Source organism: Cheilinus undulatus, linkage group 2 (genome assembly GCF_018320785.1).
Source record: "Cheilinus undulatus linkage group 2, ASM1832078v1, whole genome shotgun sequence".
NCBI lineage: Eukaryota > Metazoa > Chordata > Actinopteri > Labriformes > Labridae > Cheilinus > Cheilinus undulatus.
In genome coordinates this window covers 15,228,884-15,333,714 of record NC_054866.1, presented here as the reverse complement: position 1 = coordinate 15,333,714, position 104,831 = coordinate 15,228,884, and the positions used below count along the sequence as shown (strand labels likewise).

The window sequence follows — 104,831 nt, the reverse complement described above, 5'->3', positions numbered from 1 at the left end:
ATGAATAAAAAAACTGAGATTTAAATATTTAACAGGCTCTTTTTTGGTATGTACAAGTCCATAAGCATCAATATAGTGCAAGGATGCTGACTAGATGTGATCAGAGTATAAAACATGCAAGGATGTTTTATACTGGGGGAAATAAAACAATTTTGGATAGTTGATTACTGCAATGTACATATGAGGTGAGGCATTTTAGCACAGAAAGCCTTCTTACAGCATTTGAGTAACAGTGAATAGATTAATTACTTGACTGATTAGTTACTTAATTACTTACAGTAAGTAGATTAAGTAAAGTTAGTAATTAGTACAGTAGATAAATTAGTGAAAATATACATAAGATGTGAAGCATTTTTTCCAGAGAGAGCATTTGAGTTACAGTGAAAAGATGAAGTACTTGCAGCATTTGAGTATGGTTAATAGATTAAAATTGTTAGCAGCTCTTTAAGTTACAGATAAAAGATTAGTGAGTCTAAGTGTGCATGAAGTGAGGCATTTTACCAAAGTAAGCTTTCTTACAGTATTTGAGATACATTAAAGCAGTAAGAGACAGTGCATGATATTTTACATTAAGCAGGGCTAAGAGTCCTATTTAAATAAAAGTTCTACTTTCGGATCCTCTGTGGCTGTTGAGTGGTCATTCATTCAACCTTTATTTAATCTCGAGATGCCATTGAGAGCATGCTGTCATTTACAATGACGTCGAGAGTACATTAAAACAATATATGCAAGTCAACCAGTAAGCAAGGAGAAAGAGACACAAATGCAAATAGACATAGATACTTGGGAATAAGAGGAGCACAGTTTAAAAACAGTTACAAACATGTACATAGAACTTCCTTATCATGTTTTGAAACTGTCCTATGTTAATGAACTGCAGCTGTGGGCTGCACAAAAGCTGAAAGATGCTTCTCCAGTTTTAGTGTTTACTCTTGGAACTTCGAGCATTATCCAGTCACTTGAATGAGTTTGATAATGGCTAGTGGACTATTTCAATAAAGAGGTCAGGTATAACAGCAGATGTCCAGACAGAGCTTTATAAATAAAAAGTAACCAATGCCTGTCTCGTCTAACTGATAATGAGGGCCAGCCCACTTTGTCATACAGGATGCAGTTGTGAGTTGAGTAACTGTCGCCAGGGATGAGTCTTAGGGCGGAATGATACACTGAGTCTAGTCGTTTTAGTGAGCTAGCTGTAGCATGCCTGTAGATCACATCTCCATATTCTATAACAGACAAAAAAGTGGCTTCAGTAACTTGTTTTCTACAGGAAATAGGGAAATTAGTTCTATGTCTGTATAAATATCCTAATTTCTGTCTTAATTTTGTAACAAATGAATTGATGTGAGATTTGAATGTGAATTGTTGATCCAGCCAGATACTGAGATATTTATTTTGAGTGACTCTTTTTATATTGTGACCTTCCAGAGTTGTACTGTGTGAAGCACTGTCAGCAGGATCTCTGGATCGAGTGAAGAGCATGTATTTAGTTTTATCTGGGTTCAAAATTAATTTCAGATTGAAGAGTGCATTTTGTAGTTTGTGAAGCTCTTGTTGTAGTATGTCAGTGGCCAGTTGTGCAGTGTTAGCGAAGCAGTAAAGAACTGTGTCATTAGCGTAAAGGTTGCTATTACAGTGCAATATAAAAGATGTAATGTTATTGGTATAGATTGTGAAGAGTACAGGACCTAAGACTGAACCTTGAGGGACCCCCTTTGATAGAGCTAAATATAGGGAGTGAATGTTTCTCATACTCACACACTGTTGCCATTTTGACAGGTAGTCATGAAACCATTTTAAAGTCATCAAAGTCATCAAATGTCATCAAAGCCAACATCACTTAACCTCTGCAGAAGAACAGTGTGATCAGTGGTATCAAATGCTTCAGGGTCATCAGAGTAATTAGTTCAAATGAGCATACGAGGTCCGGCTTTTTACTGCAGAGAGCTTTCTTATAGTATTTGAGTTACAGTGGATAGAGTAGTTAGTGCAAATGTGCATATGAGGTGAGACGTTTTAACACGATGAGCTTTCTTACAGTATTTAAGTTACAGTAAATACAGTAAATAGTGCAAATGTGCATATGAGGTAAGGCTTTTTACCACACTGGGATTAATTAAGCAGTAAGAGACAGTGCAGGATATTTTACATTAAGCAAGGCTTATGCTATTCTCATGCTTGTGTTTGCTTGAAATAAAATTTACATTTTCTCTCTGTGACCGTTGACTGGTGGAAGAAACCGTTTCTGTGTCTGGTTGTTTCTGCAGTGGCCTGTAATGCCTACCAGAAGCGAATTTAAACATTTTGTACCCAGGTTATCAGGGGTCTGCAGCAATGTTACCTGCCCATTTGCTAACCCTGGCCGGTACAAGTCGTTGATGAAGGGGACATGGTTCCCCATAATTAGTTCTGCAGATCTGATTGTCCATTGCAGTCTGTTCCTGTCCTGTTTGGTGGCAGATCCAAACCCGATGGTGATGGACAGAAAATGATCAGCAGGCAAGCTTGTTTGAACCATACAAGCATAAAAATGAGGCAACAGTTAGTCAGGAGGCAAGCACCAACCCTATTGATCCAATATACCTGTTTATATTGATACATCACATTGAAGGGGGGCCCATTCACTAAGGGCCCAGCCATTTCTGTAGGCAGCCCTGTGAGCTACTGTAAAATGACTGGTGGAAGAACTGTAAAACAGAGCTGGGTGCTTTTGGAAAACAGGGGGAAATAATGTCCAATTTAAAGAGAAGACCAGTCACTCCAAACAAGAAAATGTATTTTTTTAAAAAGAGGAAAGAAATACTTAAAAAGATTTTATTTCAATGGCCAAATCATTTTGTTTTGTCCATTATGGTAAATACTACAATATATCTAAAAAAGTCTTTATTATAATTGCCAAATCATTTTGAGCAATCTGTTATAATAAAAGCTTATTAAGTATTTCCTTTCTCAATTTTCATATTTGTCTTGTTTGGTGTGCCTGGTCTCCTGTTTATATTAAATAAAATGTGTTAATTAAATTTTAATGTCAAGCGCTTTTAGAATCAGGAGTTGAACAATACTGGCTTTTCGAGGCTAATACTGATTATTAGCAAATTATGGGATGGATAAAAAATTTAGAATCAACTGACATGTACAGTAAAAATGAGCAGCTTAGTAAGTTTCAGTATTTTAAATGATTAACATCATGTGATTGAAGATTGAGCTGTCATTAAATAAAACTAGACAACTTCACTCCTAATTGCTTAAGATAAATGTGGGCAACAGCAATGAAGATGAGTTTTTATCTCTGAAAACTTTACACCTTTTACAGTTCATGTTTGTAGTGAAGCAGTGGTACAATGTAGGGTTTTTTTTTTTTTTTTGCTGAGGGAAGCAACAGTGTAACTGTGATGCAAGTTTAAGTCTTGCATTCAAAATATATGTCCGCTGTTGTGACAAATATAATGTATGTCACAAAGGTAAAATTGTCTCTTTTATAACTTGTTGTATCATTAGATGGTACATCATCAGTAATGTATTTATGTGCACTAACAGTTGCAGATGGTAAAGATGGAACTGATTTAGACAGAATCACTCTGATTAAAATTGAGACTGTGGAGAGTGAAAACAGAGCCAAAAGGGAAGATAGTCCTTAGTGTGGAGTAGAAGAAGCAAACTTTAATTTTTGTATTTCATTGACTTTATATACACATTAAAAACTTGATATAGATATCAGCTATATGCCACATATTGGCCCACGTAATTGGAAAACAATTAATTGGTCAACCCTGAACAGAACTCAGTTAAAACAGATGTATTTATCAAAAAGTTCTCACATTAGCTCTACATTAAAGGTACTGTCCAAATCAACCAAAGTTTCTGTCTCAACTCCTCCAAAAAGTGTGCTTTTTTTTTTTTTTTTTTACCAGTTTATTCAAAAAGAGGGGGCCATTCCTCCTTGGAGCATAACAAGTCCTTCCTTTCACCTGAAATGAACCTGAAACATCTTCAAAAATGTATAATGTTCTGGCCCTTTTCCTCTAAATTCATGGCCAAAAAAAGCAAATAGAGGCCAACAGTTATCCCTGAAATCATCTTATTTGGGAATGTGCCAACATTAAGTAAGTTTGATTTGGTAGGCCTGTATTTATTATCATCATTTGTAAAATCCACCTCATTCTGAAAAACGTCTGGATTATTTTATGCTTCGTTACCCCTTCCTGCACCTCCACAAGTAGGCTGCAGGGATGTTGGGTGTGTGTGCGGAAACTGACAGGTAGACAGCTGCTATGCTATGCAGCGATCAGATTTTGTAAATATGAGGTTCGCACTGAACAACGAGCTGTCTTGTGAGTCGGGCCCACAGTTAACCTACCTTGTGAACGTGGGCTAAGAGGCAGTAGGGAGAAAAAACAGTAATTTCTACTGTCAGCTTGCCGGGAAAGACGACAGCACCAGCCGGCTTCCGGGGATTCAGGGGGCCGCATCGGTTGACGGCAGACGTCGGTCGGTAACTAGGGGGGGAAAGTGGCGAACCACATCATCGCCTACATCAACCTCTTATATTTCAGCGGTTCTCGATATGTCGAGAAAGCTTCTAAGGACAGAAGTCTGTGCTGACTGCAGTGCGCCAGGTAAGGGAGATGAAAATAAATAAAAAAATAGAGCCATAGAGTGGAGCTAGACGTTGTGAGTGCGACATGGTGGGACAACGGGGCGAAGCTGCAGCCTCTGTCAACGGCTACTCAGGGCAGGAAACCGACCAGGGCTTCCAAGCGTCGCTAAGGCCCCATATAATCACTGTAAAATAGGCGTCATCAACCAAGAAATACGTTTGGCTATGAGCTATCTGTCGCATATATTCTCTATCAATCAGCTTTTCATGTAAATTTGAATGACCTGTAATATATTCACGTCTTGCTTGAATGGAATGTCAGACGTTTGTCACTTTCCTACTTGGAGAGCCATTTGTTTTGATTTTGTGACCGGGATTCGCTTCTTCTTAGCACTTTAGCTTAGCCTGGCTAAGGAGCATGCTTTTAGGATAAATACTGTCGTTGTTTTCATTACCAAATCGCCTGGTGAAAACAAAACATTTTGATAAAGACCGTCCATAGTATATCAAAAAGCCACTATTATATTTAGCCTCTGAATGTGGCGTTTTTAGGTTTTATGTGTAGCTAACGTTGCTAGCTTGGCTACATCTTTAGCTGGATCAGCTAACTTTTTGTTAATTGCCAAGTTATGCTGCACCGATTCAGCTAACGATCAACCACTAGTAGGTCTATTTAATGATATTGGACAATTAAGTGTTGATTCATTTACTCTGTGGAAGAGCAGTGAAATAGCTAACCTAGTGTTGAAAAGGTTGTAAGTGTTGTATGCCTCCAACTTACACTGTTCACTAGTTTACAAATGAAATAACAGCACTGACTAGCTTGTATTGGTCTTTATTTTAAGTAAACGCAGCCCATTGATTTGAAATAGACCTTTATGTTTATTCTAAAAGCTTATTTGACTGTGTTTTTAAAAGATGCCCAGCCTTAAACGTCGACAGATAACAGTAATGTACATTGATACTGATGTTGTGTATGACTCAGGTGTGACATAATTTTCATACTGGTTTTGTTTCCAATCATGTGGGATTTTCGGAAGCAGAGGCCATTTTAGGATCATACCTTCAGGGGGCTCTGCCTTCAAAGAGATTATTATATGTGGACTATTTCGCAAGTATTTAATCCTCCAGCTAAACAATTAATTTCCCTGAATATCAGTGAAACATATTTCAACAGTTGAGAATTTTAGTAACAGCAGTACTGAGCTACGTGTTCTAGACCATGATTTCTCAGTAAGAACATGAAAGATGAAATGATCTTTCTTGCAAAGTTATGTAATTCTTACAGGTACAATAGTTTTTGTACAGGTTGAAAGAGGATGGGGAGAATTCACTTTCCAGAGTGAGACAGGTCCACAAAAAACTAGTATTTCATGGAAAAGTTTTTTTTTTAACAAATTTAGTGAAATGCTTGTAAAAACGTTTTAAGCTTTTAAAAATATCCTGATTATTACATCTCAGATTATGAAATTAAAAATCCAGACACTGAACCACAATTTGCTTCCACTGCTTCATCAGTGCATGTAAATGGAGGTGTTCAAAAGGGATTAGCTGTGCTGATTGCCAATTCTCCATAGCAACTTCTGTCTTCAGTGTATGAGTAAATGGGTGTGAATGGGTAGGTGTGACCGGCAGTGTAAAAGCATTTTCAGTAGTCCCACTAGAGTGCTAAACAAGCTCGAGTCCATTTACAGTTGAAATATAACAGAAGTTTATCAGAAACGGATTTAACATACTGTAATGTTGACCATCTTCATTTATGTACGAGATATTTTGCAGGGCTCCCTTTGCACCAATGTGATGTAACATAGAGACAATCAGCCTGTGGCACTGCTGGTGAGGTGGAAGCCTTTGTTGCTTTGATAGAAACCTTCAGGTCATCTGTATCTTGAATGTAAAGATTTTCTCTGGGGCTCATGTCGGGCCAGTTGGCTGGCCAATCATGAATACATGAATACCATCATCAGCAAACCAACCAGTTGTAGTAGTTTAGGTTTAGGCTCACTGTGGGCTGGTGCCAAGTCCTTGAGTGGGATGTTCCACAGATAAATAGGTAGATAGTGTAAAGTTACATGTGGAGTTTCACAGGCTATTAGCAGTTTAAAACATTTGCAGTCTGTATCATCTTTGGCAGAGGGGAGAGGGAATGGTAGAACATTAGCTGCCTCTTAAATGTTTTTAACTTGTAATATTTCATGTTTACACTTTATAATGAGTTGATGCTCTAATAACTTCTGCAACTCACTGCTCCCTGTCGTGTCGTGTCTGTGTCTGCGCATACCTGCTGGGCCAGGGGCAATTTTTGAACTGTGTGTGTGTATGTGGGTTTGTGCTGTGTGTACAAGTCCAATTTCAAAAACCTGGTGGGGCATGTGCTTACTGTTATTTCAAGGGTGTAGAGATGAAAGTTCAGGGTGCTTCAGCACCCATAAAAAAGAGTCTGAATTTGCCTGTGGTGGTATTTGAGGAAAAAGTAGAGGGAAATACTAGGATCAACCCCAACCTTCCTGCCTTAGCCTGGCATACTCCCATTAGTGAGTCCAGCTCCTTAAGATCAGATACCTGGTTTCAGGGTATCTACTGATGCTGATTCTAATCAGATCCAGTACCAGTGTTAACCCCTTATTCCTCATTGTAAGGATGAGTCTGGGAATCTTGCAGAGCATCAGATTTCCCTAACATTATAAAACAAATTTAAATCTATAAATACAGTACACATCAACAGAAATTTTCAGTTGAATCCAATGAGTTTGGATTAGACATTTATCAGATACCAGAATGGGATCAGCTCACCTCTGACTCTAACTCACTGTCAATCTGTAGATCTCTTGGATGTTATTCAAAATCTTGTTGGTCATGCTTTGGTACTGTTGTATTTAATGGAACTACTTACTGATGTTGTGAACTGGACTATTTTGAAACATTCAGGACTTAAATGCAGGGTTTAAGTAAAGAAAACATGAACTCCAATACACAGAAATGTTGTCTGTGTTTTTGTACAGTGTAGCAGGTGTGTAGGAGTTTGTCTACAATTTCTGATTGTTAAAAATGAAAAAATGCCCAATACTGGCAGTCTAGAAATTCTATTTTTGTTGTCATGCTATCAGTTTTTTACTAGAATCATGGCAAAGTTTATAATTCTGGTATTGAGACAACCATTTTTATTTCTTTACTCCAAAAACCAATTAAAGATGGAGACATGCATCATACATCATCATTCAGCTAAAATATAGGTAGGACTTTGTTCCATATCACCCAGCCTTATACACACACGACAATGCATTCTGCAAAATGCTGACCTAGCCACTGGTGACAGGCCACCTCCCCTCTACTCAGCCATGAGATGACTCAATGGCATGGCTACAAAGGACAATGAATATTCCCAGTCCTATCCAAGCTTCAAGAGACTTCAGTGTCGTGCAGTGGAAAGCTACATGGTTGATAGCAATAATGAATCATGTCATAAACCCTTGATCCAGTTGCAATAAGTGAGATTCAATGTAAAATAACACAAAATATTTGAGCAGAATTAAAATTACAGTAGGGGGTGGTTCTCGGGGAACTTAGACAGTCAGGTCCTGTTGCTTTATCATAATGGAGTGTCAAGTTGGTAACACTACAATTAACTGCAGAAAGCACAATGAATCTACATTGTTCCAGCTCCTCAAAACAAAGGTGGTTCCATATGATTAACAATGTGAATATTTTAGTATCTTGGGATTCAGTTTGATTGTGCTTCTAGGGTCATAGTTCAGTTCAGAGTAGATTTTTGCTTTAAACTGATTGTTTATCTTCCTCAAGTTGATGTGCTCCAGCTGCATCTGATTAATTTGACATTAAAAAGCTCAACTGATATTAAGCCATGATTGTTGAAATAGTAGGTGCACAGTTCTTTTTAACGAGACTGATTGTGGATCTTGTTATTTATTTGCCCATTCAGAATTGGATGACAGATGCCTAACCTGATGGTTAGCAGTTGTTGGCCTTTCTTCTGGTTATTGCAACTACTTCGCTTTAATTTAGCAGGCTTTGCATATTGTTGGGTCTTGCTTTCTCTTACCATGGGGATTGTAGAATCCACAGCACGTCTTGACATTTTATTTTTGAGAAAACAGGATGGGCCAAGTGTCTCACAGCTCCATGGAAAGCGCATGCACTGTGTCAGACACAGCCAAACTAAACACTGAGAGCTAGCAGCTATTGAGCCAATAATGGCACACCTCTTGATGCAGTGTGCCAAGGTGTAGAGGTTGCACAGAGGAAAATATTACCATTAGAGTTTGCTGTGCTCAAACTGACGGCTGTTGAAAATGCATGAAATAAAGTATGTTTAAAAATATTGATTTTTTTAATCACCTCAATGACTGATGACATTTTATCTTTTTTGTTAAGCGAAGCTTTTGTCTTCTTGGGTTCTCTTGCTTTTTTATCTAACCACAGCATGTGCAATGGCTTCCTCTGCTCCTCACTTAAATTAAAGTGAGAGCTATTTTGGTGGGAGGAGCATAGCACATACGGGGGAAACACTGCATGCAGCACAGTAGTCATTCAATCTCAGTTATCTTTTTTAATGATTGTGGGAAGTCAAATCATAATTGAAATTTAAACTTGATTAATTGCCCAGAACTAACTTGTAGTATTTTATAGTATCATACATATCTTATATGATGTGATATTTTTTGTTACATTCTGATATTCCTTTATCATTAAAGAGTGTTGGACATGATTGGTGGTCCACTCACAAGTGCTGCTGTTGAAAATGTTAAGTGATGGTAACACATTACCCTGCAGTGAGAGCTGTCCACGAGTCTGTATTAATAGCCACAGCTTTTTCATGTTGCAAATTAGCCCTCAGATCTTTTGTACTTTTCGCTCACCCCTGTTTCCCTTTTGTAGCAGTTGTTCATCATCACGGTGGCTTTTACTGCAGCTTGACAAACTCCTCCAGCTCCCTTAAGCCTCCTCCTTCCACAATACTTAATGGCAGCTTATCTCCAGTTACCATTTTCATAAATAGCAGGCTAATGTTCTCCACTGCTCTGGTATCATCATGATGATGTTTGCTAACAGGTCTAGTAAATAATGTAATGCCAAACTATGTGATGTCCATCTCAAGTCTATGCTTGTTCTTTAACCCTTTAAAACCTGAGTTTCTGGACTCTTATTTTAACCATAAAAGGCCCAGAAAATGTCCTGTGAGTACGTGCTTTTGCCCAGTTTTCCACAATACTTAGGACTTTTAATATATGGCAGTTAATTACATTTTTCTGCATGTTGGGACTTCCGGTTTGTAGATAAGACTGTAGACAGCTAAAATGAGGAGCTCCCGAACGAATACGTTCAAAAAAACGGAGAAAACTCTTATAATCATAACTCGACGACGGAAAAATAATTAAATTGGATAAAGGACATTTATGACCTTTATGCTAGAATCTTAGTGAGAAAAGGGGAAATTACAGTAATAACCACATGCTGGCTGTGACGCACAGTTTCTCAGCTTTCAGAAACTGTTTGAATTTTTCCGCTAACACAAACAGCCATGCAATTATGGTCATTCAAAGTGTGCTTCAACAGCACACCGTCAGCGACACGCTAGGATTTAAAGGGTTAAGCACATGTGTTCAAACACCAAACCAGCATTCCTTTGCAAGCTTTATATTCTGCACCGCAGGTTATTATTGTCTTTTTTTTTTTTTTTAAGTACTTCCAGACATCACTTTTCCTTCTCACAGCTGACATGATGCATGCATGTGTAACAGACTGTTAAGTGTTTGTTGTCTGCCCTTGTCTTTTGATGTAATGTGTCCCTTGAGAATTAACATAGGCTGCCATAAGCGATTGTTGCTATTGTAATCCATCTTGCCCTGCACATGTATATGTTGAATAAAGCTGAAGCCTTCTTTGAAGAAGTTATACCTCTGTGGTTTTATTGTAACACTAAATACCTTCAGCTCTGCTACATATGTAAGGCTTATGGAGTTGATATTCTGAAACCTAAAATAACACTTGCACAGGTGGGCGAAAGGGGTGAAACATGCTTGAGTAATAAAATCAACAACAAGCACTCAGGTACTTGCTCCCATCCCTAACTTTGACTTGTGACATTCACCCATTTCTCACCACATTCACACCCTGCTGGTGGAGCAGTGGGAGTAATTCAGAGTTCAGTGTCTTACCTAAGGACATTTTGACATTAGGCTGCAGGAGCTGGAGATTGACACCCCCTCTCCGTTCCACCCCTGACCTTCCAGTTTGTGGGCCTCAGTAGTAAAGTCAGTCACAATCACTATCTAAAGGTCGGGGGCTCGATCCCCATTTTCAACAGTGGCTTGTCCTTGGGCAAAACACTGAATCCCAAATCCCTGCTGCTGCTGTGTCAGCTGTGTGTGAATGGGATTAGTGAAAACTGATAGACACTTTACATGGCATACTCTGCCATCACTTTGTAAATGTGGTGCAAATAGGGCTATGTGACCTGCACATTTAATGGTGTAGAAAAGCGCAGAATAAGCTCTAATCAATTTACCATACCAGCTGAGGGATGACCGCCACAGATTCATAGCCACCCTTTATGTGTGATGTGTAGATAGAGTGCACAGGCAGCCTTTCTGCAGCCTAAAGTGAATTTTTCAGGGGATAACTAAAGGTTCTTTAGAGTACTGAAAAGTTTTTGCTGTAACTCATATTATGCTTATAAAAATCATAAAACCATCCACTTGTGTTTTGACAGATCCTGGCTGGACCAGTATCAACAGAGGGGTCCTGATATGTGATGAATGCTGTTCTGTCCACCGCAGCTTAGGCCGGCACATTTCCATAGTCAAGCATCTGAGGCACAGTGGATGGCCTCCTGCACTACTTCAGGTATGGAGCAGGTGGGGGTGGGGGGTGTAATAAAAGTACAACAAAAAGTTCCAAAAAGCTGTGACATTGCATTAAATGGAAACAAAAACTGAATGTGATAATTGGTATAACAAAGAAACCCTATAGTTTAATTAAGAAAGCTTATCAAATATTGAAACTGAGATCCAGATACAAGCCTGAGGTCATTTGAAATAGACTCAGGCAGAAAAACGGTCCCATGGTGTTTCACGGAGACTTTGTTTTTTGGGCTTAAGAGGAGAGGGACCATACTCCTTGTTTTTAGTGTGCTGTTCAAAAGCAGGCATCTATGATGTTAAAGGACCTTCAGGAGATTTGTGGACATGATTTTTAGTCTGAACTACTTCCTATTCAAAGACAAGACTGAGCTGTTAAACTTATCAGATCCTCCTCATCCCAAATAAAAGGACGAAAATAAAAATGGATTAGAAACTAAAGCTCAGGTCTCAGGAGATTAAACTGTCTTTGAAACTGCTTCGAGCTTTGAAAAATGTCAAATAAGGGAAAGTCCTCATCAAACGAGAATGAGAAAATGTTTCTCTTTCCAAATTAGAGCAGTTGATCTCCTCTGTTTCCAATCACTAATAGTGTTGTTAAAAGAAGAGGTGACACTACAGAGGGAAAAAATAAATCCTGTCCTTACTTTTTTGGGCAAGTCACAGGCATCAAGTTAAAAAAGGCATATTTCCAAAAAAGGAACTCTCTCAGTATCAACATTTCATTTTTGTTTTTCATGAAATTGTCAATTACCTTTAGGTTTACAGTGTTCATCACATTCTGTTTTATTCTTATTTTACACAACATCCCCACCTTTGGAAAATATGTTTGGCCCAAAATACTTCTTTTAAGGTATGCATTAGTACATACTGTATATCTGACTCTGGAAAGAGAGTATGCGTTCATAACAACTGCTTTTCTACCTGCTTTTATTTATGAGATAGTTGGATTTTTTCTTTTTTTAGTTCAACATTTTGATCTTCCTGTTTATGTGTACTGTTAGCCCCGTTCAGACCAAAGATTCACAATGAGACAAGTTGAAACACACTACCGCTTTGCGATGGGCTTTTTTGCAATGCTCTAAATGCCTGTCACTTCATACCGCTGCACCTGCAGCCGCATTGTTTCATAGTAAAGACGCTCATAGTCACTCATTAAAGATATTTATTTCTTTAGTTATTGCGCACTAAACCTGCCTCTACAAGAGGGACGGTATTGAACATTAAGTGTTTTTCCAGATTCCTCATCATCTTGATAATGTGTAACATCTGGGTGTAGGATTCCTACTTATCACTAACTTATTGTTATAGACATTTTAGCGTAGCAGCAAAGTTTTATGCACATGAAAACACAAAATGCATTGGTAGCTCTGTCTATCATTTAGCTCCTACAACCTTGAATTTCTCATGTATTAGCTCATATAGTGCCATGCATCCTGCTTATGTGTGTTGCTTATGGAGGGGACAGGAGTGTTTACAGGCATTAGTTTAATGTGAAAAAAACAAAACAAAAACGGAACAAACGAAAGATGTAACCATTTCCAAAATTCACTACATGATTTTATCTGATGAAATATTCCACTTTGAACTAATATTAATTGCTGTTTAGAACCTTTCAAAATGAGAGGTTCACCATCTTGCTCGTACAAGATGGTGAACCATCGCTGACTTGTTGCTTTGTGTGTTTTTCAGATGGTCCAGACTTTGGCTAGTAATGGGGCCAACTCCATATGGGAACACAGTCTCCTGGACCCTGCTCAGGTGCAAAGTGGGCGCAGGAAACCTAACCCCCAGGACAAAGTCCAGTATGTATACTTCTTTAGGCTCAAAATAAACAGATATTATCCATCACCTCTGTTAGGATTGTTGTACCTATGTCTCATGAATATCATCTAACATTAATATGAGCATTGGTGTGTTCAGTAGAGAAGAGCAATTGGACCAAGTTACTCCTTAATGCCTTCTAAACAATATGTGTGTAAAGATATTTGTATTCATCCCAAACCTGCTAGGTTTGAACGTGACGGTTCAATGCATCCAGTCTTGTGACAAATACGTCTGAGTGGAGAAAAAAGGGAGTGGTACATTAGTATTCAGCCCTCAATTCAACTCAAAACAGATTTCCAAACAGAAAACACAGAAGAAGCAGACACAACAAATACTGAAAGAAAAAAGATGAATGTAGCAAAAATGGCACAGTGAAGCTATAGACCTTGCTGTATGTTTAAATCAGTGTGGGGAAATTTCATATTTTGTAGTGTGGTATGTCATTGAATTTCAAACAGTATCTGCCAGAGGTGCAATTCAGCTGGCTATGCAAAAGAAAACCAGCACTGACAAGTTATCAACAATGTTTTTATAAAGCACAGGGGGTCAAAGACATAACCAAAGCTAATACATTTTAAAGGCTGTGCACGTACCTGCAGCATCAGAAGACCTCCATCTCAAAAACATATTAAAAGTTCTCAAGTCTTGTTAAAATGTCCCTTCCATGTGTATATAAACCAGTGTCCTTTTATTGGTGTAAACAAGCATAAAGAATGAATACCCACTGCACCCACTTCTGTACTAAAAAAAGATGGATGATTCTCCTGTGACGCTTACAGGAATATGAGTGCACTCTTCCTAAATCATATATATGGTACATTACCTTCTAAAGGCATTCTTTTTTGTTTTACATTCAGTGTATTTAATGTTTTTTTTTTTTTAAAGGAGATGTTATAAACTTCTGTGTTGCTTTTTATTTTCATTATTCCCAACCTGCACTGTTGCAACAAATAGGAATTATTTCAGAGATGGAAAGAACTCCTCTGTAGTCTAGTTTTGTTAACCAGTTTATTTTCTCTTACTTTGCAGCCCAACCAAGTCAGAGTTCATCAGAGCCAAATACCAGATGCTGGCATTTGTGCACAAGCTGCCCTGTCGAGAAGATGATGGTGTAACTACTAAGGACCTCAGTAAGGTGAGGGCACAGTTTTAAGCAGTCAAGGGTGTGAACGTTTATTAGATCAGGTGCAAGCACTGAGGATTTTCATTGAGATGGGATAGATGCTGTACTAATGCTTTTTACAAGGCTTGCTTTTAACAAAGAACCAAACAAGACTGACATAAAGTGCATTCAGGAAGTATTCGAGACCCCCTCAATTTTTTCAGTGTTTTTATGTTGCAGACTGGTGCTACAATTGTTTGAATTCAGCGTTTTTCCAAAGAAAGCCAAGTGGGCTTTCGTGTGTTTTGCACTAAGGAAAGGCTTCCATCTAGCCACTCTGCCTTGAAGCCCAAATCGGTGAAAGGCTGCAGTGATGGTTATGCTTCTGGAACTTTGTCCCATCTCCACACAGGATCTCTGGAGCTCAGTCAAGGTGTTTTCAGACAGACACGGTTCTGGCTCTGGTTCCATTCTTGAGTCTCAGAACCTTGGTGCTTTCTGGTAACCAGACTGCGTTTCTTCAGTTTAAGGAGAACGAAAGTGGGAGGACATGATGAACATGTATCACCACGTCCAGCTCCACTTTTTCCCAAATCTATTCTGCTGTCCCAGTATTCCTTCTTCAGTTTCTTGAGTTAATTAATTATTTGTTCTGGTGTTCAGGTGGGCCCAGCCTTCGCTATTTCTTTGGCAAGTTCAACATATAACTTGCTCTTCCTTGGTCTACTCTCCAGCTTCACCTGGAATTCTGTCGAAGCCCAGATCACAACCAAACATTTTGTCTCCCCAGTAGAACACTTTTTCTCCATTTTCTTCTCATTTCCACAACCTAGACTGTGACGTGTCCACCGATGATGTCACAGTTCCCAAGAAAGAACCAACCATTTGTGGTTCCAGCTGAGAACCAACTTTTCAGGTTCAGAACCAGTTTTTTTCTGGTTTGAACGCACCAGCCGGTTCAAAATTAGGTTTAGGAACCGGAACCGGCACGGAGCCCTGCCGGTCTGAAAGGCTTATCAGAGTGACCATTTGGTTCTTGGTCACCTCTCTTACTAAGGCTCTTCTCCCTTGATTGACCACATTGGCCTGACTACCAGCTCTTGGAAGAGTCCTGGTTGTGCCAGATTTTATCCATTTGAGAATTATGAAGGCCACTGTGCTCTTGGGTACCTTTAGTGCAGCATTAAAGTTTTGCAGCCTGTGCCTGAGTTCGGCAGGCAGTTCCTTTGACCTCATGGCTTGGTTTTTGCTCTCACATGCATTGCCAGCTGTGAGACCTTCAAGGGAGAGGTGTGTGCCTTTCCAAATCATGCCCAATCAGTTTAATTTACCACAGGTGGACTTCAGTCATGGTGTAGAAACATCTCAGCAAAGAGCCAGAAAAATGGGAGGAAAGGGAGCTAAATTTTAAGTGTTGTTGTAAAGGGTCTGAATACAACTGTCAATGTGGTATTTCTTTTTTTTTATCTTTAATAAATTTGCAAAAATGTCTAAAATTCTGTTTTTTCTTTGTCATGATGGGATACTGAGTGGAGATTAAGGTGTAGCTTCAGGCTGCAACAGAACAAAAAAGTGAAGGGGGTCTGAATACTCCCTGTATGAGCTTTACTGTGACCAGAGTGTGTGTTCTACAAAGCATGCAAGTCAGTAGATTTACATAGATAAGTTGAGCTAAAGTTATAGCCTGCTTCCCCCTTTCACCCAGACACTATGGATCTTTTTCCTGTTGACCTTGCTAATCAGTTAGCCGCCTGTTGCTAACATGTTAGCAAGCATTAAACTATTTGTATGTTCAACTCTAAAAACAAATGTCAGATTTGGATATTTCTTGCCTAGTCTTAATTTTTCGCACAAATCTGCAATGCAGTTATCCTTTTAGCTTGTGATAATGTTCAAAGGCACATGCCTATGCAACATTTACAATGCTAAATATTTGATTTCATTTTTGGGCTCAAGTTCTGAGTTCTGGATCAAAGCCCAGCTTGGAAACTGGATCATGCACATAATGCCAAGTCTAGTTTGGTTCACATGAGATGGATACAATGGAGTATAAATTGATCTCCATCTTCATGATATTGATGTGTTAGTCTGACTTAGTAAAATTTAATTTCCGCAGACGGACAGGTTTACATGTACTGTATTTGAGAAGTCCAGTTTCAGTTAGGCTTACACAACAATACAACTTTTTCCAAGTGTTACTGGACCACAAGGAGCATTCATGGTAAACAGCACCACACACAAAAGAAACACATCCATCCTGCTAGCCAGTTAAATCACACAGAAAGTTCAACCTTGTTAACAAATCTGCAGTTGGATGAACAGTGGACCAACTTCACATGCCCTTTCCATCTTGTTTATGTAAACCAAGATTACAAGGCATGATAATGATGTTACCAATCTCGCCTTAGGGGGCTGTGTTATGTGCTACAAAGAGATGAAGGTAAACCTCATAAAAATGTTCATGTGTACTGAAGAAACCATATTCTACTTACTGAACAAAGTACTTTGAAGAATGTGACCTCACTGATGATGTATATTGTTATATTTGGAATTCCTAATAATAAAGCTAATGAAGCCATTTTGCCAGTTTTTATATTCTTGATGTTCAGTATTCCAACACTATGCTTGTCTTTTTAACACCTTGTCTCTCTGTCTCTCTAAAAGCAACTCCACTCCAGTGTGCGGACAGGGAGTTTAGAGACGTGCCTTCGGCTCCTATCCCTTGGAGCTCAAGCCAACTTCTTCCATCCGGTCTGAAAATTCTACCTTTTCAAGAATCCCTTTATGAATAATACATGCTGTTCAGTGTCTATCTGCAGGTATGATCTAATGATGTGTGTCTATTTGACCATCCAGGAAAAGGGCACTACACCGCTCCATGTGGCAGCAAAGGCAGGCCAGATCCTGCAAGCTGAACTGCTAGTAGTGTATGGCGCTGATCCTGGAGCGCCTGACATTAATGGTCGCACACCTATGGACTATGCAAGGTACAAGAAGCAAACGTTAATAACAACACGCATGCATTGAATAATCAAACAATAGTGTCTACTGAGGATGCTGAGGTGTTACTGTTTGCTTTTGTGTCTGCGTTCTAGGCAGGCGGGCCATATAGAGCTAGCAGAAAGGCTAGTAGAGTGTCAGTATGAACTGACAGACAGACTCGCATTCTACCTTTGTGGACGTCGACCAGGTAACTCCCTGCACATGTTTCTGAGCAATTTGCAAACCCTTAAGTATAGTAGATACTGTTGTGGTATACTGTGGTAGTTTTTATCCAGTTATGAAGTCTGATCTCCTTCCCTGGTCTTCCCTCTCCTCTCCCCAGATCACAAAAATGGCCATTATATCATTCCTCAAATGGCAGACAGGTATGGACCTTGACATTATGGCATCATGGAGTATGTCAGAGTGGTTTTGGCTGTCTTGCATGGCATGGTTTGACTGACTTGAACTGTGCAGCTGCCTGACTTGCCATGCTTTCTTTCACCATCTTTCCCTGGCATGGATTAATCAATGAGGGATGTGACATTTTCTGATTTATCCAGAATTCCTGAAAAGTTGACTTAGGAGTCTGTATTTGTCCATGAGGGTGTAAGCTAGTATTTAACTCAAACTCATTCTGCTGCCTCTGATGACAGCATCAAGGCATGTTGGCTGTTTGTGCCCATCTGTTATGCTGCAAATGTACTCCAAAGTAACAAGTATTCATCTGAGAGGGGGTTTAAAAGATGTTTAGAACAGATTTGCGGTCACCGTAAATCACCTGACATAGCTAACAACAAAGCTAAGAGACAAAACAGCACATGCCCCACCTGTTCATTTTCTCCCTGAAGTTTGGTGAAGTGAGAATGCAGCAGGAAATATTCAGGAAAGTTCACTGTAAGTGAGTTGCTGAGATAATGATGTTTACATCATGCAGTGAGTGAGCAACAATTGCAATTGTTGTTCATGTGCAGTAGCTTAGCTGCTACCTACTCTTTTCTGCTACCATCATGTTCTTAAACACTCATTCTTTAATACTGTAAATGCCTGAAATCACACATGAAATTGAAATAAAAGAAATACTACCCATTATAGTGGCGGATGCAGATGCATTTTTTACACGTTTTGTCCTGAACCCCCCTACTTCATCTGAAAGAGATAGTCTTTGCTCTGAGAGGAATAACAACCAGCTCAGGAGGATTTCAGGGGCAGCCTTTATGAAAATTTTCAGGGATGTATATCTGAAACTTTCTCTAGAGAACCTGTGCATCAACTGCAGGCATGTTTCATTACATATGCCCAAATTCTCACAGAAAAGTTAAGATTAAAAATCTGAATTATTATTAACCTTTAAGTGGGGCATGGTTTATCTGATATCTCACTCGTCTTACATTCTCTGTCTTCTGGTGAATGGGTGCTCTAGATGATTATTAAAGCTGTTTTGATGTGGCCTCTCCACCCCTCTCTGTCTGTTTCTTCGTTTTTCTCACTTATCTTCTGTTCTCTCCTGTTTGCTGCGCTTGGTGGAGACAGAGCTCGTCCTAAGTGTCCAACTCAGAGGTATCCTTTCCTTGCTACTTTTTCCAGAATCTTTTCCCTCTTTTCAATCCGTCTCTGATTTCCATCTTCTCTTTGTCTGTTTTTCATTTCCTTTAATAGTTAGACTGTGTTATGATCATCAGATCTTACTGTAATATCTTAAGGCATGTTCCTGACTAAGGATTTAAACTTACTGGGCAGATTTTGCCTATGGTCAGCTAATCGTTGGATATCTTTTTTTGTGCTCAATGATATATATTTTAATTTGCAGCTTAATAATTTGTCCCCAAGACTTTGAATAAAGTTGATTCTATGATAGGAATTGATCCATCCTTTTTCTCGCTCATTAAGTCTGCATTATGGTGACCATATCACCATTTTACTCATGAAAATTTACAACACAAAGGGCTCATAGCTAAATTATCTTATTCAGAAACCTATTGATAAGAGCAGTCCATCCAGGCACTTTGCCTAAAAGATACCAGCCACGCCTCTTTCTAGGTGAAAAAATACTCCATCTGAATGTCAGCATGACTGGTGGTAAAAGGGAAAGATGAGAAATCTTAGAGGATCCTATTTTTTTGTGAGTGGGTGTGGCTTCAGCTCATTCAACTGACATGCCCACACCATCCTTGAGCAGATTTTACTGCCTTATTTTTCATGATTTGAAGCTTGATTTTATAAACTCAGAGATGTTTTTTATGACTGAAATTTGGCCTGGTGACATATGAATATGAACTGGCATCATAACATTAAAAAATAAACACAGTTATAGGTGTATTTACCCATGCGTCTGTTCAGACTGGACAAATAGCCCCATCTTGTGACCGAAGAAGTCATCGACATCACAGACTTTATGAGTGCACTTCAACCATATTAAATGAGTTGGCTCTAAGCTTTATAATTTTTTACAGTTAGTGCACATGTAAACAATCTGTTAGCAGGCAGCAGTTCTTCTTGTACACTTCTTTGTAGTTTTAGGATGAAAAACACATCATATATTATAGTTTTGAAATAGTTTAAAGCACAAAAAAAAATGCAGTAGTGTCTAATTGTGTTGTTACCACTGTTTTCAACACCACCATCATTCAGTCTCAGGGCTTGTCACTCAAATGGGGGCATGGTCACTCTGGAGAGTGGGAAGTGACGTGGACTGCTCTTATCAGTAGGTTATTTACCAATTTTAATAGGTGGGCCTTGTTTTCTGTTGAGTGATAAATGTGATGGTGAATGTGTGAAGAATTTGTGAACAGGCAAGCAGACCACAGCTCCTGCTATCACGGAGTGATCACTCACTAAAAACCAGTTGAAACAAAAAAACTGGTTCCACATTTGACCTCTTCATTCTTCTATAGTTTTAGACAAAATCAACAGAGCTCTTCTTTTACACTCTGATGTCATTTGGGGGTTAAAATGTTAATCTCCAAATGAAACAGGAGTTATGTTACAATTGATGTACGGTAGATTAGCACTAGCACTAGTGGTACATTATATGCACTAGCATATAATGTACCACCATTCAGTATCTGGGCTTGTTTTCACCCAAAAGGGGGTGCGGTCACTCTGGAGAGCAGACAGTAATGTTTATCATGTATCATCGTTCAGCCAAAAAGTTTAGATATGATTTTTGGTTCATATCACCCAACCCCAATCCAGCACATCCCTCCCAGTAATTTATCTACCTCTCCCTGTCATCCCATCATCCCTGTCTAACAAGCACTCATTGAACTTCCTTGCCTCTTTCCCCTCTAACGTTCTCCACCTCTTTTTCATCTTACTTTTCCCTCTCTTTATTCTATTTAACGTTGTGGAACCATGTCTTATCGCTGTCCTCTGTGTTTTCCAGTCTTGACCTCTCAGAGTTGGCCAAAGCTGCAAAGAAGAAACTCCAGGCGGTGAGTTGTATTGAATCATGAGATTAAATCACAGCCTATTTTACACCTCGTATCTTTATGTAGAGAGTGGAAAGACAGATTACTTACTGTCTTTAGTTTAAGCAACAGATTTAATCAGAATAAGAAGATAGAGTGCAGATGCTTGAAATAAGGGCAAAAAAATGTTTGGGTTAACTTTAGGGCTGGGCATTGTTAAGAACCTCACGATTCAATTCGATTTCGATTCTTTAGGTTGCGATTCGATTCGATATCAATTCGATTCGATATTGATTTAAGTGCTTCAATGTCGATTCAGTAAGAAGTAGAAATACACAAATAACCTGTTGACAATTTTTTAATAATTATTTTCATGCCCATGTGAACATATTTGGTAAGTCACCTCACATTTTTGAGCAATAAAACATCTGAAAATAAAAATTTGCAAAATAATAACTTAGTTGTGCAGATGGAGTACAAAAGTAAAAAACATGACAGTTCTGTATAAACACTGAAAAAGTAAAGTGCATGTAAACTTAAAGACTATTTTTGTCCTCTTGGAAATTGTAATAAAGCTCACATAACGTGGTTATGGTTGGTTGTTGTTGTTTGGTCTAGTGCGGCCTTCGTCCATACAACGCGAATCACACGCACAGCGACCCCCACTGGCCAGGAGGTGAATCGATTCAGAGGATTTGCTGAATCGATATTGAACTGGGGGATGAAATATCGCGATGCATCGATTAATCGATATTTTTACCCACCCCTAGTTAACTGTTTAATTTTCCCATTCCTTGTGGGAATATTTTTTGTCTTCTTCAGGGAGTTTTTTAAGCTAGTGATAGGAATACCAAAAAAACTAAAATTTTCAAAAGTTAGCCAAAATCTTAGTTTTAACAGCTGACAGAATTTGCAAGCTTAATATGTTTTTGTTTCTGTGACAGCTTAACAATCGACTGTTTGAGGAGCTTGCAATGGATGTCTACGATGAGGTGGATCGCAGAGAAAATGATGCAGGTAAGCCTCTTTTTTTGTCCATTTTAAGAAAGACGTGTTGTAGGTCTTTATGCTGAAAGGCTTTATCTTGTTTAAGAAAACTGTTTCTCCATAGCACTTGTTCTCGATTGGTGGGTGGGGACCCAAAAGTGGTCCTGGAGCTGTTTTCAGTGGGTTGCAAATTTGTGCTTGGGAAAAAAAAATGCAGTAAAAATTCTGTTGTATAGAAGCCATGTGTAGACAAATGTTGTATTTTACTATTTTTTCTCATAAAAAAAAAATATATATATATATATATATATATATATATTTTTTTTTTTTTCTGGTTTTCTCAAGATTCCAACTTGAGTCCATTTGACTCTAAAAAAAACGTCACCACATGTTGGATTGCAGAGGTTAATTTTAGGTGGATGGGGTGTGTGGATGGGGTGATCAGGTAAAGATCTGGATAGAACTCATACAAGCAATAAAACACCCTTTTTTCATGTTTCTTTATCTAGTGTGGCTCACAACACAGAACCATAGCACGCTGGTTACAGAACGCAGTGCAGTGCCCTTCCTACCTGTCAATCCTGAATACTCTGCCACACGCAACCAGGTAAATATAAACAAACCTGTAGTGCAATTAATCACAGATGACATGCGTATACTTAGCTACTTCTGCATTGCTGATATTTTCACTCTAAGAAAAGGTCAAAACAATCCACAGGAGTTCAAACCAAATATCAGGAGGGGGGGAAAAGGGGGAGTGAAGTGACTTTAAATGTGCCATGGTTGTTAATAGTCTGGCAGGCTTTCATGTCGGTTACACCAAAGTCTGACTCCAACATACAAATATTTCTGCACAAATCAATACATTTTAGATCATGTGCTCTATTTCCAGTCTACTTTTGTCTAATTTGGTGATCCTGTTTGAATTGTTGCCTCAGTTTTCTGTTTGACACCTGGTGTGGTCCTATGCTGTCTGTTGCCCATCTGCTTTAAGGTCTACCAGCTCAAAGGCACTTTGAGCAGGGAAAACTACTCCCTGGATATTTTTTCTTTTACCAAGCAATCTCAGAGATGGTCATGCCTAAAAATCCCAGTTGATCAGCAGTTAATGACAGGCCAGCTTATCTGGCGCCAACAGCCATAGCATGTTTAAAGTCACTTAAATCATCTTTCTTCCCCTTTCTTATGTTTACATGGTAATAGGTGTGAGAACTTGAAAATGTTTTAATCTCAAAGGGGGTTCTGCAGAAAAAGTGTAAGAACCACTGCATTAACCTAAGTCTTAACCTCTGATCTGTGGTTTAGGGCCGTCAGAAGCTGGCACGCTTCAATGCTCGGGAGTTTGCCACGCTCATCATTGACATCCTGAGTGATGCCAAAAGAAGACAACAGGGGAAAGGTCTCAGCAGCCCTACAGGTAACAAAAAATTAGCAATATTTATGTGTAAGTTTAAGTGACAATATATTGGTTTAACTTTTTCAGCTCCTCTCTGTATATTAATGAAATGATTTTACCCTTAGAGTCAATTGCAGTAATTGCTCATATAGCATCATTTTGTATGGGCTTCATACAGGAGACATCCACAGTCTCTGCTTCTATGAAAGTCCTGGAAATGTTTTTGAATCAGCAAAACGCTCAGTTCATCCACCACAGATCAGCTTTGATGGTGTGTCTCTGGGTTCAAATTCAACCAAAGTGCCCTCAGCTGAGTAGTTATAAAAAAATAAAGGTGCAATAAAATGAGTGGTTATTCTCTCAGTCTTAAAGAAGCTTGATTGTAAAGACATGACTCAGGTTGCTCTTTTCTTATATGTCTTTAGTAATTAGACATGAGGTTGCAAAGGCTTTTTTTTTTTTATAAAAAGTAAATCACATATAATATATGGCACTGAAATGATTGAGATGTCCTAATTGTTCATTTTTACTTTTGGTATAATCAGTTCCAAATATCAGTTATCTGTTTCATGAGAGCACTGGGTCATGTGGCTTAAAATTGATTTGTTGCTATAATTTTTCTTTTTGCCTTAATTGTAATATATTGCGGAATAACAAAATTAAAAAAGAGCACATTTAGGTGCATGTTCAGTTGTTGCAACCCCCATTTCTCCCCCTAAAACAAGCCTACATCAGCACGTCAGCCATATTGGTGGAGGGGGATGTGAGGGGGAGCAAACTGAAGCAAAAAACAGCAATTTAATTTTGGATTTTATAGAAAATCTATACATATTAATGATTTTGTCATGATTTCAGTTTAGAACCAATATACCCAAGAAGTCCTCTGAGAGGTATAAGGGACAATTGGAGCAACAGGGAGGTTTGCAAATTGAGGCATACAAACTAACAGACAGCTCTCCAATTATTGTAGTAAGATTGCTGCAGTGTTGGGCTCAAAATGACCAGAGTAAATATATTACAGCTCATAGCTTGTGGTAAAGCTCCAGACAGGTCGACAGAGACATTTTGTGCAAAGCAAGGAACACTCCATGTATGCTTCTATTATTATATACATTAAACGTGGAAAGAAGGAACACATGTAATTCATTGCTATTATTTACATTTATTACATTGACAAATACATGTTTATTACATAAACATGTTGATGATTTGACTAAAACTGAGCTGTTGTCTGTTATATATCACTCTGCTACACTAACGGCAGCATCAGTTATGCCATGTGTGTGCTTTACAACTCAACATGAATTTGAACTGGTGAAGATGGTGTCCCAAAAATCCATTGCCAGTGACTGTATTGAAACCAGTTTGCTACCCACCACTATCTTAAGAACCACTAAAAGCATTGGTATAGGCCCTGAAAAAAGCAATAATGCTCTGTTATAAACAGAACGACTGTCAGAAAGCAGATCTAGAATTTAGTGGGCTGTCGGATGTCTCTGCTTCCTCCAGACTGTCACACAGCCATCCCTGTGTTGTGTCACAGCTCCTCAGGGCTACCTACATCTGCATTTTGCTGAGTTGTCCTGCACTGGCTAATAGCAACTGCCACAATTAGAAGCTAGTACTGTAGTTTCAGTGGTATGGACACGTCTCAAATCCCTAATCCCTGTTTCCAGTGAGGTCAAAAAACACATGTATAAGCTGTGTACCAATGCCACTGTGGGAAGCAGAGGAGTAACTTTACATCTGACAAATGTAACAGGAGACAAGAAATGATAGAGGCAGTCATAAAGCGGAGAGCAACATTTTGATCAGTAGCTAAAGTAAATTGCTTGCTAATGACAGAAAAGCAAGGGAGAAGAGCGCTCTGAGTTCATGACCTGATCCACTGCAAGTTGAATTTAATTGCACATAAATTAAGAATGACTTTGAAAGGGCAAGAGTTCACCAGGGAAAAAGCTTAATGATAACAGTAAGACGTTTCATTAGATTAATCATCCAAAACAGAAAAGCAGATATGTTTTAAAAGGAAAGAACTCTTAACAGAATACTGAGGTGTGTAATAAAAACACTTTTTTCACAGACCCGCTGGATCTTGGAATTGACGACGACCAACATGACTACGACAGTGTAGCATCTGATGAAGATACAGACAGTGAGCTGACAGCCCAGAACAACAACAACACACAACGCAGCAACCGTGCCAAGGTATTCCTCTTGAACACGCACGACTGTAAAAACAGATGCACATCTTGTAAAATACACAGTAGAAGTCCACAAATGCACAACTCTGCACATGCTGGGGCTGACATTTTTGACAATGGTTTTCAACAATTCAGCATTCATTTATTGTTTCCCTTTTTATGACTGCTTGTCCCAGCATGCTTTGCAGGGAGTGGCTACATGGCTGCAGAATATCTTGAGTAATATCAACAGCTATTTTGGGTCTCGTCACATAGGCATCATTCTGACAGTTTATGTATGTTATGATAGGGAATTGATTTTATAGTGAAAACACCAGTAAAATTAAATAACTTTGACTGGGTTTTAACTCTTGCAGTGTGTTACAATTCATGTGCCAGTCTGGCCCTGTGTTACTGTCTGTCTTTGTATTCTTTTTATGACATGCTTATATCTCCTTTCTATCCAGAGTATGGACTCGTCAGACTTGTCAGATGGTCCTATTACCCTGCAGGAGTACCTCGAGGTAAAGAAGGCACTGGCCTCCTCAGAAGCGAAGGTACAGCAGTTGATGAAGGTCAACAACAACCTGAGTGAGGAACTCCGACGGCTTCAAAAAGAGGTAGGCTGTATAGAGGAGGGGCAACAGGACTAATCAGGCCTTTAAGGTTTGAGGGTGACCAGCTGAGAACTTCAGCTTTACAGAGTTTTGGCTAATAAGGAGCAGGTGAGAAGGCAGATATTTGTTGTTGAGTTTGTCCATATAATAACGTTCATTTACCCTTCATCATTGCTGTGTTTGTCATCATTAGCTTATTTGTTCATTGGTGGCTGCCAGTGACCTGTAATTCATTCACTTGTTTATTTTGCCTCTTTATCAAGAAATCAGGAAGGAAGACATTGACTTTAACAAGCAGTTTTGTACACACTCACTGCAGGTAGCAAATACTGAGGTCCTATCCGGCGGTAGTCAACAATACTCCAATGGAATTGAGCCCTCTTTGCCCCTTGAAAACAAATGAATGTGGCCTCCCAAACTGTTCCAAAATCCAATCCCTTTTCTTGCCATGCAACTTGTGAATGGCCTTGACCACCCATTACCTCCCCAGTACTGATTTTAGTTTATTTGTATGAGTCTTTTACTAAACCTGTGATTGTGGATGCTTGTTTTTGACTATTCAGTTGACCCCCTTCCTTTAACCTCCCAATGCTCCTTCCTATGTGCCCCCATCCATCCTCTCATCCTTCCCTGCTCCCTTCCTGTTCTCCTGTAGATCACACGGACGCAGACTGAGAACAGCGTGCTGCGGGGGTGCCAGCAGGCTGGGGGAGCAGCTGGCTATGGGGTAGGGGGTCCTGGTGGAGGAGGTGTGGTAGGAGGACACTGGCAAGGGATTGGGGGGAGAGGGGGAATAGATGGAGGGGCTCTGGGTGGGTTTGGGTCAGGAGTGGAGCCCCCTGTACTTTCTGTACCCTCCTCGGCCTTCTCCCACTCCTATCACCACCGGAGGGACCGGCAGGCATTCTCAATGTACGAGCCAGGGGCGGCCCCCAACCCCACGGCCCAAGGTCCCCCAGCCCTGGACTCCCTGGCAGCCTGCCTGCAGCCCCTCAACACACCCAGCGTAAGTTAGAACTTCCCTGCCCCCTTCTACTTCCCACCTTCCTCTTGGTGGCTAGAGGCTTTCGTTGCCTGTCTGATGGGTGATAGACCCAGCCATATCACTCTTTTCCTTCACTTTTCCCCTCCTCACCCCCCACTTCTCGGGTTGGGCTGTATACACTAAAAGTAATACTGCAGTATTTTAAGCTGAATGGCCATTTAAAATATGTCTTGGTATTTTCCTCATGAATGAATAACAAATGTTTTTTTCAGAGTTATAAAGTGGACATAACTCTGGTAAAACAAATTCTATTAGAACCGGTTTGACACCACAGCAATAAAATTAGAAGTTCTAGACCCCCAATAGTGGGCAATTTTTCTTCTTCCATGGCAGACAAACTCCTACACACTGTCTAAAATGTAGGAAGAAAGTGGCAACAGAGCAGCCACCCATGAACAGAGACTACAGCCCCCGACACACAGGTCGCAAGTTTGTACCATAAGTCCTCAAGTCTTTCTTCAGCTTTCCAGTAAAGCTGGGCTATTAATTGAAATTTAGATTAAATCATAATATGGCTTATAGCAGTCCTAAATTGCAGAAGGTGCTTTATTTTGTTTAATCTGAAATCTGTGTCAAATTACCAGAATATGGTTTTTTGCAGCAGAGATGTTATGCTGTACACATCATGTAAACATTGAAGTGTCAATCTATAGTAGTAGAGTAGAGAAAATCCTGTTTTCCTTATTTTTGTATTTATATTTTTTATTTGAAATGTGAATTGTTTAAATGAAATCATTCCCTTCAATACAATAATCCATATCAAATTTGTAATGTCAATCAGTATATTCACATTTAGATATTTTTCAGGATTGTTAAACTCTAGTTTACTTAACCTTATATTATGTATATTGTTATATTATGGAATAAATTATTTTCCTAAATTATTCAGCCCTACTATCCAGTCAAATAAAGCAAAAAGGAAAAAAAAGCCTGCCAAAAATATTTTAAAAAATGGCAACATTTTTGTATATTGGGGTTTCCCAAAATTTTCTCCTGTTATATTACATATATTCAAAATGAAAAAAAAACCCCTTTCTTTTGATGATCAGAAAGTGTAGAAACTTAAATTTGATCATACTTTAAACATGACGAGATGTAACTTGAGCATGCACAGCTCCATAGCAAACTCAATACAGTGGTAACTATTGTGTTCCTAACGTTAATGGAGGCAACTGATGAAACCAACTCATGCCAAAGCCTGTCAGTAGAAGAGAAAACCATATTTTCTGCCAATAATAGCTTTCAGTGTAATTTTTTGCACCCCTTTTAGTAAAGAAATGTTGTTCAGTGTTGATAAAGCTACTGTTGTAGCTTCATTCAAGCTAATCTCTCCAACCCAACCAAATGGAACTGTTTGGTCAGGTCCGTTCTCAGACCGGCATTGTCATTTCAGATTGAAGCTTTGTGGGATGGACCTGCCTCATGGCAGACATGGAATTTGGTCTCCAGCAGCTTTGCAAGGTTACGAAAGAGAGAGAAACCACTGACTAAATTGCACAGATATTTTGGTTACATTAGGAAAAGTGATTGGAACTGGTGATGGTTCCCTCTACTCCATACCATTTCCACCTGCTTTTCATGCTGTTTAGCCAGTGTGCAGAAGTCTGTCTGTAGTTTTTGATCATTAACACGGTATCAAACAGACATCTTAATAAACAAACTGATAATTCCCCTATTAGACAAAACATTTTCAAAAGATGATCTTTTCTTCAATTAACAAATTTTGGTTAGCTGTTCTTACTGCTCACATTCTTATTACTGAGCAGTAGGCCTGTTATCTTTTTTTCTGAATAAAAAATAAACTAGAATGATATAAGAAATATTGTTTTACCCTTTATCTCATTTAAAAATCTACTGCGATGCTGTGTATATTAAAACCACCATATATTGCCCAGCCCCACCCAGTTCACAGTCCTTTCTCTTGGAAGGTCTAGTTGTGCATGATCTCCATTTCAATGTGAAATCATTGCACTGATGTGTCAAAAAACACTAAGAGCTTAAACCTTGATCCTTGGCACCATGAAGAAGAAATGCCTTACATGACATTAAGTTTGACATTGCTGAGAAAGATGGAAAGGGATATTGCCGTCTATTTGGTCGCGAGATTGAAAGTTTTGTCAAAAGTCTACCTGACTTTTCTCACCCTCACCTTCACCTTTGAAACTTTCCTTGGCTGCCCTGTTAGCTCTCCTCCTTCTGGACATTTTTTTTTTTAATTTAGTATTCATTTTGACCACTTTTACATGAAATACACACCCGTCATACACTCACTAACACATGTGCATTAATCGATTCTACAGCTAATGCTGAGATCAGACCACATGTTTTAAACATGATTATAGCCAGATCTGGATGTTGTAGGGTTTCAGGCCACATTAGCCTTGAAATTCATTATTTATCCTGTGTAGAGTGTCATAGTGAACAGCAATCAAGGTCATATCGTGGACACCTCATGACCTACCATGAGAAAGTCAAGAACAACAAAAGGTAACCAAACTAAATGGCAAAGAGAAAGAAGAGCAATGAAGTTGGTGCTATGAGATGGAATTATGAGACAAAGGAAAAGTTTGTCCCTGCTTTTATGATGTGTCGTAAATGTACTACCATGACAGGTGAAAAAAAAAGAAGGATTTCAGAAACCCAGTTAAGTAACTACAATAGCATCAGCATCAATCTAGGGCATCAGTCATCTTAACATTTTGAAAGACAAACAGATACAACCTAGAAGAGTGAATTCAGTGTGTTTGTTTACAGTTTTCTTTCCACATTTCGTCTAGCCTAGTCCCTCTTCCTACATCAACACATACGTTGTGATGACTGCTCAGATATCACAGCCTAGTCTGTCATGCCTGTTGGTTAAGTCACCGCATAAATCTGTAATCCTAATCTGACACATGGAGTGTTGTAAAACACCAAAAAAGTGTGTAGTCTGACCTCTGCATTGGGCAACAGCAACATTTTTGGAGCTACGATAAGCAAATACACAACCACCCACCACAACTGTCAACTGCCGAGTGGAGAACTAGATGGAGTTAAATCTAACTCAATATCCCCTTCCTCAAAAACTTACGTTTCTGTTTGTTTGTTTTCTTTCTGTCTGCCTCTTCACCTGTCTGTTCATTGCTTGCTGAAGTGCAGCAGTGCATCCTTGGGATGTAAGAATTCTGTCATTGCATTTTTTTGCAATTGGACCAAATGTAGTGTTATCTTACATGCAACTGTGCATCACTGCTGCTTAATGTTGATTCTCAGAATGTAGCTCAACCTTAGTGTAAAGTAAATTTGTAGATATGTGTAGATGCTGTGTGATGTAAAGCTGTTCATCATCTGATAGTTTAGTTGAGAGTGTTTTCTATATTTCAGTGTTAGCAACTAATGAAGATATGTAGTGCTGATTAGATGACGAGTGTGCTGCAAATTTGTTCTAAAGCTTCTCTGAATGTCTGTGAAAGAACTCCCTTCTTCTGTATCTGCACCTTTTCCTCTTTATTTATCTCACTTTCCTAATATAGTATTTTATTTTTTCCATGTTTCTATACACCTCTCTTACCTGTTTGACTTTTCCCCTCCCCTATCTCTCTTTCCTCTGTCTACCCTTGTATTTGCAGATAAGAAAGGGTAGCATCGGAGGTCCAATGCCGTATGGAGGCCAGCATCTATCCGGATCTACAGAGATGGGGAGATACATGGCAAGTCCTTACATTTTCTTTTTTCTACTTACAAATGGACAACAGAATGGCAGATAGAATGACTTCTGACCTTCACAATTCCTACTCAGTGTATTTGAAATTATGTAGACTTACATTTTTGACAAAACACCTACAAATGCTACATGGTATTGGAGTATTTACCACAGTTCCGTGTTCACAGAAAACATCTCATGATTGTTTTGAAATATCCAGACTTCACATTTTTACACAGCAACATTTAAAGGGATACTTCAACATTTTGGCAAATTCGCCCATTGCCATAACTCCTACAGTCTTAGTAATAGGTTTGTTTCCGTTAGTTGTTAGTGCAAGCTGTTTCTAGATCGGGGGGACCGTTAAACCAGCTGCACCGTGAATCGATGTTAGTAGACAGAATTTTTGCTTTCCCTCATCGAACTCAAATACACAATCCAACAACTCCAAAACGCTCTCATGGATAAGTTGTGACCTGTACATTCACCACGCTATGAAATAATAACGTATGATTATGCAACATTACGACAAATGAAGCAAATACTCAGAACTATTTCTTGAGTGAACCACTGGGCGGAGTGACACAGTGCAGCAGCCATGTCTGGAGTGTAGTTCCGGCTTTGCATTTAGCTTTAAAACATCTCCGTCTCGTAATGTTCCATGATTATTTCAAAGCGTGGTGAATGTACAGGTCACAACTTGTTCACGAGAGCGTTTTGGAGTTGTTGGATTGTGTATTTGATGAGTTTGATGAGGGAAAGCAAAAATTCCATCTGCTAACATCGCGTTCGCGGTGCAGCTGGTTTAACGGCCCCCCCAGATTTTGAAACGGCTTGCCCCGACAACTAAAGGAAACAGACCTATTACTAAAACTATAGGAATTATGGCAATGGGTGAATTTGCCAAAATGTTGAAGTATCCCTTTAACTTGAATAGGTCTCAAAAATATATGCATACCCTTATTTTTTTTTTTTAACAGAATCTACATTGTAAGCTATAAGCAGTGCTGCATGGGCCCTTTGACCTTTGTGCAGCTCAGGATGGAGCACCTGAGGATTGTGCTGCAACTATGGTTTCTTAACCAAGTGCCACACAGTTTATGTAGATAAGAATTTTTCACTTCATTAAAGTGGGTTCCCATTAGGGGCCCAGATGAAGATCTGGGTGCACTGGACCAGTAAAGCAAGGTTCATTTCATCAGTGTAAACTCAAGTCTACCACTGCCCGGGTCTGCTTGAAGAAATGGTGTCAGGCATGATTCATGTATTCTCAGGCATGATTCATGTATTCTCAAGCACAGTATTTTGAAGATGTGAAGCACCTGTGCTAAACTACTGAGTACTCATTTATGTAAAGGCATCTCTAAAATGCTCAGTCAAAAACTATCATGTTGCCACTAGGGAGGCTACAGTTCTCAATATATTGTTGAATTGTTTGATACACCATCCACAGACCATTAACACATGTGTGAAATGCAGTTTTTGTGGGGGCTTTTGCACACATATCAACAAACACTTATACATACTAACTGTTCAATGATTTTTTTCATTAATCATTTATGCTCCTGAAAAAAGTCACCCAGATCACCTCAGAACTAACTGTTTTCCAAAGCCAAGGAGGGTCCTCCAATAGCTGTTTTTAAAGGATATGATGTCCTCAACTGCCGTCGTAGGACTGTTCTAATGTCAAGGATCCTAAAAATTTTCCAAGGACTGAGTACTTGAAAAAAGAGAGTTTCCAAGGATGAACATATCCTTAGCTTGCAGGAATTACCCACAGCCATTGTGTACCATTGTCTTTCTCTTGAAAAAATGAATGAAAAGCACAATATCAGGAAGAAGCCAGGTCCCTGAGTGCTCAGTACACTTTTAAATGTACTGTTTCCACTGTTAATTTGTTATCATGGACATGACAGGTAAAGTAGCAACCTAGAATATGATTATATTATAGTAACTATATTATAGGACTCTATTGTATGTTGAATGTTATTATATTATCATATTATGATTATATGCTGATGTGATAGCATTTTAGACAGCAGTGGGTTAAAGTTCTGATACCGTTGTGTATATGGGCGCGACCATTCCTATGAAATAATCATGCACACTCGCTAGCCGTTTCTAAATGTGTGTTCTAGAGTTGCCAGGGAGGACTCTGGCCTTGTCTAGGAGGGACCTGTCCTTGGAGGATCCTTCCTCCAGAGGAAGGATACCAGACTTTGAGAAACAGCTACAGTGTTGTTACATCCCTTGGTGACAGAGCATAGACCAGTTTCATCCTCTGAGCTTCACAGTAGATTTGGAAGTAGGGAGAGGGCGTTGCTAGTGTTTCTAAAAATATCCATAGTTGCAGGATGGACTCCATTGTCTGCACAGAGCATAAACATTGATAGCTCAGTTGATGACATGAGTGGTTGCTTCTTCGTTGTTCTTTGTAGATGTGCAAACCAACTATGTGTGTATCACCACCTTCATATGCAATCCTCATTCTCAAAGTAATTGTAGTTTGTTTGACAAATGACTTAATCTTCTTATTTTACCTCCTTTTTATTCTCTTCATTCTCCTGTCTTCATAGACACACCATCTCCTCTTGCACATCTTGACACACTCCATCTCAATCTTTTGCTTTGTTTTTTGTGTGCTTCTGCTCTAGATTTGTAAACTAAAAGTTAGAGACATTCAAACAACATTATCCAGGTTTTGACATGTTTGACTGAGTAGTACATTATTACATCAGGTGATCTACATGTGTGGGGCTCAACAATGATGGTGCATGTCAAAAAAATCATCATAATCCAAGAGCTGCACAACATGGGCAACAAGCAGCTGCAAAGTAATATTAAAACAAAGGCATTTGATACAAAACATCACTACTCGATAGCTGATTGTATTGAAAGGTTGTAGTGTACCAGCTGTCTCTCACATGCCTTTTAAATGGCGGTCATGTACATAGTTAAAAGACAAGTCTACAATTTATACTTTGGCGGCTGTGACTATACCTCTACAGCTCTCCTGAGCGTTGTCTCTTTGTGGGTAAGAATGTAAATGTTTGTGAAGATTCATCCAAGAAGCACTACCGAAGAAAGAATATAAACAACAATCCTTCGGTTGTAGGGAGGGTTTTTTTAAGTTGCTGACGGAGTGTGTTCATGTTGCGTTTTTCTCCACAGGTCCCAAAACTGGAAAAGCATAGCAGTGGCACCGACAGTGACTATGACAACACACAAATGTACGAACTTTCATTCAGGTCAGACCCACTGCTAGTCAGTGTACACACAAGGATAAGGGTTTTGAGATTTATATCTGCATCCTTTTTTTTCCTAAACATGCTCTTATCGGATTAGATTTTAAATTGTATTTCAAAGATACTAAAGCCCCACTCCAATTAGTGTCTTCTGTTATTGTTAGATCTCTTTGTCTGTGAAAACTGTGAGTAAAATTAAAGTATCTTCCATTGTCAGTATGGGCCGCAGCAGTGAGGAGGAAGGTCGTGGGGAATCTGAGGAGGGTGGAAGTGGAGAGGTGGGCGAGCCAGATCCCACCCTGCCCTGCACAGAGGATGTCATACTGAAGACTGAACAGGTGACCAAGAATATCCAGGAGCTGCTAAGGGCTGCCCAGGAGTTCCAACACGACAGGTAAGACACCCAAGAGATGATTCATACTCAGTACGTTTACATGGAGTTTAAAAAGGTTGATTTAATAAGTCAGCCTGATTAAAAGTGGACTTTAAAAATGCATGTCTTAGAAAATATAAATTTCAATTTCTCAAAGTCAGACTAAAGGCCAGCTCAGACTACACGAATTCAGCCAGATTTAAGCCCGACTGTGACGTCGCAGCTTGTCGTCAAAACTCGGGCCCGATTTTGAGAGTCGGGAACAACAAACCGTCTTGTAGTGTGACATAATTAATGACATGTTCAAGACTCCTTACGATTCCTCATGACCACAATTCTACAAGACTAGCATGTTAGAATTTTTTGTACATCGTCGTCTAGTTTGACACCCTGACCTGACGTCAACGACATGAATCCTGACGTCTAACAGGAGAACATTTGCACCTTATCTTTGCATCATCATTTACAAGATTTACCACTTTTATCCCCTTTTGTTTCCTAAAACTAATGTGAATTTTTTTTCACGTTATCACATGCATACCTTAAGTTCTATCTGAAGGAGAGCCAGTCCATATTGTCCTCCTCTTGATACATCCATACTTATTATCCATAATCCAATCCATCATTGCTTCTTATTTTCCTTTTTTGAGCAAAAGACCGCTACAGTCACACAGAGCGCTCCTGTTGTAGAGTGACTGACACTCTTTGGCCCGCCCCCCGACAACCTGTGAACTCGCACTCAGTCGCAGAGACGGTGGTGACGTCAGCATACGCTTAGCAGTCTGGATTGCTCTTGTAGTGTGGCCAGGCTGTCGGCCAAGACGGGACAAGATTTTGGTCTTATAGTCTGACATGGCGCCGTCGTGAACGACCAAAAAGAATCATGTAGTCGGCCTTAACACACCTAGATACAGTAATATGGTTGAAAATTCATTGCATTCACACCACAGTTGGATCAAAACGGGGCTAGGTGTTCTGCTCATGTTCAACAGTTACAACACTGGGCTTTGACCTGCAATTCCAGTCTGCCTCTGATGTCACCTACACTATATTGCCAAAAGTATTCACTCACCCATCTAAATAATTGAAATCAGGTGTTCCAATCACTTCCATGGCCACAGTTGTATAAAATCAAGCACCTAGGCATGCAGACTGTTTCTACAAGTGAATTCCAGCGTGGCACTGTGATAGGATGTCACCTGTGCAACAAGTCCAGTGGTGAAATTTCCTCACTCCTAGATATTCCACAGTCAACTGTCAGTGGTATAACAAAGTGAAAGTGATTGGGAATGACAGCAACTCAGCCACTAAGTGGTAGACCACTTAAAATGGCGGAGCGGGGTCAGCGGATGCTGAGGCGCAGAGTTTGCAGAGGTCGCCAACTTTCTGCAGAATAAGTCGCTACAGACCTCCAAACTTCATGTGGCCTTCAGATTAGCTCAAGAACAGTGCCTAGAGAGCTTCATGGAATGGGTTTCCATGGCCGAGCAGCTGCATCCAAGCCATACATCACCAAGTGCAGTGCAAACCGTTGGATGCAGTGGTGTAAAGCATGCCGCCACTGGACTCGAGAGCAGTGGAGATGCGTTCTCTGGAGTGACAAATCTTGCTTCTTCATCTGGCAATCTGATGGACGAGTCTGGGTTTGACTGTTGCCAGGAGTCCTGACCTCAACCCGATAGAACACTTTTGAGATGAATTAGAGCGGAGACTGAGAGCCAGGCCTTTTCATCCAACATCTGTGTGTGACCTCACAAATGCGCTTCTGGAAGAATGGTCAAAAATTCCCTTAAAGACACTCCTAAACCTTGTGAAAAACCTTCTCAGAAGAATTGAAGATGTTACAGCTGCAAAGGGTGGACCGACATCATATTAAACCCTATGGATTAAGAATGGGATGTCACTTAAGTTCATATGCGAGTCAAGGTAGGTGAGCAAATACTTTTGGCAATATAATGTATCTAAAGGGATAGCATGCACTAGAGCAGCTGGAAAATACAGATTCTTGTCAGAACTGCAAAAACTAAAGTATATATTAAAATATTGATTAGAAATGTCTGTTTTTAAATGTACAGTATTCATTTAAAAAAGAAGAAAAGTTGTCAGCTGCTAACCAAAATAGACAATAAAAATAACTGGATTAATTTTCTGATTCAGTGTCGAGGACTGGTGTTGTGGTTCAACAAGTGACCATGTTAACTGGTGATTGCTCTCTGTAGCGGACAAGGAGAAAAGAGGAGTGTGTTTTAGTTGGATGATAAAGGGACTTAATACATGTGCCAACCAGTGAATAAAGAGGCAGTGGGAGTAGATGCTGTGACAGAGGGCGGGGCACAACTTCAGTACAAACATCCTAAATCCCATTCCGAGGTCTGCGAGAAAGGCGTATGAGAGCTGCCAGACACTCTGAATTTCCACATTGGCGCATTTCTAGTTGTCCCCCTGTACAATGCATAGCAAATGACTGAATTGAGTTGAAATTTTGGTACCAGTTGCACAGCACAAAATTAAGTCTAAACTGTACACCTGGCCTCAGAGTTACAAAATGACTGTTTTACAATCAATGAGTGGTTAGTTTATGTATATTAATGTGTTGATAAGAATTGGGACAAACATTGAATTTGTTTAAGAATGCGCTGTCAGAATCAATCAAAATATCTCAAATATCTTGTTTATCTACAGCTTTGTCCCATGTTCAGAGAAGATCCATTCCGCAGTCACAGAGATGGCCTCACTCTTCCCTAAAGTAAGCTCCTCTTACATTTGTTATAGCAACAGCAACTGTCTCTCTTTCTTTATCTCCTTATGTCCCTCATCTGTCAGATGAGTTAAGTTTTTGAACCCCTTCATTTCTCCACAGCGCCCAGCACTAGAAGCAGTCCACTGCTCCCTACGCCTCTTGGCTTCCAGTGCCTCACGGCTGCAGCTGGAATGCCGTAAAGCTGCTCCGTCAGATCCTGGGGCACCTGCAGTAGATTACCAACTTCTTACTCAGCAGGTCATCCAGTGCGCCTACGACATCGCCAAGGCAGCCAAGCAACTGGTCACCATCACCACTCGTGAAAAGAAACAGTGATGCATCAAGTCCGGATTCAGACAAAGTTATTTATCCCAAAGGGATGCACATGTGGAGAAAAAAAGAGAGAATGGATTAATGCATGAGCGCGATAAGTGGGATGGGAGGGGTTTAAGGTAAGGAAGGAGTAAGGATATTTCACTGACAAAATATAACTAGTAGGAACAAAGAAGAGAGAGTGAACGAAAGAATGATGGGCCCAATCAAACAAGGAATGTTAGGAATATGCATGGAAACGAAATCAGATGGAAAGCACGTGAGTTGAGTTTTTTACAACATAGAGAGGAGGAAAAGTTTCCACGAGTGTGAGGGTGAAAGTAGGGAAGGACGAGTGGAAGAATCCGATGGCTTGCTGCAACCTAAACAGACTGTGGGGATCAGATATGTATAATAATACGCTTAAACTGTGATAAGCATACATGGAATATAAATACAATGTTGATACAAAGTGAACTGGATTTTAAGATGTGACCGCTTTATTTATTCTCACCTGCCACTCGTCAGCCCTCCCTCCTCCTGAGCTGTTTGTCCTAGAGAGGGAGGTAGTGTATGGCATGAGAAAGGAATAGATGGACCAACCATGACATACTCCACACCGCCTCATCCCTTCGTCCAGTGAGAAGAAAGGATATTTTCCCTCTCCTTTCTTTCTGCCATGCTCCTCCTACTACATCTCTTGCCAACCATGACTCCTCCCCCACTCTCTCTCTTATTAGATCTCATGATGATGATGAGTTAGCAGTCCAGAGTAAGACTTCTGTGACCCATCCGTCCATCTCAACAACCCAAACGAATGCAGGGACATTAGCTTCTCTTTGATCTGCCATACAATGACCCAATGTTGTTGTTGGTACACAGCATGATCTAGCATGTTTTTTCGTTTTGTTTTGTTTTGTTTTTTTACTTTGAATATGCAGACTGGTTTGGTCTGCACCTCTGGGGAGAAAATTGATTTACACAAACAAAACACACTGGAGTTATTGTGAGGATAATGAGTATGCCTGTTAATTTTTTTGTATTGATAGTTTTACGGACTCTACTTTTGATTTCTCTATCATGTCTGTTTATTTTATTGTCTCCAATATGAATCTCATTGACAGAAATTGGGAGAAAGTTGTTGAAAATGTACACAACCTCTTACTGAGATTTAATTAACTTGCACAAATATACACGTAGAGATGTAACCTGTGAATGGTCTTTTCATGCACTACTTTTCTGAGCGACAGCCGAGTATTTGTTTTTTCCACATGCCGTGATTTATCTTGTGGCAGAGGAGTTGTACAGGTGCCAAAGAGGAAAGAAAGGATCGAAGAGGATTTTTCTTTTTTATGCTTTTGATTTTCCTTCCTGCTGTAACCCCTTGGTGCCTCGATCAAGGACCTTGATCAAACACTTTTCTCTTGTATCCTCAGATGTCTTCTTGGATTATCTTCTAAATTGCCTCGTTTAACTGAACCAGTGGAATCATCTCAGAATCAGTCTGTTATTTATTTGCTGTGCCAAGCAACATAATAAATTTTGTCCAGTTTGCTAGTGATGTTTATCCTCCCTAGCTATGCTATAAAGTTTTTTTTTTTTTTTTTAACATGTTAGCTCTTGTATGTGTGCTTGTGTTATACAAGCAGCCATCATTTGCAAGTATGACAACTCCATAAAGTTGATACAATAAATTGTATGTTACAGTTGAGAAAAAATGATTTTGCAACATGAAGAGTGCTTGATTATGACTGCCATGTATCAATGTTTGTTCATAAGCTGCATCAGGTGTGCTTGAGAAATAATGTATCAAATACCTGGGCTGGACAGGGATGTGTTGAGTGACATCTGACTGCATGTTATGAATATGGTAAAGTCAAGAGAACTGTCCAAAAAGTTAAGAGAAGATATCTATGTCAGGCACAAACAAAGAAAATGATACAAAAGGGTGTATCCCAAAGCAAGATCAGAGGGAAATCCAAGCCTGTTGAGCTTAAAGTCAGAGTGTAATGAGCACATTTATAATAAATGCCTCAAGAATGTGTGTCTGTTTCCAACAACAGCACCACTGTCTCTGTGTGGAGATGCTGTAAACGTCATAACATAACTCCTGTTAATGATGCCAGGCAAATTTATCATACAAGGAATCTATCAAAAAGGACCTGCTCATTACTTGCGTGTCCCTGTATGGCACTGCGCTACATGGCACAGCACAGAATCCTCTAAAGCCAAATTGTTAAACATGCATAATTGGCTGTAATGGGATCCACGGCAGTGTGACCTTTAAATTCTTCTTTCAAGGCGTGAATCAGTGATTAAATATGATTAAAATTTTATTAATAACCCTACAGGCTGCAGTAGCAGCACCAGGCACTAATAAAGGCATCAAACATTTTTAAAAATATGAAACTTACACTTACCTTTTTAATGTGGTATGTACTTGAATGTAATTGAGTGTTGCTGGTTATTTCAGGTGCTAAAGTAGTCTGTCTTTATGAGCTTCATTCTAAGTAAGGTCCCAAGTGGACGGAATTCACTATTGTTGCGCAATGCAACATAATATTTATTATGTATTTATCTGTTTAAAAGCACACAGAACATTACTTCACATTCCCAGATTCTGTCTGAAAACAGTTTCGGAGAGGCTTGCCCAGAGAATTGGCTGGGCCCCTGAAAAACACAGAGAATGGGCCCTCCTCAGTTGTGATTTATTGATGATAACAGTGCATGTGTGTTGGATTAGTAGCATTGGTGCTAGCGTCCTGGCTAACAGGTAGCTCATCTCGGAGCTGAAAAGTGTGTCAAGCTGTTAATGGGTTCCGATGTAGAAATTATTTATATGTGTCTCTTTGTAACCCCTTTTCTTTACTATTTTGCTCAGTTAGGCAACTTTTCCCTCTTATAGCCCACTTTTTTGCAGTGTCAACCTATTCGGCCCCTTTTGCTCATTTTTGCCTTTTCACTAGTTTTTCCATCCATTTTGCCCCTTTTTACATTGTAGTAACCCGTTTTTTGCTACTTCCAAGTAATTTGTGCCTCTTATAACCCATTTCTGCTACTCTTTTACCTCTTTTCACCAATTTTCCCATTATTTCTTTCCACTTCTAACCCATTTAGGCCAACTTTTACCCATTTTTACAATTATTCAAATACTTTTCCCTCAAAGTTGTTTCAGTTCCTTCTTTATTTTCTAGCATTACTACTAAGTGCATGTCATGGCCTAGCTATGAAGTCTGATATAACTTTCAAAGTGGTTTAGTCAATGTACCCATCGACTTAGTTAACATCACTAAAAATGGCAAGAGGGGTTACATTTGGCAAAGGCGATATTGTACTACTTTTTTGTTGTTTGTTGTTGCTTTGACTAGTGTTACTATTTCAGTCAAATATAAAATATGGTTTTTCATTAATTAACTTTACAATGGGCCTCAGAAACTTCATGTTACTTTTAGCTTACTGAGTTTGAACTCCAATTGTGAGAAAGCATTCAGAACAAAGATGGCTTTAAAATAAACCTATGAAGCCCTCTTAAGCTCTAAAGGTTGTTGTGCTGCATTTAACAAATGCAGTCAGACCTTCATGGAGAAATCACACTGCAAGCCCACCCAGGTTTAACTTGTGCCCCAACCTCTTCGTTGGTTGTGATGCTGCTGTTTCACAGTCTTAGTGGCTGAATTAGTGAGCAGTGCTTACAATGATCTGTTGGAAAACTATGAGACAAGGCCAGACAATGCAATCATTTTGTCTGTTACAATTTTCATAGTGTCAGTCTAGATGACCACAGAGCCATAAATTTGTGCAACAGATATGCCAGACTACATGGAGGTAGTGGATCAGTTGTCATAGCCATGCGGTGACATGGGGGGGGGGGGCTAGACAACACCCTGAAAAAAGACTGTAAAGAACATACTGTATTTACTGTAATATGTTTGTTTTCCAAAGATAATGAGAAGCTAGCTTGCAATGCTAACAGTAGTTACTCACCAGGTTGCTGAAGCAGTCCCCCATTTCTGTGGTGATATCGCTGCCAGAGCTTGACTGACTTTTCCAGTCAGCTTCGCCATTCTTCTTCATCTCTATCATTTGGTTTGTTTACACACGTGACTTTTGCACATGTAGGGCGCTCTGTGTTTTCACTGGTCAACTTCACTGACAGAGACCCCTTGTTTAAAACTGAATGCCTCTTGACTTTAACTCCTGTGAAGCTGAGTTACTGTGGTGTGTTGACTGGTTCGAACAGCAGCATTTCTTACACATGCATAAGTGAAGCTCGTCCCTTTCATCATGACTGTCCTAATTAACAGAATAAAACATTTTCTATGATGTCTGTTGGCCAAAGGAGGCTTCTGGATCAATGCATCAAACTTTGATCTGCACTCAGAGTCCACCCTAATGCATATTTAATTATTTTAATCTGAGTACACTGAAGTGTACCATCTTGTGTAGCAAGATTGTACTTTTTAACAATCCTATAAAAATAGGAAGATCACAGAGACATAAATTAGCAGCATGACTTGACCAACAGACATAAAGCTACAAGGAAGTACCCTTCCAGTTATCACACCCAATGTGATGACATTTAAATGAAGAGGCATGGAACAAGACAATAGTTGAAAAGATAACTGTTAGCAAACATACTGTATTTACTGTTTTAAACTGTATTTATTAATGTTCCCAAGACAGTCCGGCTGCAGACCGTCCACCTGAGGCTCCACCTCTTTCAGAACGAAAGTGCCATAATTTGCCGGAACAACATATTCCAGGTTTTAGATATTTTTTAAAAATTCAGCTTAATTCATAAACAAAGTCTGGCAGCTGACATAGATATGCTAGCTATGTATTTAACTTTACTACATAAGCCAGTGTAGCTAAGTTAGCATGGGCTTTAGCAAACATAGCTAAAGCTAACGTAGCTGCATAATTTATGTAACTGCTTTGTGAGCTAAGCTTTAGCTACGTTAGCTACATTAGTCACGTAGAGAGCAGTGGGGGGGGGGGGTATGCTGGAAAGAAGGGCTGGATACACTGATCACAACCTTACCACCAGGCCAGCTGCACCCCAGTTTTTTTATTTTTACTATTAGTACCCTAACCATGACCTTAAATGTTACGCTAGACCTAAAATTGAATTAAACTTCCATTTATTTCTGAAGGTTCAGCATGTGTTTCCATTCTGAGATATATGTTGTGTTAAATGACAGGTCTGTGAGAGTGGCTGTCAGAGCTGAACAGTCTGCCGTCAGAACCTTTCTCAAATGTTATGATGAATGATGTGCTAGCTTAATGCTAACGCTAACTACAGTTACTCACCTGGTTGCTAAAGACTGTCGGCTGTTTCTTGGCAACATATAAAAGCAGGGATGTTGTTAGAAGTCGACAATCTGTCCTCCATCTCTTAAACGTCACTGATGTCAGAACAAATTGTAGACCTTAGGACAAAATTCAAACATGCTAGATTTTCTGTTTGGAGGTTCCAGATGGGACCTTGATTGTTGTTTACTATGATGTACTACACAAGATAAAACAATGTTTTCAAGTTGCTGGATCTCAAAACCCTACAACTGTTGGATTAGGTTATAATCATGCATATAGTTTAACTTTGGAATATGTGGATATTCAGCATTTTGTATGTAAAATGCAGCATTTTCAAAGACTTGCCAGATAAGGAATGGCCTTGACCTTAGTCAAGTAGAAACATGTTGTGCCTCCAGAGTGAATGTAAAGCTTGACGTGGGTTCATGTCCAACATTGTTGTCAATAGTCTCAGTTAAAGCATGAATTCTCTCCCTACAAAACCCAAAATCTCAGTGTATTGTTTGTAGCAAGCAGTGTACAACAACAAACATTACATTAACATGAAGTCAGTTTTCCATGTGTACATAGACTTGTGACACAGTCACTGACAGTTACCTGTACATTTACTCTGTTTTTCTTCACAGCTCAGCATTTGGGAGATAAGTGTCAGGAGAGTTATCTTTTAAAAGATTTTAAAAAAGTGTAATAAAGTAGAGAAAACAACTAAAAGTTCGATCGTAATGGAAAGTCATAAGCTGTACATTTTTAATAAAACAGTAAAACAAATTGGTGTCCTTGATGTTTTGCATTTAGTTTATTATCTTATTGTAAAGGAATCTTAACTACGAATCTATAGCATATAAAGACAGACAGTATTATCCAAAGATTTACTTTGTCTCAAACTAATTTCTGTTTACTAAATTACTAACAAATGATTTCCAAAACCACTGTTGGCTACCAAATACCATTTTTTGAAAATGTTTTGCCAATTCCTATTGCAATATTGCTTTTTTTTGTTGTTGTTTGTTTGTTTGTTTGTTTGTTTTGCTTTACTTTTGAGCAAGTCAAAATTAATGTTCTGGCCCCCCCACCAGCATAGGCAGGTTCATCATAAGGTAAAGGCAGGCAAATACCCGGGGCCTCCTGTTTCAAGGGTTTACAATATATATGGTGTTAGAGATGTGCATCAAATATGTACTACACAAATAAAATTACTTTAGGTAAGTGGCAAATACCTTTGAATGTAAATATGGGGTCATGAGTGAATAAAACAGAATCAAAACAGAGTTTGATAATACAAAAACAACCCTGGAAAAGAGCCCTGGCCTCGACAGCAAGGTCCAAGCTCCAGAAAACATCCATATCTTCATATCAAGCAAACTACAGATAAGCAGATCCATAGACTTCAAAACAATGACTTTGTGATTTACTGTGGCAGGACAATGGATGAGCATATATTTTTTGTTCTTATAAATCACACCTGGGCCAGCGACATTAAATATTTAGACAGGTGAGTTTGAGTTATGATGCTGACAAATAAAGGGAAAACAGCTAAACTGAGCTCTAACTGTAGCTCAACTTCCCTGTAAATGTACAGTAAATGTATAGACTGATGAGCAAATCTTACCTTTGTAAAATCCTCTGCTGAGATCATATCTGCCACTGCTTATACTATTGATGTTGCGTCTTTTAGTCCCTTTTTGTCTGTAGTATTTAGTATTTAACGTCTTATTTTTTTCATCCTGTCCTTTCCTCTCTGTGGGGGATAAATAAAGCGTATCTTTGTAAGTTATAAATCAACAAATCTTTACCAATAGAAAAAAAACATTTAAAAAAAAGGAATGTGTAATTTTTCTTGTCCTACCAACATTGATGTCAGGATAAGGCCTGAAGAATCAATATAATAAGACAGACTTTAACAGGCCAGGTGCTAACTTGTGCTCATAGTGTTAAAACCAGAAGAAAAATTCCTGAATATCCACAGCAGCATTCCAACAGCACACCACACACTGAAGACTTCAGTCAAGGAATTTATTGCATTTCAAAAATGCCTTACAAACAGTCGACACATTACCACAGTGTTGCTTAAAACAGCAACTTGAAAATTTACACCCTTAGAGTTTACAGATAAACACAAAATAAGAATAAAACTGCTTAAAAACACTAAAATCAGCAGTAAAACCATCACTGGGTAGAAAAAAAAGACAAGGCCTGAATTAGAGACACTGTAAAACATCAAGAAAACCGCGACCAACAGCCATTACCATTTGAATTAGAGATTAACTCAAAATGTGCGAAAACATTTAAACAAATATGCAGGTCACAAAGGAAGATCTGGGGACTTTCCTGAGGACTCCGTTGTAGTACTCATAACAGTGCTTATTGTACCTTGCAACATCTGTTTTGGTCTTTAGACTACTAGTAGTAATCCTTCATGCTTTGTGCAAAGACAAACCTGAACTGACCTGACCTAAATGATGCAGATCATTTGGTTCAGAAAGACCTAGTCTTTCAACTCCCAGGCAGCTCTTCATTTGGTACCATTTTGTCCATTTTTATGTCCATTAAAAAACATCAAAAATGGAAGAAAGGAAACCAGCTCACAAATAGGAGCCAGCTCATGTCAGTCACATTAAACACTAGCTCCTAGAACCAACAGCTCACTACTGGCCGGTCACTAGTCTTGAATCCAACTTGTCATTTCAATCAAACCAGCATGCCGCAAGAATTAGTTCCTAACCCGTTTATGATCTTTTGCTTTAAAAGCATGTTTGTGACAAAATGAGGGAGAAAAGCTGTTTAAAAGGTGCTTCTAGCCTCTTAGCTCATTGTCATTTATTTGTATTGCCAGCAGTTTCGCTGTACACAGCATGCAGGGATAACTAGTTATGAATTAGGTATGATTTTATAGCAGCTTTGTCCTTCCTTTTGAGAGAAATCTGCTATTAAATAAAAGAGTGATGTCCTATTTTGGCTCAGTGGCTTGATTAAAATCACTCCTGAATTCAACACAAGTGACAAGCAAGGCTGCTGGATGTAACTGAGCCACAAGCCTGAGAACCGAGGCAATGATGTATGGGCTATAATATATATTCAAGGCAGGCAAGCAAGTTCTGATTGCAGGTTGTTACTGATAACATATTGTTACTGCAAAGTGTGGATGCACATTCTAAGTGCAGTCACCTCTATCAGTGGGTTTAGCACAAATGTTAGTGCAAGGTATAAAAAGGTTCTTTGCATCGCTTTATCCTTCTATAATGATTGTCTGATAGTTGTTTTTGGGCAGCAGCTAAATCATGTCAATGTCATCCACTTGCTGGGAGACCAGCATGTGTTCTTGAATTCTGGAAAAGTCTCCTTTACGTATCTAGAGCAACTCGTCTGAGCTTGAAGAGCTTGGCACTAGAACACACTCCTGTCTCCTGCTCCTTTTCTGTCTCCTCTTTGCGATTCGTATCCTTCTGCGGATCACATCTACAGAAACGACACAAGCAGATGATAAAAAATTACTTCTTAATTTCATTACAATAAAATTAAGTCACCTAATTACCATCTAGGGCCGTAGTTACATTTTTGTTGAGTAAAAGAATGTCTGAAAAACAACTTGAAAACCTGATGAAAGGGCGGTCTGAACCAGTGATATCAACCAATTAATGTGTTTGTAGCACACAGATGAGGACAAAATCATAAGCTCCTAGTGTTTTCAAGTATTTTCCAAGTACTGTTAAACAGAACAAAAACTACAAGGGTCAAAATTATTCGGCCCCATTTGAATGTTACAGACATCTTGCTTCTCTAACTTCTGTGTGCGTTCTTTGTTTGCACACTGCCCTTTAGTCTCATACCTTTATATGGGCATAAAAGTTGTGTTTATCTATGCTAATTAGGAAAAAATTGCACGTCTTCCAGCTGGCATTCATCAACTTAAGAACACAGTTGTAAACAATACTGTTCTCTTGGAAACTTTCTTTGGAAAAATTTTGAGAAAAAGCTCAGGAAGACATTGGTGAATGAAGCCCTGTGTTTCTGACTGTCAGAGAGATGAGACAAGGAGAAATTGAGTTCATCCAAGAAAACCTGCTCCTGTTGCTAACAGTCAGTTGTGCCTCCTTTTTACTGGACATGTCTCAGACACGTCTCCTGAGGAATCCCAGCCCATTCTTCTTTTGTGAATCTCTCAAGCTCCTCCAGGTTTGATGGTCTTCTGGTATGGATCTTGTTCTTCAGTCCCCCCACAGAATTTCAATGGGATTCAAGTCAGGACTTTGTGCAGGCCAGTCAATAAGTTACGATTTCCTGGCAGCAGCCTTGTTGTCCCCTCTTCACTTGCCATAGGGAAGATGGGCATAATCTTTCTCCAGGTTGTCCTTAGCATACTTCAGTCTGACTTGAAAGTGTCTCTTCTGCAGAAGTTGTTTTTTTTTTGTCTGCAACCTCTCAGTCCATTCCTGTGCAGGGCTCTAGTCACGGTCTTCTTTGGGACTTCAATTCCTGACTTTGCTAAGTCATCCTCTAGTGTCTTGACAGTTGTTCTGGGTTCTTTGGCCACATCTCTCACTAGTTCTCTTTCCAGAGTCTTTGAAGTCTTTGGCTCCTACCTCTGCCAGGCTTGTTATGTACTGTTTAGCTCTAATTGCATTTCTTGATTATACTTCTCAGTCTAGTTTCTGACACTCAGAAACGCTGTGATAACTTTGTATATCCTTCTCCTGCTTTGTGAGCATCAACAGTTCTTTTTCAAGTCTGTACTGATTTCTTTTGTTTTTGCTGTGTACTTTTTCAGTGACAGCTCAAACCCTTACTGAAGTTTTTATACATGTATGTAAATGTAAACATTAGCCTTAGTTTCAAATTAATTTCACAAGCTTTTTAGCATTACAAAGTTAAAGCATATCATTGCACAACAGTGGGTTGTGCTATAGCTCAACAAAAAAAGTCAATACTAAGGACAGTTTAAGGTTAAGACCTTGGTAGATTTTGTTTTTTATGAAATAATTCTGTTTCTGTATGCCAAGTAAAATAATGTAAGCATCCAAAATAAAAACTAGGATGTTTGGAAAAGCTGTGTAAAAAAATCTTGTTGTTAACAGCACTTGGATAAATACTTTTAAAAAATAAATTTTTCCTAGGGGGCTGATAATTTTATCCTCATCTGTGCATTTAACATCCTCTACTCGTGCTAAAAATATAATTGAATCTTCATGTTCTGGTGTCATTCGTAGCAGCACTGCATCCACTTAACTATTGAAGCATTTCAAAGTGTTGTAATTTTTTTTTAAGTTTGTTTTTTCATTTGAATGTTACAGACATCTTGCTTCTCTAACTTCTGTGTGCGTTCTTTGTTTGCACACTGCCCTTTAGTCTCATACCTTTATATGGGCATAAAAGTTGTGTTTATCTATGCTAATTAGGAAAAAATTGCACGTCTTCCAGCTGGCATTCATCAACTTAAGAACACAGTTGTAAACAATACTGTTCTCTTGGGAACTTTCTTTGGAAAAATTTTGAGAAAAAGCTCAGGAAGACATTGGTGAATGAAGCCCTGTGTTTCTGACTGTCAGAGAGATGAGACAAGGAGAAATTGAGTTCATCCAAGAAAACCTGCTCCTGACCAAGTAAGGTTCATAGACTCAGTTACCATAAAAACTGACTCAGCTAAAGTTACCTCTCTTTCTGACACAAGCCTCTGGTATTGGATGCTCTGCTAATGCCAGCAGGATGCTAAGATTATCAAGTGGAGAAGTGTTAGAGGATCCAAAGTGCTATCTGGAGAGATTCACCTACCTGCCACGCTATCGTAGTCCTGTTTCGGGTCATGCCAGTATAGACTGGGTGATGTCCTCCAGTGACGATACAGGCGTGTGTGAAGCACCGACAAGGTAAGGAGAATCAGCAGGAAACCAAGAGCTGATGCTGCCCACAGTGCCTCTTCACTCCTGGGGGTCCTGGGCAACCCCTTATTCACAAAAGCAGCATTTGATTCAGTCTGTGAGTCTTTGGTGCAGTCACACTGTTCACCTTCTTTGCAGCCACCACATCCATGGCGTTTGGGGAGGAAACTGGCTGGCTGATGGTTAGGATGTTGTTTTGAATTAATATGGGTCTGTGGTTGGGATTTGAAAACAGAATCAGAGCCAGTCTTCACACTGTGGTTGTGCGAGTGTGTGTCACTGTGTGTTTTCCTCTGCTCCAGTTCTCTCTCTTTAACATCTACTATTTTAATATCCTTCATTATACTGTCCACTGTGACTTTTTTTTCAGTGTGTTTCTCTTTGGGGCCATTGTCTTTGAGGGCAGAGTCTTTATCTTTTTCTTCAGTGGATTCAGTACCACCATTTTTTGAGCTGATGGCCTTAGTTTCAGGCCTGGCAGCATGGTTATGCTCACTGTCCACGCCATCTGTAAGAAATTTAAAGCTAGCCGAAGGTTTGGGGCTTCTGAGGCCAGTATTTTTAGTTCTTGGCAGCTGTGCTGCTTTTTGTAGTGTTAGCCTGATTTTTTGAGACTCCAAATCCATTCTGGGTGCAGTTTCAAGCATATTTGATGCCAAAGAAGCAGTAGGGCTGTGTATTAGGCTCTGATTTATATTTTTGATATCATGGTGTGAAGGAGCTTTGCTTAGACCTTGAGGGTATGAGAGAGTCCTACTCTCTGAAAGTGAATCTGCTGATGACCCGAGTGTGCTGTTGTGCTTCTGGTTATCTCCTTTTCCATTGGTTTGGTTTGATAAAAACTTGGAAACATGTGTTGTTGTGTTTTCTTCAGAATGGCTCTTTTGTTTTTCTCCATTTACATTCCTAATGCGCCTGATTTTTCCATCCTCTTTGAACTGTTTAAAGCTCATCGTCTTCTTCATGAGTGACACCTCTTCTGCCTCCATCACACTATTCAGATGAGAAGAAAGGGTCTGTTCACAGCATTGCCTTAGAGTCTCCTGGGAATACAGAATAACATGCACTGAAATACATATACAGACCTGCTAAAAGAAATCAGCTGTGTTGCTTTTACTGCCATCAGAAAAAGTCATTAGTGGAGTCAACAAACCTTCCGTTTTGCAGGGTTCTCCTCTGGATATGCCTGTAGCCGTCTGTGTGTCTCAGCTGACCACATCAACAACAGGTTATAATTTCTGTTTCTGCTTACATCACCAGACTTTTTCCTCCAGGACGTTGTTGCCTCCAGCCAATTACAAACACTTGATGTGGCCATGGTTGACAGCTCCAAGGTGCTACCCCAGGAAACCAAGGCTATTGGCTGAACATAGGACATAAGTCAAGCACCTTGCAAAGGAAAATTCTCAAATTCATTTTTACCCCAACAAAGTAAAAGGAAAAGTTTTTGTAAATTGCCCTAAATTATCCTTTCCAAATATTTTCTTACCTATTTTTGTTGTTGTACAGCTTCTTTCCAAATAAATGCTAAAAAATGACAAACTGGTGGCCTAAAACTGCATCTGCTTTTAAACCATTCTGGTTGTTTTTTTTAGGCCTGTCAGTGTTAACACATTAATTGCTGTGACATTAAGGTCCAAAACCACACATCAGATATTTAAATAGCATTATTTACATGCTATCTGGTCCTTAAGACACATTATAGTCAACCTTCTGCAGTGGAAAAGTGGCTGGATACCACTCACTGAAGTGTCTTCCTGAAAAAATATTGGTTCTTATTGGTTCCTGGCCTGGAGTCTGGTATCTCCGAGGGGGGCACCAAAGATGTTGGGGGGGCCATAGGCTTTGTCTGCTATAAGGTTGGCAAAGTTGTATTTGTACATATTAACTAAACAAAGATGAAACACATTAGTTTATACTGTGGTGAGAAAACCATTTGTATGCCTATTTTCCTAAGATTTTAGAAATGAAACAATGTTGAGTACTGTCAGCAATGTACTCCTTTTTTTTCTTGTGGGCCTGTGGGGAGAGGCCTCAGCTTTTCACAGTTACATATAGGGGGGCACTGATGCAAAATAAGGACGCCACTGCTACCTTAAATGTCTCATTTCCAAAAGTAATTTGCATTTTGTGATCAAACATTTTCTCTCTGTAGTGAGTGCTTTGCTCCAGTGGTTTAGCTAACGTGCTAACTACCTTAGCTTCATTCAAAATAAAAGCAGTTTTTATCCAAACAGGAAGCAATGTACCTTAGGCTTAAGAAGGTACAAATCACAAAGTGAAAACATAACAAAGAAAAGTGTGTTTGGAAAACATCTAAGCTTAATTAACCTTAACTGGATTACTTACACAGAGAGAGCAATTTAATATGGACTCCTGAAAAGTGTAAATGTTGACACATTAACCAAGAAACACTGGATGTCGCTGAGTCATTTGCACTCCTATAAGTTTCCTCATGTTTATCAGTGTTAAATACTGTATTTCACAGAATACTCTATTTAACAATGGTCTCCTACTTCTAAGTCATGGTTTTAGAACAAATTGGTGTAGCAGTACTGCACTTACTTAGATAATAACTCTAAAAGTCATCGTTATAAAACACATCTCTTTGTATTTATTTTATTTACAAATCAAGAAACTGGTAAGGCAAAATCACATTTTCAATACGGACTAAAACATATTTGTTTTGAAATGCAAAATAATTTAAATTTAAACATGCAATCCAAACCAATAAATTGTGATAGTGTGACTATCAAAGCCCAGTGATTAATCAAGATTAAAAAAGAAAAACTTTTGACAGCCCTTACAAAATTTTCACATTTTTAGAGAAGCTGTTAAACTTTAAATATGAATCAATACAAATTTGATCTTGCTCTGTTGTTGACAAAGCAAGATCAAAGCCAGTTCTTCTTGCCCTCTACTGTGAGCTGTTGCAATAACCAAACTTCCTACAATGGGAGATCAATAAAAGTAATTCTTATCTCACACAAACATGGTCAATTAGTAATAGATTGGTGCTGAGTTACAGCTTAGTATTTAAATAAATGAACTAAAATATTAAGACCCTACAGTCCCAAACAACAACTAACAGGTAAGAGAACAGAGGTACAGAGCTGGTCTTACTCTGTGTTTTTTGAGGCCTTCATGTGGGGTGACGATGTAGTCTGGCAGACAGGACTGAGCCAGGACAGACAGAAATACACGCTCATGGAGAGGAGCACAGGGATGATAGAGCAAAACAATTGCTTCATTCTGCAAAAGAGACAATAAAATAATCACTTAATTGTAATTTTCTCCACGCCTAACCATTTCTGTTTTTGTTGTTTTTGTTGTTTCTAAAAACATGCATGGCCATTTGTATCCAGCTGCTAATAACGCTATAATATAATATATATAATATTGACTATATTGTCCCTTACTATGGTAGCAGATCTATGAAACATGTAGGTGTTAAAATTATGGCAATGAGTCGTTTCTAAATTCAAATCAATGAACTCCTGTGCCTGTGAAATAGGGAATTGCTACAAAAAAAGAAATCCTTTGAACGGGACATATGCCTTGCATAATGGAGGCAGACCTGCTTCTGTCAATAAATTTGTTTACCCTCTGTGCATGTATACTGGGACAAAGACACAAGTCCAGTTAAATACTTTTAACGGGCTATAACCAGTGCTCGACTTAACTGTGCATGTACACATACCGTGTCATCTTCTTTACTTGGAAGATAATTATTAAAGCATGGAGATAAATGCTGATGTAGCACTGAGAGGAAATGAATATGTGACTTACATGCAAGTTATTGAGCCATCGTTGAGGAGGACAGTACAAGTATTCTCCACTCTCTGCCCCTACTGGCCTGAAAGCTCCACTGCAACACACAAATACAAAAGTGCTAAACAATATCCTCCCAAGCACCTACACAGGTGTATCTCAAAAAGTTAGAATATGGTAGAGAGTTATTCTTTTATATACTTACTTTAAAAAAGGGTAACTTTCAAAACTTCTACATGTATTATACATAAGGAGAAATACTTCAAGCATGTAAATCAGCATCTTTATCAAGCTTGTCACAAACAGAAGCATGAAGTGCTCTAAAATCTCCTGGTAGATGGCCATGTTGACTCTGTGATAAAGCACAGAAGACAGACAACAGCAGATGACAGGGCACCTTGAACCATCACTGACTGTTGAAACTGAAAACACTGGACTTCAATACACTTGCACTCCAGGAAGATGAGTGGAGAGGACTCTGAACCCATGTTCTCATGTCATCTGCTGGTGTATTTCCGCTTTCTTTTATCATATCCAAAGTCAACAAAGCTGTCTACCAGGAGATTTTAGAGCACTTCATGTTTCTGTCTGCTGAAATGCTTTATGGAGATGATGATTTTCTTTTCCAGCAGGATAAATAAACATACTTTTCGAAAGGTTGAGATTTCTATACTATAAATCCTTAATCCATTTTTAGTAGTCTTATGCAGTGAAATTTTTGTAATCATCAAGATTAAAACAAAACTTAAAACAATAATCACTTAATGTACAATGGATGCTAGACACATGAAAATTTTACTTTTTTAATTATATTAAGAGAAAAAAAAACTCATACTATTTTATATAACCTCGTGCAGAATTATGTACAAGAAGAAACTTAATTTGACTTAATCATGATCAAACAAACTGAACTGAAATTATGTGATTCAAGTTCATCATTATATTTTCATTATTCATGTTGAGCATTTCAAATCTACATAAAAAATAAAATATTCATTTATTACTGGCACATACACAATATGGACAAAAGTAAGTGGCCTCTACTGTTAATAACTGAATCCAGGTGTTTCAATCAGACCCATTGTAACAGGTGTGTAAAATCAAGCATCTGGCCATGCACAGACATTTGTGACATAATATAGATCATTCTGATGAGATCTGTGACTTTAAGCTTGGTGCTGTGACGGTATGCCACAGTTGCCAACCCTCTGCTGATTCCATAGCTTCAGTTCTGAACTTCTACTGGCATTAATGTAAGCATAAAAACTGGTAAGTGGGAGCTTCATGGAATGGGTTTCCATGGCAAAGAAGCTGTGTACAAGCCTCACATCACCAAGTCCAATACCAAGTGTCAAATCAAGCACACTTGACACAGAACTGTGGAGCAGTGGAAAAGTGTTCTGTGGAGTGACGAATCACACTTCTCTGTTTTGCAGAGGAGAGTCTGGGTTTGGCGAATGCCGGGAGAACGTCACCTGCCTGACTGCATTGTGCCAATTGTGAAGTTTGGAGGAGGAGGGATAATGGTATGGGGCTGTTTTTCTGAGTTTGGACTAGGCCTCTTATCTCCAGTGAAGAGCAACCTCACGCTTCAGCATACAAAGACATTTTGGACAATGCTATGCTCCCCACTTTTAGGCAACAGTTTGAGGAAGGCCCTTTTCTATTCCAACATGACTGCACCCGAGGGCACAAAGTAAGAACTATTAAGACATGGTTTGATGCGTTCAGTGTGGAAGAACTTGACTGACCTGCACAGATCCCTGACCCCAACTCCATCAAGCACCTTAGGGATGAACTGGAATAAAGATGATGAGCCAGGCTTCCTCATCCAACATCAGTGCCTGACCTCATAAATGCTCTACAGACTGAATGGGCCAATTACCCACAGAAACACAACAAAATCTTGTGGAAAGCATTTTAAGAAGAGTGGAGGCTGTTATAGCAACAAAAGAAGGTGCACATATAGGTATTTGAATACAGTGTCATTGCAGTCACTGTTGTCAATAGTCAGGCGGACAAATACTTTTGTCCATATAGCGTATGTCTGCCCATAAAGTCTATTTCATCTCAGATATCATTTCTTAATAACCATGCTGTAGTTTTATAGAGCAAAGAAAAAAAGGATAGACAATAATGACAACAACAACACAGCTGTGGGATGTGACAAAATTGTCCATGGGGACTTGTGTACATTTATCCTTGTCTACAGCAGCTCCAGTTTCTCTAGATGTATATTCACTACAACACTTTACCTGTTAGGAATGGTGCAGTTATATGAAATAGATGTGCCCATGCAAATCTGCCTGGCTGGCTGAAATGGAGAAATATGTTTCAAATTAGATGCAGTCATCCATGTGTAAAACCAGACAACTCACACATACTTCATCTTAAATCTGAATGCAACATGCACATTTCAAAACATCAGCAAAGATGCTTTGTAAATTCTTAACTACAGAGCTTTAGGTTTATCTGTTGCATTTAGTTTAAATATTTTTACCAAAGTTTATTTGTGACAGAGTATACTCCCATATCTTAGGTTTTAAAGGTAAGTATATTGTTATATGTTGGGCACTTGTTTTACGATTAAAAATGTATGGTATTGATGTCGGTTTGATACAACAGCAACAAATAAAGCAGTCGTAGACACCAAATGTTGGTTAAGTCGTAGTTGTGTGATTCTAAAAATCAGAGGCAACTCCTAAAAACTGTCTAAATTGCAAAAATATATTTGCAGCATCTGGAAGACTTGATGGAACTGTCATGAATGCTGGTTACCAGTTCCATCCACTTTCTCAAATGTTGCCAATATGTGTGTGCAAACTGGACACTGCTTTCTTTTCAGTTCAAAACTGTACAAAAGTTAATTTAGTTTCTTCACTTTTTCATACCACCGCCCATTAAAATAAAGGGGGTTTAATCATTTTTAAACATACGATTGTTAAGAGTATGTAAAATTCTGACAGTTTCACCATTCAGTATCACCATTCAGGTAAAAAAATACAGAGATATGATTTTCAGCCCCTACTTCCAAGCCCCACACCACTGAACTTTGATTTTAGGAAGTCCTCATTTAACATTTGAGAGTCAAAGGTGGAGAAAAGTGCTTTGCAGAGCGTATTCACTCACCTCTGGATCATACACTGTGTCAATAACATCAGGAGGCTCCTGCATAGATTAGACAAGCAGAACACTGGTTAAACTAGTTACAGGACAACCAAAAGAATCCTATTATTAAAAAGGTTTTAATTAATGTGTTTCTTGTGCTATATTTAGTCTACTAGCAGTGCCAGTTTGACAGGATTGACCACAACTACTTTTCCCATCTCCATTTTAATCTGGCACCACATCTATTGCCTTGCCCCGCCCAAACAACAGATGCAAATCTACTTGGTCAACTAGACAAGGGACATACCATAGCATCAAAGCTGTAACTTCAACAAAAGGAAATTCAGGTTTTGTTGAGAAACTTTAATAAATACATCTGTTGGCAGGGGGAATTTGTTATCTAACCAATACAAAATGAATGCATCAGTTCCATGATGCAGCTGAGTTAATGTTTTTAGACCTATGCCTTGTATCTATTAGATTATTTGCCCTGTTTAGCCTATTTAATAGGCTTAATCTGTTATTCAGTCTGTTAATAATCATGCTAATTGATTCACGTAAACAAACACATGCAATGAATGAATCATCCCCTTGTGTATTTAATTTGTTGTTACTTTAGGATACTTGTTGCATTGATCTTTGAGACAGTTTTTACTGCTCTGTTGAACAAAGGAAGTAAAGCATGCTGTTGACTAGAACTAATAATGATTTTTCTGTCACCTGTAGGAGGCCCAACTGTCCCAGTACACTACAATGTAAAGTAGATTGGCCAACCACTTAACCAGTTGTGCTGCTATTGACCGGTGGTAGACACATGACTTCTATGACGCCACTCACTACAGTGGACAGGAGAAGTACCAGTATTGATATACAGTATCTGGGAGTCATCAAAGTAAAAACAGGGAAAAGAAAAAAAAAATTAAAAACAGTAACAGCTGAGTTTGCCAGCTAAATATCAGTGACTCTGTCAAATGAGGTGAGTCCCCTTGAGGGCGTTCAAAGACAGTAAAACTTGTGAAGACCAGACTGAATGAAGCATTTCTCCATACACAGGCAGTTATCTTAAAGCATACAAGAGCCTTGATGCCAAAGTAGTGGTCCATGTGAATACTTCTTTGTTTAGTTTTGTATTAAAATGTCATAGTATCATTAGACATGTATGTCATGGAAAACAACACAGAGAGGCATAATAGTACTCTTTTCATTTTCACTATCTCATTCAGATGAAAGGCAACACATTCGATTTCTATACTGATCTAAAAACGACTACACTGAAAAAAGTAAAACATTGGTTGAACTTTAAAAAATTGAAGTAATCAATCACACGAAACATTTTGAATTGAATCAATTAATTTTTTTTAAATTAGGTAAATGTAAATTTTTTAAGTTCATAGAAACTATGTTTAAAGGTTTAGCAAACCTAATTACACTAAGTAACTTTAAAAACAAACACTGAAATTCATGAATATATTACTTTTAATTCATGAACTACATTTCCAACTATAGTTATTGTTCTTATTGCACACAACTTGTGGGAGACATACACACAAAAATCAGGAGTCAAGGAAACAGTTTATTCAATCATGCAAGAAGAAGTTGACAGTACCACCCATTCTTACAAGTCCAAATTTCAATATCTGGTATGACCTCCATTCGCTCGCACCAAATTGGCCACTCTCCGAGGCATAGATGTTGTGAGGCCATTAATCTGTCTCTGTGGGATAGCCTGCCATTCCTCCTGAAGAGCTGTACGCGCCTACACGTTTTTAGTCAACAATTTATCCCATCCCAATATTTCACTCACCTACCCAGTTTATACGCTTGTGAGTACAACTCTCATGAATTGGTCTGTGGTTGAGAAAAGGCACGATCAGTCATGCAGAACAAAGGTATACTGTGTGTCTGAGAAGCTGTTTGAAGCATCTGAGTACACCTCATGACAATTCTAGCAAATTTTACAATGTGCGTTTTTAAAGTTACTTAGTGTATTTTAGATTGTCCTAAACTAAAAATAAAAATTTCCCTTAATCAACTGATATAAATATTCCACTCATTTGAACTTAAAATGTTTAAGTTTATACAACCATTTTATAAAGGTTGGTGTGGGCTGGAGCCTATCCCAGCCTCCCACAAGTCTTGAAAGTCAACTCAACACCTTATTTCCTAAAAACTCTTGCTACTTTGGCCCAATGAGAGAGCAGAAATGTATTAAAGGAGACATATTTTGCCCTCTAAGACAGTTTATATTGATCTCAGAGGTCCCCAAAACATGCCTGTGAAGTCTATTGCTGAAAAAACAGTAGTATAGGATTCGTGCAGGAAATGAGTGTCGCTCTCCTGATGTTTCAGGCACTTCTATCCAAAGTTTAGAACCTGACTGGGATTTGAACCATCAATCCCCCAGTCAAAAGCCAGCAGGGTAACCCATTGAGCTAAACAGAAAGCAGGAAGGTCAGCACTCAAAATGTCCTTTTTAACGTTTATTCAGGCATAACAGGCCACAACGAATGCGTTTTGACACGTAGGTCAACGCTTGATACCTGTGCTGGAGTGTAGAGGGAGAGCCACTCAGAACGTGACGGCTGCTGTTGCATCAAGTGTTTTTTGAATCCATTCGGGACCTACGGGATGTTGTTACGAATGCGTATGCGCACAGCAGGATTAATGCAATAAAAATACATTGATCCAATTTAATTTGGTGTCCAGCTGCCAGTTTAAATAAAAAAATATTAAACCATGGTTCAACCATTAAGATCATTTAGAAGATTTAGATTTAATGAACACATAAATAAAATCACATCAAGCCTACAACAGCATTTTATTACTTTTTCAGTGTACTTCTTTATTCATTTTAATCTGAGTCTTAAAATTAACCCAGGTATTTTCATTGGTGTTCAAAGCCAGATAAATTATTAATTTCATAGTTATAACAGCACGTTTCTTAGTATGGTGGCTGTCATGACAGGGCCACTGTTACAGCCACAGCTTGTTAATCATTGCCGTGTAAATGTTGATGTTACATCAGACTGCTACATAACGAAGAAGGAGCTATTACTCAAAGCTGCTGTTCTGTTGCTGTATCTTGTTCTGTTGTTTTGTGCTGCTTACTTGTGAGAGACCACAATTATTCTCTGTAGGGATGCACCGATACCACTTTTTTCCAGACCAAGTATGAGTAGGAGTAACAAAACATGCCTGTGAAGTTTGTTGCTGAAAAAACACTCCAGTATTGGATTTTTGTATGTCTAAAAAACTCTGTTTCAGCCCTGCTCAGAATGAGCTGTTTCTGTGTCTGTGGCTTTAAATGTTACTGAGCTGTCTAACTCCACCCCTCTCAGGAAATGGATGTGGCTTTCCTGATCCTGAGGCGGGGCTAACTCCCCACATGACATCATGAGGGGAAACTCTGAGAACTGCTTGTTTCAGCACACATTTTCTGAAAGGTGGTGGTGGTGGGGGTGGTCCTGGTACTTGCGGGGATTGTGGACAGGCCAGGGCCACATATTTTTGTTAAAAAAGCCTGAAAAGGGATTTTTGCATAATATGTCCTCTTTAAAATAACTTTGAAAGTGTGTTTCATTTTCATCAGATGTTCCTCATCTCTTCTCATGACAGTTTGATCAGTTTGATGGTTGTCATTTTTCTCTACTTTTGTGTTCCTTGCTTATGTTAAAGTATCAACAAACTGCAGACAACTTTCACTGCATACTCACAATGAGAGTTTAACATCATGCTTTACAATGATACCGAGTACAGTATTTACAGAGTTTATAAGTACTAGTACGAGTACTAAGGCTCAGTATTGGCACCAATACTAGATACTGGTGAAGTATCTGTGCATCCCTTTTTCTGCCATCGGTTACAGCTTAAATCACCCAAAGTTCAAATCCATGTAAAATCGTGGCCCCATCAGGCTTTTCCACACTGAGTAGAGAGAAGACCTGAGATGCTGCTCAGTGATCTCTCCTCTGTGGCTCACTTCTTGTTTTGAACTCAAAACTCTGATCACTCCATACAGTGTATTTATCAAACAGTAAAACACTGGTTTCATCGATGAATTTCATTATGGGGGAGAAAAGCTGGAAAAGTGGTAAGTGATGCCACAACGTTTTGCAAATAGCTTGGAGCATTCATCAGGAGAAGCCACCATTGACAACTTTTCTCCCTTATTATGTGAAATTCATCAGTGAAAAAAAGAGTATGCTGTTTGGTAAATGCACCTTATGGAGATAAGTTTTTATTAAACCAAGTCTTAAATTCAAAACAAGATGTAAATAGCAGAGGTGGGCAGAGCTGAGCACCGCAACTCTACCTGTCATCTTGTGTTATTGTTTTGACTGCGAGCCCCTGGAGATGGATTTCACATACTGTTTGTTGAGGTCCATATCCTGCACGGTAATGGTCAGGTTTAAAACTGTGACCCAGAGCTTTGCAAGCATTGGCCTTGGCCCACACAGTGTTTCTGTTGGAAATAAGATGATGGGATGAACATGCCTAATACGCATCATAAAATTATTTCCAGGTATCTAATACTGAGATTTCAAACTTTCTAAACTTTTCTTGGACAAAGTGTGCTCCACACAGATTTCTACTGTGAATTTTTGGATAAAAGTATTTTTCGCACGGCACCCAGTGAAAAACAAACCCTTTTTCCTTCAGTGCTAGTTCGGTACAGATAGTGCAGGATCACATACAATCCCTCTCAAAACATAAGATATTATTGTACTGGTATCAGCCCATCTCACCCATAGGTGATCAGGGATCATACAGTCAACAAAAACCCTGATCAGGACATATAGTTTCTACCACAGATTATTTAAAGATAATATGTAGATTAAATTCATAATGATGCAGGCTTTTGTATTCACATTTACCTGAGAGGACACTGGCCAAGAAGACACTGGACAGTCCCAATGAACCGCTCCTGCAGGAATGTCCCTCTCCAAAGAGAGCTAGTACACACATACACAGGAAGAGTTAATGAGAGCCTATCAGTGCCTGTAATGGTTTGATTTTAACTTTTAACCATGAGATAACACACACAGAGTCAGGACTGGTTCGTTAGTTTTACCTTTCCATTGTCACACTGAGGTCCCAAAGACTCCGAGACACCGTACCAAGTCCAACTGACCCAAAACAAGACAAGCAGAGTCATTTGACGCTGTAGGGACATGGTTCGTCCCGACATGGCGACAGCCAGTCCGTCAGTTCTGACAAGAACAACATTCAGATAGTTGTCATGTCTTTCTTTTGGTCTTTTAATGCTCGATATCCCACAAACATTACTTTATCCAAAACAGCTTTCGTCCTCCCAAAGTTCCTTAATGGAGAGGCAGTTTACGTCTGCTTAAACGTTTTACGACACATGCTACTGTTTTTCCGTTACCATCTGTAAGTTAAGTTAAACTCGGATAAAAATTATCTTATTATATAGTTTGATTAACATGGGTGCCTTATCTGTCAAAGGAAGCAATGCTAAAAGAATACTGTTACGACTTCGGCTCACATCAAGTCCCCAACACTTCCGAAATAATTATTTCCTTATAAACTTCAAAATAAAAGTCGTTGTTTTACCTTGAATCTTTCTCACGTTACGTCGGTCAAAAATAGTCCTAGTTGTGTAAGAAAATGTGTTTTTAGTGTGGTGCTGTTTACTCGTGTATTCATTTGTGTATATCGCTACAGTCTTACTTTTTATTTCAAGAAAAAAGTTCAGCTTCCGGAAGTACTGCGCGAGTTGTCCAGCGTCCTTTCCACTCATAGACATTTACGTAGACGCCTCATTGGCTGTGTTTGCCTTCTTACGCGATAGGTCAACGTGTCCGCCATATTGCCAGAGGCAAGACCGCCTCACAAACATATACAAGTATACAAGGGAACTTGAGATTTTTTGAATAAAAAACACTCGTGTCGGGCCAGCAACGCGAATTAAATGCAATCTTAAAAAAATGAATGCACAAATTATATAAATAATAGTCTCATGATTAGTGCATCAATGCAGACTGTCCTTGATGCATTAACATTAAAACATTAAAATTAAGTAGATATTAGTGGCAATATTTGTGGGTATACTCCTAATTTATATTCTCTTTAAAAGTTCTTCATCTTAAAGTGGGTATACTCTATGGTAACACAAATAGAAGTGTGTATATTACATAAAAACTGTTTAAGCCACACAGATGCAGCACAGTATAGAAGTATATGATCACAATCAAAAAAAAAAAGTCTCATTTGAAAATTATAACATAATAACAAAATTACTTTTTAATTTTCCAATATCATTAATGTTTTTTGACATATAAATAAATTTATAATTCAGTGCAACATGCAAATTTCTTAGCATAATTAATTTGACAAAAAAAGTACTTTTGTTTTTAATTTTCAGAAAATGCTCTTCTAAATTGGAAAACTAAAATATATTAGAAACTGTTTTTTAATTTTCAGAACATCTCTGCATTTTTTGACTCAGAAATGAAAAGAACATTGAATTAATTCTTTTTAAATTAATTTTCATCTTCAATTTGATTTTTTTTTTTTACATTATTAAAATTTTTATGTTTTAGAAAATGCACTTTTGTTTAGCCTAAGTCTAATTTGAAAAAATTAAAAGCAAAAACGAAATATTTTTGGATTGCCAAACATATTTGTGCATTGTTTGACTCATAAGTAAAACAATTATTCAATTAGCATTTTAAATTTCATCTTCACTTTGCACAGTATATGACATTAAAATGATAAAGACATTTTAATTCTAATTTTCTAAAAATGCTCTGTTAAATAATTCTCATTATTTTAAATGGAATAGCTCATTTTAACATAAATAGGTATTATCAGGCATTATGCTTTATAATTTTCAAAATGTGTGTGCAATTTTTGACTCATAAATGAAATTATAGAACAGTCTTATCATTTGTATTTTCATTCCATTTGTCAGTTCGTACATTCCTCATCACAGCCAAAAAGAAAACGTTATGTAGAGATTCGCTGTGCTATGGTGTAAAGACAGTTCATCACTGCAGCATGTACCGACAATTTTGGTATTATCTTAACTAACATTCACCAGCTTTTCAAAAGAAAATTGCCATTAAGCAGACCTGGGTCTGTCTCCTTAGTCATCACTGCTGGCTATCTCTGACCTCTCACCTCTTCATCCCCAGGAAAGTAAATATCCACGCTGGAGGACTATGGGAACAAGTTGTGGTCAAATTTAGTCATATGATTAAACTGCGGTATTTTTTAATGCGTGAAGGTTTCAAGATTAATCACAAGCGTCAACGCGTTGATGTTTACAGCCCTAGTCAAAACGTAGTTTTCTTACCCAAAATACAGTTGTTTTTTTCTCAGTACAAAACATGTATGGTGTAACCCTTAACAAAAATCCCCATGTGGAATCAGGGAGGAAGTGGGTTGAAATGATCATTCATGTGACTGTTATCCCTGACTGATGGAAGTGGTGGTGCCACAACTCTATTAAGGTTATAACCATGCCTGATTCCCCCTTTTCATGTAACAAACAGCAGCTGCTTGAATTAAAGGATTACCATAGAAAAAAATCAGAATAAAATGTGTAAACGGTGATAAATAACATCAGTAAATACCTATCTTTTTTTTCCGTCGCAAATAATGTCAGTACTTGATTTTAGATTTTGTTTTATTACCCCCTCTCATTTCACACAGTCTCCATGATCAACCTATCCAATCCCTCAGGGTTTGAGGCCACCTATTTTGTAAAAACACTGGTTTACATGATAGGATTTTGCATTATAGCAAGACAGAACTTTTTGAAGCAGAAACCATCCCACTTCGAAATGATTTCTTTTGGCTATTAGGTGCAAATTTAGTTAGAAATAACCCGGTTCATAATTATACGCAAAAAGATAAAAGGTTGATGCCCTACAGCCTCTTAAAAGCCTAGTTGGGACTCGTCAAAAGTAGAAATGGGCACAATATAATCAGAAAATGGATTAGCATGCAAATTATGGGCTAAATATACTGCATTTCCTATGCATTTTCCAGGTGTATGATGTGACCTGTTTTGCTATCACTGTAGTAAAATGGCTTTCCTTGCCTTTACGGAATTTGTACCGTACCTATCGTTCATGCTGTGAAACAGGCATTACCTGTTGGGACAGGTAAACCAGACCTACAAGCTGTGATTGGCCTACGATTCAGATTTAACTGCCAGAACACTGACTGTATGTCGTTGTTACTTTCAAAATAAAACAGAATGGATCAAATAAAGTGAGCTATTACGGCGTGAGAGGCACTGTTACAGTAATAAATCTGTTAGCGAAACCAGCTAAATTTGTGCACTGCATAGGCTGCTTAGTGGGAATATCATCAGTACCGTTTAATTTCCTGTTTAAATGCGGGATTGATTTTGAAAGATGTGAAAGGAAGTCACTGGGACTTGTAGCTGCCTTCACTGTTTCCACACCCTGCAACTCTCTCCCTCCATACACACCTTCACATAAGGGTGGAGACTGCAGGCAGGTCTGGCAGAGGAGACGTGGAGTGAGGAGAAGTTTGGACGAATATGGAGTCCAAACCCCCTCAAGGTTTGTCGCATTTTTGACTCAGCTCTAAAATTAAGGCTAAGTAGTTGTTTTTTCAGGGGAACTTTGTGTTGTTGTAAGTCTCCGATAGTTAAGATTTTTTTACACCAGCTTATAGCCTTTGCCTGCCTAACAAATAGTGTTTATAAGTGACATTTTACTGCCAAGGGTGCGGCACTTCTCTTAATTGTTGCAATAAATTGCTTGAATTGGTTGCAGATGGCATATACAGACACCATTCTGCAGGTATCTATTGCAGGATTATTTGCTTTTCTCCTGTTTGAACTTTGCCATCTAAATGAGGAAGTTCAGCCTTACTTCCTTTGCCTCATGATATCCGATATGCTGATATTTCCAAGCTCATCTGCCTATACCATGCTTCTGCTCAAAACTCCACAAACGTAATGCTTTGCCCTATAAGGTGGAGCACCATGGTGCATGCATTCATACACTCTCCTTATCTGCATAACAAATGTAAAGGTTGTGCATAGCTGCAGAAATTTTCATATCTGTCAATACAGATTTAACTTTTTAAGCTTTTATCTGCCTCTGGGCTTGCAAATATTGTGCCAATAACATCACACACATCTTAGTAAATAATTTGAGTAAGAGTTTTGCCTGGCTTGCTCTTTTCTTATTGTCTTTAGTTAACACTTCAATGAAATGGGGCTATACAAAGTAATATTAAGTGATTTAAAGGGTGACTGAATGCAAAGCACAATGTGTGCCCTGTACATGGAATGTGCTATATAGATAAAGTTTGACTTGACAGCCAAAAAGCCTAAAACAGCCCAACAGCAGCATCAGCAGACTGTCACAAAGTTTACAAATACTTGAAACCTGTCAGCCTGTTTTAGGTGCTCTTAAACAATAGATCAGATGAACACTTCATTGTGTCCAACATGCCAATTCTGTCATCTTTCATTGTGAAGCCATAGGTGTTGGGTCTGGGATTAGGGGTCCATCAGCAGCCCTTTCTGGTGGTATTCAGTCCCTCACAGATGTTGCAGAGCCCAAAGACATCGGGAAGGTAGAAGGAGACAAGAGTCAACCTGGATGTCAAACTGCTGCAGGAGATGGACAAGTAAGAAGCAGAGAAATTTCCAAACAGCATTTTACTTTATCACCAACAAGCATTCAATGCCAGTCAATGTTAAGAATCAATTAAAGTGACTGAAATAAAGATCTTCAAGTTTTGCTGCAGCATGGGCTGATTCCTTTATGTGTTACTATTGTCAACAAATTGAATTCTAAGCTTTTTCCTTTTTTCTTTACCAGGAGTTGTACTCATTTGATAGCTCTCCATCCTCCTCTGACAGTGAGGATGAGGGTTTCAGCAATAAAGATAAGAAGAAGAAGAAGCTGAAGAAAAAAACCAAGAAGAAGAAGAAAAAAGTATGTGTTTACAAAAAGACATAACCACTTTCGGGGAGGTTGGGCACTATGAAGAATCTTCTCTTGCAAAATCTGTGCTGCTGAATATTGAAAGAATGTACTACAGAATGTTTAACAGTAGGAAGCAGATGTAAGCCTGCTTTGCCAAGTTGATAGTTCTGTATTATGAAAAAGAAGGAACAACAAAGAGGGCCATATCTCGCAACAGAAACTCAAACAGGAGAGAAGTGGGATTGGCATGAATTTGTTTATAAAGCTCTCCTCCTGTCACTTTTTCTCGGAGTGGCTCACAGCATAACCGAAATGGGCGTGTGTTGCTTTGGTAAAATGTCTGCTTGTGTAGTTTCTTTTGTGTGTTTCTATGTGCTTGAGGGAGCTCCTCCCTTCTTTTTGCGAGCTACACTGCATTCTCGAACAAAGCCTCGCACTAGCGTGTTGTAATGACTCATTTGGTTGGGTTCTTGTGAATCACTAAACCGCCAATGAAGGTTGCAACTTTCCTGTTCAGCAAAATGAACAATAACTTTCCCCTTTTTTTTCACAGGATTCAAGCTCATCCTCGTCATCTTCATCATCCTCTTCTTCCTCCTCCTCCTCCTCTTCTTCTTCATCCAGTAGCTCATCAGATAGCGACAGTGAGGTAAATTGTAGGAACTGCAACAGATGATGAAGTTGTACATAGAAATATTGCTGATAACTCTGTTACCGGGATGTACTGTGACAAGTTCATTATTTATATCACTTTACGGATAACTTTATACGCAATACTCTTTTATACTTAAGCAAAACAAACCCACACAACACTAGGTTGACTACACCAACTTAAGGCTCAATTTAACTTATTTCATCAGACATGTTTCACATTTACATTCCAAGGTCAGGCCACCTCCAACAGAATACCCACAATAGCAAATTAGAACAAGCAGACCAGGTAGCATCATCATTCAGATACATTTAACCTACAAACATAACAACAAATATAATAATTTTTAGCCAGCCGTAATGTCACTTGTATTAATTTATTTTTTTGTTTTTACTGATAAACAGAACTGATCGTCCTCCTTGTTTGTTTTCTCCTGAAGTCACGTTTGATCACTCAAGTTTCTCATGTCTCTGAAATCTCCACTGTGAATACGAGTGATTCACACAGCAGGTGGGGGCCTTTTTAGTTATTTGGAGGACCCAGGTGGAGACTAAGCCTTTACCATTGCATAGGTTTAACATCAGAAATGGCCAATATCTGGCCTGTTTACAAACATCATCCATTGGCCAAATAATGCCGCATAGACAGATATCAGTAATCATTGCTGAAGTGTTTTGATCAATAAATTTTATGCTGTAATCTGAAATATTTAGCTGCTAAATCAAACGAAAGATTTTTATAGGACAGAAAAAATAAGAAGGGTCTGGCTGCAAACCATTTATCTCACAGACCATAAATCTCAGAGGACATCTATTTCAGGATACAGGCTTGAACTTTTGAGAAAAAAATTAAAAAATCAGGTAAAACTTCAGTTCAGGGTTAGGGTAAGGGTTAGAATACCAAGTTAAACCTGACCTGCAAAACCTGATTACAAAACAAGTAATAATGTAAACAGTCTGCTCACATGAAAAAAAAGTCTTTCATGAAAACATAACTCAGCAAGCATAGCTTACATAGCCCCTTTAGATGCATGATAATATAGCTATGTAGCTAACAAAGCTAAGTAGCTAATATAGTTAACGTAACTAAGGGTAAGCTCACAAAGCAGCTACATAAGCTATGTAGCTATGTTAGCTTTATCTAAGTTTGTTAAAGCTCAAGTTGCTAAAGCTTACTTAGCTACATTGGCTTATGTAGTAACTTAAATAACATTGCTAGCAAAATTAACGAAGCTAAAGCAAGCCACCATTTGTGTAACTACTTCTAAAACAGGTTTATAGTAGGGCTGTCAATAGATTAAAATTTTTAATCACGATTAATCTCACAAATTTCATAGTTAACTTGAGATTAATCACAAATTAATCACACTTTTTTAATTTGTTCTAAATGTCCCATGCAGGACTATTTCTCAAGATTTAAATACCCTTATCAACACAAGTGGACAAAAATGCTTTCTTTATGCAAATGTTTGTTCACGTCACCAATCCAAAATAACGACAGATAATGTCCAGAAAATTTCCTAGACTAAGCTCAAAGATACTGAATGCTCCAAAAATATGCTGAGATCATTACATGGTAAACTCAAGACCAACAAGGACAATAGATGGAGATACTGACCTTAATGTAACATTACTGAATAATACCAAGAGTCAAACTTTAGACTTCTAGAAGTTCTCCTCTGTTCTCAGCAGCTTAACACAGAACAACAGATCCCATCATCACAGATGTACATACAAAACATGGTCAGTTAAGTTTAACTCCCTCAAAGATCATCCCTGATCCTTCACACTAAAGCAGAGAGTTACAACCTTACATGAGGGAACTAAAGGTTCGCAGAAACATCCTTTTACACCAGGAGGACTCACAACAAGATGATACAAAATGAGAGACTAAATACAGTTAAAGAATTACACTACAGGTTACTAGAGGTGTAATGATTCATCGATCTGGATCGATATATTGATTGTTTGAGCATTGATTCAATCAAATCGATTGAAAGTATAAACATCGATATTAATCGCCGTTTTTACCTTACGCTTTTATTTTGAAAGTTCCCCCACGTGCTTGGTTATGACAGTTTCCGCCCATCCACTAGTCACAACACCGCTAGGCACGGATAGCAGGTAATGGCTAGCAGCCAAGAGAGTATCAATATTGTGTTTTTTTCCTTTATGTGAAAAGTAACAGAATTTGGTAAATGGGTTCACAATGTCGTCTATCAATTACAGGCCTCTAAATCGAATCAAATCGCAATCAAATCGTGGCAGACTTTATGATATCTGCAAATATCGAATCGTTGTTCTGAGAATCGATACTGGTGATTTACACCCTTACAGGTTACTGGGAGAAGTCAAATGTCCACTGAGAGATCAGCAGTAAGGCACAGACACATCTAACGGTGTGTCACTGTTCTGATGTGGTCAGAGGTGAGTAAGGTGGACAAGCCGCCCTACTCAAGAGAAAAAGCAAGTAATTACTTGAAAAATGTCTGCTATTATTCATCACCTTTTTATCTTCAAATGGAAAAAAAGGCCAAATGTAAAATAAACAATAAATAATCCACTGTAAACAATCCAGCATGACTAAGGGGGCGGCTCTCTGCATTAGCGGTATGCTCATAGAGCTATTTAAGACTACGAACTCCTGGTAACTCAGTTCATGTCGACAGTAGGAGAAAATAAATTCAGTCTAATTTGGCATGATCTGAAATCTGAACCTGCTATTCAGAAGTCTCTGTCCTGTATCCTTTTCTACTTGCTTGCACTGCATCACGACAACAATTAGTGGTGTTAAAAGTAATTTGAGTTAATGTGATATTAACGCATTAACTTTGACAGCCCTAGTTTATACATAATTTTATCCTGGATTAGACTACTGATCTCTTCTCGGTTTTATTTATGAAATGTTTATTCATCTAAAATGTTTGTGATGTTGTTATTTCGTGAATGTTACTGCCAGAAATCTGAAACAGGAAATATGCTGTACCAGCAAATTAAAGCACTTCAGTTTTGAAATAGATGGCGTCTTTGATGGCCACTGCCATAGACGGTTCATCTGAGATGTATGGTCTGCAGCCAGGCTGTTTTGGAAAAAATGGCCTTTCGGACAAACTCTGATCTGTTTTTATGGTCAAATGTGAAAGAAAAGGTTGACATATGAGGAGTGTTACACCAAAAGAGGTATTACAAAAAGCAGTATCACCCTAAGTTTCTCAATCTGTGCATCTCTAGAATTACCCAATATCACTTACTCATCAGCTCTTAGGAAAGCATTAAAACTCAAAATCACCACATCTAATTAAAAGTAACAAAAACTTACCATCTCCAGGCCAGGTGTAAACTAAATCTGTCTTTACTATTTGTGCAATATCACTGATCATACCTTTATTTACTACATACCATTTTACCACACAGTTATCTACCAATGCATTGTTTCGGTGTATCTTAAAGTATCTGCATTGCTGTACTTTCCTTGATATGAAGACATTTTGAGGCTTTGCAAGGGTTGTAAACTTTGTTGGAGCATGGGTTCCTCCCCAGGGACTTTTTTGAATAATCAAAATGTATTTTGATGCTATTCTATTCATTCATCGCTTATTTTTTCATTTTGATTAGAATAGCAAAACCATAAAGGAGTAACTATCCCAAGAACAGAACTAATAGAGGAGAAATGTTACTAACACAGGAATGCCTTTGGCTTGGAGTCCTGAGTGTAGGCACCTGTTTCCTACTTCTAGCAGGTGTGCCTGAGTTTTGAGGTTTACACCCAGTGATGGTGAGTGAAAACGCCTTCTGTACCAACAGCAGCACGATAAAACAATAAAGGCATGTGATCCGAGTAGCTTTAGATGGAACCACCCCAGGTGTTGCTATTTTTGATTGTCATACATAGTAATAAGACTGCATGCTAATGTTTTCATCATCTGAGCACAGATATCTAAATGCACTTCCCACCTTTGCTGCTGCTGCTGTTCACAGGAGAGAAATTCATAATCAGGCACCATCTTAAAGATGGAAAGCTGGCAGTGGGAGGTCTATCAATGATAATGCAATTTTGCATGTAGATTTGAGAAAAAGACTGAATCGGGTCTGAGTTCATGCTGCTGTAATGAAGACTCAGCTATGATACATGGAGGGAGTGCCTGAACTATAAGCAACTGGTTTGATCTAAAGACAAAGATTTCTGAGTCTATAACACAACCCTGAGGATGTTATCCTTGTTCGTGGTTCATAAACTAAATGGATGAGTTGAGCCTTGAGCTAGAGTGTTTGTGTGCACCGAATCTATACCAAAGCTAAAGCAAAGAGTGTGTGGGAAATATGCAGAGCTTGAAAGTTTTTTTTTAATGTTTTTACTGTTCAACATACAACCAGGTTACTGCAGGTTACTGCTTGCTAGCTTGTTTGCATTGCCAACAGGAATAATATGCAAAGCGAAGGCTTGTTAAAAACGTCTGTGCAGACCTTGACAACCTAACTGAGGCTGTGCCAGCTTATATTAATTTCTGCACGGATTTGATTATTCCCAGGAAATTAATTTCCATCTATCCCAACAACAAACCCCGGCTCTCAAAATCAGTTAAGAACAATATTATTCAACGTAATAACAGTTTCAATAAGGGGACATGACATGGTATAGGGAATTTAAAAAACAAGTTAAGATTTAACTTTTACAGAAATCACTGAAGGCTAATGCCACTACTGTAGCCAAGCACCTCACATGACCCAACTTCAAAAATCCTGAAATATTCCTTTAAGAGTGAGGCCCAGTCAGTCTTGGCTGCAAGGTTATAATAGTTTTGGATTTTTCATTAGTTTTGATTTTTATTTAGTTTTTACCTGTTGTTTTGAAATTCAGTTTAGTTTTACCTAGTTTTTACTGCTGTTTTTTTTAGTTTAGTTTAGTTTTTATTTTGTAAAAATGCTTCATTTGAGTTTAGTTTTGATTAGTTTTAGTGTTAGTTTTAGTTTTTGTGGCAAAGTGGGATACCTGGGTCAAGACCCAAAAAGGGCTTTTAACTTTTCACTGTAATTATTCACTTTTAATGTTTGTATACAACTCAAGACCTAAAATTACCACTGTGTTATGTTGTTTTCAATCAAAATCAGACAATTTTTTTCTCTTTAGGCTTTGGTGTTCATGTCAGTCAGTGAGCTAGTGGCAAGGACTAAAACTAAGGAGATTTTGCCCCTAATTCTATTTCATTTTAGTTAGTTTTGTAAGCACACAATACAGTTTTAGTTAGTTTTCATTTTATTTGTAAAGTTTAGTTTTGATTTAGTTTCAGTTAACGTAAATGATTTTTACATTTCAGTTTTAGTTATTTAGTTAGCTATAATAACCCTGCTTGGCTGATCACAGCCACCCTCTTTCTCAGAGTTTAAGTTGCTTCCATCCGGCCTCAGATTCAGAATGCCCGTTTGCAGGACAATGACATTAAAAACTCTTTCATTCCAGCTGCCATTGGCTTTTCAAATGGATGACTAATTTTGACCTTGTCTTATGGTTTCTACTGTGATTTGCACTCTGTATTAAATTGTTGAACTCATGATGAATCTTTAAAAAGTTCATTTGAAAGGAAAAGTTATTGAAGAAACAAAATTCCTTTGCAGGATGACAAGAAGAAAAAGAAGAAGAAAAAGGAGAAGACAAAGGAGTATGTCTGGGACAGTGTTGTCATCTCTCAGCCTGGTAGGTAAAACCCAGCTTAAACATTTTCAGTAGAGAACTGTTAAGTGGTTTTGTTTTAATGGCATTGACAATTTAAGATGTTATTGTTTTTTTGCATTGTGTCAGGGACCAAGCAATTAAGACAAAGGACAAAGGTGTAAAAATAGAAAATATCTTTAATTAAAGAATAATTTGTTAACAAAAATTGACATAAGTGGAAAAAATTGTAAATTAGGGCCCAAACTTATCATGAGGTCAACTAAACAAAATAACTGAAGCTTTAACCTAACCAGACATAACTAAAGCAGACCTAACAATTAGTAACACATGAGGGGTTATAAACACAAAATGGACTAGTCCAACACAAACAAGGGGGGAACTAATGTGACAACAAACTAAACATGTACCTATTTAAACAGAAACCAACCAAAATTAACCTATTTAAATAAACTATTTACAAAATAAATGATTACTTAAATATCAGAAAGCCTAAAGCAAAAGAACTTAATCTAATTTGCAAATCATAGTCCAAGTCTCCCCTCCTTCAGCCTCCACTGCTGGCAGCCTCCACTTCCTGTGGGCAGGACTTAAAAGGCCATCTTGATCAGCCAGCTGGTCCTTTGTTAGGTGATCTCAAAAAAAAGAACAAAGGAAGTGTGACTATACTGAAAATTAACCAAAACAGCATCAAATTAAAGCAAATGACAGAATGTTAATTAAATTGTGTGCACCCAAATCAGAAAACAAATGTCAACTGCAATAAAGTGAAGTGTATTTTAACAAATGTAAAAGTGTGATGTGATTGTTTAAAGGGGAACAACAAGTGACCAAGATTTGTCAAATTAAATCAAAAGAAATACTAACAAGCCACACACTCCCCCTTCTCTGGACACTCGCTGGGACAGCGGGACAGGTAGTCAGCAGTAGAGTTCTGCTTGCCTGGTATGTGATGAACTTCAAACTTGTAGGGCTGCATGGCAAGGTACCAGCGGGTTATCCTGCTGTTTGAGTCCTTCATCCTCTCTAGCCACCTCAAGGCCTAGTGGTCTGTTTCCAGACAGAACTGTCGTCCCAGGAGGTAGTATCCCAGTGAGTCCAAAGCCCATTTCACTGCTAAACATTCCCTCTCTACTGTAGAGTAGCGGGTCTCTCTGGGGTAGAGCTTCCGGCTGATGAATGCAATGGGATGCTGGTCCTCTGGATGGCCTTGAAGGAGCACTGCACCTAGCCCTCAGTCAGAGGCATCTGTTTGAAGAATGAAGGGCAGCTAGAAGTCTGGGCAGTGCAACACTTGATGTCCACTCAAAGCTTGCTGTATGTCCTTAAAGGCTGCCTTTGCTTCCTCTGACCACAGAAGCTGGTTTGGCCCCCTTAAACTTGTCATGTCTGTAAGCACAGCAGCTCTTGTAGAAAAGTTAGGGATGAATCTGTGATACCAACCTGACATTCCCAGGAAGGATCTTAATTGCTTCCTGGTCTGGGGTAATGCGCAGGACTGTATGGCCTGAACCTTCTGAACCTGAGGCTTGATGGCTCCACTGCAAATGACATAGCCAAGATACTCCGTCTCCCTTTTTGTGATGGCACACTTGGCTGGGTTAACTGTAAGACCTGCAGTTTGAAGACACTCAAAAACAACCTTTAGGTGCCCCAGATGCTCCTCCCAGCTATTGCTGTACACCACAATGTCATCCAAATATGCTGATGCAAAATGTGAGAGACCATTCAGTACCTTATCCATTAGCCTCTGGAATGTGGCTGGAGCCCCATGCAATCCAAAAGACATGATAGTGAACTGGAACAGTCCCCATGGTGTTCTGAAGGCAGTCAGCTCACGAGACCTGGCTGTAAGAGGCACCTGCCAGTAGCCTCTAGAGAGGTCAGTAGTGGTCAGGTATTTTGCCCTGCCCAGACGATCAATGAGGTCATCAATGCGTGGTATGGGGTATGAGTCAAACTTTGAGATTGAATTTAGGTAGCGAAAGTCAATGCAAAATCTGATTGTGCCATCTTTCTTTGGAACTAGAACAATGGGATTGCACCACTCACTCTGGGAGGCCTCAGTGATACCAAGGGAAAGCGTCAGCTTAATTTCCTTCTCAAGTGGGCCCAGTAGGCGCTCTGGAATCCTGTAACTCATACGCTTAACCAAAGCATTTTCTTTTAGAATGACATCATGATTGCTAAGATTAGTACGGCCAGGATTTTCTGTGAACAGATCAGCGGTACAGAGGGCTCTCACCTGCGACTGCTATTGCTCTGTGAGGTGGTCCAGGCTGAGAGCTGATGTTGAGGGTTGAGGCAGATACTGTTCTTCCACCTCCTCATCTTCTGCTTTCCTGATGAAGAACACTGATGGTTTCTCTAATCTTGGGATCTACTCCTTCAAAAGGTTGATGTGAAGAACCTGGATGGCACGACCCTGACCTGGAGTAGAGATTTCATAAGTTGTAGGGCCTAATTTCTGGGTTACCTCATAAGTGGCCCCTGCCACTTAGCTAGCAGCTTGCTCTCCTCAGTGGGCAGCATCACCAACACTTCCTGGCCAGGCTGAAACTCCCTTTCCCGAGCAGCTCGATCGTACCAGTTTTTCTGGTGTTGTTGGGAGGCCATCTTGTGTTCCTGAGCCAACGTGGTCATTTTGTCCAACTTCTCCCTCATCTGGAGAACGTAAGAAACAACATTCACAGGCTCTTTGTTGGCATTATCCCCCTCCCAAATTTCTTTCAAGAGGGTTAAAGGTCAAAGGTCCTCTTACCTCATGGGCAAAGAGCAATTCAAATGGGGAAAACCCTGTAGAAGCCTGGGGGACTTCCCTATAAGCAAAAACTAGATAGGGAAGCCACTGGTCCCAATCAGAACCAGTTTCATTCACAAATTTGCGCAGCATTTGCTTCAATGTCTAATTGAACCGTTCCGTTAAACCGTCAGTTTGAGGGTGGAAGGGCATTGTTCTCAAACCTCTAATGCCCAGCAGCTGATACACATCTTTTAGCAGTTTTGACATAAAGTTCATGCCCTGATCAGTCAGAATTTCCTGAGGAAATCCCACCCTCAAAAAGAACTGGACCAGGGAAAATGCTACTGCTTTAGCTTTGACTGATTTTAGAGGGAACACTTCTGGGTATTTTGTTGCATAGTCTGTAATCACCAGCATAAATCTGTTACCTGACTTGTTCCTCTCTACGGGGCCAACAATATCCATTCCCAGACATTCAAATGGAGTGCTGATGGCTGGAAGGGGCTGAAGGGGGACTTTTACAGGGAATCTGGCCGATGTCTTCTGACACTGTGGGCAACTCCTGCAAAAACTGGCAACATCTTTACGTAAACCAGGCCAACAAAAACAACATCTAATGCGAGCTAAGGTTTTATGTTTCCCCAGGTGGCCAGCCCACACTGTAAAAAAAATTCCGTTAAATTTACGGTAAAACGCTGGCAGCTGTGGTTACCAGAGATTTACTGTAAAAATTACGGTGAGAATGTATGAGAAAAAACGGTGTTTTCATTCTACAACTGTAAATATTACAGTTCAAACCTGTTTTTTTTTTACTGTAAATTTCTGTTAAAAAAATACGATATTGTAACCGTTTATACAAGGATTTGCTGTAAAAATAACAGTTATACTGTAACCATATTTACGGTAATTTGCTGTACAACTTACTGTAATTTGATGTAGAAGTTACAGCTCTATTACAACATTTTCTACAGGGATTGGCTGTAAAAATAACGATAATGAAACAAACCTGTTTACGGTAAATTACTGTAAAAACACCAGAAATCCTGTAAACCTAAATACAATCTATCTCAGTAATAAAAACAATAGACCCGTATAATGTTAAACGGTATTTTATTATAACTACTTAAATTTTACAGTAAATTACTGGCAGCTGTGGTTACCAGAAATTTACCGTAAAAAATACAGTACAAAACATGAGAAATTACAGCTGATATTTGCAGATTTTACGGTAGTAGCAAAATACTGCCCAACTTTAAATTTTACAGTAAATTACTGGCAGCTGTGGTTACCAGAAATTTACTGTAAAAAATACAGTACAAAACATGTGAAATTTCAGTTAATTTGCTAGATTTTTGCAGTAGTGCCCTAATACTCCTACTTTTAACAAAAGATTCAAGCTCTCTGATAAACAATAAGAAACTCTGCAGTTATATGTTTGCAATAAAAAAACTTTCAACACATCTGATAACTTGTCTTTATACTCAAAAAGCAGTTTAGATCTTGGAAAAAAAAGCTTGTGTCCATATGTATGACAGGTAGTCCTTGGTGTAATGCATGAAGATGAAACAAAGTCACTTGCCCCTAAATGATTCAAGAGTAATGAGTCCAGTCTTGACTGAAGAAGGCCTTCCACTTGGGAAGCTTCACATGGCCAAGAAACTTCATCTTCTTGAAGACTCGAGCACAGTTCATCAGGTGTTCTACTTTGGACTGGCTCCATCCTCTCTGCAGGAAGTACATATACAAAACAAAGTTAGAGTGATTCAGTGCTTCAGTTTAATGCCTACACAGATGTAAATTTGAGAAAACTAGGCTCTAATAAGCCATGCTTACAATCAGCACAACAGAATAAAATAAACAGTGTGTACAGTACATACAGATCGCTTCTATAATAGAATATGGTGAAGAAACGCAAATGTACCCACAAGTGCCAGCTATTAAGTCAGCAATCACCTAACAACAGCCAATTACTTTTTCCGTTATTGATTATAATGAGACAGTTATGACATATTAATTGCAATTTGCTTTTCCTTTATAGTTTAGAGCTGTGGTGCCCAGGCTTGTATCCACTGAGCTCCCCCCTCCTTCACATATCCAAGAAGATATGGACCCACACAAAAAGTGACATAGCTATTGCTGTAAAACTAAACATAAATTTGAATTGATGTCATTATTTAAAGCAGTTTTAATTTTGGCAGATATTTTTAATTTTAGTCTTAGTTTTAGTCTTTAAGTGAAATGAATTTTAGTTTCAGTCACATTTTAGTCATTTCTGTCCATTTAGTTTTAGTCCATAAAAAGTCCTCACATTTTAGGTTTTACTTTTAGTCCAAGCATTTATTGTCTTGCTTAAATCTGGTACCAAGTCATAGTAGGATGTTCTCTGCACCCTGCCAAACCTGGGGTCCCTGCTTTCTACAGCTGAGAGACAGAAGAGCTACAGCTGCATTGTTTTTTGACAGAATTACCCACAGTGGAGAGATATCATGGATTTTGAATGTCCGATGAAAACTACATTACATTCTAGTCAAAAACTAAACTTAGTTTTTGTCAGTTTTAGTCATCACAGATCTATTTTTGTTAGTCTTAGTCTAGTTTTTGTCATGGAAAACAAAGCTGTCGATGAACATTTTTAGTCATAGTTTTAGTTTAAATTAACACTGGTTTAAAGCTACACACAATAGCCCAAACCACAAGTGTTAGCAAAAGACCTTGGTATGAACCATTCATAAGGGTTATATTGTGATTTTAGGTAGTTGAACCACAAGATAAATATTTGCAAACTATGCTCTTTATTTATATATTTACTTGTAAGACCACCCAAATAAATATAGAATTTGCTTTTACATGTAAATATAATATATAATTTTATATATAATTTCTATATAATTTCCTTGGGAATGAATAAAGTTATTATTGTATTGTATTAGGGTAAGCCTACCCATTAAGCCCAGGCACCATTTAAGCCCACTTGCGACTTTGAAGTCAATTTAAAAAAAAAAAGAGGGGCCTGTCTTATGCTATACATTATTTTGTCCAATCACACAATTTCTTAATTATATGTCAGTTTTTGTTTGACACCAATCACATTTGTAGATATTGAAAAAGGCCTGCCTACATTTGTGCAGTCTCAAGGAGGCTCAGATAAAGTCGCCTCAAAACTTTGGTGTTTTGGGACCCTCAGAAAGAACCTCTTTTCAACCATTTTCAGCCACTGACTTGTTAAGTACATTCATATTATGTAATTTGAGAGATTATTGATTTGTTTTTTTGTGTATAAACAGGTAGTTTTTTGTAATTTCTTACTATTTAGTTTTATGTGAAAAGATGAGTCATGCTAGCTAGCGTAGCAAGCTAATCACTAGTCAATACATGTAGCCCTACTGATAGATACACTGCTTAATGATTAAAAATGATAAGTACACAAACTAAGTGTTTTCTGATTCATTTTACATAAATCTTACATAAAACTTTGAACAAGAATTCCTTGATAATTCAGAAAGTTTGGCAGAAGAGGAATAACTATGATGGCAAGTTTTGCAGCATATTTAGCCTACAGGCATTTCTTTAAACATTTGTTTAATTTTGGTGAGAACATATTATCTTCATTTCCCTGGTAGTCACTGTAGAACCATTTAAGCCCAGTGTGTTCCATTTAAGCCCATCTTGTGTTTCAATAGAAAAAAATGAAATTTTGAGGTTTGATAGCTTTTCGCTGTAATCCTGTGTTGGATGTTGTTATACTAACTTCATTAACACGAGTACATCACAGATCACACACTGACCAGAAGAATTGTTATGTCAGTTAATTTTGCATAATCATTTGTTTATAGTGAGAAAAATGCCAACAAAAAAGAGGAATTACAGCAACTGTCCTAAAATCATCATTGTTACAGCCAAACATTAAATCCAAGTTCAATAAGATATTGTTGATTCACTGTAATGTCATTTAATACTTTTAAAAACAAACACATTTTTTTTATTTTGTCAATATTGAATCAAATTTTGTCAATATTAAATAAAATGTTCAATGAAATGTTAAATACTGAAGCCAATGAAAATTAGGTTTAGGCCTACTTAGTCATGTTTGTGGTGGTCCATTGTTACAAGCCAAACATTAAAGCCAAGTTCAAAAAATAAATTGTGTTTAACATGTATAACATGTTACTGAATTAATATATGTTTACTACTTGAAAAATGTAATATTTTTTTAAATTTCTGTCAATAAACGTGGTTGTGGGCTTATTTGGAACACACGTGGGCTTAAATGGTACTTAGGTACCAATTAAGCCCATGCCAGACATTTGACTTTATTCATAACATTTCTTTAATTTGTTCTCTAAAATATGCATAAGTAAATAAATATACCTTCAAATGAGGGATTAATCCTTCATTCTAACAAATGATCATGTTTATAAACCATCTTAGTATCTATGAAAAATACGTGAACTTAGATTTTGGTGGGCCTAATGGGTACACTTACCCTAAATGCTTTGGGGTACAAAAGGATTTTGCTGTAACAAAGATGATGGGCGCTGAATTTTAAATCAATCATAATGAAAACATATGACTCACACAGAAAACTGTATTGGCCCCCATATGGTGTGATCATCAGAACACTGAGAACAAGCTGGACAAAGCAGTGGCATGGCAGTATTCTGGGTATTTCTACATGACCAGATTAATGCAGTGCTTGGTGTAAACTACATAAAATAAACATAAAATGGCTTCATGTTGCTTAAAGAAAGATTAATCTAAAGAATTTATTGAGGTATGTACAAATGCTGTGCAAGGCTTACCATTATTTTTCCTTGATAACTGGCGTCTTTTTAGAAGAGTGGAATACCGGAGACAGTATAAAGTAATGGAGTCCTAGTCACCACTAGCAGAAGAAACAGGACCTTAAAAAAGAGTAAGGAAAAATAGAAAGACAAGGTAAAGCACCAAATCATGTCAACTTAGAAGTTTTGAACACTTATGTATGCACTGATTGCAAAGTACTATCCAATTTTTGAATTCACTCAAAAAAGGAGTGGACCCAATCTCTTCTTGTCCCGTGAGCTGAATGTCTTGTCACATCCCTTGTGTTCTGTGGCAGAAGCTACAGCAGACACAAAATGCAGACATACATGTAGAGTGATCCAGCTGTTAAGCAGTTATCAGACGGGTGTTGCTGTGTTTATATGTTCTTCTAAAATCAACACTAAGCTGTGACTGGTGCTACCCTCTCCACTTAGAGTGTGTGTTGATCCCACAGCTCTGTAAGTCATCTTGCTTGCCCTTGCGCTTTTTCTGCTCACAACAGTTTTGGTTTAGAAAAAAATGCTGCACATCTATTTCTTTTTTGTTTTTTAAATTTGAAAATTTGGATACTATCAAACCTAAAAATCTGAACCAGAATCTTTATTGTCATTGTACACAAGTACAACGAAATTTTGCACAGTTCCATTCAGTGCAATTATTATTACCTCTGCCAAGGAGGTTATGTGATCAGCAGGGTTTGTTTGTTGGCAACATAACCCAAAAAGTTATGGATAGATTCTGATGAAATTTCCAGGGAATGTCAGAAATGGCAAAAGGAAGAACTGATTTGATTTTGGGACTGATCCAGATCATCGTCTGGATCTAGGAATTTTTAAAGGACTCTTCACTATTGGGAGATAGGGCTAATGGCGGAGGTCTGCGCTCTCTGAGTACTTTTCTAGTTTATTATTGCAACTGCTCTGGGATATGTGCTGTTTTTCAGTCTGTTAGTTTTGGCTCTTATTGTCCTGAACCGTCTTCCTCAGGATAGCAGTTGTTACAGGTGACAATAACACAGTTATAAAAATAACTGATATTGTATCATATGATGCACACGGCTGAAAGGAAATAAAACATTTTGCCAGCATTACACTATACCATATAACTACCTCTAAAGAGGAAAAATTATTACCTCTGTAGGAACTCCTGAGTGGATCCCAATGCTGGTCAATGCATAGCATGAGCTGCCTTGAAGCCTAGCAAGAGGCTCCTGGGAGGATGATAAAAGTAGAAAAGAATTACAAGCAAATCATCCATTACCATCCAAATGAGTCTTTAAAGTGTTTCTGAGATCCACTTACTACAAAAACAATACATGGGGCAGGCTTTCCACTGGTACCCCATCTGGCAAGAATGTTTCAACAAGGCAAAAGAGGTTGTCTTCTTTTTCAAACAGGAGAGAAGCCCTTTATGTCCTCTGAGCAGCCCTCCAACTGTCCTCTCTGACTCTTGAGCTTTGTGGCATCCTGCAAAAATCAAGTGAGCTATTAAATCTTTAGTGCCATGACACTGACGTGCACATATCCCCATTGTGCATTTAGGAGGTGCTGGAGCCAACAGGTAGTGCCCAGGACCACCACAGTCCACCACCACACTATCCCCCTTATTCCTGGGGCCGCTACTGCAAATGTGAATATGGGCGAAACTTCCGGTGCCAAAACGGAAGTAGGCTACATTAAATACATGTATTCTAGTACAGCAACTAACTATAGACGCTAACAAAGAACGACAGTTGTTTCAATAGGAATTCTTCTGGAATTTGTAAATATTTATATTTTTGTTATCACATGTTCACATTGTTTGTATTATAAGCTGTAGATAAGTAAATAAGGTGGATACCACATTATTCCTGGGGGTCTACTGTAGCTATGAATGGAAGTGGAACTTCCAGTACAGTAACAATAATAGCAAAAACATGATTTTTCCAAAGGCTTACTAAAGTGATTTAGTGTCAACAGTGGTTGTTCTGAAATAAATAAATATTTGCTGTAATAAATACTGCTTCATTTTTGTTAAATCAATGAGCTGAAATGTTTTAATCATATTTTCTGTAATGCTCAGTACCTGTTGCTATGTTCATGGTACTAATATTATGACAAAGTTAAATATGTCTCTCACAACATGCTGTCCACTGTCTAAGTGCATCAGGGATGTGATTCTTTTAGTATTAATTTATCATTAATTCTTAATACAAAACTTGACATTTACCAAACTGAAGAGCTGGCAACTTGAGTCATGGATAATTTTATAAATATAATTCCCATATTTAAGAGGGATTAGTTTGTAAAATGAGAATTTCAGCAACTCCACAAACTAGAAATGTATCTTTTTATACTGATATAAAGCTAATAAAGTTAGCTAAATATGCCCTTGTAGGTTATCTAAAGTAATGTCATCAATTTGAACTCTCCAGTAGAGGCTAGAGAAATAATAATAATATTATCCCATCTGAGGTGAAGCAGTCTAACTTTATGTAGTTTGGTATTAAAATTGCTTTAATAGTCACGTTTAGCATCTCGTTTCTATGCAAAGTCCCATTTAGATAGAACGGAGCGGAAGTTGCGCCCATATTCATGGAAGGGTAGGAATAAGCTGGAAAGCCTACTTCAGGGGACTCTTAACACAGATATGAATATGAATATGACTCTGAACACAGATATGAATGTGACTCTGAAGAGGAAAAAATCCTTCACCTTAGGTCGCTCTGAAGCATCAGTGCTGCGGCGGGACTCTCACTTTTTGGCTAGGGGACATCACGGTCACTCCCACCTCATCTGGAAAACTCCGTCCTTTTTCTTTCCCTCTTCCCAGTGTTCCCAGTATCCAACCGCCCATTTTTTGTGCATTTTTCAAAAGTCTGAAGTGGGCGGAGTTAGCTCTGAGCTTGGGGTTCACTTATGGTCCCCAACACAGCAAGTGTTAAACGTTCTCCACGCTAAAATGACAGCAAAAAATACAAATCAAACAGCAATGTTGGCTGGTCTAGAATTGAAACAAAATGCCTCCTGACCCATTTAACTTCTACCTATAAACACGTGGTGTTACTGAATGAAAAGAACTCAAGAAATATTTGACACTACGACAAAAGAAGTTCTACATACCTTACCAATAGCTCGTAGGCTGAAGCTCCGGGTGACGTCGAACTAATACACGCCAATGTCCTGCTTTGTATTCCATCTTCGTTTGCAGCCCGTTCTACGAGCAGACAGCAACTTTATGAAATATTTCCACAGAAGACACGAAAACGCTGTAGTTTACCAGGCAGCCGTTGGCGGTTCGATTTTCCAACGAACCACACACGCATGCGTATAAGGTCCTTCTTTCCCCGCGCCTGCGCGAAACCGTATTCGCGCATGGCAATTGACTGCAACCACAGTGCGCAAACGCATTTTCGAGAAAGCAGCACTGTTTGTGTACATGGAGGGAGGTACCTGAAAACTGTTCACTCTGCAGCTCGTTTCCAAATTGTTCCATTTTTAAACACCCAATCGCTGTTCTAGTACAGACAGAATAGAAATCGTTCCTGTGTAGACAGGGTTGAATGGCGACGAGAAACAGTTTTTCAAAATTATTTTTATATATTTATTTTTTATATTGATACAACTTTATTGAACAGATTCCAATAGTTAATACAGCATTGGCACATGAAACAAAACGTATTTTCTAGACATAAATAACCCCACATACAGGTAAAAAGAAGTTTAGATTAAATTACATAAGGTATGAGAAGTAAATTAAAATTTCAGAAACTAAACCATGGTTTCATATTGTTTTTTTTTAAGAATTTTTTTTCCCTTAGAAATCAATTTGATAGACTATATGTACAGTTCCCATTCATTTTTAAAACTGATTATGGAGGGTTTCTTGTCATTCTATTTGCATTCATGTTTAAGTTGTTTAACCAGTAAAAATAACTATTGTATTTATATAATGTATATACTATATATTCAACTGTATTATATACATATTATATATACAGTATGTATCTCTCTCTCTCTCTCTTTATGTATATATAAAATAGTTCTTTCCAATTACCTTGTTATATTTCCTATCGGTAATATGTGTCATCCAATTTCAGTTCTGGAAGATTGACTGAAACATTAAAGTACATCAATGTATTTTGTGTTAGATGCATTAAAGGAAGTGGAATGGCTTTACAAATGCAATGGCATTCTTTGTGAGAGCAATTAACATCATTCTTTTCCAATAAATCAGTTAAACTAAAATAATTGACCACTTTCATCCATCGAATTAAGAACAAACAAAATGATTTTTGGTACCATTCTTGGTTTCAATAAGGTTTTCATATTAACTGTAACTGTCCGTTTATTTCACAAGGCAGCATCATGTGGTGTAGCACTGAGAAACAAATGTGGACATAACAACAAATTGGTGCTTGTTCACAGGTTTTGCAGGTTGACAGGTTTTTACTGTATTTTCTACAGAACTTTCCTGATCATGCAGTATTTTTAACCTCTTGTCCCTGCTAAAATTACGGTATGTGATTGCAATTTTTTTCACAGATTTTTACTGTGAATTTAAATGTACATGAGAGAAAAGTCTGTAATTTTAACAAAATACTACTGTAATTTTTAGAGTAATTGCCCGTCTTGAAGATTACAGTATTTTTCCTTTATTTTCCCAATCTTCTTTCGTTTAAACGGTACAATTTTGTAATTATTACGTACTTTAATTGTAAAAATTTATGTTTCATACCGTTGCTTGATTTACAGCAATTCTGTGTATTTTATACAGTAATATATGTTTATTTGTTTTACGGTCTTTTACTGTTGCTATTTGACAGTCTTTTGCCGTATTTTCTACGGACATTTTTTACAGTGCAGTGAATAGAGTGGCCCAAGCTCAGGACAGTTTGTCTGACCTCTCTTTGGACTACTAGCTGTTTCACTGACTCTTGCTGTCTGTAAAGAATGCCATCATGTAAGCAGTACCCGTCTTCATTTTGCATTTCATTGTCTTTTGCTTTCTTGAGATACTCACATAAACTGTCATCCTGCTGCTGCAGCTCAACAATATTACCAGGAATCTGGAATCCTAGTGGTACCTCAGGTTGTAAGGGTGAAGGGGAAGACACAATTGTGTGCTGAAACTTCTCTTGCTTCCGCTGTTTGCGTGATTTGCATTTCTTTGACGGCTTCAGTTAGTTTTTGTAATTTAGGCTCTTTAAAGTAGCGAAAATGCTCATGAGAGAGGTCACCTGTTTGTGGAGATGCTGCTTCAGAGCCATCCAAGCGCATGTCCTCTTGAGGCCTCTCCAGTGGTGCAGGCCTCAACCTGGCAGAGCCATGTGCTTTAACCTCCAGCTGAAGAAGGCTGAACTGCTGTTGAAGGGCCTTAAATCTTTGGTCCTGTCGTGCCACCTCTTTCTCTCAGTGATCCTCTCGAGCTTTCTGCTGTCCAATATGGGTCTGTAGGATGTTTGCCAGGTCTGAGATTGTAGGCTCTCATGTAGGCTCCACAAGGCTCATCTTCATTGTCTGTTTGGCCCTCTTTGTCTGTCTGGCCTAACTTGAGGATTCCCCCTCTCCCCCTTCCTCTGCCTCCTGGCATTTCTCAAGCAACAAAAAAGGGGGAAAGTCACCAATGTCCTTTTTGGCTGATCCCACCACTGCCACCAACTGTCAACTGCAATAAAGTGAAGTATATTTTAACAAATGTAAAAGTGTGATGTGATTGTTTAAAGGGGAACAAAAAGTGACTAAGATTTGTCAAATTAAATCAAAAGAAATACTAACACAAGGTGGCAGCAGATGATATGGCCACCACACATTGGATAGTTTAGATATTTTCTTTTATTCCTGCAAAGTTCCAGTTTAAAATAGTTGCTTTTTGGGGGGATAAATTGGGCAAAACTATACTGAACAAAAGTTTCAACTATGAAATTCAAAGCAGTACTGATATCTAACCAGCTTTTAGACTTCTCTTACTGGATTATACTGGTTAAAGACTTTTTTTATTTCTAATGTATTTTGTGTGTTTTAGGTCCTGATGGTGAAATGGACCAGCAGTCAGCAGAAACTCTTAAGTTGAAACAGGTAACAGGGCAATAGAAGAAAATCCCTTTGAAAACTTTCATTAACCATAAGATCCTCATTACAGGCTTTTCCTGTTTCTTGCTGCAGGATTCTGACTCATCAGATGATGAAAACGACAAGAAGAAAGACAAAAAGAAGAAGAAAAAGAAGGAGAAGAAGAAGAAGAAGAAGAAGAAGAAGGTTAGCCATTTTTGTACATTGAAGGTTGCTAATTTAAAACCTCTTGAAGGCTTGCGACCAGTGGTTCTCATTTGGTGGGTCTAAACCCCAAAAATGAGTTCAGCAGTTTTTAGATGGTCACCACTACAGACTTAGAAAAAAAACAAAAAAACATTGTGGCAAGATGTGCTTCTTCTGACTGATATTCTTTACATACTAAGGTGATGAGTGTGTAACCACTGATAGGATAATTTCACCAACAGTTACATACTTGTAACTTGTCCTGAAGTAGTTTCCTTTGGGTTGAAAATTTGTTGTTCACATCAGCTGACAAAAGGCTGATAACCTCAGGCATTTGACAGGAAATATTTTAAAGCATTATCACATGAGAGGGAGTGATGTTCTAAATACATCACACTCAAGATAACCACAGCAGTGATGATAATCACAGGATCTTGACCCAACTTTAGTCCACCGTGAGCTCAGCACTAAACAACATTCAGGAAAGTCAAAGTGGCAGAACTTCCCTTTAATGGGCAGAAACTATAATACAGGTGTTTGCAAGGATTTTTACATCTCATATAACTGGCTTGACCAGTTAAGAACGACTGATTTAGACAGTTTTAAGAACAGTCAGTAGACAAAAAAAGGCAGTTTTAGAATTTTCTGCTGTTGTTTCCTTGTCTTAGGACTCCTCCTCATCTGACAGTTCGTCTGACAGTGAGGATGAGAAGAAGAAAAAGAAGAAGAAGAAGAAGAAGAAGAAGAAGAAAAAGGTGTGATTTAAAGAAAGGGTTTCTTTATGATAGAATACACTGGCTGTTGTAGGCATTAAGCCTTTTCTGTTTTACCCCTGTGCTAACACAGATCAATATCCTCTCCAGCCAATCACATGGCAGCAACTAATGCATGTCTGCTCTGAATGCAGGGTAGACTAAGGGTAAACTAAGGGTAATTTCACACCCACTTTGGATATAGACCTGCTTTTATTTTGAAAATAAGGTAATAGTGAAAAGGTTCATTTTTTGGTGTCAGAAGTTGCAACTTACTTTTGATTCATCCACTGAGCTGCCTGTGAAATTTTTAATGTAAAATGATACTTGAAGCTGCAGTGATGGACTAATTCTAGGCATGTAGACAATCGAGGAAAAAATTGGTCAACTGCAACTAAACCTTCACTTTATCTCAAATTCAGTTTAATCCATGATGGGTTCTTCACTGCAACTGTCTGGTAGTATAAATAAGTGGTTTAAGAAGAGGTGTTGGGACCCCTGCAGGGGTCATGAGACATTCAGAAAGGTTGCAAAAGTTTTCTTTAAAAAAAAAAAACATTTGAAGTATTATATTTTATCCATTGTGTAAAATATCCATATAATGAGAACAATTTAAAATTAAACCATAGTTTTTAAGTGAGATTTGTGCTCAGATGTAAGTAATGTGTGAGGATCCCCAGTCTCTCTCTCAGTCTCTGTTATTTTGGGAGTCACTGGCTGAAAAGTTTAGAAACCCCTGGTGTAAATGATCTCAAAAATTAACATAAGCTTTTTGAAGCATTATTGATTATCCTTAACCTCATAATGTTGTACAAAAAAAATAACTGACTCAGAGAGGTTCAGTGTGCACCTACCTATTATATTCACTTGTTTCTGCCTGTGTTGTGTAATTTACAAGCATATATCAGACAGCATGCAGCGTTTATTTTCTGAGAAAAGAGTCCACAGGTCAGTGCCTAATGACCAGGAGTCTTAGACAAAGGAGGTCTTTTCTCTCCTCTGCTCTCTGTCGGTAACCAACACTAATGCTGACATGCTAAACACAATGTATTTGCTGACCGCTGAATTAAATGGGCCATGGGGGTTGATGCTTTAATGGAAAGCAGCAGAGTCACTTACATCAATAATAATAATAATGATAATACAAACATCCTACATCTTTATGTCTAGGTGAAAATGGGTTTATTTTAAGTTTTTTTGTGTGCCTCTATCTGCCTGGATTATCCAGTGCTGCATTACTCCGCTTAGTCTCCTAATGCACATCTCTGTTGCACTCAGCGCCCGCTGTTTCATTCTCACATACACATACGTTCGACTGTCTAACCAACTTGATCTTGGTTAGATGAGAGCTCATCGACCAACAAATTGAAGGTGCCAGCCATATCTTATATCATTTATGGAGGTGCTGCAGTAGTTAACCAAAGTGCACCTAAAGGGACCAAAAAGCATGTGATTAATCTGGATTTGAAAAATTAATTTAAATCTATTTTAGTGCACCTTAACTAATTGTGATTAGTGCATTCATTCTGACATCCCTAATATAAATGAATAAAATAGTTTGTCTTTCCTTGTCAGGACTCCAGCTCCTCTTCTTCAGACAGTTCCTCTTCTTCTGACAGTGATGATGACAAAAAGAAAAAGAAAAAGAAGAAAGACAAGAAGAAGAAGAAAAAGAAAGACAAAAAGAAGGTTAAGCATTGTTGTTTTTAGTATTTCTGTCCTCCTCTATAAAGCTTTTTATACATGAAGCAGCTTTTATTTACTGTTTAATTTAGAATCGGAAGCATGTAGCAGACTAACACATGATTTACAGATCACATATCCACCATTTTTTTAACGAAAGACAAATTGATTCTTGTTGTATGATTTAAGACTGAAACTGCATTTCCATTTTCACAGGATTCCAGCTCTTCATCATCATCTTCTTCATCTGAAAGTGATGATGATAAGAAGAAGAAGAAGAAGAAAAAGAAGGACAAGAAAAAGAAGAAGAAGAAGGATAAGAAAAAGGTCATACTTCCTGTATGGTTTTTGAAGCTTAGTTGTTTTACATTATTTGTGAAGGGTTAGAAAAGATCCTACGATGGTGCACATTCCTTCAGAGAAAATGAGTTGTAGCTCTCTTGCCTGTCTAGGCCTGTACATTAATGGTATGTGAAAACACATGTAGGTGCAACACAGCCCCATCACTTCGCCTTCATAACTTTGAGTCTTGTGTGTTCACGTTATCCCCTGCTGAGACAAAACTGCTCTGAAGACGCTGATCTTTTAATGAACTGTAAATAAAGAAGTGGGTTTGATGTGTAGCATGTACTGTGTTAATCTCAAAAGCACATGTGCCAGGGACTTAGTATTTACAGTATGGTGAATATTAAAAGTGCTGCTTGATGGTATTTCTTCCTTTTTTACAGGATGAGGAAAAGGATGCACTTAAGGATCCCAGTACCTTGTCCGAAGCTGGTGAGTGTTTCCTCTTTTTAGTGAAAAGACAATTCTTAAACAACAAATAGGCAGAAAATAACCAAATAAAAACAAAGACATTGAAATTGGAAAATGATGGAAAACTAAACCTTCAATCACTAAGTAGATACATAAAGACCGCTCCTTGGCAGTCAGAGTGCCTCTGAAAGTTGACAAAAGCAGCACGGGGCATGGTCCCTCAGGGCTCCTATGAATGAAAATATCATTAATCAAATCCCTGCTTCTAAAATGGCCTGGCAAGAACCTAGCTCTTTAAGCCAAGAGGTTGTTGTTGTTGCAGCAAGGTAAACATATAAATGTTGACTTTTCTGAACAGAGATCAGCATCAAAACATTAGAGCAAGAAATTATGTTTGACTGCCCTCTTGAAGAGCATCATGTATCCTACTGTGCTGTAAATAATCATCATCATACCATCATTATGTTATTTGTGTCCTAAGAGGAGGGACATGGACCAACTTATTTCCAGTTTTAGATTTCATTCTACCTGGAAGGCTCTTGGATGCCTTCATTGATATGACTAGTGCCCTCTACTGTAAGTCAGCAGCTCAGCGGGAGACACAAAGAAGGGGTCGCAAGAGGCTTGCCAAAAATACAAAAAGATATTTGAAATTATTGCAAGGGGTAAATTGTACTCCCTAAAATATTAATTTGTACATGATGGTTTGTGGAACGTTTCCCAGTCTCTGGAGCTGTTACTTTGGGGGTCACAGGTCAAAAAGTTTGGGAAGTGGACAAAAGTGCTCACCATATCTATTCCTTACTTCAGCCTCAAATTTTTGCCAAAACAAGCCTTAAAATTCTGCACATTACTGAATATCAATAATAAGAGGAGACATCAAAAGAAACCTTACATATTAAGACATATTGGCCGTGTTAGATTAATATTAATGTTATTTATGTGCTTTGTACAAAGAAACACACTTCAGTTCAGGAAAAATTTGAAAATTTATTCACATGTTGTCAGGTTGCAAAAAACTCAAAGGGAGGACCCAAATGCATGATAACTCAAAAGATTTAATTAAACAAACAAAAGAACTTAGTTAAAATAAATCCAGGGAAACCAAAACTCAAAAGCAAAATCCACTGAAGGCAAATAACACAGGAGGCACGAGGAAAAGCTCAAGGAGTAACACGAGGAGCAACCAGGGGAAGACAAAGAACGAACTGACAAAGGACAGGGAGAAACACATATCTTATACAAATACCAAAAGTACAACCTAGGAAAGCTCTAAGGAAAACAGGAGGCTATACAACAGAAAACACTAGAAGTAACTGGGGCAATAACACACAAAACCTAAAAACAAATAAAACTAGAAACACAAAATAAGCAGATTAAACACAGGAAAACACTGGAGAAACTCGGAAATATAACAAATCAAAACCTGGATCATGCCACATGTAGGCTGCCACTGTTGATAGTGTAGTGTGGGAAGTGTTGTCGCGTGGCTGCCTTGTTCTTCTTCCAGTCAGAAAAACAAATGTTAAACAAAAAGAGGACCCAAGTGCAGGCAAAAAGTATTTATAACAAAAAAGAAAAAAATATTGAAACAAAATCTGATAAAGGCTAATTGAAACCTAAAAAGTCTTCAGTCTCAAATCAAAGTCTCCAGAAAGAGATCCAGAATTGTCACTGTTGTAGCCTGTACATTAATTTCATACACAAAACCATTTACGTCTCAGAACACTTAAAAGATAAGTTATATCTCTTTTTATGCCACATGCAAACAACATATTACAAAATGCTTTACTTTTTTTATTTTAGCTCCTTTTAGCTAAACCACCATTCTCACAACAATATATAATTTACATGTACCATTTTATTGGTACTTTAAATGTGTGCATTGGTTTGTTTTGCAGGCGGTGAGATTTCAGGACCTGATGGAGATAAAAAGGAAGGTGAAGGTGCTGATAAGGTGAAATATTTTTGCTGATTTTATACAAGTTGCTTATACAGCATAAAGACACCTACTGTTTTCAGTGTTATTGTTTTTTTTCAATGACAGGCCAAGAAAGAGAAAGCATCACAAGAAAAGAAAGTGTCCTCAACATCAGCTGGTACGTGAGTTGCTGTGGTTTATCCACAAACCAGCATCTGTTCCTGAGAGTGATTTTAATTTTTTGTTGTAATAATGTTTCTTGTCCAGCAGGGGGATTGGAGTCATGTCCTGATAATGGTGAGGAGGGCCACCTTAGTGACGACGAGGGAGAAGGAGGGAAGGACACGGATAAAAAGAAGAAGTTAAAAAAAAAGAAAAAGGTAATCAGTCTGTGCACATGTTTTAGAGAAATTATAACTCTGAATGACAGGAAGGGAACAGAAAAAGCAAAGCGTTAACAAGGATCCTGACTCTCAGTCAAATTACATTTCAATCAGTCAATCACTGTGTGCATGTTCTGCATTTATTGATAACAGTGTTTGTGCATATCAGTTTTTATGTTAATGTTCCTGTTTTTTCAGGATGGCTCGAGCTCCTCCTCCTCTTCATCATCTGATAGCTCCTCATCAGACAGTGAAGATGACAAGAAGAAAAAGAAAAAAAAGAAGAAGGTATGGGTCTTGACAATACTAATGTTAGGAATTTACAGTTACAGCTATTCATTTGTTATTATGATATTCTCATTTCCTTCTCTTCACTCTCAAAAGGATTCCAGCTCTTCTTCCTCTTCATCCTCTTCTTCTGACAGTGACGATGACAAGAAAAAGAAGAAAGACAAGAAGAAGAAGAAGAAGAAGAAGAAGAAGAAGGTACAGCATGTGAAAAGTCTTCTCATTTGGCTGTGTTTTGATGTAGTAGGTTCAGCGCACTCCTTATTTTCATAGACGCTTGACTCAATGAAAACTAGTCCCTCTGCTGTGCTCACTGGGACATTTAGTTAAACATTCTGAATTGAGTGATGTTAAAATATGTCATCAGCTCACTGGCTGTTATTCATTTCAGAAGGACAGCTCTTCTGATGATAGCTCTGATTCTGACTCGTCCTCCTCTTCTTCTGATAGTGACGATGACAAGGTAAGACCACTCTACTACAGTAACAAAAGATTTAGTTAAAGTAATTGTTTCATAGCTAATCTTGTTACTGTCTTTAGAAAAAGAAGAAAAAGAAAGATAAGAAAAAGAAGAAGAAGAAGGATAAGAAGAAAAAGGTAACAGCATCTCAACCTTTAGACTTTTGACATTTAAAAAGCATTGTCTAAAATGTTGAAAAAAGGCTAAATCAGTGACCAGAAGCCTGAACTCCTAAAAACTTGATTTAAAAAATGTGCATACATTTCCAACTTTTTTAAACAAGAGATTCACTTTTTCTGTGTAGGATTCTTCCTCCTCTGACTCCTCCAGTGATTCTTCAAGTGATGATGATAAGAAGAAGAAAAAGAAGAAGAAGAAGAAGAAGGTTAGGCTGCCTTATCCTGTTATGTTTTAACTAGGGCTGTCAAAATTGACACGTTAATGCGGATTAATCCATCATCATGATTAATCTGATTCAAAATTTTAACGCAATTAACCCATCTACAGCGCAGAATGACTCAAAATCCCTGAAACGTTTCTGGCAACATATTTCGGGCAGTTTGTCCAAGTAGGGTTACCGTCGAGCATGCCGCCGCAAATGCGCAAATGGGCCGTTGATCTAGTAGTGACCAACCAACTCGATATGGAAGACGCTAAACAGCACGTTGGCCCTCTCGATGGGAAATTTGAGTACAAAAAAAAAAAAAGACAGAACAATCGACCGACATAAAGTATTGTGCACATTCTGCAGGAAGGAGTTTTCTTTTCACCGAAGCACCACATTAATGCGAAGCATATGTTTGTTGGAGATTGAGTCTGTTTGCTTATGCAAAATGAAACGTGATTAATAAAGATTAAAAATGAATGATATTTAATCATGATTAATCAAAATTAATCCACAGCAACCCTGTGATTGATCTGATTAAAAGTTTTAATTGTTTGGCTACAGACCGTGGATCTCAGACAGCCCCTCTTGCAGACCATAACCCTAGGACACTGTATCTGTCAGATCGGAAATACATGCTAAACTTTCAAAATAAAATAAAATTAAACTTTTGGTAAGGTCAGGTTAAGGGTTAAGGCGAGGGTTAGGATACCAAAAGTTACAAACTTGGCCATCAAAACCCAATTACAAAACACTTAATAAAGTCTTCTTACAGGGAAAAACCTTGTCTTACATGAAAACATTCTAACCCTAGACTGTAAGAAGAAGAAAAAACTCTGACGTAACTTAGATAGCGCTTTTTACTGTGTAAGCTATGTATATAATGGAGTTACTTAGCTAACGTAGCCAAAGTTAGAACTAACAAAGCTCATGGATATCAATACTAACAAAGCTACAAAGCTAATGGTAGCCATGTAAACTGCATTAGCACATATTAATGCGCCTAATGCTAGCTTTAGATCTTGTGGCTAAAGCTTACTTAGCTGCATTGGCTAAAGCATTAATGTTAACTACACTGCCTGGCCAAAAAAAGTCGCCACCAAAAAAAGGTCACTCACTCTAATATTTTGTTGGACCGCCTTTAGCTTTGATTACAGCACGCATTCACTGTGGCATTGTTTCGATAAGCTTCTGCAATGTCACAAGATTTATTTCCATCCAGTGTTGCATTAATTTTTCACCAATATCTTGTATTGATGATCTTGGCATGCCTTCTCCAGCACATCCCAAAGATTCTCTATGGGGTTAAGGTCTGGACTCTGTGGTGGCCAGTCCATGTGTGAAAATGATGTCTCATGCTCCCTGAACCACTCTTTCACAGTTTGAGCCCGATGAATCTTGGCATTGTCATCTTGGAATATGCCCGTGCCATTAGTGAAGAAAAACTCCATTGATGGAATATCCTGGTCATTCAGTATATTCAGGTAGTCAGCTGACCTCATTCTTTGGGCACATAATGTTGCTGAACCTAGACCTGACCAACTGCAGCAACCCCAGATCATAGCACTGCCCCCACAGCCTTGTACAGTAGGCACTAGGCATGATGGGTGTATCACTTCACCTGCCTCTCTTCTTACCCTGATGCACCCATCACTCTGGAACAGGGTAAATCTGGACTCATCAGAACACATGACCTTCTTCCATTCCTCCAGAGTCCAATCTTTATGCTCCCTAGCAAACTGAAGCCTTTTTTTCTGGTTAGCCTTACTGATTAATGGTTTTCTTAAGGCTACACAGCTGTTCAGTCCCAATCTCTTGAGTTCCCTTCACATTGTGCGTGTGGAAATGCTCTTACTTTTACTATTAAACATACCCCTGAGTTCTACTGTTGTTTTTCTTTGATTTGATTTGGCCAAACGCTTAAGTGATCGCCGATCACGATCATTCAGGATTGTTTTCTGACCACATTTCTTCCTGGGAGACGATGGTTCCCCACTATACTTCCAGTTTTTAATAATGCGTTGGACAGTTCTTAACCCAATTTTAGTAGTTTCTGCAATCTCCTTAGATGTTTTCTCTGCTTGATGCATGCCAATGATTTGACCCTTCTGAAACAGACTAACATCTTTTCCACGACCACAGGATGTGTCTTTCAACATGGTTGTTTAAGAAATGAGAAGTTACTCATTGCAACAGCTGGGGTTAAATAACTTGTTGCCAGCTGAAAGATAATTGCCCATGCAGTAATTATCCAATAGGAGGCTCGTACCTATTTGCTTAGTTAAATCCAGGTGGTGACTTTTTTTTGGCCAGGCATTGTATTTAGCTATGTTAGCTTTAACTTAAGCTGACGGCTAAAGCAAGCTTGGTTTGTGTGTATACTTCTAAAACATTATTTATCCCTGGATTAGACCTCTGACCTTTTTCTCTGTTTATACATATGAAATGTTTATTTCTCTGTAGTGTTTGCAGTGTGGTTATTTGTTGAATGTAACTGCCAGACTTTGAAAAAAAAAGCACAAGTTACAGCACTTCTTTTCTAGCATAAACAGCATTTCACATTAACGGTTAGAGATCTACGGTCTGCAGCAGACTGTCTTTCCAAAATAAGGAAGTTATGTACAACGAAGTTTAAAAAAGGTCAGAAAGTTAAAAAAAAAAAGTTAAAAACAGCAAGACAAAAAAACTAAAAAAAACAAAAACAAAAAAAATTACAGCTATTGTTTCCATAAGACATTTTCAGATACTAAAAAATGTTTCTCTGTTTAGGATTCCTCTTCTTCTTCTTCTGACTCCTCCAGTGACTCTTCAAGTGATGATGATAAGAAGAAAAAGAAAAAAAAGAAGGATAAGAAAAAGAAGAAAAAGAAGAAGGTAAATTGACATGCAACACACATTCCTATTAATATGCAGTACTTTTAAATGCTTAATTTTTTTTTTTTATTTAAATGGCTAACAGGCAAAAACAGCAATACACGACTGCAATTACACAAGTGACACATTAACTTCTAAAAAGAAAACAGATTCTTCTGCTAGCCATGATGACAAGAAGAAATCAAAAGGTTAGAGCAGTGGTCTCTTATGTTAACAACCACCGCAAGACACTACCAGCCCAATTACCTGAGGCAAAGAAACCCTAATAATTACTTTTAATCACCTGGAACATTTCTCTGTAAAACATAGCACCTACCACCCGCAGCATGAAGTGGTGTTTTTGCATAATTAACTAAATCCAAAAAAGCTGAAGATATTCCACATTGTTTTAATTCAATTTGTGTCAACACATCAGGGTAATCATCTCTGTCAAGCTTAAAGATCTGCCTCTGATGCAGTTAGCCAGCTGTGTTTAAGGCAGATCACCATAGCTGGCGCCAATGTGTTGTCGCCATTAACCAGGAATTCGTTTTTAAAACACTTGTTGAGCTTGGAAACCTGGCACAAAAATTGTCACTGGCATTCTTACATGATTTTGGGGGGGTGGGCGTGGCCTATTGGCTCAATGGCACCCCTACATTGTTTTTTAAAATCAGCCCCTGCAGAGTGTTCAGCCCATTTCACCCCCTCCCCTGTCCCCCCTTTGGCCCTCACTCACACGGTCTCATGTCACAGGACAGCCTGTGTTCAGAGCAGGATTAAATGTTCAGTGTAAAGATTTTTTAATGGTGAAATGAGCAATTTTAACCATCTGATGAGAGCTGGAGGTGAAAACACCTAAAGATTAATAAACAATGCTCCGTTCAAACGTCAGCGATTAAGATCACAATTTCACTTCCTGATAACATGAAATAGAATTAGAGGTAAGTTAATTCAGTGGATGCTAGTTTGGCATAATAATTTTTTAATAAGAGAGGTTAAATCAGCTATGTGATTAACCCCGGCACACACTTGTCTGCGTAATTGGCACTCTTCTTTACACATGGATGGAGGATGAAAGGTGTTTTATCCTGTGAGTTGCTGTTTGTGGCTCAATCAAGGAAAGAAGTTTTGTTTCACAAACCAAAAAAAAGAAAAGCCTCTCACAGTTGTTTAAGCCTGACTTTGGTAGAAACTGGTCAGACATGTGGACTGGACTGTGATCCATTCGAATGTGGTCGTAGAGCTGTGCGAAGTTAAATTCTTCAGCTCTTATAAAATCTTTGTAACTTGTTGAAATACAATGAGACACAATATATATTTCTCTCTCTCTCTTGAAAAATCCTGCTGTCTCTAGTGTGCAGCTGCTGTCTCTGCTCTGGGGCAGCCCCTTTTGTTGTTACTTCACGCTACATCACATTCTCGTGCTTGTGCTCCTTCATTTGCATCCGTGCCTAGGCCCACCTCGTCCAGTACAGATGGCCTAGTGTGAGTGCACCCTAAAAGGAACAAAGTAGCAATTTCAATGGATACATTCATGGTTTACTCTTTCAAGAGAGTTCATGAGACCAGCTCAAAATGTGGTTTGCTGCTAAAGGGAACCACCAGGAAAAAAGTTATTCAGCTTGTTTCCTAAAGGTCTGATGTCTCGTTGTGGCAAAAAAAAAAAAAGGTGGCTTTTTACTAACTAATAATTGCTTTTTTAACTGTGCTATCTTTGGATAAAAACTACTTCCTGTTTCATGGCAAATCATGCAAGCCTGATGGCTTGTTACAACTACATCCTTTGAGTTTTATAATCCTAGAATGTCTCCAAGAAATGGCCAAAAGAAAAAAAGTAAAAAATTGTTGATTTCCTGTTGGAGTTAGGGTATGGCCTTAAGAGGCATTATTGTAGATCTCTTAAGTCACATATGAGACGATAAAAACAGAGCTAATGAAAGTGGATTTAAATTTAACATTTAAGTATAAGGAAGTGCATGCTGATTAAATTATTTCACATGAAAATGTATGTGCTTGAAATATCAAGTGTTGAAAATGTGTGCAAATTTACAATAAAAAATAATCCAGCTTTAAGATAATCACTATTATTTATAATATCATTTTTGTTATTCTTTTATCTATTGAATATCATTTGTTTGATAAACACAAATACACATTTCTCAGTTAATGAATTAATTCATTTGTTTGATTATCAATCACTAACCAAAGGTCCTTTCAATGAGAGATTTCCAGATATTAAAAGGTGTTCATCTTTTTTCCTGTTTAGGATTCTTCTTCTGACTCCTCTAGTGATTCTTCAAGCGATGATGATAAGAAGAAAAAGAAGAAGAAGAAGAAGGATAAGAAAAAGAAGAAGAAGAAAGACAAGAAGAAGGTAAATCGGCATGTTATATTTGTAGAACAGCATCCTTTTTAGTATACAGTGCATTCAGGAAGTAATGAGACCCCTTTCACTTTTTTTGTTTTGTTATGTTAAAGCCAGTATCTTAGTAAAAAATAATCGTTTTTAATTTTCATTAATCTACACTCAGGGCCCCATCATGACAAAGTGACAAAAGAATTTTAGAAATTTTTTGCAAATTTATCAGAAAGGAAAAAAATGACATAGATCACATTGATGTAAGTGTTCAGACCCTTTACAAAAACGTGAAATTTAACTCAAGTGTTTCCCATTTCTCTGGATCATTGCTAAGATGTCTCTGCTCCTTCATTGGAGTCCACCTGTGGTCTCTGAGCTCATAGACAGGATTGTTGCAAGGCACTGATCTGGGAAAGGCTACAAGAAGTTTGTCACAACCAAAACTCTCCCAAGAGCTGGCCATAAGGCCAAACTGAGCAATCAAGAGAGGAGGGCCTTAGTAACAGAGGTGATGGAAGTCTCTCCTCAGCGTAAAACACACAAAAGCCCGCTTGGCTTTCACATGGTTTTTTTTTGTTTTTTTTGAAACTCCAAGTCTGAAAACTTATGTCAATGTGATATTTTAGTTTGCTATTTTTGATAGATTTCCTAAAATTGGGGTATGTTGAGTTTTTTCGACTATGGCATCAGGCTGCCACATTAGAAAAACGAATTAAGTAATTAAGTATATATCTGAATATTTTTTGAATGCACTGTACATTACATTTAAGTGCTAGGTTGTATTTTTATTTAAATAAGTGTCACAAGAAAACAGTGCTAACTTATCTGTTTACTTCCATCAAGGACTCGGATTCTTCTAGTAGTGATGATGATAAAAAGAAGAAAAAGAAGAAGAAGGACAAGAAAAAGAAGAAAAAGAAAGACAAGAAGAAGGTTTGTAACACTGCATCCTTATTCATATACATTTAAAGCACTATATTATGTTATTTAGCAGGTGTCTTCAGAGGTAACATATTTACATTGCATTTAAACCACTAACACATTTACTTCTATCTTTTATTACTCTGAAGAAAATAACTTGGGTTGTGATCAAGCAAAGCAAATAAACACTTCAATTTTGCTTTTGAAAAATACATGACAGAGGGTTGTTTGCCTCCTCTTTTTGCAGGATTCTAGCTCTTCAAGTTCATCTGATAGTTCCAGTGGCAGTGACAAGGAAAATAAAAAGAAGAAAGACAAGAAGAAAAAGGTAAAGTTTAATAAAATAATAAATGAGATTTTGAGTCATGTCAAAGGTAAATGACATTCTTTCTGTTCCTGTGTTTTGATTTTAGGAATCAGGAGCATCAGGGAGTGAAACAGAGGAGAAGAAGAAGATGGTGAGTTTAGTCTTGATTTGATGCTGTGCAAAAGATAGTGATTTAAGGCTTTAGTCATTCCCTGTTGATCTGATATTTTCTCTTGTTAAGAGAACAACAGTCATGACTTGTCTTTACTTATTTTTGAGGGGTTCGCTTTGTTGTTTATTAAAGTATCCTTAATAATTGCATCCTTGTTAATATAATTCCAGGAGAGCCCTGATGGTGATAAAAGCAGTGAGAAAAAAAAGGAAATTTCCGCTTCAAATGATGGAAAACTTTCAGCTCCGAGCAGCAGCAGCAGCAGCAGCAGCTCTAAGCCTGTGGTTACTATTGTCTCCTATGCATCCCTTCCCTCCAAACCCATGGTGAACACGGATCCTCTGAACCCCTCGACAGTCCCGAAGCCCTCTGCCTCTGGTACTTCAGTGAGTTTAGGAGATAGGGCCAGCATTCGCAGAGCTCCCAGCCCCATGGAGACCCTGATGGGGAGTCCAAAGAAGATTGGAGAAGGAGGAACCCGTCCCAGCTCTCACCTCTCCTCCATTGATCTACTGAAAGGCCCCAGGCCTTATCAGTAATGTCATGTCTCTGAGAATATCTAAACAGCAAACAGTGAAAGCACAGTGGAGGGTTAAGAATAAGGGCTGGGGTGTTTTTTGTGGTAGAGTGATTGGTATAATTTTTATTGCTTTAATGGTGTAGGTGCATGTTTTTTACTAAATTTCAGATTACAGAGCCGGGTTAAGTATGGTGCAAAAAATAATGACCTCTTGCCCCAAAGTCTAACGAGTTAACCTGCAACTCCAGGTGTAGGTCTGTGCCAAATTTGACAAAAATCCCTCAGTGCATTTTTGAAAAACTGCTTGCTACTGGCCCTGACTTTTGCCAGCAAATGTTACAGATCTACCTACAAAAAGCATTTCTTATGTCACATTACAGGTTGTTGAATTTGTTTATTCTCTTATGAGGCCCAGTGAACCAAAATGTCTTGCTATTATGACATCTTTCAAAATAAAAGTGGATATTTTTTGTGTGTTTTCTGGGAAAAAAGGTTGCTGGGAAAAGATGCATTGCAACATGAGGAAAATTTTCAAGTTGATGAACATCATTTTATTTTTGGGGGGTTAAGAAAACCACATTTTGGCTGAAATGTCATTTACAACAACATAAAATGCTTCCACTGTTCAATAAAACAGTTTTGATCATCTTTGATTACATTTCCATCTGAAATAATCATTTGTAGTACATGCCATCTTTTGTCAATCTTGTGCAGATGTTCTTGGTTAGAGAGTCTTTAACAAAGTAAGTACTGTCTGTTTTTCGTCTAGGAGAACGTCTGTAAAGGATCAAACATTTATATTCTGCCTAGACTGATAAAAATAGATGATTTCCTGATATAGGTTTTTTGCAATCATTTGATCCCAAATGTCAGTATGGGGTCAGGAAGTGGGGGCCAGTCATAAGGATTCAATGGGAATGGAGAAAAGTTTGTACTTAACAGCTCTAAATGGACTTGTAGGCTACAGTTGTCATCAGATCATTTCCATTGGCCTTGCTCCCTACACAAAAAAGAGATTTTTTTCCCACAGGGTAACTGATTTACCTGGTGTTGAGACGATAAATATCACAATTGACTAAGTCCTGCAGACCTCCTAGCATCTAGAGTCATCTATCCAGATGAAGAGACAAGAGTTTTTTGGGAGTCTTGTACAGAGCTAAGAGGCTAAGCCTTTTTAACATATCAGAAGTTCCTCATTTTGTCACAAACATGTTTCTTTTAATTCTTGGCAGCAGCTGTTTTTCTGTAAGTTTTATAAACCTCTTTTGCCTGAATGTTTAACTGCTTTCTGAACACAAAGTAGCTTAAGAATTATTAATGTTTTAATTTTCTAATTTGTAGTGCTTGGTATAGTTGTAAAAAAGCTCAAAACATGGCCTCTGTGTAGAAAACACTTCTTGCCCCCTAAGGCCAGTTCTCTGCTGCTGCATAACATCATCTGCAAAGAACCTTTATCTGCACTTTGTAGCTAAAATTCGCCTTTAGCTGAATTCCTCATTTGACATTTTACTGTGCTTCATAAGAAAAAAAAGTTTCTTACTCCAGGCAATAAATAAGTACATTTTAAAAATCAAAGCAAAAATCCTTTGCTAGTGTACGGTGGCGTATTGCATTCACTTGAAAATAAAAAAATCCTCCTGTTTTTACGACAACTATCTTGTAAAAACAGGATTTTTTAAATTTATTTCTGAATTTTTTTTTTTTTTGAATTTCCTGTATTACGAGATGGTGTCTCGTAAAAACAGGAATTTATTAATTCTTGAGTTTCCTGCTTTTATGAGCTAGCAACTCGTAAAAACAGGATTTTATTTTTTAATCAGAATTCGATCAGACCTAGGGACAGAGAAGTGTTACAGCAGATGCAGATATTCCTGAGATATGATCATGTGGATGAGTTTTCACGCAGATGCTATTTGTATGGCTCAAGCAATCATAACCAATGCAGAGAGAACTGGTGGGGATTTTTGAGGAAACAATATGCACTGGATCAACATCTTTCAGGATTTTAACGCCGCACCTCTAATTACTGGCTGAGAAATGCAGCAACCAGTCATGCAGGAGAACGTCAGGGGAATCCTGTTTTTACGAGATAGTATGTCTAAAAACAGGAATTTCAAAATTAAATAAATTCCTGTTTTTACGAGATAGTTATGTCATAAAAGCAGGAGGATTTTTTTTTTATTTTCAAGTGAATGCAATACGCCACCATACTAGTGAGTCATCTTGATTAACTCTCTGTGAGGTGATAAGGACATGGTGGGGATGGGGGTCACCAAATTGGAACCTAGCCTTGAGTGCCAAAATGGCTAGAGCCGGCCCTGACAAAATAAAATATTTTTACTTAGCTTGTCCCAGTAGTAAATCACTGTCAAAATTGCATCAAAAGTACAAAAAAACATATCAGCTTTGACTGAGCTGATGAAATGTAGCAAAACTTCTGCCATTATCCTCAACTCGGGGTCACCATGTTTGATGCCTGCCCCTCCCTCTGACATGACGTCACATCAGTGACGGCCATACGTAGTTTGATTATGTGGTATCTCAGCTTGAGCTCAGAGAGAATTTTTTTACTTTGATATATATATATATATATATATATATATATATGAGAAAAATAAAGTTCTTTATTGTTTAATGTCTTTATTCTCACCCTGAACCCTAACCCTGCATCCGCCCCTGTTCCTTCCTGGCCGCTGCCCTATTCTTGCACCTCCGTGCCAACAAATGACAGAGGAGGTGTGTTAGGGCAGAAATATCCTGCTATGAACAGGTCGTTTGATTTTTTTAGTACGTTTCAGTTGTGTTCGGAAAACACCCTGTGAGTTTCGTTGGTAACTTGTTCGGGAGAGCGCAGGAGTCAACATGTCCTTCGACCTGAATTCAGGTAGGCTCGGGTTTATGTTATGATAAAAAGGTTTTGATTCATCTTTATACTCGGTGTGCCGAGAATGACCACATTTCAGGGCAAATAAGTTGGTGCATACAGGCTGAAATATCCAATTTAAGCGTTTAATTTTGATTAAAAATGGGTCAGCATAGAGATCCCGGAAAAGTGACGCCTGTTGATTATGTGGCTGCTTTCCTATCACGATAGAAGCTGCTTTTACCTGGTTAAACCCTTTTTATAGGCGGTTTGAGTAACTTTAGACTCTGACCAGTTGAAACCATGTCTTTTAAATCTGCTCACCTTGTCACTGTTTTGCATGCAGCTCTATGTAGTGGTGAAGAAGTTGTGAAGAAGAAAGAAGCTCAACAGGATGAGTTTAGTTGGCCTTGGAGCAAAGATAAAAAAGACAAGGTAGGAGCGATGTTTAATCAGCCTAAAAGCTGTGAAAATGCATGAATTTATGGAAAACTGATCTTAAGTCTGCTTTAATTTTACTCTTTTAATGTCAGCAATTGAACACTAAAACCTTCAAGCTCACTTTAATCTTCATTGAATGATAAAATCATCATACCAGATCCAAACCTAATATTGTAATTTAAAGAAAAACACCTAATAATGTATTTTAAATATAATCTTTGCGTACTGTAGGGAGGCTGCAAAGGCAAAGACAAAGAAGGAAAAGGGCACAAATCAAAGTCTGAGTCTAAGGATGGAGACAGGAAGGACAAGTCGTGTGATGGGGAGAAGAAGAAGAAGAAGAAGAAAAAGCACGGGGAAGGGCAGAAAAAGGCTGGTACATCATCCTCATCCTCATCCTCATCTTCCTCAAGCTCTGATGAGGTATGTTTAATAAACCAGTTAATTTTTAGAGATATTTTTCTCATAACATGACTGATCTGAAAGTGCTTTGTGGACCTTCAGTGCTCCGTTTATTGTCAAACTTTTTATTTGTAGTTGTCGTTCTTGGTCAGTTCAACATAATCAATCGTAGCTCTACATACCTGTCACACCTGCCTGTGTGAATGATCCACAACTGGTCATACTAGCTGTGCCAGTTCAGGCCATGCCCTGATGCACCACACCTCCTTTTGTTTGTGTATGTTGTTTGCAGTGTGCATCACATGCCGTTCATACTTCCACTTCATGAGCCAAGCCTGGCCACAGTTCGGTGTCGATTTTATCACAATGAGACAGACTGTCATCGTTTTATTTACCTGGGAGAGAGGACTGCATCTGTTACATTTGCATGCATGTTTCCATCAGGGTGCAGTCAGTTTCAGTAGGGCCCAACCCTGTCATTAACAAGATGCTGTCCTCATGCACTGGTGCCTCTTCTGTTGTTACAGAATTATAGAAAACACATTATTAGACAGTAAGTGTTTGTAAGTCAGTCAGCAGTCAGTCATAGACAAAATAAATCGCTCTTCACAAAGTTAAACTTTCTACTGTGCATGGCAATATTTTATCTTTTAATTAATCTAAGTGTTCAGGATTATTGTTACTATCAGTGTCTCCACTGCAATAGACTAAAAGCTTCACATCACAGATGTGGTCTAAAATTATAGTTTTTAATGAGGAAACCTTGCCTTAACCTGACAGAACATAGACTGTTTAACATTCAAATTGCACGGGACACATTTCAAATCTATCTGGGCAGCAACCCATAGTCTGTGTTTGGACAGAGCAGAGCCTTTCCAAAAAGTCTTGTAGGATAAATGGACAAACGTTCAGTCTGTCACATTCATTACAGGCCAGTTAGAGCAACAACACATTTTAGACAACAAAATATGTTACCTCGTGATTGGGGCTGTGCATGTCAGCAGTCTATAGAATACTTGAATACTAATGTATGACTTTAAAAAAATATGCTGTATTCAAAAGTGGGTTCAATCTGGGCCCTACCAGTTCCACAGTCCATGAATATTTCCCATGCTAAGTAAAAGAAAAGAGCCAAGCTCAGGGTGGAGGGAGAAATGTCAGATAGGTGTGCCATGAAAGAACAAAGGTCATTATGAGGGCATTTGTTAAAATGTTATTCGCTGAATCATGCGCCTTTACTGCAGTCAGCAGTCTCCTTTCTTATCATTACAGAACTGATGCCTCATCTGGGACCGGACTTTTCTGCTCCTCTCTGATTCTTTTCTCTCCTCAGACAGTGAGCGTGTTTGTTTGAGTGTTGATTTGTATCTTCTTCTCTACAGAAAAGGAATGGAATAATGTGACCAAATATGTTTGTTCTTAGAAGTGCATGTAGACAAAAGGAAAACAAACAGCATGCCTGAAGGAATTGTTTGTAATGTTTTTGGAGTAAAATGCCTTTTTACCACAAGATGGCAGTGTTGTCTATTTTTTCAGATTGATTAATGTTGACTAGACTGGTCGAGGATGAAGAATACTGAATAAAAAACAGTGATGTTTGTTATAGTAATTAATGTATTTAAGTGAAAAATAGAAATAGAAATAGATTGTTTTGGGGGAAAAGAGTTTTCATGTTTTATTTCAATAAGTCACTTTAGATAGATAAGTGGCAGTTATGGCTGGGACAAAAGTCTTACCTTGATAGGCTCTAGCTGAATAACAAAACAAACTATAATATCTATTTTTTGTGTATAATTATGGCAAAAAAGAAAGTCTGTTCATTCAAATCCACATTGGCCAAATGTCACTTAAGCACTTTTTTATGAATAACCCTCTGCAG

At 38.3% G+C, this 104,831-nt stretch overlaps 4 protein-coding genes across 10 annotated transcripts; 3 read left to right on the top strand and 1 right to left on the bottom strand.

The window, feature by feature from the left end:
• The first annotated feature begins 4,238 nt into the window (after positions 1-4,238).
• git1 (G protein-coupled receptor kinase interacting ArfGAP 1) lies at positions 4,239-43,440 on the top strand. Of its 4 annotated transcripts, none has more exons than XM_041802360.1 (21): positions 4,239-4,616; positions 11,328-11,461; positions 13,168-13,280; positions 14,332-14,437; positions 17,069-17,155; positions 17,261-17,391; positions 17,500-17,594; positions 17,730-17,772; positions 18,920-18,946; positions 20,772-20,820; positions 21,741-21,813; positions 22,293-22,390; positions 23,089-23,200; positions 25,263-25,387; positions 25,830-25,982; positions 26,635-26,985; positions 30,633-30,713; positions 33,878-33,936; positions 34,169-34,345; positions 37,007-37,070; positions 37,185-43,440. In XM_041802360.1, exons 1-21 carry the CDS (start codon positions 4,565-4,567, stop codon positions 37,398-37,400), a joined length of 2,346 nt encoding a protein of 781 aa, XP_041658294.1. In that variant the 5' UTR covers positions 4,239-4,564; the 3' UTR covers positions 37,401-43,440. The 4 variants fall into 4 exon arrangements, with proteins under 4 accessions (XP_041658294.1, XP_041658285.1, XP_041658300.1 ...); XM_041802351.1 differs by having other exon boundaries at positions 33,878-33,954; XM_041802366.1 differs by lacking the exon at positions 18,920-18,946 and having other exon boundaries at positions 33,878-33,954.
• A 1,266-nt stretch (positions 43,441-44,706) lies between these two features.
• Positions 44,707-61,086, bottom strand: tp53i13 (tumor protein p53 inducible protein 13). Of its 4 annotated transcripts, XM_041813095.1 has the most exons (10): positions 61,016-61,086; positions 60,513-60,651; positions 60,316-60,393; positions 55,463-55,501; positions 54,589-54,647; positions 52,352-52,430; positions 51,686-51,814; positions 49,716-49,925; positions 48,456-49,605; positions 44,707-46,145 (listed from the first exon to the last, which is right to left on the bottom strand). In XM_041813095.1, the coding sequence occupies exons 2-10, from the start codon at positions 60,627-60,629 to the stop codon at positions 46,039-46,041; spliced, it is 1,968 nt and encodes a 655-aa protein (XP_041669029.1). In that variant the 5' UTR covers positions 60,630-60,651; positions 61,016-61,086; the 3' UTR covers positions 44,707-46,038. The 4 variants fall into 4 exon arrangements, with proteins under 4 accessions (XP_041669029.1, XP_041669021.1, XP_041669039.1 ...); XM_041813087.1 differs by lacking the exon at positions 61,016-61,086 and having other exon boundaries at positions 60,513-60,931; XM_041813105.1 differs by lacking the exon at positions 61,016-61,086 and having other exon boundaries at positions 48,456-49,602; positions 60,513-60,931.
• Positions 61,087-63,880: 2,794 nt separating this feature from the next.
• Positions 63,881-99,892, top strand: LOC121522359 (cylicin-2). The gene is made up of 25 exons (XM_041806608.1): positions 63,881-63,999; positions 64,929-65,080; positions 65,275-65,391; positions 65,936-66,031; positions 71,647-71,725; positions 85,251-85,303; positions 85,391-85,483; positions 86,152-86,238; positions 87,811-87,924; positions 88,135-88,245; positions 88,647-88,695; positions 90,576-90,631; positions 90,722-90,773; positions 90,866-90,975; positions 91,177-91,266; positions 91,363-91,464; positions 91,658-91,729; positions 91,807-91,863; positions 92,031-92,111; positions 94,881-94,985; positions 97,234-97,341; positions 98,170-98,259; positions 98,495-98,575; positions 98,661-98,705; positions 98,897-99,892. Exons 1-25 carry the CDS (start codon positions 63,978-63,980, stop codon positions 99,263-99,265), a joined length of 2,391 nt encoding a protein of 796 aa, XP_041662542.1. The 5' UTR covers positions 63,881-63,977; the 3' UTR covers positions 99,266-99,892.
• Positions 99,893-101,944: 2,052 nt separating this feature from the next.
• LOC121525854 (protein FAM133-like) lies at positions 101,945-104,462 on the top strand. Its single transcript, XM_041812034.1, has 4 exons — positions 101,945-102,130; positions 102,456-102,544; positions 102,782-102,973; positions 104,225-104,462. Exons 1-4 carry the CDS (start codon positions 102,109-102,111, stop codon positions 104,228-104,230), a joined length of 309 nt encoding a protein of 102 aa, XP_041667968.1. The 5' UTR covers positions 101,945-102,108; the 3' UTR covers positions 104,231-104,462.
• The last annotated feature ends 369 nt before the right edge of the window (positions 104,463-104,831 follow it).

Excerpts from the sequence above, each read along its gene's own strand:
- git1 (XM_041802351.1), top strand. The coding sequence starts at position 4,565 with ATGTCGAGAAAGCTTCTAAGGACAGAAGTCTGTGCTGACTGCAGTGCG. Across the intron at positions 14,438-17,068 it reads CTACTAAGGACCTCAGTAAG|CAACTCCACTCCAGTGTGCG; the intron begins GTGAGGGCACAG and ends TCTCTCTAAAAG. Across the intron at positions 17,156-17,260 it reads AAGCCAACTTCTTCCATCCG|GAAAAGGGCACTACACCGCT; the intron begins GTCTGAAAATTC and ends TTGACCATCCAG.
- tp53i13 (XM_041813095.1), bottom strand. The coding sequence starts at position 60,629 with ATGTCGGGACGAACCATGTCCCTACAGCGTCAAATGACTCTGCTTGTC. Across the intron at positions 60,394-60,512 it reads CTCAGTGTGACAATGGAAAG|CTCTCTTTGGAGAGGGACAT; the intron begins GTAAAACTAACG and ends TGTGTGTACTAG. Across the intron at positions 51,815-52,351 it reads GATGGCTCAATAACTTGCAT|AATGAAGCAATTGTTTTGCT; the intron begins GTAAGTCACATA and ends TCTCTTTTGCAG.
- LOC121522359 (XM_041806608.1), top strand. The coding sequence starts at position 63,978 with ATGGAGTCCAAACCCCCTCAAG. Across the intron at positions 85,484-86,151 it reads AGAAGAAGAAGAAGAAGAAG|GACTCCTCCTCATCTGACAG; the intron begins GTTAGCCATTTT and ends TCCTTGTCTTAG. Across the intron at positions 88,246-88,646 it reads AGAAGAAGGATAAGAAAAAG|GATGAGGAAAAGGATGCACT; the intron begins GTCATACTTCCT and ends CCTTTTTTACAG.
- LOC121525854 (XM_041812034.1), top strand. The coding sequence starts at position 102,109 with ATGTCCTTCGACCTGAATTCAG. Across the intron at positions 102,131-102,455 it reads GTCCTTCGACCTGAATTCAG|CTCTATGTAGTGGTGAAGAA; the intron begins GTAGGCTCGGGT and ends TTTTGCATGCAG. Across the intron at positions 102,545-102,781 it reads GCAAAGATAAAAAAGACAAG|GGAGGCTGCAAAGGCAAAGA; the intron begins GTAGGAGCGATG and ends TGCGTACTGTAG.